Source organism: Vigna unguiculata, chromosome 6 (assembly GCF_037176805.1).
Source record: "Vigna unguiculata cultivar grain cowpea cultivar isolate G323 ecotype 2 chromosome 6, ASM3717680v1, whole genome shotgun sequence".
In the NCBI taxonomy this organism is placed as follows: domain Eukaryota; kingdom Viridiplantae; phylum Streptophyta; class Magnoliopsida; order Fabales; family Fabaceae; genus Vigna; species Vigna unguiculata.
The window spans coordinates 48888691-48997590 of record NC_140797.1 but is presented as its reverse complement, the minus strand read 5'-3'; the positions used below and the strand labels follow the sequence as shown (position 1 = coordinate 48997590).

The window sequence follows — 108900 nt, the reverse complement described above, 5'->3', positions numbered from 1 at the left end:
TATTTATTAAATATTATAATTATATTAAATTTATTTAATATTAAAATTTTAAATATATTTATTTTTTGTTTATAAAATTGTTTTCAAATTATACATTTGAATTTATAAAATTGTTATTTTTAGGTTAACTATAAAATTTGTATAGAAATTGTTGATATATAATGTTATACAAATATTTTGAATATAAATTTATCGATCTATATATTTATAATTTTAAAATAAAATTTAAAAAAAGTTTAATGTAAAATCTAAATTTAAATAAATTTAATATTGTTAAAAATATGTAATAGAAATATCACTTTTAATAAAAGCATCAACATAACATTTATATAAAAATTAAATTTGGTTTAAAATTAGAACACATGAAATTGAAATTTCTTTTAAAAATTTGGAACTGAAATCAAATCAAATTAACAAATATGAGAACCAAATTGAGATTCATACAATAATTTGACATGTCACCATATTAGATTGACACATGACACACTATAAACGTGACATGTGACATAAATATTTTAAAAAATTAAAAAATTTTAAATTTAAAAAAAAAACGAGGAGTTAACACGTGACACCTACTTAACGTGTTAGTTCCATACTAACGGAAATGACCTAATTATTACTCATTTACAAAAATATGGACCTAATTGAGACTAATAAAGTTATGAGGACCAAATTGAGATTTTGGTACAAAAATAAGAACTAAGAGAGTATTTTAACCTTAAGATTATTATGATTGAGATTTTGGTCTATCATATTACTTGTTAACAAACTCCTCTTATTTCCATAATCAATTACCTCAATGTAAAAAAATATGTTAAAAATCTCTCATCAATTAAGGATAACTAAAATATAATACAGTAAAAAAAAACTATAAACTTAGAATTGAAAAAAAAACAATAAATTTTATGTTAAACATAATGTTTAGTGTATCAATAACTATTACATAAAATTTAAGATGTTTCTGTTAAGAAATTGATAATGAATTATATAACAACTATATTGAGAAGAGCTCTAAAGATAGTTATATGAAATTCATAAATTTCAACCCTATAAGTTTAAATATTATTTTAATGTAATAATGTAGAAAGTTGTAAAAAATAAAACTTATGTATAGTTTATGTTTTTTTTTTTCAAGAAGTAGGCATTACGTTTAAGTTTGATGAGTGACGGGGATCAAGTAGAGGTCATTTTTTCTTCTGAGAGTAATTCCACCGGATTCGGTCATGTCAAGTTCTTCATTCTTCATGTTGTTGGGAAGCTTCCAATCAAAGTGGTAAAGTAATTGAGCAAGTGGCAACTCAATATTGGGGATGGCAAATGTAATGCCTGGACAAATCCTTCTTCCACCACCAAATGGGATAAATGCAAAGTCTGCACCTTTAAAATCAATGGAGTTATTAAGAAACCTTTCAGGTTTGAAACTCTCAGCATCAGTCCAATACTCATGATTTCTTCCAATTGCCCAAGCATTGATAATTACCCTAGTCTTAGAGGGTATCTCATATCCATTGATTTCACACTTGTCTCTACTTTCTCTGGGAATTAACAATGGCACAGGTGGGTGTAACCTCAATGTTTCTTTGATTATGGACTTTAAGTATTCCAATTGTTGTATTTTTGTCTCATCCACATATCCCTTCCTACCATACACTCTTCTCACCTCAGCTTGTGCTTTTTCCATCACCCTTGGGTTTCTAATCAATTCTGACATCCCCCATTCCACTACAGAAGATGAAGTCTCGCCTCCACCAACAAATATGTCCTGTAAAATATGGTTTAATATAATATTATAATCTATCTAAAAACAAATGTATTTTTGAAACGAATGCAATCCTACATTAATAAGAAAGTTGAGCGATACATAAAATAAAAGATCAATAAATTAATAAATTGTTTTAAAATTTTAGATTAAAAATGATGTACAAATGATTTTTTCCTTTGGGAATTCCATCAAGTTTTCATTTAAATCATAAACTATTTGACATCCTATCTAAAAAGTTAGAACTTTAATACACACCAACCTGGATTATTGCTTTAATGTTATCATCAATTAGGAGACTTTCGGAATCATTTTCCTGTTGATACTTGAGAAGAACATCAACTAGATCTTCCACTACTTCACACTTGCTTCTATTTCTGTGTTCCTCGATGATGTCTTGTAAAACCCTGTCAATCTCGTTGTGAATTTTCTCAAACTTCACATTCGCCATCATTTCAAGCACTTTACTAGAAGGATAGAGATCAGACAGTGAAAACCCTCCCATAAGCTTCAATTGTTCCTCGATCTTTGATATGAACACTTGTTGATATTTGCTCTTTTTTCCAAAAGCCGCTCGTGCCACTATTCCGTAAGTCATTGGGAAAATGCTCTGGGTGAGATTAATAGCACACCCTTCACTTGCAGCTACTTTCTTAACCAGTTCTGCCACCTCCTCTTCTCTTACGGACTGAAAAGATTGCACTCGCTTTGTCGTTAGTAGCTCCACTGTGCATATCTTTCGTACTTGTCTCCAATATTCTCCATATTGAGAGAAGGCTATGTTAATATTGTTGTAAGAAACTATTCTGGAAGATGCAAGGTTTGGCCTATAGGAAAAATTAACATCATGTGTTTTCATAACCTCTAGGACTATCTCTGGTGAAGTGACTACGATGTTGGATACCTCTCCTAGTTTCAGGTGCATCAACGGTCCATACTTATCTGCCAAAAGTTTTAAGGAGTGATGTGGCAATGAACCTACCAACTGATATAAGTTTCCAATGAAAGGTAGTGTCCTAGGTCCTGGAGGTAAATTGATAGAGGAGTTGTTTGAATCCCAACTTTGAACTAATTTGTATAAGACGAAGAGAACAAAGAGAATGGAAATAATGAAGTAAATAGAGAAAGGGTGGTGGTAGTAAACCTCCATGACCATATATGATAAATGATGGTAGATCTAGAAGGAAAAGTGAAAAAGAACTTGAATGAATGCATGAACCAGGGCATCTACCTCTTTATATATGTATATATGTAGATTAAGGACTTATGGGAAACTACTTCTCACTAAATTTGTCATCCACACATAAATTGTTGTTTGTCATCCCCAGAATGTGGACAACATTTGTTGCCTTTAGATTACAACTGCGAAAAGTGTGGCTCTTAAATATATACCGTAAAAATTATATGTATTACGATGTTCACATCAACTAATGAATAAATTAAGTTTTTGGTTTTTTTTTTTAAGTCTCACATTCATTAGAGATAAGACTAATCTACAATATATAAGTGGGAGTAATTCTCATCTTACAAGCCAATTTTGTAGAATTAAGTTAGATTTAAAGCTCACTTCTAATATTTTTTGGATAAACTTAAATTGACATTTTGTTGTTTTTCTCATTCCCATGGCACAGATGGATCCACTGGTCGTTTCCATATTTTTCTGTTTCTATGCGTACGTAGATAATTATTTTAGGTTTATCTAGACTTTTAGTTTATGTAATTTATTCGACTTTTAATTTTAGTTATTTTAGTATTCGCTCTTAATTTATTTACTTTTCATTGATTATAAATTTATGAGAACTTGTCATAACTGACGCATGCTGGTAAGGAAACGATCACGCCCCTACGAAATATATCATACCACGACCATGGATGTCGATTAAACAAAAAATATCATTTTATACACTCTTTGATATTTTCAATATAACGTTTTCTTTTAAATTTATATTTTTATCATTTCAGTGTAAATTTTAAATTAAAATAAAAAACACTTTTGACATCCTTTTAATTGTTTTTTGTCTTAATTTATGCGGGTAACGGGCTTATGGGGCCTGGATTCTCTGGATCTCCTTCACCAGAGAACTTGGGCCCAGTAAGAACGGGACCACACCGTTTTTTCTTTTGCAGTTGATTTCTCTGATCCACTTGTCTAATTATTCGTTGAAATTAGTCTAATTGTTAATTTGTCTTTTGAATGATGGCCGATTCAAGAATTCGTACTATTTTAGAATTTTGGATTAAAGGATCTTGGACTTGTATCCTTGCAGGCTTCACTTAGCTGGGTACTTGACACTAATAGATATTTTAATTTTAAAATAATAATAATAATAATAATAATAAAATCAATTAATAAACATATTTAAAAAACAAAATAGTGACATTTTGTCAATTATAACTATTCATAGAAAAAAATGTTCTTGCATTTATAATCTAGCCAGTTTCAGTACAAAAAGAGTTCCACAGAAGAAATCAAATTATTAACTAAATTTAAATACGTCTTTTATTTTTTACCTATATTCTATTTGAATGTGATGGTAAGTATCTGGAACTTGTTTAAAAGACTTAAATCTCTTATCACATTAAGTGAGACAATTTGGGATAACTTATAAAATGTTACGATTAATATTGTCTTATATTTAATAGGGAAAAAGTTACGAAAGTTAGAGTTAAACAAATTCATTTCATTCTCGTTTTATTCATCTTTCTTAATCAAGCCGGCACAATAGATTTTTCTACTAATTTTCAATTTGAAGAATAAAACTATAAAAACTTTGGAAACCACGAGAAAGGTTTATATGATAGTAAATAAGACGAATGAAATAGTATAAGATGTGGATGCAGATAATTAGAATTATGAATGGTCGCTGTTTATTTATTTGTTCTCTGTGCAAAAACTCATTGGCTCCATATAAATCCCTTCTCTTTTTCTTTTCCTTCTCATTTCTGAAGGTGCAGTTTCGTCGGTGAAGAACGAATGTCTTTGTAAAAGCTCACGAGAAAAATGGTAAATAAACTCATCTCGATGGGTGTTGTTTGAATTCGTCTCAGTTTTTATGGATAATCCTCACATCGACCGATTATGAATATGAAAAATTTCTGACTTTTTCAATTGGATATAGGGATGAGTACATGGATTACGTGTCTTCGCTATTATATCTGTCATCACCATATCTCTCCTCGATTAAATTATTAAAATATTCATAATTAATTAAATAACCATATATATATATATATATATATACTTTCTATTTTTTATTTCTTATAATTATTTGGTTTGTTATAAAAACCCATTCACATCTTCAATATATTTTTCATCTTAACATAACATTTATGTAATTATGTTAAAATGATGTATGTCAATTAAAAAAAAAATTATGTCTCACAATTGAATATTTCTATTTTTTTTAATATTTTTATTTAATGTATATTTTCCTTTCACATGTTTAATACTCTCAATTTAAGTTTTTAATAGCATAAACATTTCATTTATTAGGTAATATAAAAAAAAAAACTTTACTTGTTATTATTAATTTTTGTTTCATTTGAATAACTCTTTTATTTCGCTAAAATAATTTTTGTTATTTCTCAACCATTGAGTATATATGTTGATATTTGAAAAGTTTTCTTAGATCTCTAAGGTATTTTTCATTTTATCATACCTTTAATCATACATTTTTTTTTGCGATTTCTTTCAATAGTTTATCAAATTTTTTATAAGACACACATTTGTTAATTTTTTAATATTTTTTTTCGTTGTTTATTTTCATCATGTAGAATACTATTTCAGTATATTTTATCTAATTATTTTTTTATTTTTTAACTCATTATCAATCATACTATATTTTTTTATTATAATTGTATAAATATCTTTTATTTACTACAATATAAAAATTTAATGTAATTGTCATAAATATTTTTCTATCACCATCCAACATATATTGGAGTTCAAAAGATACAAGATCTATGTGAAAATTTTATTACTATGTTTATTATTTGTTCTTTGCGTTATTTTGATCAAGTGATGTATTATAATTTTTATTAGTGTATAAAAAAAGATTAATTAGAAATTACAAAATTGAAGTAAACAAATATTTAAAATATATTTTAATTTGAATATTTGTTTTCCTTTCATATTTTTTAAAAAAATATTTTTAAATTTTATCAACTAGGTTTCATTAATGTTTGAATTTGCAAATTTAATAAATGTTTTTGTTTTCATAAAATTTTATTTTGTATTTTAATCTAAAATGTAAACAATTACGATTTATTTCAAAGTATTTAATATTGAAGAAACAATCATCCTCATAATATTGAATATTTAATAATATTATGTTTCATTCACCGTAATTTTTTATTATTTTATAAAAAATAATAAAAATTAATATTGAAGTAGTAAGAAAACGATTACAGATATGGGTACGAGATTATATCCGTTACCAGTGGGAATGAGGACGGAACAAAAGTTTGATACCCGTTGAAATTAAATATGAAGATGATGATGAATTTTTGTTTACGAAAATATATATGGGATAACGAAATCCGTCCATACCCCCGCCCTGTTTCCATCCCTATGAGAGAGAATATAAAGAAAGAAAAAAAATTCACTTCTTTAATGTTTCAAATTAAAATGAAACTATTCACAAATTTAAATAATTTATATACACGGCATTATCATGCATGTATATACATATCTTTTAAATATTTATAATATTATATTAATAAGTAATATGAATCAAATATAATAAATTAAATTATAGGTCCATAATAGTTATTTTTCAAATCCAATTCATTCGGCAGATAAATGAAAAAACAAATATACACAGAAAAAGTAAACATGAATATTATCTATAACAATATTAGCGTTGCATATGTGTACATATTTTTTAAATATGTACGATATTAATAGGTGATAATAATATAATATTATTAAGTTAATATATAAAATAAAATTATATTTATTAAAAATAAAGTAAAATATATAAAAAAAGATGAGAGAGTCATTGTTGATAGATAGAGAAACAAAATTTATAAAAGTAACGGTCAATTTTTAAAAGTTTAATAAATAATTATATTTTAAAAGGTAAAATTGGTATTTTGAAATGTGTACACAAAAGAGAGGGAATCCTCTTTTAAATATGAGAGGACAAGTTGTATGCCTATATTAAGAATGGATGATTCCGTCTTTTGTGTCCACATTTCAAAATACCAATTTTACCCTTTAAAATATAATTATTTATTAAATTTTTGGAAATTGATCGTTATTTTTACAATTTTTTTTTCTATTTATCAACAATTATTCTCTCATGTTTTCTTATATATTTCAGTTTATTTTTAATAAATATAATTTTATTTTATGTATTAACTTAATAACATTATATTATCATCACTTATTAATATAATATCACACATATTTAAAAGATGTGTACACGTAGGCGCAACAACATCTGTGTGTACCCTATTAGATATAAAGAGGAATCCCTCTTTTGTGTACACATTTCAAAATATCAATTTCACCTTTTAAAATATAATTATTTATTAAATTTTTGAAAATTGACATTACTTTTACAATTTTTTTTATAAAATCGTCTATATATGTTTCTTCCTTTCTTCTCTATCTATCAACAGTTATTGTCTCGTATTTTCTTATATATTTTACTTTATTTTTAATAAATATAATTTTATAACTCAATAACATTACATTTTTATCATCTACTAATATAATATCACGCATATTTAAAAGGTGCGTACACAGCGCTTGTGTGTATACCAGTACAAAAGAATAAGTTTATTTAAAAAAATATTTTTTTATTATGAATAATTATTTAAAATTTAAAAATAATAATTAAGAGATAAAATTAAAGAAACTCTAAAGAGGTATATACAATTTAGATATAGTTACATAGCTATAGATACAATAATTTTTAATTATTAAAATACAAAATATTATAAGTAATATTGATTAAATAAATTTTTATTGTGAGTAATTATAAAAATTTGAAAAAGTAGTTACAAAAACCATAAAAATATAAATAACTTTTTTCATAATGAGTAGTTATTTGAATTTAAAAAAGTAATTTCTAAAATCATAAAATTGAAAATTATTTTTTGTATGGTTAATTATGCTTTGGATCTTTCATAGATTTGTGAACTTGCACTTAAGTCACTGTTGAATTTTGGTGGTAAGTCAATGGAATCCTATAAGTTAGATATTTCTGTTACTTACGGGAGTTGTCTTGCACCGTTACCTTGTTCGCTTAAATATTGTCACATAATATATCATTGTAAACTATTATAATTATGATAATCTCTCTGAAAGATTTGTTATTGTATTTACCTAAAATTATCCTTAAAGTTAATAAAAAAAATATAAAATATGAAATAAAAATATAATATAATATAATATTACAAAATAAAAAATTATAAATTATAAATTATAAATTATAAATTTATTAAAAAATGGAATATAAAATAAAAATACATAATTTTATGATTTAAAAATGTATAATTTAATAATGTTATAATGTTATAATTGTATAATTTAATGGTGTTGTAATTTAATAATTTTTAAATTTATAAATTAATGGTTTTATATTTAAGCCTTTTTTTATAAATAATTATTTAATTTTTAAAATAAATAATTAAGAAGATAAAATTAAAAAAACAAAAGAGGACGCCAAAAAGAGAGTATCTCTTCGTATTTATAGATTTTTTATAATGAATATTTATTTGAATTGAAAAAGTAATTACAATATTTATAGATTTTTTATAATGAATATTTATTTGAATTGAAAAAGTAATTACAAAAATGATAAAATTTAAAAATGGTTTCTTTACTATTATGAATAATTGTTTAAGTTTTAAAAGTAGTAATTAAAAAGGATAAAATTGAGAAAAAAAAGACATCAAATATGTATACATCTTTATATATAATTATATAATAATATAACTGAAAATAGTTTTTTTTTATTATAAATCCTTCTCTAAGTTTTAAAAGTAATAATTAAGAAAGTAAGATTATAAAAATAGAAGAGGACAACAACCAGGTGTATCCTCTTTATAGCTATAGATTTTGTGTAACGAATAACTATTTGTATTAACAAAATAATTACTAAAATGATAAAATTAAAAAATATTTTTTTATAAATAATTATTTAAGTTTCAAAAGTTGTAATTAAGAGCAAATATTGGTAAAACAAGATAAGACATTAAAGAGTTGTATCTTCTTTTATATATAATTATAAAATGATAAAACTAAAAGTGGTTTTTTTACTATGAATAATTATTTAAGTTTTTTAAGTAGTAATTAAGATGATAAAATTGAAAAAACAAAATAGGACACTAAAAAGGTGTATATTTGAATTTTTAAAAAATTACCAAAATGGTAAAATTGAAATTTTTTTATTATGAATAATTATTTAAGTTTTAAAAATAGTAATTAAAAGGGTAAGATTGAAAAAAATAAAAGAGGACACCAAAAGAAGTGTATCCTCTTTATATATAGTTATACAATGATAAAAGTGATTTATTTTTTTTATTATTATGAATAATTATTTAAATTTTAAAAGTAATAATTGTATTTGTGTGGTTAACAACGAGCGAGTGTCGATTGGATTTTTACCCAATATTTATAGTTGGATTGTCCACAGAATTTCACTCTAGAATCCATTTATGTATGCAACAACTAGCAACCGGTGGCCAAAGTTCCTCTCACAGTATTAGCAGTTGAACTCTCCTCAGGATTCTATATGGTATCCTCTTATGCACATTATGCACAATGCCGTATAGAAAACCAAACCCAACGATGTTATAACAAGTTAACCAATGTTATAATTAACATAAACAAATTAGTAATCAAGTTTAAAAAGTGACGAAACTTGATTAGATTAGTCCTAATCACAAGTTCATGTAAAAAAACTATAAATACAAATTAGAAGTATTTATTTTTTTCATGAATCGAATCATTGCTAACTTTATTAACAAATTGCTTAAGTGGATGTTTGATCCATACCCAAAACAAAAGTTATGTACCAGCAAGAGAAAAATGCGAGCAAAACATTTTAATATGGTTCTCATATATTTTAGCAAGAATAGAAAAAACTAAACAAATGAACAAATTACAATGCCTGGCAACAGGGTCGATCTTAAATCTGAATTAAACGTAAACAAATTGTTATGATCTTCCAATTTGAAAATTTTTCCTTGGACTTGGAATGCAGTCAATGCCTTTACTCCTTCTTTTCCCCTTTTAAAAATTATTGTTCCTACATCATTCTCGTTTGTTGAATCTATTAAAAACACATTAATCCAATTTTTCTTAAGCGCAGTCATAATTAATCCACCTTTCTTAATTTCAATTTGATTTTGATTTGAATAACTCCATGCAAACGTTGAATAATGGTTGGAATAGCAATGGTGGAGGAGGTGGATCTCATGGCCACACCATAACTTTTCAAGAATTGGTCGGCACTCATAGGGTCCACAAGCCCCATCGTAGCCACCATGCTGATGTGGCACAAGACCAAACACACCGTCCAAATCAACATCACACAAAATGGACGGCTCAGACTTATTCCTATGCTATTACGGTTCGGTATACCTCTTTTTCCTTTTTAAACAAGGAATGGTTCGGTATTGTTTTTTTCAATCAGTGGTTCCGTAGCCTCAGTTTGAATATCATATTAAAATTAATTCTTATACATTATTTAATTTTTCAAGTCTTTACATAAATTTTCATTTAGTTTCAATTTAAAAATTAGCCACATAAATTAACACACACATCCACCTTAATTTATCGATATGATTTTACCAAACAAAACAAAATAAAATGAAATAGATATATCTTATATCTTACAATTCAATAAAATAAAGCATAATAACTCGCTTCATAACAGTAAATGCATTTAAAAAACAACAATCACATTACTTTTTTTAACAAAAGTTTATATTACTAATAGTGTTAGGGAATTAGGCATGTACTCTTAGTGCGATAAACCGATAATTTAATATAATTAGACATATATCACTAAAAAGTTTCAATCTTTATTTTAAATGGTTGATTTGATGAATCATTAATTTTTTTAATTGATTTAATAATGTAAAATGATCTCGTTTTATTTTTAAGTAAATTCCAAATAATTCCCAGAACAATGATTCGGTTTCAAAAGAAAAAAAAAAGGCCGTGTTTTTTTGTTCGCTGTTTGATGTCCGAAAGAGTCCACTTTTCTTTCTCAACATTCCACAGTAGTCTCATATATTTTTCTTCGGGATAGGTTTATCCCAAACCAAACGCCCCGAAACGGCGTAGTCCATGTCCAATGTTAATTTACATTTGAGTTTCATTTCACCGTCATTTAGCTCTCTTCATTGAATATAAAGCTTCTTCTTTAACGCTTTCCCTCGAAACACTTCCCCTACTGTTGTAGCTGCTTCTGCCTTTGCTCCATCCCCGAACCACTTCCTCTGCAAAACGCGTTTCGCTCACGCAAGGTGTGTTTCGATTACCACTTCTCCGATTTGCGTTTTCATGTGATTCTTTGGGATGAAATTTTTGTGTTTCCGTGCTGCTTTTTGTTACTGGATCCGCGAACTTCTTTTTTGTTTTCTGGATCGTTCTTTTTTTTACTTCGTTTACTCTTGCTCATCTGGATCTACTTCGTTGCTGCATATTGTGTGTGTATGTTTCGTTTTTTTCTTAATTTTGTTGTTGAGATGTTTTCTGATACATCGGTTTTGATTTTCTGTTCGTTTTCATGCGATTATAGGCGATCAAATTCAAAGATAACATTCTTGCTTAACTTGTTAATTATATCTATGTGTTTCTTGTTTTTACTGTACGAGTCGAGTCTTGTGGAAATGTTTTCCTATGCATGCTTCCGATCTTTCGGGTCTGTTTATGCTATGAAATCATTTTGGGTATTTGTTGGTGTATTTTTGTATAATTGAGTGATACTGAAAAGATCTCTCTACTAGTTAAAACTTTTAATTGTTACATATTATTTCTCTTTGGCTTTGTTATTTCTTGCCCTAAACAAAGTTTTTCCCATTCTTGATACAGGTTTTAAAAGATGGCTGATGCCGAGGACATTCAACCTCTTGTTGTTGATAATGGAACGGGAATGGTCAAGGTTAGGATATGTTTTGTTTTGCCAATTGACGAGTGCTTCTTGTGTTAAGGACAGATTACATTTGTGCTTGCAGAGTATTCGTTGCTATAATATTAATATATTTTTTTCTGCAATGTTTGCAGGCTGGCTTTGCGGGTGATGATGCTCCTAGAGCTGTGTTCCCCAGTATTATTGGGCGACCGCGCCATACTGGTGTAATGGTTGGAATGGGTCAGAAGGATGCTTATGTGGGTGATGAAGCCCAATCAAAACGAGGTATACTCACCTTGAAGTATCCCATAGAGCATGGCATAGTCAGCAACTGGGATGATATGGAGAAGATTTGGCATCACACGTTTTACAATGAGCTTCGTGTTGCCCCTGAAGAACACCCTGTACTTCTTACCGAGGCACCACTCAATCCCAAGGCCAACAGAGAGAAGATGACCCAAATTATGTTTGAGACTTTCAATGTGCCTGCAATGTATGTGGCAATTCAGGCTGTCTTGTCTCTGTACGCCAGTGGACGTACTACAGGTTTGTTTCTGCAATTGGTCTTGGATTTACTATTTACTATGTTGTGATCATGTGACTTCAATTGGATTCATTCAACTAATCATGTGAGTAAATGCTGTAAGTTGGCTAAGTTCTGATTTTGTGAATACAAGGCAGTTTTAAAGGTTTTATGTGTCACATATAAGTTGGAAAGTTTGGGAAGCCGGTGTTCTTGAATTTATGTGTTTATACTTTAAGCTTAAGATCAATGGTATACAACGGTCAATATTCCAAATGTACAGAGTGGGATGTACATGCATTTCAACATTAATTACTTTTGATCAACATTATTTCTTTATTGGTTTGTGTTGTTTTGTTGGTATTAAACAGGTATTGTGCTTGATTCTGGTGATGGTGTAAGCCACACGGTGCCCATATATGAAGGATACGCTCTTCCTCATGCAATTCTTCGGTTGGATCTTGCTGGCCGGGACTTAACGGAGTACTTGGTGAAAATTCTTACTGAGAGAGGATACTCCTTCAGCACCTCTGCCGAAAAGGAAATTGTCCGTGATGTTAAGGAGAAATTGGCATATGTGGCCCTTGATTTTGAACAAGAAATGGAGACTACTAAGAGTAGTTCTGCAGTAGAGAAGAGCTATGAATTGCCTGATGGACAGGTCATTACAATCGGTTCTGAGAGATTCCGTTGCCCTGAAGTATTGTTCCAGCCTTCTCTAATTGGTATGGAAGCTACTGGAATTCATGAAACGACATACAACTCAATCATGAAATGTGATGTTGATATTAGGAAGGATCTGTATGGAAACATTGTTCTTAGTGGAGGGTCTACTATGTTTCCCGGAATTGCTGATCGTATGAGCAAGGAAATCAGTGCTCTAGCACCTAGCAGCATGAAAATCAAGGTGGTTGCACCTCCCGAGAGGAAGTACAGTGTCTGGATTGGTGGTTCTATCTTGGCATCACTAAGTACCTTCCAACAGGTTTGTACCCAGCAGACCCCTCCCCCTTTACGTCAAATTACCTATAAAATGGATTAGTTTATGGAAGTATTGGGTGTTTATTTTATTTTCTTATGTATGCAGATGTGGATCTCTAAGGGTGAATATGATGAATCTGGGCCAGCTATAGTTCACCGGAAGTGCTTCTAAGATGGGTCAAGTTGAGCTGGATGGTTATGAAGCTCTTAATGCTCCCAGTCCTGTGCCATATTTCCCTCAAGCTTGGTTGACTTGTTGGATATTTGATGCTTTGGGTTTTTAATAGGTATATCTAGTTAATGAACGGATTTGTAAGTTGAGTATGTTATATGTTTCCCCCGTTAGGTCGTTGGAAGCCAGACTTTTTATGCAGTTGGCGATGGCATTTGAACGTTGTAGGTTCTGCTTGGTTTGATTTTCCTTTTATTCTTTTTTTATGCTGTGGCAAAAAAATTAGGTGCCTCGAGATAGGAGGACGATAAGTTTAAGCATCCTTTTTACTAGAGGGGTTTTTGATTTAGTTTCTGTTGATATTAATTATATGCTTAATTGGTTATGTTTGAAGTACAATGAGAATGTTTTTATTGTTTGAGGTGATGAATCCCTTTATATACAGGAATTGGTTAGTGTGAACAAGAATCGAGGATTGTGTGTTTTTGTTCCATGCCGATAATATTCGAGAATAAAGTCCCGGACGAATAAAATATGAGCTCATAACATCCAGATATCATTCTAGATAACTTATTTGAATTTGTTTGCCATATGGGTTAACTAATCTCATTTAACTTATCGAGTGTTTTTTATCCTAACCTCACTTTAAACCTTTATTTATTTATCAATTAATATTTTAATATTTAAACTTATCTATCACAATCACCAAACCTTCTATTTAAAAGAAAATGTTCAATGAACTTTAAGAAAGCTTATAAATTATATTTTTGTGTGTAATAAAATAAAATAAAGAAGTAATCCTATATTCTTCTTTCTAGATATTGAATTCATTAGATTTAATTAAATATAATAGTATGTTTTTGGTAATACTTATTTTATGGATTAGAAATTGAATCATCAATGAGAAGAAAAATAAAATTAATCAAAATATTTTTAATTTGTTGATCTTTATTATTTGTTTTATGTATTGGAAAATGATCACACCGGTAATATGGATTAGGTAAAAAATAAACTATTTCAAATATCTTATTATTATTTTTCCTCTTAATGCAGTCAATTTTATCACTTAGAAAACGTAATAAAATACACATAAATTAAAGTAAATAAAATAAAAGCAAGCAACAATGGATCCTTTATTGTTTTTATCTTATTTCTTTTTTTTGAGGTATTTTAGAAATTAATTTACATATTGATTTGTGCTATGAAGTTTAAAAAGTATAAATAATACTTAAAGTAAAAATAAAGGGAAATTAGTATCTAAAAACTGAAAAAAATAACTTTTGATGAATTTTGTTTTTTGTTTATTAGGTAATTTTTTAGTATTTAAACTTATCTATCACATCCACTAAAACTCTTATTTAATAGAAAATATTTAATAGTTTAAGCAAGATAATGAAAAATATTTTTTAAAATGTATTACAAGAGAACGAATAAGTAATCTTTTATTCTTCCATTTGGATACTGAATCCATTAGATTTAATTATTGTGCTGTAAGTTTCACCTTATAATTCCATGATATAATGCTAAAATTAATTTCTAATAGTAATAATAGTTCGTTTTTTAATGTATACATATATTATTCATTTTTCGTATGCGAAAAAATTAGACAAGTAGACATGTACTATTATTTTTTTATCTTTATAAAACATATATATATATATATATATATATATATATATATGTTGAGAATATTACTTAATATCTTTTTTATTTAAATTAGTTTTTAGAAAATATTTCAGTTTTAGAGATATGTGTCAGTTTTAGAAATTTGTTATTATTTTAGATTAGGAGTGAGATATTCTAAATATTTTATACTTGATATTTGTTATATTTTGCTCTATATATAGAGTATATCAATAAAATACAAAAACATGTTCCTCCGTATAACATATCACATATATCTCTCATATATCTCATATCTCTCATATTTTCAAAAGCCCTAAAAATCCCAACAATATATTATATCTGTTTCGGGTGTAGGGATCAATAGCCTACTAAAGAACCTCTTCAAGCTTACTCCACTTCTTACTGCAGCGATAACTTCTTCTCCAAGAAAATCTACTCCTTTGCTCGATCGGCTGGGATGACGATCGGGGTACCTGTCTAAAGGGCTTCGATGCTTAAGTCAGTAATGAACCGATCGGTGTATCAATGTAACTGCTGTAATAAATGCGAATTAAAGATACCCACCAACCTACCTTTGGGCCCTATTTATAGTTTTCGGTGTGGGCCTGTGATTAGGGTTCCTTAATTACGGCCCAATGATCCTTTAATCAAGATTACTGACTCGCTTAACGTTAATTAACCCGACTGACTGGTTGTTTGACCGTGCGACCGATGGCCGCTTGACTGGATTAGTTATACCCTGTTTTTAACAAGTGAACGATTCGTGTATGGCTGATCGACTGATGAACGTATGTAAAGGACTATGCGAATCTAGAGATTGAGCGACCGATCGACCCGATGGTTGATCGACTGATTGTCCTTTATTAAGTTAAGGTGCTGTTCGTGTGGGGCCGATCAACCGATGTCACATTGGAGATCAGAATGTCACTCGTTTGTGCGTTACCGATTGACCGATAGGCCTGAATGTGGGTGGCTTGCGAAACCGATCAACCGATTGCTTCTGTGACTTATTTGTGTAACCGTTTGACCGATGGTCTTACGACTTGTTCAGCAGGCCGTTCGACCGATGGTCTTACGACTTGTTCAGCAGGCCGTTCGACCGATGGTCTCTTAACGTTGCTATATGTTGTTTGTAGAACCGATTGACCGATGGTCTTATGCAATTTGTTTACTAGGCCGTTAGACCGATGGTGTTTTATATACGAGTTTTTCCAACCTTGTCCGATGGGCCTGAGGATTGGCTTTGGCCGATTGACCGATGGACATACAGTACAATATCAAAGTAAGTTTAAAATATAGTATAAATATTAAAAAAATATCTTTCATCATTGCATATTTCAAAGTTAATTACATAAAATAAATGTATTTACAAGTTAAGGATTGATGCTTGATTACCGTTACCATACCATCATATTTGTAGTTGAAATCTTATACGGGCCTTTTCAGGGCTATTTCTTCATGCACCTTTTTAGAAATCAATTTTATAAAGGGTAAAATGGTTATTTTGAAAATTTGAGGAGGTGCAGAAAGTAAATGTCCCTTTTCCGAGTTAGATGAGTGTGGTTGGACTTGGGTCCCATCTAATTGGGTTTTGTTATGCAAATTTTCTGGTTTAGAATGTGTTTAGCAAAAATAATTCACTGAATGAAACTAATCTATTCAGTGAAATGGTCAGAATCTAGTTACCATGTTTATGAAATTAAAAGATATAAATAGGCATTTTGAAAAAAAAAAAATTAAGAAAAAAGAAATGGTGGAAAAAATGTAAAATAATTTTATTGAAATAATTGAGAAAATTTTGGAAAGATATTTTTTTTTCTCATTTTTCATAATCTTTTAGTTTGCTTCGTTATTTTCATGTATTATTGGTTTATTTTTAATTCAGATAAAATGAAAGCATCTAATTCTTGTGTATTAGTTTTAATTATATATATATATATATATATATATATATATATATATTGTTAATGATTTGATTTTTATATTTAATATTTTATATAATTGAAAAATCATAGTATAAATCTTGAATATGTAATTCATTTTAAGCGTTTATATACTTTTTTGTCTCAGATTAAATTTATTGGTAGTGTTAAAGTGAATTCTGTTCTTAAATAGTAGATTATTTGACACTCAAGGAGAGAATTAGAAGTTATTACTACTAAGAATCAATAATTAAATATATTAATTAATAAAATAATATTTGTAAATAAAAATTTACAAATAAGGGTGAACAAGGTATATTGCAAAATAAATGTTACCACATATTAAATGTTCTTGTTAACGAGAGTCCTTAATTAATAAACATTAAAATTTACAAACATTTATAATTAATTAAGTATAATATTAAATAAAATATGACCTAATCATAATTAATGCAGTTTTATTTTATGAAGAATGCTAAACAGTGTTCTAAGGACACGGGTTAAGAAATAATTCATGTGTATTTGGTATCTTTATCTTTACATTGAAAACTGAAATAGTTAAATACATTAACTAAAATAGTATTAATGCATATAATAGATTTTTTAAAAACAAAAATACCCTTTTAATTTTTAAACAACAATTTTCTGATACAAAATATGACTTTGAAATTTTTAAAATTTTACTCAAATTGATACTTTAATTGTTTAATATTTTTTTTTTATAATTTTAGATGTTTAACACTATTTTTTTTGCTAATTTTTCTATTAATTTAAACTTTCTTATGTTTAATTATATTTAATTTTTAACAATATTAAAATATAGTTATTTTATTATTTAATTATTTTTTAATTTTTATTGATGAACATTAAATAAAATATAAAACACACAGTACAATAATTATTAGCATTTTTGTCTTTTTAAATAAAATAAAATTGTATTAATGATGATTAGATTAAATTTAATTTAATATTATACTTACTTATGTATTTCTTGTAGGATTCAATGTATATTAATTATCTTAACCAGTACCCTAAGAGTACTGGTTAACAAGATTAACAATAATACCCGTAAATATTGTACTGTTGTTGTAATATTTTATTTAATGTTTAAAAGTTAAAAATTAATTAAATAACTAAATTTTAATGTTATTAAAAATTAAAATATAATTAAGAATAAAAAAAATTTAAATTAACAAAAGAAATAAAAAAAAATATTAAACATCTAAAAAATTTACAAAAATAAAATTTTAAGTATGTATTTGAAATTTAATTGAGTTTCTAAAATATTTACTTTTACTGTTTATAAATTTTAAAGGATATTTTTTCTTTATAAAATAAATTATAAGCATTTATGTTATTTTAATTAATATAATTAATTATTTTAGTTTTCAACGTAAAAGTGAAAAAATTAACGTATATTAATTGTTCTTTAACTAATGACACTGGTTAGCATTCTCTTTTATTAAATTAATATTAATATTATAAATTATACAAATACATCTCATGAAAATAATAAATTTGACAACTATCTTAATTAATTTAATTATTATTTTTTACTATTTTATTGCATAAAATGTAATGTTAGATTTAATTAAAATACAGATAATAAATATTTATAATTTAATGTAATTAAATATAATATAAGAAAAAATATTTAAAAATCAATAAACAACATGAACTTAATTTTAAATATATATTAAAATACGAATGTATAATTTAAATCGGTCCATGCATAGCACATATTCTAAATAAAGTAATTTACCATAATCTACTAGGTATTCAACCACAGCAATTGCAAATTATTTAATTTTGAAAAGTGATTTTTGTAGATGTTAATTGTGTGTTTGATGATCCAAAGAGAAAAATAGTCCACTTTTTTTTTTCTTACATTTTCTACAGGACAATAGTGGGGCATACTTTTATTCGGGACAGGTTTATCCCGAAACCAAACGCACCTGAAACGGCATTGTCTGAAGTCGAAAGTTCATTTCATTTAAGTTTCATTTCGCAGTCATTTAGCTATCTTCATTGAATATAAAGGTTCTTCTCTCTCTGACGTTCTTTCGCGAAACTCTGCCCCTTGCTGCTGTTGCTACTGCTTTTGCTGGTGCCACCACCGAACCATTTAGCCGGGAAGCCACACTTCGTTCGGGAAAGGTGTGTTCTGATCACAATTTACGCGATTTGTGCATTCAAGTCATTTTTTGGATTTTTTTTTTCTTTCGAATTTACACGCTCTTTTCGTTACTGGATCGGCAAACTTCTGTTGTGTTTCCTGGATCAAAAATTTTTACGGTTTCGTTTTCTGTTGCTGATCTGGATCTATTTCCCTGCTGCATCTTCTTGTGTGTGTAGGTTTCAGTTTTTGCTTAATTTTGCTGATATATGCTTTCTGATGCATCGGTTTGTTTATATGCGATAAATGGGTGATCAAATTGGAAGATGCAATTGCTGCTTAGCTTGTTATTATATATCAGTGTCCTGTTTTTATTGTACGCGTCTAGTGGAGTTCAGGGTGTCAGTGACAAACTTGGGTTCAAAAATCAAAATTTGGAGGGTCGAAATAATTAAAATTATAGTACAGGAATTCAATATATTTTGATAACGTTATCACTTAGAATTGATTGTGAGCATTTAATGACATTGTTTAATTTTTTTTTAATTATATGTTTTTATTTTAATAATGAGGCTATTAAGGTTTTCTTATATTATGATTTTGTTCCCTTGTGTAATATTCAATAAAAAAAGTTGGAAAAGTTATCCTTATTTTTTTTTTTGTGAAACATTGTAAGAAACATCCTGTCTTTATTAAAAAAGTGTATGAGAATACACCAAAAAAATATTTTTCAAAGAATTTAAGGAAATAACATTTTTTTCTAAAATTAAAGAAAAACTTGTACTTTAAAAATGTGTACAAAAAGCTCACTAAAGGAATCCTCTAATTTGAGTCATATCATATTGCATCACTTTTCTTACATAAGGGATTAAAATTAGAATCAGCCGGTCCCATTTTATGTTTCTTATTTGTCCCTGTAATAATTTCTTGTCATGTCGTCAAAACTGTTAATTTCATTTAATGTTCGTGTGCTATATTTATTGACTTAACAATAATACAAATACAAAATATTATTGAAGGAAAAGGGAAGAAAAAACATAATGGAGAGGTAGTTTTAATCCCTCTTACACCATACTGAATATATAAAAGTTGTGAAAAAAATGGGTTGAAAATAAAAAATAGAGTTTTACATTAGAAAAAGACAATTAAGTAAGTAAACGGGTAATGTTTAGAAAGTGTCACTGAATTAATCATAAGAATAAATACGTAATGGAAAATGGGAAAAAAGGTTTTTCAAAATGGAAAATGCGTGTAAGAGTGTGATCTTGTTCAGAACCACTGTTATCCGATGTTCACCTATTTGTCCTTGCGGCCCAGTAAGAGTTTGTTGCCTTCTCTGGTAAATATGTAATGATATAGTCCCTACCATTTAACTCCTGACGGGAAGAGGAATAAGAAATTCGGACCTATGTCCTGTTTGCAAAGCTAGCAGTCAGAACATTATTCATACCTTTAGGGAATGTCCTCCTACGAAGGCACTATTGATGAGATTATTGAATCGCAGGGATAGTCTGTCTTTTTCTTGCCTTCCTACTCACAAGTGACTTGTTTCAGATCTCCTTCCGAACAACCCTGTTCAGAAAAAATTTACTGTCCATTTTGGTGGAACTATAGATTTTATTTGGAGAAATGTTCTAATGCAAAGTGGGAAATCAATTCAGTTATTTTTGTTAAAAGTCCAGAAGTTTTTAAGACATTGAACATTGAACTTATGCATATTGTTCAAAAATAAATGTCTTTCTGCTAATGATCCTCATTCCTTGTTTTTAAATTTGCCTAACCGGGCTTGGTTAAGATAATTGTGATGGTGCATTTTTCATCTGTTGGTCAGAGAGCTTCTTGAGGAATTGTATTAAAAACCATCTCGGGATTACCTGGCTGGTTCCTCTGTCGCTATCGGGATCCTTCCAGTACCCATGCTGAACTTTGGGTATTTACCTTGGAATAGAGATTGTGGTTTCAAGTTGCTGCATTTGGAACCTTCTCACCATAGGGTGCTCTTCCCTTCATCCGATACTCCCTTTAGTTCAATCCATCCTGAAATTAGCATCTCTGTGGATTTTCTTCCTGGAAACATGTATACATAGAATGCTACAGTGCAGCTGATGCCTTGTTAAACCTGCCCTGTCCATGCATATGGAAACTAGAGTTAAAAAGATGTAAATTAATAAAATAAATCGAAAATAACTAAATATTATCTTCTTTTTTTCAATGATTAAAACCTTATAAGTTAGTTATTATTTTTATATCTTTCAATGATTTACATTTACTAATACTCAAGGAATAAATAATTTAAAGAATATTTGAAGTTCTTAAAAAACCTTATTAGTAATAAATGAAACTATACATAATGGCACCCGTCACCTATAACTAAGATCGCTGCTGGCCATGCTTGCTTCTGATCGTTCGTGTCTGTTGATGATTTTCTCTGCATTTGCTTGAAAATGATGGGATTTACATGTTTCTTTTCTGGTTTGAACAAAAAATGAAACCATTGTGACTAGTGATTGATGTATTTTTACACAATTGATCGACAACGAAAAGACCTCTCTAGTAGTTCAAACTTTTATTTGTTGCATATTCTTTTGTTTGGTTTTATTATTTCCCCCCATAAACCACATCTTTCCCGATCTCTGCTACAGGTTTTAAAAGATGGCTGATGGGGAGGACATTCAACCTCTTGTTGTTGATAATGGAACTGGAATGGTCAAGGTCAGACTATGTTTTGTATTGCCTATTAATAAGTGCTTCTTCTGCTATTTTAAAGATGGCTTGCTTAGTTTTTCTTGCTATAATACTAATTAGGTTTTCTCCAATGTTTTGCAGGCTGGTTTTGCAGGTGATGATGCTCCCAGAGCTGTGTTCCCCAGTATTATTGGTCGACCGCGCCACACTGGTGTAATGGTTGGGATGGGTCAGAAGGATGCCTACGTGGGTGATGAAGCCCAATCAAAAAGGGGTATACTCACCTTGAAGTATCCTATAGAGCATGGCATAGTCAGCAACTGGGATGATATGGAGAAGATTTGGCATCACACATTTTACAATGAGCTTCGTGTTGCCCCTGAAGAACATCCCGTACTTCTTACTGAGGCACCACTCAATCCCAAGGCCAACCGAGAGAAGATGACCCAAATTATGTTTGAGACTTTTAATGTGCCTGCCATGTATGTGGCAATTCAGGCTGTCTTGTCTCTGTATGCCAGTGGACGTACTACAGGTTTGTTTCTGTGATTTATCTTTTATTTACTATTTACTATTCACTGTACCGTTATCATGAGACTTCAATTGGATGCAATCAACTTATCATAATTGCTGTAAGTCGGTAAGTTCTGATTTGAGAATAGGATACACTATCCAAAGTTATATGTGACACAAAAGTTGGAAACTTGGGAAATCCGCTTGATGTTCTTCGTGAATTGATTTTGTTCTTAGTTTTAGCCTAGTTAAATTATATACAGCAGCACTATTCTACATGTACAGGGGAGGGATATTCATGCATTTCTATATTAGTTACTTGTGACCAGCATTATTTCCTTATCCGATTGTGTTGCTATGATTGTTTTAATCAGGTATTGTGCTTGATTCTGGTGATGGTGTGAGTCACACGGTGCCTATATATGAAGGTTATGCTCTTCCTCACGCAATTCTTCGGTTGGATCTTGCTGGTCGTGATTTAACGGAGTACTTGGTGAAAATTCTTACTGAGAGAGGATACTCCTTCAGCACCTCTGCTGAAAAGGAAATTGTCCGTGATGTGAAGGAGAAATTGGCATATGTGGCCCTTGATTTTGAACAAGAAATGGAGACTACCAAGAGTAGTTCTGCTGTGGAGAAGAGCTATGAATTGCCTGATGGACAGGTAATTACAATAGGCTCTGAGAGATTCCGTTGCCCAGAAGTACTATTCCAACCTTCTTTAATTGGTATGGAAGCAACGGGAATTCATGAAACGACGTACAACTCCATCATGAAATGTGATGTGGATATTAGGAAGGATCTGTATGGAAACATTGTTCTTAGTGGAGGGTCTACTATGTTTCCCGGAATTGCTGATCGTATGAGCAAGGAAATCAGTGCTCTAGCACCAAGTAGCATGAAAATCAAGGTGGTTGCACCTCCCGAGAGGAAGTACAGTGTCTGGATTGGTGGTTCTATCTTGGCATCACTAAGTACCTTCCAACAGGTTTATACCCAGCAGACCCCTCCCCCTTTACGTCAAATTATCTATAAAATTGATTAGTTTATGGAAGTTTTGGGTTTTTATATTATTCTCTTATGTATGCAGATGTGGATCTCTAAGGGTGAATACGATGAATCTGGGCCAGCTATAGTTCACCGGAAGTGCTTCTAAGATGGGTCAAGTTGAGCTGGATGGTCATGAAGCTCTTAATGCTCCCAGTCCTGTGCCATATTTCCATCAAGCTTGGTTTGACTTATTGGATACTTGATGCTTTGGGTTTTTAATAGGTATATCTAGTTAATGAATGGATTTGTAAGTTGAGTCTGTTATATGTTTCCCCGTTAGGTCGTTGGAAGCCAGATTTTTTATGCAGTTGGTGATGGCATTTGAACGTTGTAGGTTCTGCTTGGTTTGGTTTTCCTTTTATTCTTTTTTTATGCTGTGGCGAAAAAATTAGGTGCCTCGAGATAGGGGGACGATAAGTTTAAGCATCCTTTTTACTGGAGGGATTTTTGATTTAGTTTCTGTTGATATTAATTATATGCTTAATTGGTTATGTTTGCAGTACAATGAGAATGTTTTTTATTGTTTGATGTGATGAATCCCTTGTATACATACACCATTTGGTTAGCGTGAACAAGAATCTAGGATTGTGTGTTTTTGTTCCATGATAATGATATTCAAAGAATAAATTTCTGGACGAATAAATAATGAGCTCATAGTATCCCGACTAATCATTCTAGATAACTTTTTTGAATTTATTTGCCGTATGGGTTTTTTATCCCGACTAATCACATTTAACTTATCGAGTTTTTTTATCCTAACCTCACTTTAAACCTTTATTTATTTATCAATTAATATTTTAATATTTAAACTTATCTATCACAATTACCAAACCTTCTATTTAAAAGAAAATATATAATTAACTTTAAGAAAGCTTATAAATAATATTCTTTTATGTATTATAAAAGAAAATAAAGAAGTAATCTTATATTCTTCTTTCTAAATATTGCCTTTATTAGATTTAATTATTGGATTGTAAGTTTCACCTCATAATTGTATACTATTATATTAAAATTAATTTGTAATAATAATAACAATAAATTTTTTTACGAAGAAAAGTTATGCATGTATTCATGTGTTATTCATCATATGGAGAAAAGTTATGTGTATGTTTATCTATGATGTAATTCAAATATATGTTTATTAAACCAAGTTTAAGTGTAAATATTAAAACCATGTCTTTCATCATTGCATATTTAAAAGTTAGTTGTATAAAATAATTTCTCTTAGTTCATATTTGAATATGTATATTACATAACTATTCCACATGGTACAACTAATTCCACCGCCACTACATATTAACAATTATACAATTAAAATAATTCAATAACAGAACCCAAATGATATGAAGATGTTAATATTTTTAAATAAAAGCATTGCAATTGCATATATAAGAAGCTTAAATGCCAGAAATAGATTAAAAAATATTGACATTTGAGCTCCGTTCACAATTCCAGGAACCTTGAAGAAAGCGAAGAAGTTTGGTGTTCACTAAACTGCACTAGTAATCTTGTGAAAAGACCACTATTTCTGATCACATAAAAAAAAATCTTATAAATAAATAACAATAATGTACCTATTTAAGAAATAATCATAGTTTCAATATCTTTTACAACTATTTATAACTTGAATATGCAAAATTAAAATTCATTGTGAACTTATATAGGTTCTGGTCCTTAAAGAAATCTCATCTTATTACTATTAATACATCAATTAACAAGTGGATAAGTGAAGTCAGTGATATTTAAATAGTACTAATAATTTGTTATTTTTTTAGCAACATAATAATTTTATGCTTCTAACTGTCCTCTCGCAAATTTCCATTCCCAAATCTGTTTTTTCTCCGACATCACTCTTCCCTCGTGATTCTCGCATCTCTTCCGCATGGCAAGAGGCGTATCGCAATCTCAATCATCAACGTCCGCTGCCACCACGCGACCGGGCGTGATGGCTCCCCGTGGCTCCGCTGCCGCCACCGCCGGGATGCGCCGTCGCCGTCTCGGAGCCGGTAGCAGCTCCGCTTCCGTCGGAAGCGGTTCCGGCACAGGAGGAAGCAACATGCTGCGGTTCTACACCGACGACGCTCCCGGCCTCAAGATCTCGCCGACGGTGGTGCTCGTGATGAGCCTCTGCTTCATCGGTTTCGTCACCGCTCTGCACGTGTTCGGCAAGCTCTACCGCTATCGATCCGGCGCCGGCGTATGATTCCACTACCAGGTCACAGATCTGACGATGACCGCTTCTTGATCTGGATCACGAAATCCGGTTCTCGTCTCGGTATTCGAAACCTTCGCTTTTTAACTTACGCACTATTTTTTTAATTAATTTTGTAAATCTTCTTATGGCTTGATTAGGCTTCCTGTTTCTCTAGCTGTGAAAATCAGTCTCTTCATTCATTTATTACTTTTTTATTTCATTCCATTATTACACTTTTTTGCTTAAATTTCCAAAAAGACAAAAAAAAACGTTTGCGATTTTAGCCATTTCTGTTATCACTGTAGCTTGACTTGCGTAGAAAATTTCTGTTAATTATTGCTTTACCAGCGACACCTTTATTATAGAATACTTTTAGTGAGAATAGGAGAATGATACAATTGAACTGTGGTTTTACGTTGCAAATACCATATTTGAACTAAGGATTTATATGTTGCTTTGGAAAGGTTGTCTCAACTCAATAATTACAAGAACCTGAATGTATCACCGTGGTGACGCATTTGAATGTACCAAAGTAGTTAAGTTAGATAAATTAGCAGCAAGTATTGCCTTTGTCTGTATATAAGGAAAAGGTATAAGTCTGTGTATATTTGAACCATGTAAATTATCAGTTTCCAGGTTCTTCTTAAGATGTATATTTCTAATACTTGATGTTGACCTTTGAAGAAAGGGATTGATGACTATCTCATTGGATGGACCACCTGGCTGTAAAGGTAAAAAAATTTATAAACTCTTCCGTTAATGTTTGGATAAACTGTTCATAAACATCGAAGAGAATTTTTTTTTTCACTAACTAAAATTAAGTGAAGTTAAAAAAAGTTTATGATTTTTTTTTTACAATTTGGCTTAGGGAAAAACTGATTTCCCTTTTTTTTGTGTTTACAGAAAATATAGTTTAAGTATATCTTAGACTGATTTTGTTTAGTTAAATTAACTAGATTTCTATACAAATTATCCTCATTAGATTTTTCTTTCCAGAGTGAGTGTAAGTGTAACCGTCCAAAGAAGGTATTGTTAGGTCACTTGGTTGAGAATTCATTCTGCCGAACCTATCTTCAGTCATTGAAGAGAGATTCGATAGTATAAAGTGCAAGTCTCCCATCAAGGATAGAGGCTGAATCTGATATTCTTTTTTTTTATCATGAAGGATAGGCTCATGTCATACTCTCGTGTTTGTGTCTGTTGGTTCTTTTGATTTTTCTCATTTATTCTTAGATGATTAGCCTCTTTCGTCGAAGTAATATCTCCTAGTCATCCATGTGTGGCAGCAAAAGTATTCAAAATGATCGAGTGGGACTATAAATTTAACATCATATCAAATTTATTTATTTATAAATTTATAATCTTTTATAAAAATTTGGTTAACAGCAAAGAGTTTTATAAATAATGTGTTAAAAGTGTGTTATTATTTGTTTATATTGTAGGTGAATTGCATTTATGTTAAAAAGTGGGTTTGGACGAATTAGCTCACATAAGAATCATAGATTAGTTTTATTCGTCCGTCTTTATAATGTGGTATTGGATCAGCTGGCATAAATAAAATCTTAAAAACAAAAACTATATATAAATGTTATAATAATAATAAATTTGTTTTAATATTTCATATTTTGTTGTAATATATAATTTGCATTTCAATAATAACATTTGGAGGAACTTCCATTTTTTTCTGTGGGAACATTTTTGTGGGAATCTTGGATAAAAAAAGCATTATAAAAAACATGATTTTCTCGTAATTTAATTTACAAAACAATATATATATATATATATATATATAGTATACCTTTTTTAGTAATTCAAAAATATAGATGGGATTGGCAACATAATTGGGATCAATTATCTTGCTTCTCCATTGTTAGACGAGTTTACCTGAGAATTTAATTGAAATGAACAGGTATGTTAAGATATTTTACATCATTAACAAATCAGGAATTATCAAATTGAAAACAATTACTTTAGTGTTATATCTTTAACTGAATGAATTAGCAGTCTATATAGCGTATCAAAATTGAACCAATTAAACGCGTTTGCCACAATGGTCAGTGAACGCAGGGAAAGAAAGCTGACAAGAAAAAACAGAGTATTAATTGTTGCAAAATTAATTATCACCTTTCCAAAACAAAACATACATCCTAATTGATTGTAGCAAGGACGTAAAAAGCCTATACAAGTAAATTACATAATCAACCCTCAATCTCAAAATCGATGGTTGAAACAGTTAAAAGACCTACTTCTGACTTCTGACCCCAAAATTTTGAAAAATAATTAAAAAAAGACACTTCCCTATTATTTCCCTATAAGCCTGTGGAAGGCGAATGAATTTGAACCCAGGCAAATTCATGTGTGTAAGGCAAACTTGCATTGCAAGAGGCTTCACATGCATACACCACAATTGAAGCCCAATCCAGAGAGTCCACTTCATTGTCAACGCCGAAGTAATAAAGCAACTGTGGCAAAATCTGACACCACCAACATTAAAAACTCAGTATCCAAAGAAAATGTACAAAACATTTGGTTGAGCAAGCAAAAAACAAAAGTTTTAGATGCAGAACAACATTCATCTTCAACCACTGATATCTAAAATAAGTACCTGAAATTCACAACACATAGGTCCACTGCAGTAACTGCATCTAGGGATATCAGCATTTGATGGCCGACCACTTGAAAGAGGCCATATAGGCTTAGCATTAGTATTCCTATAATACCTGATTTACCAAAACTGTAATTAGACCCAATATATTGATAAATCCAATGTCATCAATCCGGCTATCATGCAAATTCATCATTTTGAACACACTAGTACACAATATGATTATAGGCAAATGCAGTTTTATAAGGGGCTGGGAGAAATTTGGATTCATAATTTAAATTCTAAACTGTCTCCATACTTATAATTTAATAAATAACTTAGCATTGTTAAGCTAACAGTTAACACTCCAGCTACTTTTGTTAAATGTAACTATGACATGTTCCAAATGAATGGATCGTCTAAAATGTTAGGTTAATCAGAGACAAGTAGCAATATGAATATATTTCCACTATTTCCCTGCTTATTTTAGTTTTTTATCCCAAAAGGCAAGATATTATATTTGTCAAACATTTTCACCTATCCCGTTTAGTAACTAATCTGCCTCCAAGGGCACACAAGCAAATTCACCATAGTTAAGCATTCTAATTTGGCAAATCTTTATCACCTTAGCACTTGTTCAGGGGCCTTGTCGATGCATTCCTGGAAGGAGGCCCAACTATTTTTGTCAGCGTCACCCTGTTCATATACAATACAATTAGCGAATAATATACATAAACTAGAAACAATCTTATTAAAATGATAAAATTGATACCTGAAAGCTATCAAAAATTGAATTCATTGTGTCATCAGTCCTGTTCCTTGAGATCAAGGAATTAGACACGGTATTTTCCTCAGACATGTCTCTACTATATTCACTTTCATCTTCAATGCTGATCTCAAATTCAGGCCAAAGATTCTTGCTTCCACCTGAATGATAGTGAAGAATGATCTCAGGTGTAAACTAACAAGAACCTAAGTAGATGTCATAAAATTTAATACAGTGATGCATATGTTTTATTTCGGAATGGTGATTTTAGGTTTCATAAGAGATACAATTTTAAATATCTTATCAAAGTGGTTTTATGTATGAGCAATATCGTAATTAGTCTCAGCATTTTTACATTTCACCTAAAAGTGACTAATAATTTCGTTATCAAAGAGAAGCAAACAAACATTGCAACAAAAGTACACAACTTTAAACCACTTGACCTCTATGTGACCCGAGCAAGGTGGTTTCACTTTTGTTGGATCCAGAAACAGGGGAAGAAATTTGTATCTGAGGACAAGCAATTTTATGCCCTGTACGCCAACTCATAGCCTGTGAGATGGAAGAGAGAAAACAAGTATCATGGGAACCAAATTTGTGGAAGAAAACATACAGATACACTAAATTAATTCCATTACCTGGTGTTTCTCAGAGCAATACCGTGCCTGTTAGCAACTACTACAAAGCTTGTCTCCTTTCCAAGTGCCACACCAATCACAAAGAACAGCTGAAAAGTAAGCACACATTGCATCAAAATTGCAGTAGATTCAGGACAATTTGTTTCATAGAATGCACTCACATGTAGTCCAAAACCTAAGTCACCAAAAGTGTTAATCCACTTTAATGGGAAAGCACGACATACATCACTTACATATTACAATGCAATTATGCAAGTAACCTGTTCAGGTTAAACAATTATGTTAGAATGAAATCAGAAAAAAAAAATCCCTGATAAAAGTGTGGTCCCACTGTGTACAGTCACAGATCGTAGTCATGAAGTCCTTTTCACTTCATGCAGGACTCCTCAACACTAGTACTCAATACTCAGTGCTCAAAATGAGGTAATCATGAATATAAATATTCAAAAATAAACATACACAAACCCAAGCTAGAAGGTAAATAGGCATCTAATCAACAGAAACAACAATCTCTCTTCACCATACAAAAGCAGAGGATCTCTAAACAACTACAAACATGAATGGGATTATTATCAACAAATGAAGTAAAACTATTATAATGGTGACTACCTACCTCCACAGCCAGCAGGTTTGTGACTCTCGTTATACTGAGGGCATTCTTCAGAATAAAATGGATTAACACGTCTTAATTGACAACGGAAGACCTTCACACTTTAATTAAAAAATAACATAATCAGATATAAACAACCAAAGTAACTAAAACAATGTAAAAGGTTGTTTAAGAGAAAATGATCCCTGACCTTCTAGATGGCTTCTCTGGATGGTGTTTCCATTGCTCGTGTTGATCCCTGAGGAGGCATTTCATAGAGGGACACATAAAAACATACAACATTCGGTGAAATGCAGTTTCCTGCTCAGTTGGTGCGTAAACCTAGAAATTTTCAAGGGTATAGCACAAACCTAGAAATTTTCAGTTGGTGCATACAATATGTCACAATCCACAGGTAGAGCACAAACCATACATATGTCAGACAATCATGAGGCATTAACTTCATACCTGAAGTAAAAATTGTAAAGGGTCACCACAAATGTCACACCCGAATGATCCCCCAGATGGTATATTCATAGGATCAAGCCAAGCCTGTTATTCACATCACAACAGATCATACACCTGTCCGAAACTGAAACTTTCTTTGTACATCCAAGAAGTAAGATATAAGTAAATTGTAAATGAATTCAATGAAAAGGTAAAGTACAGGGACTCCTCCAGCTTTGCTTGGGAAATATTGACGTTGAAGAGACCATTTATTCTTTGGCTTGTCAACAAAGCCAAGTGTGATGGGTTCATGTTCTTCTTCTTCTTCATCGTCATCAACATCATCATATTCCTCTTGATCTTCTACATCATCATTCTGCATAACCTTGAGCTTGTCAACCAGATCTTCAATGGCATCAGTATCCATGTGTTTAGGAATGAAACAGAAATGGCTAGTCTGCGAGATAGTGAAGACTGAGTGTGTAAGTAGCACATAAGATTTTATCATTACACCAGAAATATATAGCTGTAAACCTGATTGAAGACTGGAATATCTGATCAAGCAATCTAAATTTGAATCATGCAGCCGAACTTAGATACCAAACAAATAGCAGAAAAAAATTATTCAAAAAATTGTTCACATAAAGCCTACAAAGTCCAGACCAGTGTTATTAAAATTCAGCTATGGCGGCACCATGGCGGATTTGCAGCCTGTCGCCACAAGAAGGCAGTACGAAGCTGGTTTCTTATGGTGGCCGCTTTTTGCATAACAGGTGGCAAATGCTGAACGGTTAAGGCGGAACAGCAACGTGGAAAAGGAGATATGCAGTAGCGTGGAGAAGAGACAAAGGCAGCAATGTGGAGAAGAAGTAGATCAAACCTATTTAGGAGGAGCAGCTTTAGGAAGATAATCTAGTTGATTTTGGGTAAAAGACCCACCTAATGTTGTTTTAAAAATTGGACCAAGCCCAATAAATTTATTTTAACCTAATACCCAATAACCTAACCCACCTCTCTCTTCTTCTTCTTTAATCTCAGACCTTGCGGCTTACCACCTTTGGTCGTCACTCACCGCCATCCGCCGCCATATGAATAAATTGAAAGAGTAGTATTCTAAATTCTTAGTAGCTACCTTACCTTAGAATTTCTTCCTAAAAATTGAGCTCCTACATCTTAAGAGTAGCTACCTTACCTTAGAATTTCTTCCTAAAAATTGAGCTCCTACATCTTAAGAGCACCGCTACTCACAATGTTATCCCAAATAGCGATTCCTACGATTCAAGCCTGTAAGTGGCTGTGGACGGTTAGCAATGGCTAAAGGTTGTAAGCAGCAAGGTCTGAGACTAAAGAAGAAGGGAGAAGTGGGTTGGATTATTGAGTATTAGGTTAAAATAAATTTATTAGACCTAACCCAATTTTTAAAACAACATCAATTGGACCTTTTACCCAAATCAATTAGGGTTATCTTCCTAAAACTGCCCCTCCTAAACAGGTTTACCCTACTTCTCACGTTGTCTGTCTCTTTTCTACACTACTGCACATCTGTTCTAGCTCACCTCTCTTTTCTACACTACTGCACATCTGTTCTACCTCACCGCTGTTGCGCCTTAAGCAGTCGCCATGGACCGCCATGAGAAACCCGCTTCGCCACTACCTTCCTGTGGCGGCAGGCTGCAAAACCAGCACCGGTTTCTGCCATGGCACCACCATAACCGAGTTTTAATTAGACTGGTTATTATGCCTATTTTTGCTGTCAAATAGTGAAATGTTGGGTCTGCACTTATCAGTTTTTGTTTTCCATGTTATTTCTAATTTATAGTTTACTTTTTATCTTTCATTTACTAATTAGAATGTATCTAGGTAGTTGCTTAGCATCTCCTTTTAATGATTTGGTAGTCTTAGTCCATCTTTAGCCATTCAAGTTCATTTTTTTTAGGTTTTCACTAGGCAGATTTTAAGTCTCTTGTTATTTTTTATTTGTGACCTGTTTCCCATCTTTCTTTTGTCAATTAGAACAAGTAGTTATATAGGAGTTTTATAGAGTAGTTTAAACCAGTTTTAAGATTTTATAGTTTTTAGCCTATTCTAGTATTAGTGTTATTAAACCACCACTTTAAACTCGATCAAGACTCCCAAGCCGGATCAAAACCAGCCTTCGTCTGCAAACTACAACAAAGTGTCAGAAGAAAACTCATCAAAACCTCAAATCCCACAAACACTGGAAACAAAATAACCGCATTTCTACCTCCACCATTTTCCTTCGAGAAACTTAACGAAACTGAAAACCGTAACCTTTTTTAGCCCAGCATTTTCAACAGAGACCCAGTACAATTAAAAAATAGCATGATTTGAAGAAACCCTCCACAAACTATCAGAATGAAATAACAAAATAAAACTAAGAGATTTATAAGGGGGTTCTATAAGGTTCACGACCCGTCTGAGGCTCGATCGAGCTGTACAAAACAACAAACGCTATGAATGCAAGGGGAAAGGCAAGACCCAACCCCAACACGAACAAAATACCCCAATACAAGAGAGAAAACACTTAGAATTTGGGAGAGAACATACCCAGAATACAGAGATCTGTAGGTGAAGTATTAGCACTAGTTCCTGATATGAAATCTACAGAAAAATCAGAAAGAGATCACTTTTACACTGCAGAAGATACAAGGAAGCAGAAAGTCACGACCTTTAGGTCATAATGGTAACAACAACCTCTTCTCTTCTTACACCTCCCTCCCCTCTGCTCTCTCTCTTTCTCTCTCTCTTAAGATTGATGCAGCAAAAGGTTTAAAATATGACACTTTTTTTCTTTCTAAAACATAAAATAAAAGTCATTATTTATTTTCTTTTCTTTTTTTTTTTCATTTTTCCATAAATAATTTCAATTCTTCCTGACTTGTTTAATATTTTGCTGATAAAGACCAATTAGCAATATATGAAATATATGGATTTAAAGATATTAAATAAATTTCATTTTTCCTCTTCTCTTGTTTTTTTTACTCATAGTTGAGAAAAAAATATTTTACATAATATTAAACTAATCTTCATCGATAGATGGCCCGTCCTCTTTAAAAAAATTGTTTTTTCTTTCTACCAAGCACAACATATTTAAAACTTTCCGATATCCCTGCGAAAATGAACATGAATTGACACTCCTAATTTTATTTTCCTCTTGCCACGAGAGGATGGGATTTTACACATAAAAGAAATTACCTTCGGGGCAGTATGCTTCTTAATAATTTCATTTGACTTGAACATCACATCTGACATATAAATTGTGATTCAAAATATGATTCAAAATCAACAAAGAAAAATTTTAATGAATAAAAAGTCTTCTAGCCAAACTTTCATATAATTGGTGGAAGTAGAATTTTCCACAAAACACATATTAGTCATATCTCAGAGAACTCATTGGTGAGAAGTTATTGCACCCTTTTATCTTCATAGTCCTTTTTTATTATTGGGATTGAATCACAAATTCTACAACATACTATTCTCCTTTCAAACAACAATTAAGTTCATTAAAGAACAAATAAGTCTGCACGCAGCCAGTGTAGTTACAAATTACAACCTCCAAAGCAATTTTCACTACAGAAACAGGTTAAAATAAATTTTCATCTGAGCAATGAAAACAGTACACAATACAAATCAAAACGCCGTAAGATTCAGAATACTCAATCGACATTATAAAGTACATATACCCACCCAAATGAACAAATGAACACAACACATCAAATAACACGGTCAATTTCAAGGCAAACACGATTAGGGCAAAAAAGATGGGAAATGGGGAAAATTTTCACACGAATCACGATTTAACGAACCTGTTATTGCTCACCGCCGCTGCCGTAGGTTTCGACTCCGACGCCACCTTGATGATCTGAGCTCAAACGCGTCTTTCACAAGCCCGTGACGCAACCACTGAGTTGAGGCTTCGTTCGTGATTGGTAGATGAGATAGAGATGAGTGCTGAGAGTTGAGGCTTCATTCGTGGTTGGAAGAAGGACAATGACAGAAACTGAGAGAGATGAGTTGAGGATTAGGGTTTCTAGGCTGGAATATACATATTGAGTCTTTGCTGAGATTAAAACGGTCGTTTTGCTGTCACTTAATAAAATCTTTTGCTTTTAACTGTCCATTTAAACCATATAGACTCCAAATCCCGATCTATTATTAGTCGCTAGTTTTTACTTATTTATATTTAAAGTTTTATTTTTTATTATATTTTTGTATGTTAATATATATTTTAATTATGTGAACTTTAATTGATTAATTCATGCTTTTAACTATTACTTTTACATATTAAATTGATTTATTATAATTAATAGTTAAAATTTATTTTATAAATATTAACAATTTAAGTTATTATACTTTTGTATCCTTTCAATAATATATACTTTTTAATTTTATTATAAAAATAGTCATCTTAATCTTATTTATAAAATGAAACACATAATTTTTATTGTATTTATTTTGATACTTAAAATCGTGTTTAAATGTAATAAACTCTAATTATTTTTAATAATTTATATTTAAAGTTGTTTTGAGATTGAGTTATCTCTCTATTAGATTTAAGTTGATTAGAGATTAACTCAACCAAAGAGTAAGAAAAGTTAAGCATATCCAAATAGTAAAACTTACTCTAACTACATCTATATACTTGTATCAACAATTTCACTACTAATTATTATACCTGTTTGTGTTATACCTTGATGAATTTTCTTATAAATCTCCCTTCTAAAGCATTATGGATCTCAGTTCAGTAATATCTTGTACCTGGTAAATAAGAAAATTAGGTAAGTCTAACAATGAAAAATACAAAAATAGAAAATTAACTACTAAAATGATATGCAACTAATATTGTCTTCATTTATGAAGTAAAAAAATTACATATACATTGAACCTATCATAGTTTAGGTAAAGGAAGAAAAGATTGTAAGGAATATTATGTATAATCATACGTGTTAATTTGTGCGTCTTAGTGCGTGGTTTATAGAAAATTAAACATGTGCATCTTAGTGTGTGGTTTATATCAAATTAAATCTATGTGCCTCAGTGCGAGATTTATATCAGATTAAATCTATGCACCTCGGTGCTTAGTGTGTATTTCATAATGGATTAATTTCGTTTATCTTAGTGCGTGATTTATAGCAGATTAAATCCATGCGTCTTAGTGCATAATTTATAGTAAATTAAATTCATTCGTCTTAGGGTATGATTTAAAGAATCGCTATAAATTACTTTACTTTTTTACTGGTATTTTAATACACATCTTAATTACTTAAAATAATATTCCAATACTAATACAATTATTATCATTTGAATAATGTATAGGTTAAAAATATGAAATCTATATGTACCCATATTTAATGTTGTTCTTAAAATTAAAAATTTCAAATTTTCATAAAATTTTACAATATAAATCAGAATATGATTCTCTATGACACATCCAAATCTAATATTTTTTAATAAAGGAATTTTAGGAATTGAAAAAGATAGAAAATAAAATTAAGACGTAACTGTCATGGCAAACAAATTAAATCCTCTGCGAGTTAAGCAAAAACTTTTTCATGATTGACAAGTCAGAGGAATAATTTATATCTTATACAGGATAATGATATATAATTTTTTTTAATGCAAAAACTCTAATGTTCTGTCCTTTCTCCACGAGGTGTTGATGGATTTTTTACAAGGATTTAATAGAGAAGAAGTAATTTGAAGATTTACATTTTTAACTAAAATTTTGATATATTAGATTTATGAGCTATTATTTTTATATAATATTTAAATTTGTCACTTGTATACAAATGTGAGACTTAAATTTTAACTTTTGATTAGTACTACTGCATACGTGAACAGTTGCACTTTTGTATACAAACTAACTGCAATATAGACTGCACATGGTTAATCATCACCCAAATAAAAAAATGGTAGGATGGTGAATGAAGACAGGGCTCGATGGCGGGTGCAAGCATCTTCAACTCTTTCAAAATCACTTGAATCATTCAATAAACCCTTTTCTTTTATTATCACTTTTCTTTTTAAAACAAAGGTTAAAATACTCCCTTAGTCCATGTTTTTGTTGAAAAATCTCAAATAGGTCCTAAGATTTTTTTTAGTCTCAATTAGGTCCATATTTTTGAAAATGTGTAACAATTAGGTCCATTCCGTTAGTATAGAGTTAACGGTGTTAAAGATGTGCCACGTGTCAGCTCCACATTTTTTTAAATTTTTTTTAATTTCTTTTAAAAAAATTTAATTTTTTTTTAAATTTTTTTTTGAATTTTTTGAATTTTTTTTTTGAAAATTATTCATGCCACGTGTCACGACAATATTGTGCCACGTGTCAAGTCAGTAAGGTGACACGTGTCAAATCATTATCTGAATCTCAATTTGGTCCATATATTTGTTATTTTTATTACATTTCAGTCCATTTTTAATTTTTTTTTAAATATATTTATTTTAACTTTTTACAAAATTGTTTTAAAATTTTATATTTAAATTTATAAAATTATTAATTTTAAACCAATTCTAACATTTGTATATAAATTATTTAAAACAATTTTGTAATAAGTTAAAATAAATATTTTAAAATTTTAAAACAAAATATAAAATAAACTTAATATTATTAAAATGTTTAATAAAAATATCATTATAAAATTTATATAAAAGTTAAATTTGATCTTAATTTGGAAATGATGAAATTGAAAATTAAAAAAAAAATGAACTGAAATGTAATAAAAATAACAAATATATGGACCAAATTGAGATTCAGACAATGATTTGACACGTGTCACCTTACTGACTTGACACGTGGCACAATATTGACGTGACACGTGGCATGAATAATTTTCAAAAAAAAATTCAAAAAATTCAAAAAAAAATTTTAAAAAAATTAGAATTTTTAAAAAAAAATTAAAAAAAATGTGGAGCTGACACGTGGCACATCTTTAACACCTTTAACTCTATACTAACGGAATGAACCTAATTGTTACATATTTTCAAAAATATGGACCTAATTGAGACTAAAAAAAATCTTAGGATCTATTTGAGATTTTTCAACAAAAACATGGACGAAGAGAGTATTTTAACCTAAAACAAACGACTAAATAAATAAAAAAAATAAAAAAAAGCTAAAATGAAATAAAAGTACAATAAAATATATTAAACTCAAAGAACGTAGAATAAAACAGAACAAAATGAAAATAAAACCAAATAAAGAAAAAGAAAAAAAGTAAAATAAAATAAAATAAGACAAAAATTCAAAATAAAATAAAATAAAAAGTTAAAAATGGATATAAAAATAATATAAGATAATAACAATAGTAATAAAATAAAATAACATAAAAAATCATAAAATAAAAGTAAAACGAATTTAAAATAAAAACAAAACAAATAAGATGAAAATAAAGTAAAATAGAAATATATATTTATGCTCGATTAAATATTATGTTTTGTATTTTTTTTTACTTTCTTCCTAAATATTATCTAGGTCTAAAATTTATTATTATTATTTTTTTTATCCAGACGAAACGAAATTGGGTGTCGAGAATGCTAAGAAAAGTATCTTAGATATTTCTCGTGAATTAAATCTTTCTCAAATCTATTTTGGTTTGTTATGTTATTTTTAATATTACAAACATTAGAATGATATCTTGTTATAGCTTTTAGTCTCTAAAAAAAATAATAATAAATGAGTTATAGGAACTAAATATTTTCGTTTGTTCTTGTATAATAGTTGTATAATAGTGTCGAAAGAAATTGTGTTTATTTCTTTTTATATATGTCTTTTTAAAATTTCAAAATAGCACAACTTTTTAGTTATATCTTTATTTTTATCCTTATTATGTATCAAAAGTAACTTCGAGGTTAAATTTTGCATACCAATACATCATAATGACACTCATAAACATACAACATATAAATAAAATATAGTAAATCATACAAAATAAATACACTTAGTCGACTATCTTTTATTACTCCCTAAATAAGCAATATATGTCGACTCCTTCTCAATAAATTTGAAATCATTTCATTACCTTCATATATCACGATAAATCAACAAAAACTACTCTTGGATAAAAGGAATATCCAAGATCGTATGTTCATAAAACACACAAAAGATGTTGATTCAAAAATGATGATTGCTTTGAAGAGTATAAATAAATTTCATCCTTTTCAAGAACTATAAACCTATACTTTTCTATAAATTAATCAAACCAACCCCATATATTGTAATATAAATCTACGAAGAGATCATGTCAAAACCATTCATATTAAAAAAAAAATTATTTATTCAGTACTAATAAACAAAGAAAGACTAACATTTAGTACTAATAAATTATAAAATATTTTAAATTTTATTATAATTTATTTAAAAAATGTTTCCGTCATTTATTTAATTTAAAATTATATCTCTCAATCTAAATGAAATAGTTGTTACGCTTAGGAAAAGTGACATGAACAAAGGACAACCCTCCATAGTGGTGATTCAAGATGACCTTGAATTGAATAATCAATACCCAGAAATGCAAGCAATATACTAACTCTTTTGGGTTCACAAATGTAGTTAGTAAGAATTTGGTATTTTATATGTAGTTGTTTATCGTTATTTGAGTTTGATGGCATAAACTGATAATTTACTTATTATTTTTTAGTTTATACCTTACGATGAACTAGATTAGTTAAGAGTTAAATTTTTCTTTAAATACTGTTAAATAACTACTATATTTGTTTAAGAAAACTGATGTATTTTAAACAAAAAAATTATTAGAGCTACAACATATATATATATATATATATATATATATATATATATATATATATATATATATATACTATTGTATTATTTTGACCTTATAGTATCTTAGATATGAATGCAATCTAGATAAAATCAAACTTTAATTATATTCAACAACCACTCTGTTAACCAAATTATTGAGTTTAAGTTTATTAATATATAATTTTATAAAAAAATATTGAATTAATTCTCATTTTGAAACTTAGTAACCGAGTTATTGTGTAGAAATAAAATTTGGATTTTATCCTGCATTTATGAGATTTAATATCTTTAGCAATAATTGTGTATACATGAATAGGTAACTTAGACGCAATTGCAAGAGGAGAAGGCAATAGTGCGCACTGTCTAAACACATAACTAAGAGGAGGCATGAGATAAGTGAGAAAACCAAACTTTCCAATTTTAGTTTGGTTTGTGCAACATGCTAATGTCTTTTAGTGACACTTATGAGTAAGCTTCCATCAACATTCTCTGCACCCTTTTTCATTTTTCACCGATTAATGGAATTATCAGACCCACTACCCACACCCTTTTCTGCACTTTTTGTCTCCATTTTTCTCCTATATTGTGTCTTAATTAATTCATGTTAATCAAATTTGGCCTTAATATTCAAATTGATATTTGCTTCTTATATATATTCCAATTTTTTTATAGTTAGTAAAAGAATTTTAAGTGTATATATACCATATACTCACTACAACAAAAATCACTTTAGACATAAAATTATGATATAAATTATAAAAACTGTGGTCTAAAGATTAGACTACAATTTTTTAGGTGTGGTATATGTGAGTGTAGTTATAAATAATAGACAACGATTTTTAGTATGACAATATTTTTAAAACCGTTGCTTAAAATTCTCACAATAGACAATAATTTGACATGTTGATTTTATACCTTACCTATGTTTTTAGACCACATTTTACTAGTTTTGCCTATATAGTTTAAAGCAACAATTATATAATTATGGACTTTCATGATATTTATACATCATTTATAAAAATATTGTTTATTATATGTTTAAGCTACATTTATTTAGTCGTTATGGTCTAAACTATAAATTATTGTAGTGACTCTTAGTAGTATGATACTAATTTTTGTTTTACGTTTTATATTTGTATTTTTATTATAATTCAACATTAATTATATACAATATATCATTGACAATTTAGAGATCGATAACAGAACAAAAATCATTCTTCTCTTATTTATTTTTTCCTTATTGTCATTATTATTTTACATTGGTATTGAATTGTTAATATAGTATCATAGTCAAAAAATATTATGTTCTTCTTATTTTGGGATAGTTGAAGCATTACTGTTTCAAAAATGGTAGTATTTTATGGAAATGGGTTCTCTTTTGACTATGTTATAAAGATAAATTAAGTGCTTCTCTTATATGCATGAGTCTTTTCCTTCTATACCAAATAGGAAAAAAATAATAATTATACCAACATTTCATTTGAGGAAAATATTACACATAATGATGTCTTAAGAGATTCAAAGAATAGATATACTACTTTTATTACTTTAATGAAAATACAAAAGGGTCATTCACATTATTAAAATCCTGTAATTAACATAGCTTCTATTAAATTAAGTTTGTGCGAGATTCCATGATATTAAGAAGTAATTACAAACTTAACTATATCATTTTATAAATTAAGTACAAATTAATTTTATTGATAAAAAATATTTTTTAAATATTTATAATAATTTAATTTTTATTAATTTCTTGTAATATTTTTTGTAAACAAAATTATTATTTTTTTATTAATTTCAATTATTTAATTTTATATATTGCATATTTTCCAGTTAATTTTATGCGATTTCTAAAAGTATTTTTCATCTAATTTTATTTGAGATTTTATTAAAATTTTCAAACTCGAACGATTTATAACTTTTTATTGAGTCTTATAATTTAAAACTATTTTTTTTAATTGAATGACATGGTATTGTTTTACTTCATTATATTCTTTTCTTGTTTCACATCGTAAAAGGTATGAGATTTTGTTATTAATATAAAAAATTTATTACAATAATATTATTTTACATTAAAAATATTATTTTAATATTGTTTTATATTAATAATAAAACTTTATATTTTTTTAATGTTTAACAAGACAAAATAATTACCATATAATTTAATCGGTGAAAAAAATTATATAACATAAATTCAATTAAAAGTATAAATTTTTAAATGCAAGATATATAAATATAAAAAAGTTAATAGACATTGAAAGCACCTAAATTTATTAATATCTCAAAACTTGATTAAGCCAAAAATATATGACACTAATTTAATAAATATTATAAAAATTAAAAGAAAATAAATATAAAAGTTATAAACTAATTTAAAAATAAAATTAATTGAAGTGATAACAAAAGTTACAAGCTATTAAAGTTTGTTTACAAAGTACTCTAAATTCAAACTAGTTTTTTTTTTTTTTTTTTTTTTTTCTGTAAGCATAAAAATTAGTTAAAGTTTCTTGTCAAATATAAACCAAAAACACACTCAAAAACAATATTAAGCTTCCACCAAATTAAAAGGAATACTTCTATACTTATAAAATTATATGAAATTATTTAAATAATTTAGAAAAGAGATAAAAGAGTTTAATCATTCAATAATTTTTTAAATTATTATCACTATTCTCAGTAAGTCCATATATTTCATTCAATTTAACTGTTTTGAAAATGAGTTGCATACCTCTTTTCAGGTAAGACAATGAAATAAAACGTTTAATTTTCATAAAATTTTAGAAAGTTCTATTTTATTTTTTATTTTAAAAATAAACTTAAAAGAGTTTTTATATCTAAATAAACTTTTGAATTTAATTACAAACCTAATTAGTCTTATTACAATATCAGGAATTTTTTAATGTTTTTTTATTTCTTATTTTGAACGGACATCATGTCTTTAAAAAAAAATGCACCACATGATTTTTCAACAAAGTCATGGAAGTTAGTGCTTGATATTTGTTTTATTTAATCATTTTGTACCCTTAGAGGTAGAAATCAAATCGAACACATTTTATAAGAAAAGAAAAAGTTGATCTAAAATTTTTAAAGAATGAAGACCCTAGACTTTTTTATATTAAAAAGTAGGAGAAATTTAATTATAACCTGATTAATAAATATAATTGCAGTTTATGCAATGCATGAATCCATCAAACGTCTTCTTCCTTTAAGGTGAATAAAAATAGAAAAATAAAAAGAAAATATGAAAAACAAGAAAAAAAATATAGTCGATTGATTAAATTTTTTTATGCATAAAAGTGTGCTAAAATATATATAGTTAATTACATTTTTTAATTATAAAATAAAAAGTAATAAAATATTTATAATATGATTAATTATATATATGTTTATTAAATAATTACTGATACCTTATATAACTGATTATATTAAATTATAATTTTCATGTAAGTAATCCTTTATTCATATTTATATTTTAATCAAAAAATAAAAAAAATTACTTTTACTTATTTCAATTTTTAATAGAAATGAAGTTATTCTATTTTTATTTTCATTCTTTCAAACTACTAAACCAATGTAGGTTTTGATTATAAACATTTAAAAGATAAATATTGTTAAAAAGGTAATGTAAGAAAAGGTAAAAGAAAGAAAATGCATTATAATGTTGTTACAAAGAAAAAAAGTGTAAGTTACTCCATAAGTTTAAAGTAGAAGAAGACAAGTTCTTCACCGATGGTAATGGGAGGAGGTTGAATGAAGAATCTGGAAAATTGACCTAGGAGAAGACTTTTGGCACGTGTCAGGCGAAGCAAAAAGTGTGTGGTATTTTGACACTAACAACTGGGAAACAAACAAAAACAGCCTCTTTCAACCATGGAATCTGCATCCCAATAAAACCCTCCCTACCTCACAACACAATTTTCCAACAACAAAACTCGATATTAACTTCTCAACTCTTCTCTATTACACTCTCTACTACTGTTTTTCAAGTGCTTAACAACCCACTTATCCACTCAGATTCATTTCTATTGGTGGCGGTGGTTGGTAGCGTACAAAACAGAACCATGAAAAATGTGTGCAATGTGGTGCAGGCCATGAAACCTACCCTGCTGATGCTGGTGGTGCAAATAGCATTTGCCGGTGTTAATATCTTCTACAAGCTTGCCGTGAATGATGGCATGAGCTTGAGGGTCATTGTTGCCTACCGTTTTCTATTTGCCACCACTTTCATTGCTCCACTTGCTCTCATTCTTGAAAGGTACCATTCGTGGTTCAATCTGATATACCTTTTTTATAATTTGTTACACTCACTTGTCTTTATACAATTTATTATTATTATTATGATGTTCTTTTGAAGAGCTTGATTTTCATTTCTGGGTGAAAAACCTGGAGCAATATATGAAAACGAAAGTTAATGAAGAGAAAGAGAAAAGAAGGTGACATTGTTTTGGTGGTTGATGATTGGCAGGAAGAAGAGGACAAAGATGAATCGGACCATACTGTTTCAGTCATTCCTTTGCGGCTTATTTGGGTATACGTTGTCGTTTAACTGTTCACATGCGATTTTCTTGTTCCTTAGCTATCTCTTCTCTAGACAACTTTGATTTTGAACCAAATACATGTCATGTCATGTAAGATGATGATGAGTTTTGTAGACTGTGTTTTTGCACCATGAATTTGTATAAGTAGGTAGCAATATTTACGCGTTATTCTTCTGCATCATCGAACTGTTTTTTTCAGCTGTCTCCCCTCCTCCGGCAAGTTTTCAGGAACTTTCCATGAATAATGTCTTTATTCTATTTATTATAAATTATAAATATACTACTCTTTCTTTAACTGCAATAATTTATTACTAATAAATACCGATTCAGTTATTAAAATTATTTTTCTTTTATCTCTGTTTGGCAATACTTTTTTTTCTTTTCAAAATTATGTTTCAAACACTCCTTCTTACTTTCATATATCTGATTCTAATAAATGACATTTGGAAAGGTTTAATTTAGATGATTTTAATTAAATAGTCTTTCTTAATTGGAAAGAGCATGATGTGAGAAAAAGAGAAAAAAAATATTAGAGATGATAAATATCTTTTATGTGATATTAAATTGAGTATATTACATTTTAATATACACTTTTATTCATAGTAGTCCTTTTAAATTACTCAAGGTTTATAATTTATTAGATAATTTAAAAATCGTTAAATATTTTTTTCACTTTTTCTCTTCATTAATTGTTTTTAATATTCACACAAATTCACTTCTAATATTGTTTTGATTATATTTTTTTATGTCCTTTAGTTCAGAGGGTAAAAAAAAATACAAATTTTAATTTTATTAGATTAAGTAATTTTTAAAATACATATATAATATGTTTATTTATTTTTAATATTTTTATTTATAATTTATATTTTAATTTGAAAATATCTGACTTAGTCAATTTCAAATATTCAATCAACTAAATCTAAATGTGTCTTTCTTATATTGAATCTTCAATAATATTATTAAGTTTTTTTTGTTATATTTACTTTTTCTTATAATAAACTGTTACTCAATTTGTTAGATCAAGAATACATATATAATATGTTTATTTACTTATAATATTTTAATTTGTTGTTTTATTTTTTTATATAATATTTCACTCACTTAATTTTAAGTATTCAATCAATTAAATCTTTAAATTGTGTGTCTTTCTTATATTAAATGTTTAATAATATTGCGTTTTTTCTTATAAATTTTATATTTATTCATCTAATCTTATCAATATCCCTGAAAAGTAAATGTAAAAAATTGAAAAAAAAAATGAAAAAAAAAGAAAAATTATAAACTCATATAGAAAATATACAAGCTAATTAAAACAAGTTATCTATAATTTAATCTGTTGAAGTTATAAACTAATTATTCAAGATCTTATTAATACAGGCAAATAAATTTATGTTCCTCTTAAATTAAGTTAAAAAAACCAATTTTTTGCTAAAGACGGGTTTTCTTGTTTTATTATAAAATAAGTGGTAATATAAAAACAAAAGGTGAAATTTAGTGATTGAATAACTTTTGTTATTTGTTATTTTTTTTTTTTAAACGAACTGGTCTTGATTTAACATGCAGGGGATCTTTAGCTCAGAATTTCTACTTGCAAGCTCTGTCGTTAACATCTGCAACATTTGCATCTGCAATGGCTAATCTTGTACCAGCCATAACCTTCATCATGGCCGTTTGCTTTGGGTAAACTTAGTATATTCCTCATTTTTTTTTCTTCTCAAATTCTCCTGAATTCACTTTTAAATTAATTTAACTTAATTGTTTAATTATTTTCAGTTTGGAAAGATTGAATTTGAAAACAACACCAGGGAAGGCCAAAATAATGGGTACATTAATTGGAATTAGTGGGGCAATGGTGCTTACATTTGTTAAAGGTAAAGATATTAAGATAGGAACCTTTCACTTCAATCTTTTGCATCAGAAGGGTGCGCACCCGCAGGTGCATGCCACCGCTGGTGCCAACATCGTCATGGGTGCTTTGTGCGCACTGGCTAGTGGAGTCAGTTATGCGTCCTGGCTCATCATTCAGGTAAATAAATTTTTTTCGTTGTTTAATTCAGATTTTCTTTCGTGTTTTTCTCATAAACTTTTAGCTTCTAACTTTCTCATGTTGTTCAAATCTTAATTTTTGTTTTGAAATTTAATTTTGACCAGGCGAAGATGAGTAAAAAATACCCTAATCCGTACTCTAGCACTGCGTTGATGTCACTGTGGGGAGCATTAGTGTCCATCGTGTTTGCACTTTGCCTTGAGAGGGACTGGAGTCAGTGGAGGTTGGGTTGGAATATTAGGCTTTGGACCGCAGCATATGCGGTATTAATCTTTGCATAATTTCGTAAGTTTTTTTATTGTCTAAAATGTCAATATAGGTTCTATCTTTCTATGATTAAATACAAAATGTTGTTGTCTGAATGGTGTTGTAGGGTATTGTGGTTTCTGGGATTATGGTGGTTGTGATTTCATGGTGCATCAAAATGAGAGGCCCATTATTTGTCTCTGTTTTTAACCCTCTGATGCTAGTGATAGTGGCCTTGGCTGGTTCTACCATGTTGAAGGAGAAGCTACACCTTGGATGGTATGTAGTGTTTTTAGAATTACAATTATTCAGGTTAATAATCCAATCATAAGGGTTTAGCATTTGAATATGCAATGATGTTGACTGTTTCAGAAATGAATTTGTTTCAGCATTATTGGAGCAGTGCTGATTGTGGGTGGCTTATACATGGTTTTATGGGGTAAAAGTAAAGAGATGAAGAAAAGTGATGAATTGGTGGCAGCACATAGCCCCCATGAGGAGGAGTCTGTTAGGGTGGAAGTAGTAGTGAGGGGTGAAGTAGAAGATGAAAGCAAGCAAAAGAAAAGACATGAGAATGATGAAAAGCTAGAGCAGAATTCACATGTAGCAAGTGAGAGTAACCAAGGAAGAGATGAGGAAAAATCTAATACTCTTCTATGTACTTAATATGCTTATGCTTTAGATTGTACTTAGGAATAGATACGGATGATTCATCCATGGAAAGTATATTATCCTTTTCTAACCCAAACCAACTTGCTAATGTCATTTTTAGTAGTTCTGAAACATTGAAAACACTTTTAAGCAAGTTAACATGAGTTTTAACACCAAAACATAGTGGCTACTGGGGGGTTCAAAGAAAAATGGGCTAGCCAGCCCATTATGGAAAGGAGTGTAGAACTAAATAAGGTGGTGTAATTAGTAAAAAAGGTGTTGGGCTAGCTAACTCATTGAAAAACGCGTGTTAAAATAAAATCAGTTGGTGTAGGAAGTGAAAAGGTGGCTTCTCCCTGCACCCCCAAACCTTATCTTGTACCCCCAATAATTACCCTTATGATCCTAATCAAAAGTATGAAATGGATTCCGAAATCCGTTTTATAAATTTTCATGTTTTTTTATGAAACGGATTTCGGAATCCGTTTCAGAAAAGTATGAAACGGAATTCAAAATCCGTTTCTAGAAAAAAAATTAAAATTTGTGAAACGGATTTCGGAATCCGTTTCAGAAAAGTATGAAACGGATTCCGAAATCCATTTCTAGAAAAAAAATTTAAAATTTGTGAAATGGATTTCGGAATCCGTTTTAGAAATGTATGAAACGGATTCCGAAATCCGTTTAAAAAAAATTAAAATTTGTGAAATGGATTTCGGAATCCGTTTTAGAAAAGTATGAAACGGATTTCAAATTCCGTTTCAGAAAAGTATGAAACAGATTTTGAAATCCGTTTCACAAAAAAAAATTTAAAATTTGTGAAACGGATATCGGAATCCGTTTTAGAAAAGTATGAAACGGATTCCGAAATCCATTTCTAGAAAAAAAAATTAAAATTAAAAATGTGGTTGTCGTTGATGTCGCTGTGGGAGGGGTCGAAGGTAGTGTCGAACTCGACGGCAAATGAGGTTGAGCTGGGGGAGGGTTGGGGGAGGCCCATGGAGAGGGCGGGGAAGTGGGTGGAGGAGGCCATGAGGAAGGCGAGGCCTTCGCCGGAGGGGCAGGAGGGAGAGGAGAGGATGGAGAAGGAGAAGCGGGAGGAGAAGGAGGCAGTAGAGTTGGTTTTGGGGTCAAGAAAATAGAGAGTCAAAAGGGTAATTATTGGGGGTACAGGAGAAGGTTTGGGGGTGCAGGGAGAAGCCCCCAAGTGAAAAAGATGTGTTGGGGTCCATTTGGAGATGGTGTGTGAACGAAGATTGAGGGGGTGTAAGAATTAAAAAATGAAAACCAAATAGACTCATTAGCTAGAAAGGCTATGCTAAAGGGTGTAAATTGAAAACGGGGTGTAAATAGTATAACTAATTATTGGGTTAAGTAGGTTTTTAGTTCTTGAACTTTGGTCCAAAATTGGAATTTGTCCCTAATCGAAACTTTGATAAATTTTGGTCCCTAAACTTTAAAAATGAATGAATATAGTCCTTTTAACCCAATTTTGTTAATTCTTTTTTAAGTTTCGAACACATCTATCAGTAAATATTGGAGTTATTTACACCGTTTGACACATTCTCTACTCAATATTTACTGAGAAATTCGTTCGAAACGTAAAAAAAGTTAACAAAATTGGATTAAAAGGACTATATACATTCATTTTTAAAGTTTAGGGACCAAAATTTATCAAAATTTTAATCAGATACGAATTCCAATTTTGAGTCAAAGTTCAAGGATTAAAAACATATTTAACCCTTAATTATTTATTTATTTTATTTATGTAAATAAAATTATTTTTGTACCTTTTATTGAAGTTAATAAAACACATATTATTTTATCCTTTTTCTAATAATTTTGTTATTTGAATAAAATTGAGTGCTGAAAAAAAAATGCTGAAATTATAGTAGTCCTTGAAATCACAAACAAATTTAATTCGCTTTTGAATCATGCACCAAAGCAAAATGATTTAATCCACTATAAATCACAAACTAAGGTGCACAAATCTAATCCATTGTGAACTAAACACAAAAATATATGAATTTAAAAATTTATCTGTGTTATAGAATAGTTTCTTTGAAATGTCAGTAAAACAGTGATTTATAATGGTTCTTAAATCACACACTTAAGCCCAACGAATTTAATTCGTTATAAATCATACATTAAAGTGAAATGATTTAATTCATTATAAACCATATATTTAAAGTGAAATGATTTAATTCATTATAAACCACACACTTAAACGTATACATTTAATCCACTATAAATCACTGTTTTAGGGACATTTCAAGAAAACCATCCCATAACACATAATTACATATTCATGTTTAAGAGAAAAAGTCCCTCTCTTACTCTTAAATAGCTCAAGACGAAGCAGGTATAAGGAAGCAATTAAATGACGTTGATACTATCATAACTATGCAATAAGCTAAAAGAAATAAGAAGCAATGCTTAACAGGTGACATTTTTTAAAACTTTGTTTCTATACTTCCAAATAGTATTAATGTTAATATGGTAATTACAACAGTAACTACCATCCTATAATTATATTTAAATACAAAAAGCATTGGTATAAATGGTATTATACCACAAAGAAAAAATATCCTACAAATAATACTCCAATTATTTTTAATAATTTATATTTAAGGTTGTCTTGAGATTGAGTTATCTCCTTATTAGATTTAAGTTGATAAGAGATTAACTCAACCATAAAAGTAAAAAAAGTTACGCATATCCAATTAGTAAACCCTACTCTAACTACATTTATATATAATACTTGTATTAACAACTTCACTACTAATTATTATACCTATATGTGTTATACTTTGGATGAATTTTCTTATAAATCTCTCTTCTAAAACATTATGGATCTCAGTGATATCTTATACATGGTGAATAAGAAAATTAGGTAAGTCTAACAATGAAGAGTTTACTTTATTGCAGGATCTTTAAAGGAAGAATTCAACAACAATAAAATATTAGTTAAATCACATAAAAAAATCAGTATCTCTTCAAATTAATAAATTTGATTTTTTTTATACAATTTTTTCGTTTAAAATCAACTTACATTAATATTTAGATTCCTAATTTTATTATTTTAAGTGATAAAAAAGTACTATAGGAAAAAAAGCAATTGGTGAGTTTTATTGTTTCAAAATATATATATATATATATATATATATTGTATTTTATAGTTTTATTTTTTGAGAAAAATAAATAAGTGATAGCAAGTTTTGTTGTTTTTAAAATTATAAAAAACTGTAAGCTACTTTTACATGTAATCGCACGTCATAGATCATTTATAATATAACTATTGTTATTTTTATATTTTATTAAAAGATATAAAAGTAATACCTATTTTTCATTATTATTTTATAAAATGAATATATTTTCTGAAAAAAAAAAGAAAAGTATTAAAAATATTTTTTATATTTTTCATTAGTATTTTACCATTTATTTTAAACTTAACTTTTTTTCTTTTTTTTTAACTATGCCTTTAAACAAAAAATAAGACTTTGACATAAGATAAATAAGGCCTAAGGGTGAAAAACAAGAAAATAATTTATCATGAAAAAAACAACAGACAATTCTCATGCTTAATCACTCCTCTTTGGTGAGTTAATAGTTTATCATACCCTTGCTAATTTAACACTTTTCTAGTTTTAGTACATTTTGTTCTTTCCATCAAATACTTCTTCCTCTTGTACCTCTTCAAGCTTTATTTGGATGGGAGAATGAATTTGAAGAAGTGGATATGATAGAAAAAATGAATGAATGTGATATTAGTTGGATTAACATAAAGATGATAAAAAATTAATTGATTTGTTTATAAAAATTAATATATGCATATCAAATCCTATTTGATGTGATGTTTAATAAAATGTATTTATTTTTGAAGATTTCATCTCTTGAGTTCGATAAAAGGTGATACACGCATCACTCATGCAAAGGTAGTCTTATATTTTAGAAAGATGGAATGTAAAAGAGACTTTATTATATATCTAAACTTTTTTTTTTTGAAGTTTTATGCTTAAGACCATATATTATGGCATTATGGTTTATGAAGCATCTCTACCATTATTGTATGTGGAAAGAGCAACTTTATGCTGAGCTGTATATGCCTATATAGGATTTGCAGAAATAAAACTTTGAATAGACAACACTAGGCTTCTCATAGATGACAATGACCTTCATTTACACGCCTTAAAAAAATATAATAACGCTGCTTAGATGCATTACCAAAATAAAATATACTAAAATAATAGCAAGTATTGAACCTTAGCTTTGACTTATTACGCGGATTGCTGAAAAAAAAAACTTTAATGCACCTAATTTTCCCAAATAAATGAAGTAAGTTGTAATAATTGGTAATCAGAGGTTGAAGTGCGTGCAGCTGAATCATGCATTTTTTGATAAAAGAAGATAAATGAAAAGGATGCAGAGAATTGACTTTGGTAACAGAAGAAAAAGAAAAGTGATAATCACAAGAGTCATGAACTGGTTGAAACGTGGCCAACTTATTGACAAGTTGCCGTCTACAATATGAATTTCTATGTCTATTTATTTCAACCTCATCAACACCTTTTCTTCTTCACATTAGCATCATTATAAAATAACCATTTATGTATTTGTGTAGAGAACAAATATCCATTATATTATATATATATACACACACATATGTTAGTGTGCTAGCTTATATATAGTATCATAGTCCTATTTCATATACACAGTTGCACTTGCAGTGATGATGATGGTGCTCTTTGTTTTGTCTCTCTTATTCTTCTCATTCTTAATGGTTTGTTCTGATGGTCAGCTTCAAGTGGGTTTCTACTCCAACACTTGTCCTCAGGTAGATTCCATTGTCCGCGACGTTGTTAGAGAAGCTGCTCTCTCTGATACCAACATGGCTGCTGTTTTGCTCAGACTTCATTTTCATGACTGTTTTGTTGAGGTAATATAGTTATATTATTGATAATAATAACAACATAGTTTTTGTTTGTATGTATATATATATAACATGCTGCAATTTCTTCTGGTTTTAACTATTGAAATGGATGGGATAATTTCAGGGATGTGATGGTTCAATTCTGATCGACAATGGTCCAGAATCAGAGAGAAACGCATTTGGACATCAGGGGGTTAGAGGGTTTGATGTGATAGAAAAAGCCAAGGCACAATTAGAAGGTTCTTGTCCTGGTGTGGTTTCTTGTGCAGACATAGTGGCATTGGCAGCTAGAGAAGCTATTGTCTTGGTACTTACTAACTTCATTATTATGAGTTATAATTCATGCTTTTTCTCTTGTTGATTCAAGAGTTTGTTGTTGTATATGTTTATATCAGATCATGTTTGATATGAATGTAGGCGAATGGACCAACATATGAAGTTCCAACGGGTCGGAGAGATGGGTTGGTTTCAAATGTTTCTCTTGCAGATGACATGCCAGATGTTAGTGATTCGATTGAGCTACTCAAGACCAAGTTTCTGAATAAGGGTCTCACTGTCAAAGACCTTGTTCTTCTCAGTGGTATTTTCTCTCTCACACACTATGCTATCTTTATGATCCTGAATAGGTGAGATCATGGTTGTTGAAGAGGAAAAGTGATATGAACCTTGGCAAGAAAAAGCAAACTAAAAGACGTGCAATGGCCGAATTACCAAACCTATATATGAAACTATTTTAGCAGATGTTACTGTCCGCTTTAGTATACAAAGAAAGCAAGTGAAGAAATTCTGAACCAATTTGGGAAATTGATGTCGAAGTCCTAGGAATTATCAGAAGACAACTTTTAATTATACCATAAATTATAACAGTAATTATACCAACAAGGAACGAAGAAAGAGAAATTGTGATGAAAAAGATAAAGAAAAAATAGTATAACTTATTGCAGGAATTGTTTTGGAACACGGTATCTTTTGTTCAAATATATGATATGAGATCATCATTTTTTTAACTAATCTCTTCCTTTTTTGACAAATTTTCACCATTCAAGAAACCTTGACATAACAGCTACCACTTTAATTTATTAATAAACTTAGTACCTATATGATTCTGAATAGTTAGTTGCATATAGTCCATTTATATCTGTTTAGCATAATTTCTGCTAAAAGATGTATCACGTTTTGTATTTGATAGATGATATATAAATGTTACATGTGAGACTTGTTTGTTTAATTCATGTCTTATCAGGAGGAAGAGATATTTAAGTTTACATAGCTGTAAGAATAGGGGTTCATTTGAATGGTATTATTATCATTCTGTGTGCCAGCTTTCATTTCCCTTTTCTTTTATACTTAGCTTTGGTTTCATTGGTTTGGTTTCACCTAATTCATTGACCGCTTAAAGTTTCGTATGAAACCCAATGCAAAATGGTGGCAGATGAGACAGTTCTTATCTTACAAATGGTGCACATGCAGAGTTACAGTTGCAATCCACATTAATTGGTATTAATATTGATAGAGATATGTATGCTTGTTTGTCCCTTTCTCTTACATATTTATTTTTTGTATTCTGATTACTTGAGAACCTATAAATACTGAATTTATGATAAATTAACTAGGTTCTGTTATATGACAGTGACAAATATGGTGTGGTTAAAGATTGTAAAAGTTAGTGTTTTGTTTTTGGTGTAACATTGTGATTTTTGAAAATAATCAGGTGCACATACAATTGGAACCACAGCATGCTTCTTTATGACTAGAAGACTGTACAACTTTTTTCCAAGTGGTGAGGGATCAGACCCATCGATTAGTCCAAATTTTCTTCCACAGTTGCAGGCAACGTGCCCTCAGAATGGGGATGTTAATGTTCGGCTAGCCATTGACGAAGGTAGTGAACAGAGTTTTGACGTACACATTCTGAAGAACATAAGGGAAGGTTTTGCTGTGTTAGAATCTGATGCCAGACTTAATGATGACATAGCCACAAAGAATGTTCTTGACTCTTACTTTTCTCCATTTGGTCAAACGTTTGAGCCTTCTTTTGAAGCTGACTTTGTTGATTCATTCGTGAGGATGGGTCAAATCGATGTCAAGACAGGTTTCCTTGGAGAAATCAGGACAGTGTGTTCACAATTCAACTGAAGTAAATAAGCAACCAATAATGAATTTATTTATGGCTTCTGGTTTTGTTATTTTTTTTAGGTGGAAATCTTCCTCTGCTTTATATTGTGATTTTATATGTTATTATAATAAGTGTTTTCAAGTTTTCAATGGGCACTTCATTTGTGTAAAGGATCACACCCATGGGAAAATTTGTGTAAATGTTGACTGGGATTTAAGTTGTTTTTTAGTTGCTGTGGGTTAATAATAATGGAGTTCGTCGATTCTACATTTGCTTCATGGTAATTTGTTTAAATGCCGTCTGTATATCCGAGTATAATCAATATTTCGATATCTGTCTTAATCTGATATCTGTCTTAATCTATTGTTTTTATGACACTGTACGAATTTCATTCGCTATGAATCATGCATTAAAGCAAAATTATTCACCGAGGCATACATACATTTAAAACATCACGTGTGTTATGAAATAGTTTTCTTAAAATGTCACTAAAATAAAGTAATTTATAGTTATCCTTGAAATCAAATGGTGAACAAATATAATTCGTTATAAATTATACACTAAAGCAAAATAATTTAATTTACTGTAAAATACGCATTAAGACACACAAATTTATTTCATTATAAATCATTGTTTTATTGGCATTTCAAAGAAAACTATTTCATAATATAAATTTACATATTTATGTTTAAGACAACAATTCCTCTTGTTGCTCTTAAATAGAAAAATAGAAGAGGTCTAAAGGGACAATTAAATGATATTGATGCTATCATAGCAATTTAATAAATTAAAAGAAGTAAAAAACAATGCTTAACACTTAGACAGTTTTTAAAACTTTGTTTATATACTTCCAAATAGTGTCAATGTAAAGCTGGTAATTACAACAATAACTACCGTTCTATAATTATATTTATACACAAAAAATATTGGTATAAATGGTATTGTACTACAAAGGAAAAAAATCCAATAACTAATACTACAGTTATTTTTAATAAGATATATTTAAGGTTCTCTTGAAATTAAGTTATCTCTCTATTAGATTTAAGTTGATAAGAGATTAACTCAACCATATAAGTAAGACAAGTTAGACATATTCAATTAGTAAAACTTACTCTAGCTACATCTACAATACTTGTATCAACAACTTCACTACTAATTACTATACCTATTTTTGTTATAACTTCAATGAGTTTTCTTACAAATCTCCCTTCTAAGTCATTATGATCTCAATAATATCTTACACTTGGTGAATAAGAAAATTAGGTAAGTCTAACAATAAAGAATATAAAAATTAGGAATTAACTACTAAAAAGATATGCAACTTTGATTGTATAATTTTATTCATTTATAAAGTAAAAAAATTACATATACATTGAACCTATCATAGTTTAGGTATAAGGAAGGAAAGATTATAAAGAATATTATGTATAATCATATATGTGTTAATTTGTTCGTCTTAGTGCGTGATTTATAACAGATTAAATATGTGTACAATGTGATTTATGACAGATTAAACTTGTGCGTCTTAGTGGATGGTTTATAATGGATTAAATATGTATCCTTCTGTGGGTGATTTATGTTGGGTAAAATTAAATGTGGATAGTTGGAAAAATGCTTTAAGATTAGAAGTTCATTATAATATTTTTATAGTATTAGGTAGATCTATTTATTGTGGTTTGATAGTAGTTATATTTAATATAGTTGAAAAGTTATATCTAAAGACATATAAAAGGCCCATGTACAAAACAGAACAAGTCATAATATATAAAGTGTTTATCCTTATAACGTATTAAATCTGGGCACATCAGTACTTATTTTTAAGTGGATTAATTTCGTTTATTTCAGAATGTAATTTATAACGACTGAAATTTGTGGTGAATCTTAGTGCGTGACTTATAAAAAATTCAATTCCTTCGCATTAGTACATCATTTCAAGGACTACTATAAATTACGGTTTTACTCGCATTTCAATGCACATAATAATTACTAGAAATAACTACTAGAAATTTCAAATTTTCATACAATTTTACAATATAAATCAAACCCTGATCCTCTGTGACACACATCCAAATCTTTAATATTTTTTTAATAAAGGAATTCTAGGAATTGAAACAGATAGAAAATAAAATTAAAACGCAACAGTCATGGCAAACAAATTAGATCTTAGGGAAGTTAAGAAAAAACTTTTTCATAGTTAACAAGTCAGAGGAATAATTTGTATCTTATACAGGATAATGATATATAATTTTTTTTAATGCAAAAACTCTCATGTTTTGTTCTTTCTCCATGAGGTGTTGATGGATTTGTTTATGAAGATTTAATAGGGAAGAAGTAATTTGAATTTGATTTACATTTTTAAGTTAAAATCTTGATATATTAGATTTATGGGTATTTTCTTTTTCTTATATAGTGTTTATGAGACTTAGATTTCAACTTTGATTATTTCGGATCTTGAGACATATATATAGAGAGAGTAAAGATATAAAATAAATAAGAAAGATAAATAATAATTATCTTCAGCAAACGTGTTCCACTTGTTATTTTTATAGTCTGCAGTGTTGGTGGTGTTACCCTTTACTACATTGTGACAGTTTTACAAAACCCAAATTGACTGAGGATTGTGACCACCGTTCAGCCTTTTTGAGGCATGAATTAACATTTGAGTGCTCTAAAAAAAGCCATATTTGTTCGTTTACGTAATGTTTTCGTCATATTCACCAAGCCGCCAAAGGTTGTTAGCTATGAATAAAATTGTCATTCTCATTCGTGATTACAAAACTTACATGAAGTGAAAATTAATTAAAAGATAGGAAAATTTAGCCTGGACTCTCATTAGAAAACTTTTGTCGTTAAAGTGGGCGTTGAAAAGGTCAAAGGGTGAAGTTAGCGTACCAAATATGGAAAAGCCCAGTTGTAATGAGTAGAGTGAAACTGGTTTCAAATGGGTATTAACGCATACAATAATATCATTGCATTTCTTTTGTTTTCCACGTTTTTATGCTAAAAAAACGGGGAATGCTTACCCAATTTGAGCTTAGGGGTTGTAACCAAACAGAGTAACAAAGAAAGAGAAGAGGAATTCGAGAACAGATAGAAAAATCTATCTACCTTTTCCTTTCTTATCTTCTTTTTTTCGTTTTCCTGTAACAAAATCTGGCATGAAGGTTCCAACAAAGACAACATTTTATACATGCCAGAGATATCCGTAAACATTTGTGATTAAGACAAAAAAAAAAAAAAAAAAAAAAACTTCCCAAATCTCAATAACTTCCTTCTTGTTCTCTCCAAGCAGGTTGAAAATAAATTTGCAGGGTTTGAACATATTTAAGGGGGTAATATTGAAGTTTGGGTCTGAAAAGGTGAGGAAATTAGAATATCTAGGAGGTAATAAAGCAAAGCATGCCACAAAGTTCAAAACTGAGAAGAGCCCTTGGGGCAGTGAAGGATCAAACAAGCATAGGCCTAGCGAAGGTGGGAAGCAGCGCTTCACTTGCAGACCTTGATGTGGCGATTGTGAAGGCAACGAGGCACGATGAATACCCTGCAGAAGAGAAGTACATAAGGGAGATTCTGAGCCTCACATGTTACTCTCGAGCATTCATCACTGCATGTGTTAACACCCTTGCAAGGCGTCTCAACAAGACTAAGAGCTGGACTGTGGCTTTGAAAACGATCATTTTGATCGAAAGGCTGCTATTAGATGGTGATCCTGCGTATGAACAAGAAATTTTCTTCTCCACTCGACGCGGGACTCGTCTTCTCAACTTGTCTGATTTTCGTGACAACTCCAAATCCGGTTCATGGGACTTCTCTGCGTTTGTGCGCACGTGTGCGTTGTTTCTAGATGAAAGGCTTGAGTACAAGATGCAGAGCCGGCGGGGGAGACGTGGCATGTATAGTGTTGATGAAGATGAGGAGAGAGAAACAGAAACAGAAACAGAAGAAGCAGAAATAGAAAAAGAAAGAGAAATGGCTGTAAGATCCACACCAGTAAATGACATGAAGTTAGAGCAAATCTTTTCCAAAATGCAGCATTTGCACTTGCTGCTTGAGCGCTTTTTAGCTTGTCGCCCCACAGGTTTGTAATTGGGATTATTGGATGAAAAAAATTTCCTTCCAAAGTGCGTCATTTATTATCTTTCATCATCATATTGAACGTGTTTATTTAATCTATCATGAAGGATCAGAAATGTCTTCCAGTTAGTGTTTACACATTAGACATGCATAAAACAATGTTATTGGTTATTTGAATGCAACAGGGGCGGCAAGGAACCATCGAATTGTGACAGTGGCTCTGTACCCGCTCGTGAAGGAGAGTTTTCTGATATATTATGATACAACAGAAATACTGAGTATCTTGATTGATCGGTTCCCTGACATGGAGGTACGCGAGTGTGTGAAGGTGTATGACATATTTTGCCGCGTCGGGAAGCAATTTGAGGAGCTAGACCTCTTCTACGGATGGTCTAAGACCGTTGGAATTGCACGCTCTTCGGAGTACCCTGAGATTGAAAGGATCACGTTAAAGAAGTTAGAGGTCATGGAAGAGTTTATCAAGGACAAGTCCGCATTAGCACAATGCAACAGACCTGAACTACTAGAAAATACGAATGAAAAAGAAGAGGAGGAACCGGAACCGGAACCAGAGCCAGAACCGGAAGAGGATCCTAATGCGACGAAGGCACTACCAGCACCTGAGGAAATCAAGGTGGAAACGGTTGAAGAAGTGATGGAGGAGCCAAAGGAAGAAAAAGTGGTGCAGACAGAGGGTGATTTGTTGAATTTAGGAGATGACACGATGACTAGTGAATCACAAGGGGATAAACTGACCTTGGCCTTGTTTGATGGAGAAGCAGCAGCAGCAGCGGCACCAGGTTCCACACAAGCGCTTCTTCCATGGCATGCATTTGATGAAGAGGCAGATTGGGAAACAGCACTTGTTCAATCAACATCGAACTTGTCGAACCAAAAGCCAACATATAGTGGTGGCTTTGATGCATTGTTGTTGGATGGCATGTATAAACACGCAGAGATGAATAGAGCCATGCAGGGAGTAGGGTATGGGATGAGTGGAAGTTCTAGTAGTGTGGCACTTGGTTCAGCTGGAAGGCCTGCAATGCTAGCATTGCCAGCACCCCCAACAACAGGACCTGGAGATTCCAATTCCTATTCAGATCCATTTGCAGCTTCTTTGGCTGTGGCACCTCCCTCTTACGTTCAAATGTCAGATATGGAGAAGAAGCAGAGGCTATTGATTGAAGAACAGATGATGTGGCAGCAATATGCAAAGGATGGCGTGCAAGGACAAACAGCATTCGCAAAACTGCACTCTAACAATACTAATCATTTTTACAATGGAGGCTATCAGCAAAATTACACCAACTTTTAACAGAAGACAGGTTTTTCCTTCGTTGGGACCTGTCCCTACCCTTTCACTCTTTCCCCCTATTCTGAATGGCAGAAAATTTTACTCATCACATTAGAAACACATGTTTTCATTATTTTATTAGAATACGAATGCAAAAAGACATTAAAGATTACCGATGCTAACTAAGATCGCTTACAAAATCTAATGGTGTTAAATGTTTTCTTTCGTTGCCCACTTCAGAAAGCTAGTAAAATACTGTTACGAACTTTTTCCTGAATAAACCCACCCAATCGATTTGACACGAACCGAATTTCATCCAGATGAGTTAAATTTTAAAATACTAAATGATACTAAAACCTATCCGTGTATCCAATTAATAATGACATTAATTATTCAATAACTCAATTTTTACTATATACAGTAATGTTTAAACAGTACAACATTTCAATTCAAAAACAATTGGCAATGTCTTCTGGTTACTTCAGTTCAGGTTCTATTCTCACTGATAATCAAAATTCAATTGATTTTATCATTGAAAGTTTGCTCTCGATTTAATTACATAAATCCCATCAAATTCGTAACAAAATATTTTGCCATTACTCCTTATAAAGAAAAAAAAAAGGGTACAAAATTAAACTAAAATTAGTTTTAATTTTTAAGGATTCATTACAAACATCGTCCAATTTTAAAAGCAAAGTTCAAATAATCAGTCATCAAATTACTCAACGTTTCTTGTTTACTTGGTTATCTCATTTCATATTTCTATTAGTTGTTCTTACTCCCATCATCTTAAAGTAGAGAGAACACAAGTATGTAGTCATTTTACCTTTTCATTTTAATCTTCAGCGACATCTAAATGTAGAGACACATTGTCAGAAACCAAAGGAGAAAAATAAAATGACAACTACAATAAAGGACGGATTCATCGACAAGATCGCTTTAATGTATGATTTTGTCACCCGTTCTCCTCTAAACCCAAGTCATACAGATCCAATACAGTACATGCTACTTGTACCAGTTATTTATACAAGCTAACATAATTTCCTAGCACACAATTTAAGATCATATCATAAATACATTGAATTAACATTTTATGTTTGCTCTTAGTTTAGCACCTCTACCCCAAAAGACAGACTAAAAAATGTAACTACAGACAAATATTCTACACTCAAAGGAATTTTACGTAAAGAACCTAGAAATAATTATTCGCAAACTTATTTAAGACAAGTGCAGACAACTTAACTAAGTATCAAACTCCAGAACAAATTTATTGCACCAAATGGCAAAGCCACGAGAATTGTTGAAGGCAATGCCAACTCACTAAAATTCAAGGCTGAAACTTAGTCAGAGGACTCACTAGAACTCACAAAATCATGGCTCCTCTAAATCAATGGCTACTTATACAGTTAGACACGATCTAAAAGTGTAAGAGGAAGGGGATGTAACTACAGCTTCACAACTATATAACCATTCCTTAGCTTAGTTAACAGTATACGTATGGACACTTTGAGGACTGCACTTCACATATATGATCCCAAAACACTATATCTATCCGAGGCACCCCCGAATAACTAGGTAACCCAGAAGCTAAAGAATAGAGACAAGGCATACGGACGAATAGATGAAGGCTACCATAAGAGATAATCAAGAGAAGGCAAACAAATACTCACTAATATCAGTGATAGTTTTCATTTCTCGATCACATAATAAGGTATTGCGAAATAATAAATATAACTAGCAAATAAATCCACAGAGAAACAAAACATTCCAACATTGCAGAAACACAAAAGCTGCAAATCCTAATTCTCAACCTAGAAAAGAGATGTTCCCTTGCCCTTCTTGTCACCACCAATCTCAAAGTGCTTGCACCTCTGCACAACATAAACAAAAACAACAATCAGCCACATACATCCCAAGCCAAAAATACACCAACCCAAATAAAACGTAAAGTTGTTCACACCGACCTTAATTGGGTGTTGGGAGACATGTTTGCAACCCTGACATTGCAACCTCAAGACAATCTTCTTGGTGGTCTTAGCCTATTAAATGAAAAAAAAAAATCATCTATCAGCAAACAAAAATAAAGGTTTTCAATTCTATGGGACTAATAAATAGGACGCAGATAAATGAAAAGAACAAAAGGAGTAACCTTCTTGTGGAAAACAGGCTTAGTCTGTCCACCATAACCGGATTGTTTGCGATCATAACGGCGCTTTCCCTGAGCAGCAATGCTATCCTTACCCTTCTTGTATTGGGTAACCTTGTGCAGAGTGTGCTTCCTGCACTCCTTACTCTTGCAGTAAGTCTTCTTCGTTTTTGGAACGTTCACCTGTTCACGGCGAAAAACGTTATACCAAAAACGACCTAACGTCCAATTCAATTCAATAGAGGCATATTCCTCAATTTCAAATCCAATTCACTAAGCTAGGGCTTTGGAAAAATTTAATTGATTTCGAAAGATAAAAAAAATATCTAAGGCCGATGAGTTGGTGATAGCAGAGTTATCTAGTGACGGTGAATAACAACTGAAGTGCAAAGATGGAGGAGAAGGTTACCATAGTGACGGCGCGTGCGATCGGAATCTGAAGAAGTAGGGTTCTGATGTGCGCCGCGAAAATAAGGCCACCAGTGATAATGCCCTGCGTTTTAATGGCTTTAGGAACTAGGGTTAGACGGACTGGACCAGGCTTTATTTTTTTGGAAAAATATTACAAAGGCCCAATTTGAACTAACGCTCACCCGCCCCTTATCCACTCCTTTTAGAATATACATCCTTTTCTTATTTTCTGTTACTTTTTAAAAATTGAAATCCTAAAAATAATATTATTAACAAATAATATATATATATATATATATATATATATATATTAATTTTTGTATAGTTTCCGTGGCTGTAAAGTGAAGACAATGTGCTCAATAGAGGATAAAATAGAACAAAAACAATAATAATAATAATTGATAGCATATTAAGTAGTAGGAAAAAAATTGGCATTTGCTTTGAAGTTTGAAACATATCCTTAATCAATTTTTCACGTCTAAAATTAATATAATAAATAAGTGAATGAAGGTCTTTTTCCAATTTGAAAACATGGATATATTTTAAATTTTTCATGTCAACTGGTTGCAAAAGACGCTAAAACTAATCACTTTAGCTTTGACATGATCCGTGTTAGTTTGATGTAAATAGCATAAAAGAGCATTCAAAACACTCAATATATTGTTTGAAGTTGATGTGAATTCACCAACAGTAAACTCTAAACCAAATCCATTGTTTATTTATCAACTAAAATTAAATTGAGTAACACATTATGATCCGATTGTGTCACAACGTTACTTTGTTTTGACATTGCAAAAAGTTTTTACCATTGTTCAACATCCTTCATGCTCTGTGTCAAACATAATCAAAGCCATCCACTTTTGTTTGATAACAGATGTTTTGGTTGATCAATGTCAAGGCAAGTAGATGTCTGGTCGTTTAGCTGCTTTTGTATTAAACAATCTTACTATCACTTGAATTTTAAGTGCTTTTCTATTAAACATCACTGGCTTTGATTAAAAAGACATGTGATCTCCGTAAAAAAAAAAAGGCTGTTAAAAGTTTTTTTTTCATGTTTGTGCTATTTTTCTGTGCTTCGCCATTTAAGTCTTCTTAAGGAATTTATTTAGAAAATTAATAGCAAAAGTCATTAAAGAAGTTTTAAATAACTTACCTTGATATCTACTCATAAGGTTGTAAAAGATTTACTTTACAAATTGGGAGAAGAACTCTCATGATTAGAATATGTTGTTATTATTAAAACAAATCAGCATTCTATTTCAACATTTCCAAATCAATCCAATGTCAAGACAATTTTCTCGTGGAGACGCCCAATCTCATCCCTACAGAAACCAAGGTCTCCAGTGCTCTGGTGCTATTAGCCAGAAGATCTTCATCAATTGCAATTGAATCCTGCAAAGAAAAACAAAAATGTCACTGCGTGCATATATTCCAATCCAATCTTCAGCTAAAAGCTCTGTAACGATGAAGTTTCAAAAATGGTAATAAATATATTAATTCTTTAACATCAATTGTATATTTGCATTGCATCAACTATAACCAAAGAAATGGTGGACTTTAGTAACGTAGTTTTCTTAAATAACATTTGTCCAAAGTTCATTCATATAAATCACATTTAAAAAATTCACAAATTCGATCAGAAGTAATTATTACGCGTTAACTGGCTCTACACTCAATATATTTTACCAACAAGTCATTGGTAGAGTAGTTAATGGATTTTCCCTTAAATAAATTATCGAATTCAAGTCTTTTGAATTTGTGAAGGGAAAATACCATAAAAAGAAAAAATCCATTAAAACTACAAATTTTCACTAATACCATCCATAGCAAGTGAGAACGCATCAATCTCCATCATCATTTGTACAATCCTATCAAAACTTGAATTTAAAAAAATCAATTATGGCATCCTCCTTCAATCTGAATATTACACTAATTTTGGCCTGTATATATAATAGAAATGCCAAGGAGCATGCATGCTAAACTTAGTAATATAGTTATAGTTTCAAGTGAAACATTTAAATTTAATTGGATAAAGGATTTTCTAGCCCTTGTCTGATAGTCTGATAGTTTTTCTTCAAACAAGAATGACATGATAAAGACGAATCATTTGTATGATATACTAAACATATAAATCAGGTCAGCAATGTCAGGAATAATAAACACCATGTCCAACGAAATAAATTTCAAACATTCTCACAATAAAAATACCAACCTTTTCAAAAACGCAAATGACAGTGCTCCCACCGAATGAGAAATATCCAAACTGTAAATTAAGCACACAAATGCCACTTATAAACAAAGACAACATATAAGAAACGAACAACGGTAACAATTGTAACTTGACAAACCTCATCTCCCTTCTTGACAGAGTCACCCTTTTTCTTTGTAAAATTAATGCTACCAACCATTGTCGCTCCTATTGCAACAAATGCCACCTGAATCCAAATTATAAGATGGTGGTCAATACAGGTTTGAGATTATAAAATGGTAGAGACAACAAACTATAGGTAACTCGGGAAAAAAGTATAAGGAACAAATTCAGAAGGATACAGTCAAACAAAAAATTCAGACACAACCAACCTTTCCAAATTCAACTGTTGAAATTATTGAAACAACTCTCTTGTTGTCCGTGAAAACATTACAGTACTTGCTATTTACAGCAATGGGATTGACCTGAAGAGTACGACACTATCAGGAAAAATAAAGTATGAATTGACAAAAAAAAAGAGTATATATATGTGTGTATATTGAGAGAGAGTTTAGTGGTTATTTATACACTTACAGTGTTAAAGAAATCTATATTATCAAGTTGTCAACCCATAAAAAACCACCAGTATGAATTGTAAGGAGATTATAGTAAAAATAAAAAACTGACATGATAATTTGTGATTGGAAGAGAATGTAAAATTACTTTACACTATCTGTGCGTATAACCTATTTTCTCTATATATCTATCTATCTGTGTGTGTGTTTCCTCAAGTTATTATTACACATACAGTATACAAGCATCCGGGGATATCTACAAATTGCTCAACAGTTCCTGATACTGGAAAGTGGAAACGGTGATAATCCTGTAATAAATACATATTAGAATTAAAATTTGAAATCAAATTATATAAAAATTTAAAATAACTTGGAAAGAAAGCAACAAATACCTGTGGTGCCAAACGGAAAATCACCATTGTTCCATCAACAAAAGCGCTGGAACACATATCTTTCCCCAAAAGACCTTGAACTGAAAACTTTCGACCCTAAAAAGAAACAAATAGTGACAAAAACATTTCTTTTGGCATAAATAAATAAAGTGAAAATATTAAAGGACAAGAAAATGAGGGATATCCTAACATTTTAGGGAATATAATTTTCTTTGCCTCTAGCTGGCAACAATTTCATCAATGGGCTTAGCTTAATATTATATTATAACTTCTTGGAAATAAAAAGTGATGAAACGGAAAAATATCATAAAGAAAAAGCAGTGAACATAGTGATGATAAGTTAACTTCCAGTTACCACAAACACTACGGAAATTTCATCGTTAAAATTGTTTAAGCATCTAAATTGTTTTGTATGTTACCTATCAAGCTTGATTTCATGCAAAACAGTGCATGCCAAAAACAAACCTGAGATTGTAATCTCATATTTGCAAAACCATTTCCTCCCTGCCCCCCATCTCTGTCCTAAAGTAAGGTGAGTCAAACAGGCCCTAGTTCAATAAATAAAATCACAATAATATCATCTTATTTAATTCCAAGCTGAAAATAAGAAATACTTTCCAGCTTCTAACTGATTTTGAAATTTGATTGTAATATATTTAAAACAAACTGCATCATCGAGATCAGAAGTCTTCCATATTCAAGAGTTGTAAGAAAGAGGTGAAGTACCTTGATCCAGAATCTTTTACTATCATCAACTGATTTAAATGCCGAAAGACGGCAATCAGCAGCACATACAGCAATGTCATCACGTTCAGCAGAAACTATTGGTCTAGAATCAGGCTTTAACTCTCTAATGAAAAATTCATTGAATGTCTGCACAGACCATAATTTAAGATCTGTAATAATATTATGTGACAAAATAATCACTACTGTTTAAAATCCCACACACTTTTCAGCACACGCATTGCTCCGAATTTCCGTTCATCCTTACTCCAATTTTTTGTACAAACAAATTTGTATATTGCTAGCTCAATGGAAAACAAATTCTTTCAATTCCCCCTTAAATAAACTTATGTTAAGATCAATAGAGAAGATCTATTCAACTAGAAGGCAGTTGAGATTCTACAACAATCTAACTGAAACGGTCAGGGTGGAGGCAAGATTGACATAAATTGTTGGTTTCAAGACTGGCTGGGAAAAGTAAAATTCAACGAGTTGATATACTTAAATCGGGAATAGAAGCTGTTAACAACAGAAATGTTTGGGGGTTCACAGGAATGGGGGTCATCGGATTATTTTAAAAAATAGACAAGAGAGCGATGCTACAAAGCATGGCAATAGCTTTAAGGAAACATGGGACAAGGTTATGTTTGTTGAAAAAAATTAGCAGAATATAATGTTTAACTTCATTAAAATTAAGATATAAGACTGTATGCATATGATGAAATGAAACAACGTTAGTTTCAGCATAATTGAACTGAACAGCAAAGCGTACTAAAACAACTAACAGGGTCAGAAAGTGTTGTCCGAAGCAATTATGCATCAATAACATATCAACTAAAACTCATTACAAAGTTTGGCCTACCTTAAAGTGTTCCAGTGGATACTTGACCTCAGCCAAATTGATTTGATCCTACAGACAACACAACAGTTACATTTATTATAAGAAGAAAGTAACAATAGAAATACAAGTGCAGCGCACGAAGAACTAAAGCACAAAACAGAAAAAAGAAAGGCACCCTAATCGGTTTGTAGAATAATTATTTTGTCTCCTGACTGAAAATAAACTAAAGAATAATGAACAAAATCAGCAAAAAGTAGTTCAAAAATACTTGAACAAAAAGAACACTCATACAACAAAATTTTCGAATTTAACCCTAAATACACACTAACTTTTGCATCATACATGATTTTCGAAAGAAACCATAATGTTGAATTACAGGGCACCGTAATAAATGAAACCCTGGTCAAAACTTAGTCAAGAGGCACTGCACAACTACAAACTTTCGTATGTCAAAATCAAAGTATGCGATTCACAAAGAACTAAGAGAAGCATTGTTACACCTTAAAAGATTCGATAAATCTTGGAATATCTGCAGACGATTCAGGTGAATCCATTCGTGCTCCCTGCTTTTCAGAAATGCTTTGCAAGAGCTCCTTCACCCCTGCATACGATAGATTCACTAATGTAAACACAAAAAGTAACTCTATGAAAAAGAAAAAAAAATCATTCAAATCCATTTTGAATCTATAAATTGGCCACAATAAGCAGGTTTCAAGTGATCCGAATGCCATAAAGATTCATTATGACAAATACTTTTCCAAAGAACTTCCCATCATTTATAATTTTTAGAATAAGTTGTCTTAAATAAAATTTATTGAAAAGTTACTAGTTTCTAGATATAACTTTTTCTATCCTCTTCTCTTCACTCTAGTACATTGTTTCTGATACCTTGAAAGTTAATTATAAATATAAGATCTTAAGAGAGAGAAAATCAACCTCTCAAATTCATTATCTATTCTTATGTATTTTTCTCAAATATAATTTACTTACAATAAACTAAATCATCTTAAAGAATGGCAGCTAGATCTAATATCTGTACAGCAATTTTTAACAAGCAATATTCTATAGCATTAACCCTACGAACAACAACACCTCAGCAACTGCCACATGGCCCACAATAGGGAGTGGTGATGACTAGCTAATGGTGAAGCTATATATAAACGAAGCCAAGCACTTCTTTCAATCATTAATAGTAATAAAAAAAATTATACCTATATCCATTAGGCCAAGGCCTATTTTAGACTGATAAATGGCTCTCATTGACAAAACAATCTTTTTGTCAATTATTTCTTCAACAAGCCTTTGAGACTTCCGATCATATACCTGATGTCAAAGAAGTTAATACTAAATAACAAGTTGAGAGGGTCAAGAGGCACACATCTAGGTTTAAAATTACCATAATTGACCCATAGAAATAGAATTTAATGAAATTTCCTAATTTCTATGTTGGAAATTCCCTCACAGAATCATAATCCCAATTGCATTCATATCCATGGAATTCCATAGTAACTAAGTTGATTCATTCCGGTCAACTAGCACCCTAGAATTTGTCAATTCCTAACTTCCATACTGAGAAATCACCCTCCTCATTTTTGCTACTGCTGCACATACTGTCAACATCCCAACCATTACCCACACTTCTCATCCCCTACGCACCATATTCACACAACCAGTGCTGTAGAATTAGGAAATTGGAATTGAATTTAGAATTCTAATTCAACGTCTAATTATTTGTATAACTCAAAAAAAATGAACAATCTATAATTCCAAAAAGAAAATGGAATAAAAATAAAAATTCTAAACCATTTTTCCAATTCCATAGTCCAAAGATATCCTAAGGATATATCTATTTCACTGCCTTGATGGAGATGTATGGAGATCTTAAGCCAACACAATTCAAATTGTCCATAATTTAAAAAGTGTTATGCATGACAAACATTGATATATGGTAACAGCTGAAAAGGGTGCTAGGATGATATGTGTTAGTAAGCATGGAAGCCTTTCTTCTAATTCTGTTGGATGTGATTGGGCAAACCCAGTCATTATCAATGCAAAGAAGAAATTTCAAATAGGTATGAACCTCCTGAAATGACTCGAAACATACACTTATGTCTAATATATCATATAAATGTACTTCAATTGTTAAATAAAAAGAAAAAGGAAGTTGGTGGAAAATATCGTGGACCAGGATATGGGATGCACTTGATCCAGATCGAATTCCAACATCATAGGATGAGAAATGGGCCCATTCGCTCAGTTTGAAGAACCACCTATATAAACAGAAAGAAAAAAACAAGTAATTTTTGTTGTTGTCATATGATGCAAATCATAAATACATAACCCTAGTAAATAAAACTGAGGTATAATCCATTAGGTCAATAAAGACTATGCTCTCTCTCATACCCTGTCTGTCATTAATGCCTAAATTAGCAGAAATTTGAAGAAATTTACCCATAAGAAGCCTGCTTATCAGTCAAGAATCCTCCAGTCATCACCTGGTTACCAGTCCCTTCATCAAAACAAAGAGTCAAGTGGATCATGCTGTTCAACCGGTCAGAAATCTGAAGAATCTCACCACACACAGGACAGCAATTCAATAATGGTTCCCTGCAATACCAGAAGCTATATAAGCAAAATAAAAATAAAATAAACTAAAAACTTCAAAGTAATTCAAATAAATTAAAATTGTAAATCATCAAATCATAAAAAATGATATAGAGAGGCCAGTTAAATTACTAAGTACCGTCGAACTTCTAGCAAAAGAAGACAACAGTCATACAAAATTAAAACTTTTATCACTTCTAACTTAGATAGGACATTACTGTTCTTGCTGAAAAGTAAGAAGTGAAGCCAACTCTTCCATGCTCACAACACCATCTCCATTCTTGTCTGCTGCTTTGAAGAGCTCTTCTTTCTGGTGAAAAATAATGTATTGATGATAGAGTAAAACTTGTACACATAAAACTAGTTATCATATTATAACTCCGTTTCAATATTCGCATGGTATAGATTCATTATTTTAACCACAAGTTCCACACAAGCTTGCAGGGAAGATTTGGACTTCAATATAACCAAATTCCAGGTTCTAACTACTAACAATCAAGATGTCACTGGTTGATATAAAGTATAGAACTTGAAAATAGAAGGACGGCAAATCAGACTCAAATGTGAAAACCAGGTACACAAGCAAATTAAAGATAGTTTGGAAAGATAATAATTCATAAATATAAGGTAATGTGAGCACATTAAGTGCAAAATAACCACTCGGGTATGAACCTTGCTGTTTGCAACTTGATTGCCAAAAGCATCAATTAGATCAGAAAATTCAGAAAGTGAAAGCATCCCATCTTCATTGTAGTCCTGCATCAAACATCACTTCTCAGGTTGATATTAAATGTTAGACGGTGCAACATGAGAACAGTATATTCAAATTACAAAGACGATAAAAAATTACATGTTGTGCTTTCCATGATTCGTAGATTCCAAATACTCTAGTATATATTCAATCAGTTATAGCAATATGTACAACATCTTACGAATGTGTGTTAATATTGAAACAAGGACTCGTAGGCACAGCCATAATGTGGCTTAATATCACGATATCAGTACCCTCATGTAAAGGAATGAAATTATACATCATCACTTTTTGCGTTACCTTCGTATGTCTTTTTATTTAAGCCACACATTAGGCACATGTTATCAAAAACAGAGGGAGATCAAACTTACCACTATAGATAGAATGCGTTTAACAAAGCCTTTCTCCGTTTCAATTGGATCCTGTTAGTATGCGCTTATTATAGTTAGAAACTCCTACGATACACAAATAATATTAGAATTTATATCATAAGCCATATACCTCTACAGAGCATGAAATGGAAATGTTGCCAACCACTTTTCCAGGCACTGACGGATCTAAAAGGTTGAATACCTCAGCCTCAGGATCAGAATCCTGCATGATCATATCATTCACAACAAAAGTGTGTAAAATGATTAGTGCTGAAACAACAAAGAATAAACCAATAAACCAATATATTAACAATTCTAAACTCTCTAATTTGTCTGTTTCCTCACCTTGGTCAGAAATTCAAGTAGATCAACCTCACAGTATCCAACAAGAGTATTGCTGGAAAGTTTGTTCGTCTACATGTGAAAAAATATTAAACTTATATCCAGTATTTAAGGTAAACATTTGCAAACAAAATAGGCAACAGGAGATGCAGAATGAAAACATTTCAAAAAATTTACTCTGTACGGTATATTTTAAAAAATAGGGGACACCGACAAAAAAAAAATGCTTTTGAAATGCAGGAGAAATATGGCGCAAGATTCATTTTAATCTGACAAAAGTGACATCATCCCCCAAAAGATGTTTTAGAGTAGTTCATATGGAAGGAAAAGACTAAAAGGTCATAATTCTTTTAACATACCTCGAAGACGGAAATTCTTGCAACATGAGCCCCATTCTGTTCCAAAAGAAGTTTCTTTTCCTGTAGAAGAAAAAATCAGTCATACAGAAGAAACATAGTTTGAAACACCTTTTCAGCAAAATACTTAATTTGAAACAGTAACAGTTTAGAGTACTCACTGAGTTCCAAACGGGTTTGTCTGTGCTGCACCAACGATAATAAAACGAAATCAATACACAAACCACAAACTATTAACAAAAAGAATAGACGTCGCAGAATTGACAAATAGTGGTTGTGAGATGAAGAGCTTAACCTGTCAGAGGTGCTCGTACGAAAAGTCTGTTCTCCGAGAGAAACGCACGCAATCCATTTATCTTTGAACTCCATCTCCGCCTGCAACACAGAATAACAAGAAGAAGAAGCAGCTGCGTTAATTAAGTAAATAGTAAATGGAAGATTAAAAAAAAAAAATAGCAATGTGCGTACGCTAAGGAGAGCGAGGAGAGCGATTCCGGCGAAGTTATCGGCAGTTAATGGCTTGTTAGCGGAAGAGCCGTTGCCGCTTTGACGGCGGTGGAGGTGACGACGCAAACGCTCTTTGAAGCGAGCACGGCGCGATCCCTTCGGTTCTGACAATTTGGAGTGTTCATGACCCATGCCTCTCTCTCTCCCTCTCTCTGCTAGCAAATGTTTCAATCCAACGAAGAATTGGATGACGAAAACGTTGATTAGGTCTCTTACTGATTCTCTTACCGTGCTGAATGAGGTTGAGCTGAGTAACAAGTTGGTCAGTAATGGTGACCATTCATGGATGCACACATGTTCAACAACCACCTCGATACACGGTTGAATCATGAATGTTGCTAGTGCGCTCCACGTCAGCACAGCCACTTCATCCAACCCTTTTAGATATTTTAATATTTCTATTCATACACCGTATTTTTTGCTTTTATATGTTTTGAAATTTATTTAAATATGCTACTGATTTCTACGATCTTATTTTTTTACCATTTTAATTTTTACAATATAAATTTTATTATTTATTTCTTGTGATGGTAATTTCATTGGCAAGGAATGAGGTGAGAGACAAAATATTGTATTATTAAAACATGTCATACATAGTATTTAAGACAGTTTTATGACTTTCATCACTTAAAACAAATTGAATAAAACCAAATCAGGATAAATTTATTATATTAAATAATTAAATAAATATATTATAAGAATTATTTACGTATACAATATAGAAATATTATTATAAATTCATACTTGTTAGTTTAAAGGATATCTTATAAATATTATATCACTTTTGTATACCGATACTTAAAAAAGTTAAATATATTTTTGGTTCTTAATGTTCAGTAAAAATTGAAATTAGTCATTCTCTGAAACATTGACTTAATTTAGTCATTTTAACAAAATTTTAGTCATTGACTTAATTTAGTCATTCTCTGAAAATTTTGATTTAGTCATTTAAACAAAATTTTGTTAAGTTTATTTGACATTTAAAACATGTTTCAAGACAATTTCTTAGCTAGCATTGAAGCGAAAATGTGTCAAGCGGAGTAAACAACTCAAATGCTCTCATGAAACACGTTTAAACGTTAAATAAATTTAAAAAGATTGGTTAAAATGACTCAATCCAAACATTTCTAAAGTTTGAGGACTAAATTAGACCAAAATTTTAAAAGGAACTAATTTCAATTTTCACTGAAAGTTAATGAACCAATAAGATATTTAACCCTACTTCAAAACATAAACAATTAGTACGTTTTTAATTGACATTATATTAACTGAAACAACAAAAAGAGAGTTAAGAACCAAAATGAAAAAAAAAATGGATATATTGAAAAATCCTAATAACATATTTAGTATTTTAATATATTTATATAATTAAAGAAATATAAACCACACTCTTGAGCTTCTTCTTAAAAAACTTTTTTTTTCTTTATTTCTCAACCATAAGAACATGACATCATGAGCCTTTGTTCATTCAGTTGTATACAGTTTCTTTCTATGAGCAAGTGGGTAATATTAATACATATATTCTATTTGAATAATTCAATTTATCAAGGTTAACACTTTTTAATTATTTGAAGTCTGACCTTTAGCAAGTCTTTTAAAAAATAAATTAATCTTACTATGGTTTCAATATGAATATTAAAATTTTAAGTGTATGTTTAGATTTAAGTTAAAGAAGTAAGTTTTCTTGAATGTCAATGGAAATTAAAAGTATGTATGTTTTAGATTTGAATCTATTAGTCGTTTTAAATTCTAACATTCAATGAAACAGAAATGCTTTTATACTGAATAAATAGATTTAATTTTCAATACTTTTTAACTTACCTTTCAGATTTGAAATATGAAAACAAACACAACCTAAGTTACCATTCTTGAACAACGATGATTTTATAATTCTTTTTCATCTCTTTAATTTTGGAGTTTAACTGAAAAAACGAAAATAATGAGAGTAAACAAAAATAGAAATAAAAAAATAAACACAAATTTTAATAAAAATATTGATTGTAAAACTTTTAAAAAATGAATGAAAATAAAATTATAAATATTTTCTTTAAAAAACAAATAAATGGTTAATGAAAATGCCACTTTATTCTTACAAAATTACCGTTTCACTTTTAATCCATTTTTACTTAGATTCACACTTCATGTATGGCGTGAAAAGAATATAATAAATTAAGTAGTAGATAACAATTATAATGCATCATGCTATAATTTTATCCTAATTTATAACTATATATATATATATATATATATATATATATATATATATCATTGTGTCATTTTTTTAAATTTTTATTTTACCCTTTCTAGTGTAATAAATTATTTAGTATTTTTACAATAATTTAACATGATCTTACAATTTCGTCTGCTTCTATAATCTATAACAATATATAAAGAGGATTCATCCTTTGGTGTCCACATTTTAAAATACCAATTTTACAAAATCGTCTATCTCTCTCTGTTTCTTCTCATCTTTATTTATTAACGATTATTTTCTCATCTTTTCTGATATATTTTACTTTATTTTTAATAAATATAATTTTATTTTATATATTAACTTAATAACATTGCAATATCATCATCTACTAATATAATATCACACAAATTTTAAAAATATGTACACACAGACGATAAGCCTGTGTTTATGCTAGTAATACATAGAGAGGATATCCTCTTTTGTGTTTATTGTTTTTAATTTCTATTTTACCCCTTCTAATATAGTAAGTTATTTACTATTTTTACAATAATTAATCATGTAACCGTTATTTTACAATTTTTTTTCTTTGCAACAACATCATTTCATAATTGTTGATTTTTGAAAGAGGAAGACTTCTGTTCCTGAAGTTGCCCTGCATTGCTTATTATCTTTGTTTTGAAAAATTATAAGTTGCAAATATAATAAGCAAAAGTTATAAGTTGTAGGTCATAAGTAAATCACAATATTTAATGTCATTTTTTAATTATTTAAAATTCAACAACTTATGGACCATGTCTTCTTCAGACAATTAAGAAGACTCCTTCATGGATAAATAATAAATTTTATTTATTACTTATACATAAATTCAATTGCTACATAATATTTATGTTATTTACATATATATTAACAAAAATATTTACTTTTTATAAAATGCAGGAAAGCTGAAACACATCCTAAATATCAATCTTTATTTAATTAAAGAAGAGTTTAAAGATGTAAATCTATGGTACTTTAATTTACTACTGTTTTTTTTTACATCATATATGTAGTAAAGATATATTTCACTTTGTTAACGAATATAAATTTATTGTATACGTGGACTTTAAATTTTAGACACCCACTAAAATAGTTTGTATATTTATAGACAATTACCATTGTCTCAGTCACATATAACACATTAATCTCAAATCTTGATCAAATGTATTAGACATTTTGATGCACAATTTTACGAATTTATTATTTATTGCTTTCTTTTCTAATTAATCTACATATACTTATATAAATTGCCTTTGATTATTCTCAAATATTATAGATATAGATAAATAGTATAGATAATGATAATTATGCATCATACCATAAATATATCATAACATGTTATAAATTATAATATAATCTATATATATAATAATAAAGGGAAATCTTCTTTTTGTGTCCATATTTTATAATATCCGTTTTACCCTTAGTTATTTTAAAAATTAATTATTTTATAAATAATTTACTTTTAATCATTTTTCTACAAATATCTTTTGAAATCTCTTTTGTCTTAAATCATTAAATTTTCTTTTTACATATCTTATTTTTTATTAATTTTATATTTAACAACTATTTAAAAAATTATATATTTGTTATTGATCTTAAATTTCTTGAAAATTAAAAAATGCGAATACACATACGCGACAACGCCTATGTATTTGCTAGTATATTAGAAGACGGTTATTTCACTTTCCATGAACATGAAAATATTTTCTTTTATTGTAGATATTAATTTAATTATAAAAAATTACTGAATTTAAATAATAATTATTTAAAATAATAAAATATTAAAATAGTTATTTTAATTTAAAAATAAATAAATTTAAATTAACGAATATTTTGAAAAGTAAAAATAAAATGTAGTTATTTTAGTTTAAAATAACATTTATTTAAAAAAAAATAAAAAAGAAAATTGTGTACGATAAATCTGTTTATATATAGATATAAAACAATGTCACTTAATTTAAGTCATAATTTATTTATTTTTATTATTTAACGATCTTAGATCCTTAATTATATATATTATTTTCGTGATCGCTTATCTCGTTTGATCGATCTATGTTTATCTTTATTTTTATATTTAATTTCAATTTTCTTGAAAATTATGAATAGTTGAAAATAATCTCATATATATCAAAATATATCATTTACGAAAATTAATATATAGTGAATACTTTAAAGATATATCTTATGTAGTTCTATCGAAGATGTAAAATATGATTCGGATTTGAGAAGAATTATTTCTTTTATTTTTATTTTAAAATGGATAACAATTATAAAGACATGAATTATTGCTTACAATATATGAATTAAAATTATAATCTGTATCAAAATAGAGAAGAGAAAAGATATTTTTTTAATTTATAATAAAAAAAATATCAATTTTTATTAGATTTGAAGTAAATTAATAAATGATTATTTTATAAAATTAATTTTACATTTATTTTATTATTAAAATAAACATCTCCGTCGTAACTTAAATTCATATAAATTATTAACACCATTATTTTTTTTTATCATTAATAACTATAATTTTTAGAACATATAATTCATATGGTTAACGATTATTTTGTTGAACTAAAATCTAGAATAAATTTTTTTATAACTAAAATGAATAATAAATAATTGTTAATATATAAATCACAATATATTATATTTAAAATATATGATAAAATTATACTTTTAAAATATAAATCAGAATTATAGATTCAAGATAAATAATTTTTATCATAATAAAAATTACATTTAACTCTCTCATCACTTTTTCTTTAAATTAAATTTAAATTTAAAATATAAAATAATGATAAATTGAAAGATATGTCTTATTAAGATAATTAAATATGTGAAATTGATAACAATATTGCTCTATTAAACAACTCTCAAAATAGTTCCTACAAGTCCAGTTTGATACAAATATTCTATTTTATATTTTGTAGATTTCCTATAGATATTTTAATAGATAGAGATAAATAATCATAAAAAAATTTGGAGTGGTAAAAATATAGATAATAAAAAATTTCATTTATTGTAAACCATTAAGAAAATTATATAATTACCTTATCATTTATCATTTTTAAATTGAACGCTATCAAATCGCAATACTTTATACCAATGTTACATAACTTTAACAAGATATTCAAAAATAGGAAAGAATATTACCTTATGATATATACTATATCTTTGAAGAAGATGTATTTACATTACATAAAAGCACTGAGTAAATATAGGCATAACAAGATAAAGAAATTAATAAAAAGATAAAGAAATCTTAAAGATAAGCACAGGAATAAAAGATTCAGAACTTAATGTGATCTTTTGAGCTTATATAAATGAACCCAAAGTCAGAATATAATTAAAGTGAGTGAGTGAGTTTCGTAATTAGTATCCTCAGTTATTTCTCAGCATTCGTATTCTCATATCATGATTCGTATTCTGGGGTTGGTGGTGCCTCTATCGTTGGCATCATATGTGTCGTACCATGTTTCAGTGTCCATGTTGTGTGATGCAACTGCATCTCGAACACACGTGGTGCTGAGTTGCACAGCGGGATTCCTCATTTGGTGTTACATATTATTATCGTTCTGTCGCCGATGCAAAGAAATGTTTGTATCAGATTCAGATGATGATGATGATGACGAAGAATTTGTAGACATTGAGACTCAAGAAATACGTAGAATAAGGGAGCTTTGGGAAATCCTAGAAGCAGCTTGTTTTATCAACAAAGCCATGACAGCATTGCCTCCTGCTGAATGCTTCTGTGAGGACCAAACCAAGGAATCTCGGTCTGATAATTGTTGTATTTGCTTGGAAGAGTTTAAGAATGGAGACTTCATTCAACCGTTTGGAGTGTGTCGTCATGAATTTCATTCCTCCTGCGTTCAGTCTTGGGTGCTCGCTGGAAACATTACATGTCCACTTTGTCGTCAGAAGTTGCCAATTAATGTTTAGAAAGACCATCAGAGTCTTATGTTTGTGTTGTTTTTATAATTCTTCAAAATGTGGAATCACAGAAACACTTGTAATGTATACATAGGATATAGGACTGGTTTGTGCCAGATTTTTACAATAAAAATCATGTGAAATCTAATAGCATGGATTCGCATTTTTTTTTTTCATTTTGGTTTTATATAGGAGAATGAATTTTTTTGTGTAATGAATCAGTGCTAATGAATAAAGAGTTTGAAGTTTAAATTTTCATATCTTCGAGTAATTAAAATGGCGGAAACGATTGCGAAAATTACAAAATAAATATGATTACTTTGAAGCCATGGAGATATATAGGGTTCTGGAAGTTGTTTTGACGAGGTGAGAAATTATTGGAGGAGTTGGTATGATTAAAGAGGAGAAAATGGGATACATAAGATGTGAATCAATTTAAGAAATTCATGCAATTTAACTATGTATATTATAAATTTAATATTTTTTAACTCAACAATATAAAAAAGATAAAAAATTAAAATAATTTTTAAATCATAATATATAAGATACGTTTTACATTTTTAAGTTTTCTATGCCATATATTTTTAAAATCTCATATATATATATATATATATATAAAATCTCATTTAATTATATTTTATTTTCCCTTTCAACTTAAAAATATTTATTATTTATTATTATGTAATATTTTTTTCGAAATAAAAAAATGTTTTCAATGAAAAAAATAATTTATATTTACATAACCTCATTTCTTATTTAAAATCTATATCTTAAATTATTCAGTACAAAATTTATGTGAATTCAAGTTCTATGATTTCGAGTATAACAAAGATGACTTGAAAATTTTGAATCTACAATGTAATTAATATATATTATTTCATGGGAAATTAATGTCTAAGGAAAAGTAGGTAAAAATTAATATAATATATTCTAGGACACCCTTAAGGAAAAGTAAGTAACTGAAGTCTTACAAATTTGATTTGTAGGTGATTTTCATTTATATAGAATGTTCATTATAATGACTTACTCCGATAAAAATACTAGGGTCATTGTATTGAAATTAAGTGTATTTGATTACATGAACTTGAGAAGTATCACATAATAAAGAACACTTTTAAATTTATTGTCATAAAATTTTAGATTAAATATTTTTTTTTTTAAATTCATCAATGATATATTTTTTATTAGTGTAGGAAATAAAATATTTACCTTTCTTTTATAAAATGTACATACAATTTTTTGTTCTAATAAATGTCACACTGATCCATAATTATACGATGTATTAAATTAAATGAATAAATAAAATAAAATGTGTACAGTGTCCCGAATTTAGCTGAGAAAAAGTGAATAAAAGTTATTTATTTATTTTTACGGTAAAAAAGCAATTGGTTTTTATGAGTTGTGTGGTCATTCTTACGTCATCCAACAGTGTTCATATTGGCCTACTGCGCTTAAAAAGGGAATGATAGATTGACCTTTTGCCCCCTCAAAGCAATTTTTAACGAACCAAATATACTGTGGTGTATGCCACGACAAACTAATATTTTAACGTTAGTCAAACGCACTACGGACGGATATATTCACATAAAATATAGATTAAATATATTTTTATCTTTTAATTTTTAATAAAAATTAAAATTAGTTTTTTTTTTAAAATTTGACCAAGTTTAGTCCTTTAACTTTACAAGTGTTTATATTTATTCTTTTTAATCAATTTTTATTAAGTTTATTTGACGTCTTAAACATGTTTTAAGACTGTTTATGTCAGGTTTTACAGAGGAGGGTTTCACCGGGAAGAACACTCTCAACCCAAAACCTCCGGGGAGAACAACACCAATGAGACCTGAGCCTAACCACATAAGACACTGACACCACTCTCAACCAAAAACCTTAAGGCAATGGGTTTATGGGCCTTGATCCTTATATGGTTCTCTACTTTCTCAATTCTGGTCAATGTAGGACTTAGACTCACACTTGGATTCCTAACATGTTTATTGACTAACATTGAAGCATGAATGTGTCAAACACTATAAAAAACTCAAATGCTACTATGAAACACATCTAAAACGTCAAATCAATATAACAAAATTTAGTTAAAATGACTAAATCCAAATATTTATAAGATTGGAGGACTATATTGGATCAAAGTTTTGAATAGGGACTAATTTCAATTTTCACTGAAAGTTAAGAAACTAAAAACATATTTAATCCTAAATTCTACAATAGATAAGAAATGAATATGAAATATCTATGAGTGCAAATATTTTTTATATTTGTATATTAAAAAGGTGGATATACGTATTTTTCAGATATCCATGCTATATTATAATTTAAATTGAAAAATATTAATTTTGAATGAGTTATTTTTTATTTTATTTTTTATATTGTTATTCAACACTATTTAAATCAAATTTTTATTTTATTTAAAATTTATGAATGTTATATATTATATTTATTTAGATTTATGATTAAAATATGTTGTTAAATACTTTATTTTTTTGTAAATATTTATAGATATTAAAAAAAATATGTGAGTAACCATATAACGAATACTTTACACAAATATAAAGACGGGTACATATTGAATATTTATTTAGTGAATAAAATACGGAATACTATCCGCACTCTACTCATCCGTTGACATTCCTAGCTTTGGATACAAAGAACAAGACAGTTTTTGCACTTGTTTTCCTCCATGCTGAGTTATTTCGTCTGCCACAGCAAAAAAACTGACAGCATTTTTCAATTTTTATTGCCTTTTCCCCCTTTGGAATCATTTTGTTAGGGGTTGACTTATTTTGAACCTTTATTTGTTGACTTTTGGTGGTTGCATGGATCCAGTGGTGTAATTAACTTCATTCGAAAGCTACATAGGTGTTGGCCTTACAATCATTCTCACCAGTTGCTCTCTCATGGCAATGTTTTAAAAAAAAATCATCATCATTATCATACCAAGAAAACAAGCAAGCTAAAATGTCAAGATTGTGATACTCAGGTTGTGTCTTTCTATCTACACAAGTTTTGTTGCAATCAACCAAAGCTTTATGCACAAGTTGAAAATCAGGCCCATTGGGAAGGTTTCATGACTTGAGCAATCATTATAACGTCCATTTTTGATTTGGCATTTTCAACTTTCCACGTTTAGTTCTGTACTCCTTCTAATTATGTGTTTTCAGTAATGGTTTTTGGGTTTTCAATTTTATCAAGTACCCTAAACCACACATACACTTGCGTTTCTCTCTCCTAAAGTCTCAAGCACGGGTGAGATCATTGCAATCTCATTAAGCAATCAAATAGTTGTAAGGGTGGCTCAGACTTGTTTAGTGATTTGTGTGATAGACAACTACTCGTGGAAACCACAAAAAGGTCAAACCGCAGCATGCTCATGTTTTTTTTTTTTTTTTTGTCTAATTATACAAAAAAAATGTTGAAAGAATCTCGTTTGAAGTACATGGACCAAACACTTATTTCCAACACTCATATTACCTTTAAGTTCTTTAGTATGATGTTCTCCTCACCTAACTTGTTCAATTCTTTCTTCTATTCGATATCTTTTTCTCCTTCTGCTCGGCTGATCGGGCGATTGGGGTACCTGTGTAAACGGCTCTGATACTTAAGTTAGTTTGAGTTCAATCGGGATATAGCAATAAATGCGATAATAAATGCAAGTTAAAGGTCCTTATACCAACTTACTTTGGACCTCTATTTATCGTTTTTGGTATGAGTCGGTGATTAGGGTTTCTTAATCATGGCTCAATTGCTTTTTAGACTTGATTATTGACTTGTATTACTTTTAATTCACTTTTCACTTATTGATCCAGTTTTGGTGTGGCCGTCCGATCGGAGGACCGTGCGTCTTGTCGGATGTCTTCATAAATGAGGATATCTCCACAGCGGTGGAGACAAAGTTCAAATAAAAATGAACGCGGGACTGTTTGGTTGCGAGCTCTCTTAAATCACTCGAGAAAGATTGCTATATCAACGTCCCAAGGAAAGATCCGCCTATAGCGGACAGCCTGCGGCCGCTTGTCCTTGGTCCGCCTGACCAATGGTCCGACAGTAGACCATACATTACAAATCTGATTAAGATCAAAATTTTCTTTTAATTTAAGTTTTGAAGCAGGTTCAATTACTCCAGAATCTTTCTTTCTTTGTTTATTATGTTTGTCCCAAAACTTGATTTTATATCAGTTCAATCTTGCAATACAAAACAAAGATTTGGTTCAATTCTGTGGCCCAAAAATTTCACTAATGGTGTCATATCATGGGAATGGTAATATTAGAATGAATGCATTAACAGATAATAGAATGGATGCTGGTGATAAAGATAAGCACCCCCATTTCTTTGGACTCATTCGTTTTTTTATCCATTCTTTACCTAATCTACACTCTAAGCTTTGCCATTAAATTACAATGCCTACCCTCGTAATTATCTCATCTCTTGTAGTGGATAAAGAACCTCATAAGAAAAGAATATACTGTTCTATTTGTCACTCATGTATTTGTTTTATGTAAATTTTCATAAAGTTTGAATGAAAAGTTTATGTTAATATATATGAATATGTAATAGAATAGTGGTGGTGGTGGGGGCATGAAAGAGTGGTAGTAGTGGTAGTGCTTGCATCACACATGACTTGATGCTACCCTAAGCAGGCACCCATATAATGCAAGAAAAGTAAAACAACAACGACAACACAAAAGGGAAACCCTTCTTTAGCATTGTGAATCAAGACAACTAGCCACCAAATACCATCAAACAAACCTCCCAAAAGCAACACAACTTCGTAGTTTATTGCTCAATGCTCAGTTCCAAACTTCCCTTACAGTGCTCTTTGGGCTCCACGTTCCTCTTCCTCTTCTCACGTTTCATCAATCTTTTTATTCTTCTTCTCTCAACCATCCTTCCCTCTCACTCACACAAATTAATCGCCATTTCATATATTTTTTCTCCATAAATATTATTCTTTTGTATACTTCATTATCATCTTTGCTTTTCATTCTTATCATCATTCCGGGTTTGCAGGGTTAGTGAAGCATTTTAATGGATACTGTGGTGAAAATTGTGCACGTGTCCTTACGCAGAAGAAAGGGCAAAAAATAGTGAAAGGGGCTATATAGGTAGCTCCGTGAGTGAGTGAGTGAGTGGGATCTTTAAAAGCATAACGTCATAGTACATAGAAATATTGTTTGGGCATGAGATGAATATTTTACATAGTGCCCCACTTGAAGAGCTGCTATGAAAATCTGGCTAGAGCCACTTCAGTGATTACAATGCCACCTACACTACACCTGCCAAATAACATCAACCATTACAAGCAACCATTATTTTAATTAATTATCCACTTGCGCCTAATTTCATCTAATTTGGTAAGCTTATTTCATCAAGATCATCATCCAATGACAAGAATACTTCATCCAAACATGAGAGCTCTGTTCCATTGTCCTCCTCTCCATTACGCTCATAAACACGACATATCACCCATTTCTTGTAATCCTGAATTAATCAAAAATCACCAATCAAATCAAACTGTTGCACCACATATATGCAAGACTGTCATATGTGAAAACTCATCATCATTACTTAGAGAAAGTAACATTTTTTTTTTAACTTCAACTATGGTGTAATCAGGTTTGTTTATTTTGGTATGTTTGTGTCTATTTATGCGTACGCATATTAGTGTATATGAATGTGTACTAACTGCTTTTGGTTGAGGTTTTCTTTTGGATGATCTGGTAGAGGAAGCAGAATCTGATAGACGATACTCCTGCATTATCCAATTGGTTTTGATACCAGCAGCGGCTTCTCCTACATGAAAAACAAAATATTTCTTCATGCCAACTCTCTTGTTGTTTGAGCTTGAAACCACTGGTTCTTCCATTCCCGTTGGTTTCCAATACCCATTGCCAGTGACTCTATTTTGTGTCCTTCTGCTGTAGTAGTACCATTGGTTTCCCTCAGCCAAAGCTCTACCTGAACACTTCAATAATTATATGCATACTACAACATATTCATACCTAATTAACCAAAGTTCAACATCCTAGCTAACTATATAGATATATGCATAGTTTGTCATCTACTTTGAATCACAGGAAATTATTATTCCATGTATAAGATAACATGTTCCAATCCAACTCCAACCTGATATTTGCATAACAAAGAACCAAATTCGATTAACTCTTACATGCAACATGAGTCCAGACTGTACAATATTTCTGTGTGAAATATGGCATGGAAAGAAAGAGGTGTATTGAGAGTTTGGAAGCGTAACAGTACCATGAAGTTGCCATGGATCATATTGATAGAGCTCAAGATCAGGGATGACATCCGGGTGGCAAGGCAAAAGTGAGGCTTTTCGGTGAAGGAAATGGACAACAAGCTCTTCATCTGTGGGATAGAATCGAAAGCCTGGTGGAAGGTTGACACTGGTATCTGCCATTGAAGCTATAGGAGAGGCAGGGGAAGATGAAGGTAGCTATATAGGAACTAATGAATGGATAGATTATATATATAGCAGGGTGTGACGTGAAATTGAAGATGGCGTTTATCACGTACAAAACAGATACATTTCATCAAATATTTGATAATTCTTTTTGGCACGGTACCACTCATAGTCCAAGCAAGCAATGCACCAGATAAGGGAACCTCATGGTGATGATCACACTTCATGCTGACATCATCCACCTGCGGTAGTACGTGTCGCATACATTAAGATGGGTTTGGTCTTAGGGCAATTGAGCTGGGGTGACCCACCTCTTGGAGTGTATCTTTATATGCTTCATAATTATCAGCAATTATTAATGTTTTGTGATTAAAATATGGGAGAGCCTTTTTGTTTCAGTCTCAACCCATATGCTTCTTCCTAGCTATGCAATGAATGAATCAGCAAGAGTAGCACAGTGGGAACTGCACCTACATCCCACGTCAACCAAAGCAATCAATTATTTCTTTGGAATGTGGACTTTAACTAACACAGAAGATTATAACTAAAACTATTTTACTCACTCACTTTTGGTGGAGCCATGGAAACTCCAACACAACATTATTTATATATGATTAACCAATTATTAAGGAAAGAAAGAAAAGTACGTGATGGAACTTCACTAACCATGAACCACCTTGCTTATAACTCATTCTAACGTTAATTAACTATATTTTTTCAGTTTATTGATGTCTTTTCTGATTTAGAAGTTTGGTAATAATTAATATTTATTTATTACCTTAAAGTAGACATCATTATTACCTTAAATCTTATAGATATTTACTATTTACAGTAGAAGTTTGCACGGTGTCTTTCGTGTAAGTCGTTCTATGTTAACTGCTCAATTGTGCTTCATAAAATAGGGACGTGAAAGGGTACCTAAGTACCTTTCTTCTTGCACTGGCAACAGAACTTGACCAAACTATGGTTATCAACAACCAAAACAATTAGTTCTGCATTCAAATTCTTTTACCGTTTCTGGCTTCATATTCTCTTACCATATCATGATAACATTAATCTGATTCAGAAGGTTTTGGCATCAGATTAAAACAATGCTTGTAGCAAACAAAAAAGATCGTAGTGTGTTGGGAATAACATATTACACATGTGTGGAAGTGGAAGCACTACCGTACCGTACTGTATCTTTCTGGTAGCTATGCCCCATTTCTGGGCTCTAGTGGACCAAGAGTTGAGGAACATCTTTCCATTCAAAAGGTGAATTCCATCCACACAAGGCCCAGTGAGAAACATTCCTAAAACTATGAGCCAGTTTTTTCTTCATACTCATAACCTTGGTACTCTCACACTATAGCCATCTTATTGGTTCTCAGTGCTTGCTCCACAAACAAATTGTTCACACCCACCCTTAATAAGGACAGAGGAAAGAAACACTCGTGAAACAACCATGAAGTTGCATTATGTCACAATATGTTCTCCATAACTTAATCTTATCTCATACGAAGTTTATTTAATTTTTTCTAAGATTTTTTTTGAGAAAGTCTGTACAAACTATAGTTTCTTAAACAATGCATTTGTCTTAGTACCACAAAATTTCATTACAAATAATAACATTACTATTTCAATACTTCATTCATTTTTTTTTATTTTTTATTTTTTATTTTTTTTTTTAATTTTTTTAACAAAGTCTTCACGGCAAATGTCTATCATGAATTTATTTAGAAATATTTCATTCATTTTCTACTTTTCATGCGATTAAAATATTACAATTTTTTTTAAGAAATTGATTGATTGATACTTTAGGTTTTAAAAATAAAATAATCTTAATTTATATATTTACTGTCATTTTAATCTTATTACAATTTTTTTTAAGAAATTGATTGATTGATACTTTAGGTTTTAAAAATAAAATAATCTTAATTTATATATTTACTGTCATTTTAATCTTAAATATTTTTTCTTTTAATTTAGACGATAGAATTATTCATTTCTACCTACAAAAATGTATTTTATTCTCTTATACTTATACCTCCAAAGTCATCAACTTCACATCTAGCCTGAAAACATCCATATACAACAATTTTAGTATTTGAAGGAGAATTAACAAAAAATTTTCCCACCCTCTTTTTCAAATTTCAAAAAATCAAATTTATTTCTCCAAATTATTAAAAAATGGTATCAAACACACAATTTTTCCCTTCCTTCCTTTTTTCTTTCTTTTTTTTCTGACCATTAAGTCATCTTATCACTTATTTTCTCAACAAAAAATGATGATCTTTCATTAAAATGTTTTGAAAGACCTACCATATTTTCCTTAAGAGTCCATTTTATAATCTGATATACTTTTCAATGGACTCATTTCTGCATATGAAAACTTAAAGTCAGACTTCAATGCATCATCAGAACCTTGAGCACCATGAGAAGATGAGAGCCAGCAGAATCCTCTTCATTGTCGAGGCTTCCACATCCAAACGTTAAATCACAACTTCTGAAATTTAAATAAAAAAAAATCATATTTAGATTTTAAAAGATGATTGCAATGAATTGATTAGCATTTCAAAACATAGGATAAGATAAGGAAATTTATCCCAAATAGGAGATTGCTTACAATATAATTGAATATATAATCTGAAATATCACATAATTATTATAGAGACATACACAATGGATCATGAATATCAAAACAAATATTGAAATGATAAAATGAATTTGTTTATGCACGTGAGACTGTGTGCATGTTGGTGCATGTGTGTGGAGTTTAGTTTCTCTTTTGTCTAACACATATCGAAACTCTACTGGAATAATAAAATAGTCTCTTTCCACCTTTTATTATTTAACAAGATATATGAAGAGACAGTGTTTTAGTTTAACATTTATTACCTTTCAGAAATAGACTAAAATAAAAGAAATCTTAAAGAAACTAATCTAACAAGTTTTAAATCAATAAAATAGAATAAAAAATCAACACAACTCAAATTAACTAGCTATTAGCTAAAATGCAAAACATATATATGATTATTTTTTATTTACCACGTACATGATATTACTTACATAAAAAATGCATTACAAATGAGATTTGTGAAAAAACTCATCGAAGGTATAACACAACTAGCTATAGTAATAACTAATGAAGTTGTTAATAGAAATATTACATATGTAATTAGAGTAAATTTTACTAATTGGTTATGTTTAACTAGTCTTACTCGTGTGATTGAGTTAATATTTCATCAACTTAAATTTAGTAGAGAGATAACTAAATCTCAAGAGAACCCTATAAATTATTAAGAATAGTTGAAGTATCACTTGTAAGATTTTTGTTGGATGGTATAATACCATTTATGCCAACCACTTTTTTAATTCATTTTAGTTATGGGATGATAGTTATCGTTGTAATTATCAATTTGTCAGACATCGATACCATTCGAAAATATAGAAACATACATAATTGATTGTGTATATCAAGAAAATTATTGAAATCATAAAATGAATTTGTGTGTGCATACATGAATAGCTGAGTGTGCGTGCATAGATAATGGTACAATATTTCTTTAATACAACCTAACACAATTAATAACATTTAAGGCATAATTGATTATAATCCTAAATATCACATAATTATTGTAGAGACATACATAATTGATTATGTATATCAAGAAAAATATTAAAATAATAAAATGAAAATGTTTAAGACATAATTGATTATATAATTTCAAATATCACATAATCATTATAGAGATATACATAATGGATTATGTATATCAAGAAAAATATTAAAATATTAAAATAATAAAATGAATGTGTGTGAGTACATGCGTGAGTAAATGTGTATGCGTACATGTTCGTGCGTGGAGTTCAATTTCTCTGCTGTTTAAAATGTATCAAGTCTCTATTAGGATAATAAAATGATCTATTTCTACTTTTCTTTATTTAATAAAATGTATGAAGCTACAATGCTTTAGTTTAGGACTTACTACCTTCAAGAATCGACTAAAATAAAAGAAATACTAAAGAAACTAATTCAACAAGTTTTAAATCATAAAACTAGAATAAAACAAATTCAAAACAACTCAAGCTAACAACTAATTCTAAAATTTATTATGCAAACCTATAATTCTAAACTATTCTAATTAGCTGCTAAATGCAGAACACATATATGATTATTTTTATATTTTTTATTTACCAGGCTAATTTTCTTATAGAACACATATATGATTATTTTTATATTTTTTATTTACCAGGCTAATTTTCTTATTTACCAGGAATGAGAGATCGCTGACATGGAAAGTGCATTACTAGGGAGATTTGTGAGAAAAATCATAGAAAGTATAACACAAATAGCTATAATAATAACTAGTTAAGTAGTTAATAAAAGTATTAGTAGTTATAATAAGTTTTACTAATTGGTCATGCCTAATTAATCTTACTACTATGATTGAATTAATTCCTTATCAACTTAAATATAATAGAGAAATAACTCAATCTCAAGAGAACCTTAAATAAAATTATTAAAAATAATTGCAATATCATATGTAAGATTTTTTTATACCAACCACTTTTTTAGTTGATTTTATTTATAGGATGGTAGTTATTGTAATTACCAGTTTGGCATTGATACCATTTGGAGGTATCGGAACAAAGCTTAAAAAGCTATCATGTTTTAAGGATTGGTTCTCTTATTTCTCTTAGCTTGTTGGATAGTTATAATGGTATCAGCCGTCATTTAACTGGTTTCTTAGAAATTCGTTAGGGGACTTGTCTTAAATATGTGTAATTTTAAACTATGATATTAATACAAATTATTAATACTGATTCTGTTCCATTCTAAATCCAAACCATTTCATATCTCACTCTTAAAAATAAGTTTGGTCTGATGGTGCTGAGAAGCAAAACCATAACCCGAACTACATAAGTTTTGAACAACTTGAACATCATCAACCAAACCCTGATTCATCACTTAACCCTAATTCATAAAAGAATAATAATATTATAACTCCTATGTTTTATTTTTTAATATGATTTAATATAAATTATTAATTATTATATTTTTTTTTCTTAAAAAAAATCAATATTTCACACTAAATCGAATAAAAAAAAGTAAAGTACGAGATTCTTATTATAATTTTTGATCATAAAAACGTTATAAAAGTATCATGAGTTTAGAATAAAGTCAAGAGATTGATTTGAGTGACGGGGTAGGTAATCAATTCTCTGCAAATCAAAGTATTACTGAGATAATATTTGACTGAATGATTTAAAATAGTTTTGACTAAAGAATGCAAGGCCAAAAGCCAAATAACTTTACAAATGACACAGTTGAGCTATTTACGTTTGTATGAAAGAGTATCTAAGTTTGAAAACATTTACACAGAGGTTATTTAGATTACACAAAGGAAACAGAAGGCTTGAAAAAATGAACAGAAAAATTGTGAATAATTTAATTTATACAATAAAATTCAAATACTGACTATTAATTAACGTAAATAATTACTAAAGTGCTTTTATATTACAAGTTAAATATTTAAATATATTTTACTTCTTTTAACTTGAAGCGTGTGTTTTAAGATAAGTTGAGTAATTGCTTAAAAAATAACTTTCAGTTATTTAATATTTAGAGAAGCAATTAATTTTATAAGATAAGATTATATAAAAAAATGTTTTAAAATTGTAAATTAAATTAAAAATAAATAAATTTTTATCATAAGATAAGAGCAATTAAAAATAAAAATTCTAATAAAAAACAAATTAAAATTATTAGTTTTAAAAAATACCTAAAATTATGTTTTTTAATAAATTATTAAATTAAATGTCCAATTACTTTTGGATCTAATTAAGGTGTGGGGCGTCATGCTACCAAAATAACATTAGATAAATAAATATAAAATTTAGAAAATAATAGTATAATCGATAAATTTTAAAATTTGTAAAATTGGAAAATAAAAGCTTTAACGTGTAGAATTAAAATTAGACGAAAAATACATAAAATTATTGTCACAAATAACAATTTTATAAAATCAAAATGTTCATCTAATAATCTTTAACAAAAAAAAATATTCTCATCTCAAGCTAAAAGTATTTCATCTCTTCCGCCATTTCCAAAACATATATACAATTTAGTTTTTTGTTTTGTTTTCTGGATTATATAACAAAAAAAATACAACCTTAGTATTATCTATAACAATATATAAAGGGGATTCCCCTTTTTGTGTCCACTTTTTAAAATACCGATTTTACCCTTTAAATATAACAATTTTTTAAATTTTTTAAAATTGACCGTTACTTTTACAAAAATTTTATAAAATCAGATGTCTTTGCTTCTTCTTTATTTATTAATGGTTATTCTTTTATCTGTTCTGATATATTTCACTTTATTTTTAATAAATATAATTCTAATATATATATATATATTAACTTAATAACATTATCATATTATCACCTACTAATATAATATCACGTATATTTAAAAAATATATACACACAGGCGCTATCGCGCCTGTGTTACGCTAGTAAGCATAATTAATATGCTTTAATAGTTAAGTGAGACTTAATTATAAAAAAATATTATTTTAAGCATTTCAAAATAAAAGACGAAGTCCATTAAAAAGGATTATGACAAAATCAATCAACACAATATTACATTTTAGGTGCATTATACATGGTTAAAAATCAATGAGTTGATAAAATCATGATTAATTTTACATAGTCTTTACAATTATAAAAGGAAAAAGTTGTTCGATACTATTTGACGCATTTGACAAGTATAAAAATAAAATACTTTTAATAAAAATTAACTTTTATATTTAAAAAAAATAAAAATTATGAGAGATAGTATTATACGGAAATAAAAAAAAATGATTTCAAAATACGCCCATTACAAAATAAGCATGTGTCTGGGTTTCGAAAAACAAGTTTAGCATTAGCTTATGTTGAATGTTTTGGAAGTTTTCGTCTCTCTGGTTGTTGAATAAAGTATTGAATTATTGTGAGGTTGATTGTTTTGGAAGTTTTCGTCTCTCTGGTCGAGGAGGTTATGTTGAATGGCTTGAATCTCACTCATGCTCAAATCTCTGCATCTTCATTCTTCCCACTATTAACTTCACTTTCACTCTGCATCTTTAATATATCATTTTTATCTTGGAAGAGGTTATCGGTTAAAAATAATTAATTCAATTTATTTTATAATCATAAATTTTGATACAAATTGTTATAAATAGGCTTTAAATCTAATTTAAAGTCACTTGACTCTGATATCATCTTAAAAGTGAGTTTTAAATTTAATTTAACCCCACAAAACTGACTTGTAAGGTAAGGATTGCACTCAATTATATATTGTGAATTGGTCTTATCGACGTGGGACTTCTAACACAAACAATTATTTTATTTTATTAAATTTTGAAAACAATATTAGTTATCACTTATTGTAAATTTTAACGTGTTTGAGTAAATTTATTTTAAAAAATAAAAGATTTTTTTTCAATTTTCTCATAAGCAACGGATAATGATGTAACATTTCTGCAATACAAGCTAACACAAATTTCTGTGTATAAGAATTAATTAAAAATTCACTTTTAAATGATAATATTTTTGAAACACAACCAGATTCGTGAGGGTGGAATGAGTTTATATTTAAAAATTACTTTAATAGAGGAATCATCTGTCTCGGAAGCCAGTTTCATGTTTCAGTGCACATATTCCAAACTTGATTTCAGGAAGCCATTAGCGAAAGGAAATAAAATAATTTAATAGCTGCGAGGCGAGGTGCTCGTGGAGGGTTATAAATTAACACATGTCACCATAATAAGCACATGTCGGATACACAATAGCATGAATTATGAGCGAGTTTGGATGAATTAAATGAAATATTTTTTTTTCAAAGTTACTTAAATTTTTAGTTGTCTCATATTGGTTCTTATTTTTTTAAAAATAATTTAATTTGATCTTCACCGTTAGTTTGACCAGACGGTGTTAAAATCAACATCATATGTCAATTTTATGTTTTTTTTTTTATTTTTTACACCTGTCACTTCATAGTTTTGCCACGTGTCAAAATTGTTAATTTTTGACACATGATACAAATGTGAAGTTACACGTGTAAAAAATTAAAAAATTCAAAAAAATATTAAAAATATTAAAAAATTTCAAAAAAACCAGAAATTAATAGTGGCATTGACTTTAACATGGTTTGATCAAATTTAAATGTGAAAACCAAATTAAGTCATTTTTAAGAAAATAAGGATCAAATTGAGACAAAAAAAAAATTGAGAACCAATCTGAAATTTTATGACAAATAGAAGGATAAATAAGTAATTTAACCTATTTTTTATAAAGTAAATGGCTTAAATACCTTTTTGGTCCTCATTTTCGTAGTGTTTGTTGTAAATGATCTCATTTTGACAAAATGTTTAAAATGGTCCTCATTTTTACCGAATGTTTAAATTGGTCCTCATTTTCGCAATTCATGTCTTGTTTGGTGCTTCCTCTGCAATTCAATGATGAAATGACAAGTATTAAGTGCTTCCTCTGCAAATCCGAGCTCAAGAAAGACGAAGATGAAAAAATTTCCCTAATTGCAAAATTTCTCCTAAATTAAAAAATTAACGTTAATTAGCCATATGTGCATTACAAGTAACACAGTCTAATACAAACTGTGCCACCTGTACAATGCTCCGTTGATGATTTAAATGGCGTTACAGAAAAGGACAAAATAACGCACGAATTGCGAAAATGAGGACCATTTTAAACATTCGGTAAAAATGAGGACCATTTTAAACATTATGTTAAGATGAGGACCATCCGCAACAAACACTACGAAAATGAGGACAAAAAATGTATTTAAGCCAAAGTAAAATGGACTTATTTATAAATTTTAGAAATTATTTTTTTCATTCACACACTTTGTCGCCATGCACATTTATTGGTGTATTTATACACTATTGTGTTGGTATGATTAACACCCACCAAAACTGGAAGCCAAGCCAAAACAAGCACAAACACAAACACTCACATGGATTCTCTCCCTGTAGTTTCCTCTAACGGCAATGTGCAGAAGCCTCTGCACATTGCAATGCTCCCATGGCTGGCAGCAGGCCACGTAAATCCTTATTCGGAGCTCGCAAAGATTTTCGCTGAAAAGGGTCACTCTGTCACCTTCATAAGCACTCCCAAAAACATCGATCGCATGCCCAAAATCCCCCAACCCTTACAACCCTTCATTAAATTGGTGAGTTTACCCTTACCACACACAGAACATCTCCCAGAAGGTGCAGAGAGTACCATGGACATTCCCAAATCAAAGATCTGTCACCTCAAGTTAGCTTATGATGGTCTCCAAGATGCTGTGTTCGAGTTGCTCAAAACCTCAAAACCCGATTGGGTTTTCTACGATTTTGCAACCGAGTGGTTACCCGCGATAGCCAAGAGCCTCGGCATTCCCTGTGCACATTACAACTTAACCGCAGCGTGGAACAAAGTGTTCTATGATCCACCCAAGGAAGTACTCAACTCAAAGAATTTCTCGATTCACGACATGTGTAACCCTACGTGGCTTCCTTTCGAAACAACCCTTCATCTCAGGCCTTACGAAATAATAAGAGCAATGAGCTCTCGCAAAGATACCGACACGGGTCGCACTGCTTCTTTCGATCTCGGAAAGGTGTATTCCAGCTGTGACATGTTTCTTCTGAGGACATGCAGAGAAGTGGAAGGAGAATGGTTGGATTATCTCGCTCGCAGGTACAACATGCCCGTGATTCCGGTGGGTTTGGTTCCACCGTCCATACAGATAAAAGATGTCGGAGAGGAAGACAAAAGCCCCGACTGGGTCAAAATCAAGGAGTGGTTGGACTCGAGAGAGTCCTCATCGGTGGTGTATATTGCTTTCGGGAGCGAGTTGGAGCTGAGTCAGGAAGACCTGACTGAGTTAGCTCATGGCATTGAGATTTCAAAGTTGCCCTTCTTTTGGGCTTTGAAGAAGGTGAAAGGGGGTTCAGTTGAGTTGCCAGAGGGGTTTGAGGAGAGAACAAAGGATCGTGGGTTTGTTTGGAAGAGTTGGGCACCCCAGAGTAAGATCTTAGGGCATGCAGCTATTGGGGGGTGCATCACCCACTGCGGCACCAACTCTCTGGTTGAAATGCTTAATTTTGGGCATGTTCTTGTGACTATTCCGTATTTGCTAGACCAAGCGCTGTTTTCAAGGGTGGTGGAAGAAAAGAAAGTGGGAATTGAGGTGGCAAGGAGCGAGAAAGATGGGTCCTTTACGAGGGAGTGTGTGGCTAAGACATTGAGGTTGGCAATGGTGGATGAAGAAGGGAGTAGTTACAGAAACAACGCCCAACAAATGGGAAAGCTTTTCAGTTCCACACATCTTCACAATCACTACATCGATGATTGCATTCTTGCTCTTCACAACTACAAAGCTCCTTCCAACACTTAATCCACCCACTTTACTTCGCTTTATGTCTACTCTGCTTAACTTTTCACATTCAGTATTTCAATTCTGTGCGTGCTTTTTTTTTGTCCCACTTGATTCACTTTAGTGAAATGACAAGGTTGTCTTTTACAACTGATGCATGTTAATAAAATCCTTTTGTTCATTGTGAGAATCATGCAAGACAGCCTAAGATTTTAGTTATTGATAAAACTACATCATGACTGATGTTGATTTTTCAACGATAATAGTATTGTTCATTTTTTGACGCTCTTACATTGTTTTTTCTTTCTTCTTCAGTTTCAATGTTTATTTACCTGTCATATGATATATACAAGCAAAATGCTAATCAATGTTACGGTTAAGGAATAATAAAGGTGTTTTGATATTATCATTTTTAGATTGAAAGTTGAAATAATTAAATACAGTAATTAAAATAATATAAATGCACATAATCAATTTTATAAAGACAAAAATGTCCTTTTAATGTGTAGACAATAACTTATTATTACAAAACAAAATTTTAAAATTTTTAAGGTCTCTACTAAAAAGAAAAAAAAAATCAATTAAGTCTTAAATTAACACTTTAATTATTCTTTTTTAGTAACATTTTTAGATGTTTAACACTATTTTTTTTGTTGGTTTTTTTGTTAATTTATACTTTCTTATATATATTTTTTTTTAAGTTTTAGATGTTTAACACTATTTTTTTGTTGGTTTTATGTTAATTTAAATTTTCTTATATCTAATTTTTAACAACATTAAAATATAATTATTTTATTATTTAATTAGTTTTTAAATTTTATTTGTGAACATTAAATAAAATATTAAATACACATGTACAATATTTATGAATATTTTTATTTTTAAAAAAAAATAAAGTTGCATTAATAATTATCAAATCAAATTTATATTTATCTATATACTTTTATAAAATTCAATGTATATTAATTATCTTTTAACATTCACGATTCATGTATATAAAACAAAACATATAACGATTTAAAGTTACAAATAATAAATAAAAATTGAAGTTGCATTCAAAACTTTGGGAGACGTGGCAGCATATATTTGTGGCACTGCATGCATGCGAGTCGACAGGTGTGAATGTGCACCGATAGATATTCGTACATCGTTTACCCCTTTTCTATATACCTTTTTTTTCTCTAACTTTCTGTAAATAATTGATTTATTTTCCCCCACTTTCCCAGGGCACGAGTATTTTAATTAGCGAACCCTCCGTAGATTCTACGATTTTGAAGTTTTAAAATGGTTAGTTAGATGCGAGATGGAAGCTACCAAAAGCGTTTTATTTACAGTAAAATAAACAAACAAACATATCTTCGGAAGTCTTAAAAAGAAAAATTAAATAATCAAATTGCATCCGTGATACAAGGTTAACGGAAAAATATATATTTCTTTTATTATTTTGTGTGCATTTCAAGTTACTGCGTCTAATTTAATATGTAACATATTATTATTTAGATACACACTAGATTTGATCGATTATTTTGAAAATAGTTTTGGTTCCAGATCCATCCCGTGTAATATCTGAGTTTTGTTAAGAATGAAGGACGGGAATACGGATGTCACCGGAACGGGTAAGTAGCAGTAGTTCTTCACTACCCTACTTGCTGAATAAACATTTGTCTTGTACTTATATTCATATTCGTCGAATATCTATTATGCAGGTATCTATCTATTTTTCTCATATCCATGGGTATTTACAGGTATTCATGTATATTTACAAAAACTATTTAAAATACAAATATTTAATCATATATTCAAATAAAATCAAATACATTACTGTCATAAATTTTAAATAAAGTTCAAATAAATTCAAGTTCATACAAGTTCAAATAATTATAAAAATAAATGAAAATTCTTTAATTAGTACTTTGATCAACAAGTTCACCTTCTCCGATTGATTCCTGAAAAATAAACCCAATAAACAAATCATAAACTTCAATTGTCACGTGCAAAGTATTCTTATATTGATTCCATCATTTCACAACAAGCATACCATAATATGCCCAATTTCAAAGAAAGAAAAGATAACAATGTCAAGGAGTGTACATGGAAGAAGACAACGTACAAATACTTGAAGCTGTAAGAATGAAGACAGACAAGATGTGCAGCTTAGAAAAAATTAGGTAAGAATGTTTTTTACTAATATATATATATATATAACAATATATAAAGAGGATTCCCTCCTTTGTGTCCACATTTCAAAATATCAATTTTACCCTTTAAAATATAATTATTAATTAAATTTTTGAAAATTGACCGTTACTTTTACAAATTTTTTTATAAAATCGTCTATCTCTACTTTTCTCTTTTTCTCTATTTATCAACAGTTCTTTTTGTAAATTAAAGTTTAATGAGGGTATCCACGGGTACGGATACTATGATACCCGTACTCGCTCCGTTAACATGCGGATATCAAAAGTACTTCTACCTACGGGTAGTGGGTATCCATTTTTAATATCTGTTTATTATCCATTGTGAGATTTATCCACACATACATGTGAGTACCGATTTTTTTTGACATCCCTGTTCGAGAGTTAAGTTTCTCTTTTGAGTTTTTTATATTATTATTTATTGGGTATTAAAAATATACTATTTTAATATTTTAAAGATAATTTTAAAATTAAATGACTGTATTTAAGACACCGTGAAGGAACAAGAGAAAAAAAGTTAGTAAAATACTCAAACTCGAAGGAAGTCCAGTTTACGATGAGGAATAAAAGGATAAATTAATTTCACAATGAACCCTAGTCAGTTGACATTCTTTAAATTTTCTACCCTCATTCTACATTCATTTTACTATTTTTATATTCAATAATTTAATTTATATTTAATCTAAATAACTCAATATATAATATAATATTATCATTCACAATCTTTATATGGATATAGAAACTGAACAGGAGTGTCAAAGGATTTTTTTCCTTTCTATAGACCTATATGACTGCAAGTTTTAATCAAATACATCTAAGTTTTTCACGCACCATAACTATTATGTGTTTTTCAAATCAAAATCAGATTATATATATATATATATATATATATATATATATATATAATATTTATGATATGATGGATTATATTTAAAATGATTTGTATTATTTTTTATAATTTAAAATAATAATTTTATAATAATTATTTGATTGATATTTTATTCATATACTATAATATTATACATTAAATATAGAAGCATTAATCCTCTTTTAATATAAATATAAATAAAATAAAATAATTTAAAAATAGTTATTTCAAAAAATATTTTATATTAAAACATTACTTATTTCTTATTAAGATTTGATAACAATTTTTATTTTAATTAATTAAAATTTGTTTTAACTTTAATTTATATTTTATTTTACATCAAAATATTCTAAAAAAGTATTTTTTTAGAAATAAATTAAAATTTTTATTTTATTTTTAAGTCGATCAAATCAATTATTATTTTTAATTCTTTTTTTTTTACTTTCAATAAACTTATTTTTCACTCTTTTCATTTTTCTTTCTTTCTTTTTTCTATTCCTCTTGAATATGAAGAAACCATTCGTTAATTAGCTTTTTCTTGAATATGGCTGTCAATTCTGCATCAATTGGCCTTCATACATTCTCTGGTTTACGAAGGAAGCAAAACAAGCAATTGTATGTTTCGAAAAACTTTTCCAGAGAAAAGTAATAAAGGAAAATGCTTTTTTTATAAATTAATTGACTTAAATTTTATATATATATATATATATATATATATATATATATATTTATTTATTTATTTATTTAAATGATATAAAATAGAGACAACGAATTACTCTTTCAAAAATAATTGTTCTTTCTTACACGGACTTCTCTTGTTTTGCATAAATATATATTATACATATACAGATTTTTTTTTATTTTAATCTTTACTTGGTAAAACAAAATTAAACACTTAGATTTATCAGCTATTACCGGTACAAATGTGTTACTCGAATTATGCTACACCAACCAAAAGACTTTTATTTTATTTTAATTGATTAACCCTCCAATAAAAATGAATAGGTTATATAAATCTAGGAGTAGAGGGTAGTTATAGGTTAGCTAGTTAATTAATGGCAGAACACACGGTGCGAATTTCACTATCAGGACCAGTCTTCAACTCTATATTGCCCATCTTCACCATAGAGTTCGCAAAGTCCATTTTGAAATGTAAGGCTGAGTCGGAGTAGTCTTCCACAAACGTCTTTGTGGAAGGATCACCCCAAAGCAATTGATCAGACTCCAAAATTCCACGTCCATTCTTCACATTTTTAAAGAAAGATCTATCAAATTCGAATTCACTTCCTGTATCCAGTGCAACACGGTTTTGAGCACCTGTATTTTGGGGACACTTTGCTCGTAGTGTGGAAACAAATGAGGGGTCGATCGAAGGGTCAGCTCCACCGTTTCCACTGAAGTTGTACAGTCTTTGCCTGAAGAATAGGCAAGCTGTTGTACCAATTGTGTGTCCACCTACGTACCAAGTTGTTTTTTATCACGTTAGAAATGAACTATAAATCTAATTCAATTCTACAAAATAGTTAGAAGTACCAGAAAGGACAACGAGGTCTTGGGTATTGAGACCCTTTGCTGCAAACTTCTGCTTCAGAACAGGAACAGATTCAAAAGGTGAAGGCAAGTTATTCGCTTCTGAAGCCTGTGATATGCGTCCATCTCTGCGTCCAGTAGGCACTTTCCAACTCGGTCCATCACTCTGCCATGCAAAATATACTTACTCATCACATGCACAAGGACAAAAACAATTAATGTAAAAAGGTGAACATGATGAGGTTTTTAGTTAATTACAAGGTCGACAGAATCACGAGCTGCAAGAGCAAGAATGTCAGCACAGGAGACAACGCCGGGGCATAGAGCCTCGAGCTGTGTCTTAGCATCATTAATAACCTCAAACCCTTTTAAACTAAGGTTTGGCAATGCTGTTCTCTCGGTTTGAGGACCCTCGATGAGAACGGAAGCATCACAACCTTGCACGAAGCAATCATGGAAGTGCAACCGAAGCAACCCTGCTGCCAAACTAGGATCAGACTTAAGATGGTTTCGAACAGTCGACTTAACAATGGACTCGGCGCGGGGACACGTGCGGGAATAGAATCCCTCACGTGTCCCTTGCCCATGCACTCCTACTGTGTTCGCAATACTCAGACCAAGAAAAACAAAGATTACAGACTGCAAACTACGTCCCTCCATTTTTGTGTAATGATTCATTTAACTCGGTGAGTGTGTGGAATATAGTGTCATGAGGAGGAGCTATTTATAACACGGAAAAAGTTACTATTACGTCTTTTTTGTATTTTGGATATGTTAGAAGTCGAATATGTATAAATGGGTTCCTTATATTTTTTTATGAAAATGGGTCAAGTTGTTAGAGAGGAGGACGACATTAGAGGTGAAGTCGTCGTCCTGGTTTCTTTATTTATTTTTTCTTCAAAATTGATGTCGTACTATACTATAACATTTTTGTTTTTAAAAAAAATGAAGTCGTCTTATGCATAACGACTTCACCTTTCCAATTTTATTTTTTTTTTGTTTTTTTGTTTTTTTTCTTTATAATATATGAATTTTGGTTATTTTTTTAATTTAAATTTATTGGAAAAATAAATAATAAAAAAATTAATAGAATAAAAATTAACTTTAAATTAATATATTTTAAAAAACAAATAACTTATAAATTTAAAAAACATTGATAACTTATAAATTAAAAAAAAATAACGAAAACTGAAAATTAAAAAAAAAATAATAATCAAAACTGAAAAACAAAAAAAATAATCAAAACAGTTAAATTAAAAAAAAAGGAAAAAAAGTAATCTGAAATATTAAAAAAAATAATAAAAAGTGAAAAACTAAAAAAAAAACTGAAAAGTAAAAAAAAATGAAAAGTGAAGTCGTCATGCTACAGTACGACTTCACTTTTCAATTTAATAGAAGTCGTTATAAAAAATAACGATTTCATCCTGAATGAAAGTCGTCCTCTACAATAATGATTTGACCAATTTTACAAAAAAAAATTCAAAAGACCCTCAAATACAAAAAAGCCTACTATTACACCATCATTCTCAAATCGAAACTAATTTTTTGAGTAGTAAATTTTTTGACAACTTTCTCTTACAACCTTAGGTGACATCTTTTAAATGATTCTCCATCTCTTTCCATTTTCTCATTTTCAATATTCAAAAATCGCTTAGTAGATGATACATCATGTTTTAAGAAGAAATTGTCAAAATTTAATAGTCAAAATATCATTCTCCTTTTCAAATAACTATCATTTGACACCAACTTTTTTTAATAAAATATTATTATTTGAATAAAATATTAATTTATATGAGTGCGAAATGGTAATATTGATATCAAACTATAAAATATGTAAAATATCTTCTTCTTCTTTTTTTAACGGAAGACAAGTGAATACATCGTTAATTTAATAATCCGACCATTATAACCTATTAATCTAACGTTTTCATTCGATTAATGATCAAATTGTAAGAATCTTTTTATTTCTTTTGATGGGAAACTAATAAATCTATCGCAAGGACGTCATAACTTTATTAGAATTTATTGATAAAAAAATTGACTCGTAAACTTAAATTAAATTGACATTTGTATTTAGGCACAAAGTTAGACTTTGGGTTTCCCGTATAAAGACTCGTTGGTATATTAGTTTACGTATAGATCAATTCATTTTAATTTATAGAAAAAAATTATTTTAGTTTTTTCATATTTTTCTTATGAAAAAAATACTACTCCAAGTCTGTCCTTAATTAATGTATTAAGAAAGAAAAATATAGGTTAACAAATATTTTTTTTTTACAAATTTTGACAAACTACTGATTGAATCAGGTTATAAAATATTACTTTATTATTTTATTTTAATTAAAAAATAAAAATTAATCTATTTTAATTCTGTTTATGGAAGCTTTGTCAAATTTGCCAAAAATAAAATTTGTCAAAAAATAATTTTCCATTAAGAAATATGTGAAACTCCAAAGTCAGCTTATTAATTTATTGGAAGTCATTAAGATCCTCTCCAATTTATTCTTTTATTTTAATGTTTGAAAATATTAATTTATAAATAAGAGCGCATCTTATTTTATTACTTTTTCAAAAAAAAACTTTAATACATTTCAATCTATTAAAAACTATTTAATTGTGAAATTAAGAAGGACAAGTAGGCGCACTTGTTTTCCAGGTTTAGCCATTTGAATTAACTCATTGGCAGCTGTTAATTACCTTCATTTTTTACTTTGTATTAAATTTAATTTAGTAAATATCTCAGTGTGTATATTCGTTTTTTCTTTACTTTTTTCTTTATATTTTTATTGATCTGTGTTGTTTATGAGAGACTAAAGTTTCAACTATCCTTATCGTGTGAATGAAGATGAAGATAAAATTTTACTTTTCCATTGCTTGTAGTATTATAGTATATGTGTCCATAATTATTGTAAATATTGATTGTTATTGATATTTAGTATTTATATCGACGACAATATCCTAAAAAATAATAAAATATAGTTTTTTATGGGTACGAACATCGTATACCATCTAGCAAATCTAAAAGATATATTACCAGCTTCAATTTACAAAAATATTTTTCAAGCATACTTAAACAAAGAAAAAGAGGGAAACTTGTATGTGAAATTTTTTATAAATTGATTATATTTTGCCCAATAATTTACTTTTTAACCCATAATCGATTATTAAGAGCTGCTAATTATGCTTTGGCCCGTGTCTTTTTTTATGTTTTACTTTTAGTAATAATTAAAAACGCTACTAACTAATAAATATGAATAATAAATAAAATTATGTACTTCAATTTCAAACTCAAAATCTCATAAGAAATATTTCACTTATTTTTTTATTTATATTTCAACTAAATCACTTTTGTCTTCTTTCTATTTTCACTTTTACTTTCTTTTTTTTATGTGTTTTCCCTCCGTTTTTTTTTTTCTCTTCCTGCCTAACCTTTGATAAATCCAAAATGTTATTATTGATTAATTAGCTATTTGATACGGCATCGTAGTATCCAAGAGGGAAGACAACAGGGACCTGTGATTTTTTCACTCTCTGAACCAACATTTTACCTAATTACTTTACTTTTTTTCTTTTTTCAATTGCCAAGTTGAATGAAATATAGTTTTAGAAGAAAAAAAAAAGTTACGTATGAAAATTAATGAAAGAGTACAGAGAAACATTTTTCATGAATAAAATTATATATTTAACCCTAAAATAAAACATAAAAAATTAAATAAATAAAAGAAATTTAGTCAACAGTAAATACCAACGACAAATAAACATGTTTTTTATATATTGTTCAAACTCGTCCCGTTTTGATGGAAGATCTCATTATATACATGTATAAACATAGATAATACATATTTTTTTTAAGGTTTAATTAATCGTAAGGTACCCAGTTTGGTACTAGAGTGTTAAATTGGTATCCGCTTTTAAAAAAGTGTCAATTGCATCCCAACTTTTGAAAATTGTTTCAATTAGGTCCCTTTCAGACAGAGTTGACTAATGCCGTTAGTCAATGTGCCACGTGTCAATCTGTGGTTTTTTTGATTTTTATTTTTAAAAAATTTAATTTTTATTTTTATTTTTTAATTTTTTTTTAATTTTTTAAAAAAATAAAAATAAAAATGCCACGTGTCAAGTCCCTGTGTGTGACACGTGGCATTGTCAGTGCCACGTGGCATTGTAATGCCACGTGTCAGTGTCACTATCAGATGTCATTGTGATGATTTCGATTTAGTCTCCATTTATGTTTTTTCGTTTCAATTTAGTACTTACTTATGTGTATTTGATTCAATTTTAACCTAATAATTTTTAATAATTAAAATATTTTTTAATAAAATTAAAAGTAATTAAGTATAAAAGTTTAAAAAAAATTAAGTATTTGATATTTATATTAAAATTTAGTGGTAAAAGTCATTTTAGTACTTATAAATAGCATAACATTGATACAAATAATAAATTTGGTCTAAAATTGAGAGAAACATTATAAATATTAGTACTTAATTTTGTAAAAATATTTATACTTAATTATTTTTAATCTTGTAAAAAATGGATTACAAAAATATTTTAATTATTAAAAAAAAAAATTGGGACAAAATTGAATCAGATACACATACTTAGGTACTAAATTGAAACAAAAAGACATATGTGGGGACCAAATCGAAATCAACACAATGACATCTAATAGTGACACTGACACGTGGCATTACAATACCACGTGGAACTGACAATGCCACGTGTCACACACAGGGACTTGACACATGGCATTTTTATTTATTTATTTTTTAAAAATTTAAAAAAAATTAAAATTAAAAAAAAAATAATTTTTTTTTAAAAAAATCAAAAAAACCACAGATTGACACGTGGCACATTGATTAACGGCGTTAGTCAACTCTGTATGAAAGGGACCTAATTGAAGCAATTTTCAAAAGTTGGGATGCAATTGACATTTTTTTAAAAACGGGTACCAATTTGACACTCTAGTATCAAACTGGGTACCTTACGATTAATTAAACCTTTTTTTAATTAGATATGAAGACAAAAATAAATATATATCTTTCTGGTCTGTCTCCATCTACTCATCTCTGCCTAATTCTTGTTTTTATTTAAATAATTAAATACTCATAAATTATTAAGTTATAATATATATATATATATATATATATATATATATATATAATTCTTTTGTCTTTAATTTTATAATTTTTTTTTTTCTTGCCACACACTTTTTCTTTCATTTTTCTAATAATTTGACATCATATCACCAAGATACTTTTTCTATAATCAAAACTTTTATATGTGTATATTCAAATTATATATTATCAATTACACTATATCAAATAGTTTTTATGTCATATATTTGAGTATTATTCATTTTTAATATTTTTATTTATAATTTTTTTTTCACATGAGAATATTTGACTTTTATATATATATATATATATATATATATATATATATAATATTTATCTTTTTTTATTTTCTTTTGATCCTTAATTTTATTTTATTTAAAGAACTTTTATTAAAATAATTTTCATTATTTCTTAACGTTTTGGCCAGTCGAAAATTTTTCTTTGATCTTTAAGATATTTTTTATCTTATTGTATCCTTAATTATATATTTATTTTGCTTTAGTCGATTTCATTAATTGTGTATCAAATTATTTCTAAGACACATATTTGATATTTTTACTTATTTTCATTTTTTGTATTTGTTCTTTATTTTTATTTGATGTTTTTTAATATTTTCTAACTCATTTACTAAGTGTAATTTTATTATCACAATTATATTGATATGGATATCAGATAATTAAACTGATCTCAGTTTCGCCATTATAAAAAATGATAATTTACATTTATTTTTAATTTATCATTAGTGAAGATTTGCTATTTTTAATTCTGGAAGCCATAATATTTTCTGTAAAGATAATATTTTGATTAACGTATTATTTTCGTAATTTATGATTCCTTGTCTGCACATAAATATCTTGTTTATTGACTTTTTTTTTTCCTGGATGAACTTCAAATTAATTACCTTTTCTTCAAAGTTATTCATAGTCAGATTTCTCTATTCGAGATAATAACTTCTTATTGTCAATGCTAGCCTCACAAATGTGTATTTTAAATTTTACTATTCTATTGCTTTACTCACAACTTTTTATCTGTATATTAGAGTTCTTCTTTGTGCCTTTCATTTATCTTTTTAATATTATCAACAAATAATCTCCATACAGTTTTTTTAGAAATAATATGTCTGTTATCAAATAAAGTAAAATATGTTATCATATATGTATATAATAATATCACTCACATCACATATTAATTACATTGTTACATGATCACCAAGACAATATCTTCCAAGGAGCAATGAAAGGTATGAACTGAAATATTATCTCTCATATCCTCAATACACAATGTAAGATAGTATATTAAGTATGCTATATTATAGATCAATATTTATCTTAGGATATAGAGTTATGTACCTGCTTAAAAATATTGATATATACATCTTTCTTAGCTTCACATCACCAAATATTTTAATTTATATATGATAAAATAATTATTGAAATCAAAATATTTATTTTACCATAACATGCTTAATATCTTTTTAAAAATTCCATATATCCACACACACCTACAAGAGTCATATATATAACAATATAACAACAGTTACATCTAATTTGAGTTATATTAAGTTATTTTCTTATTTTAAAATATTCCAAAAACATATATTAAGTTATAGGTGCGTGAAAAATTATGATATAGATTAGTGTACTTGATTAAACATGCAGTCGCATAGGTATACAGTGAAATTAATTTATCTTTTTACTCCATCTTAAACAGACTCATTCTTAGTTCCTTCCTTCATCCGTAGTTTATGCATAACTCGCATATTAATTACACGGGAAAAAACTAAAATTATTCTTAATTAAAATACAATAAACAAGCATATTTAGTGTGAATCTATTATTAGGAATTCAAGTGTGAGTCTAAGTCCTACGTTAATTAGAAATGAGAAAGTAGAACACTATATAAGAATAAAGATCCATACACCCATCGTCAGGTTTTGGGTTTTGGGTTGAGAAGGAGGTGTCAATGTCTCATATAGTTAAACTTAAATCTCATTGGTGTTGTATCTCTTCAGTAAAATTCCTTCCTTGTAAACCTAACATTTATACGTTACATATTAAATTATCCGTTGTAACATGAAATGCACACAAAATAATACAAGAAAATATATATTTTTCCATTATTATATTATTGGTATATATAATATTGATTCTTCAACTATGTTTTTACACTTTCGAAGACTTGTTTGTTTGTTTTACTTTACATATAAAAGACTTGTTGGTATCTTTCATTTCAAATATAATTAACCAATTTAAAACTTCAAAATCTTAAAATCTGCTGATTAGGGATGGCAACGGGGCGGGGCGGGGACGGGTTTCACTATCCCATACTCATTCCCGTAAAAAAAATTCATCCTCATCCACATACCCAAACCCAACGGGTATCAAACTTTTGTCCTATCCCCATCCCCACCGGGTAACGAGTGTAATCTCGTACCCATACCCATACCCATTTTCTTACTACTTTAATATTAATTTTAATTATTTTTATAAAAAATTACGGTAAAGGAAACATAATATTATTAAATATTCAATATTAGGAGTATGGTTGTTTCTTCGATATCAAATGCTTTGAAATAAATTATAATTGTTTACATTTTAGATTATAATACCAAATAAAATTTGATGAGAACCAAAACATTTATTAAATTTGCAAACATTAATGAAACCTAGTTGATAAATTTTAAAAATATTTTTTTAAAAATATAAAAGGAAAAAAATATTTAAATTAAAATATATTTTAAATGTTTGTTTACTTCAATTTTTTAAATTATAATGAATCTATCTTTTATACACTAATAAAAGTTATAATACATCACTTGATCAACTTGACGCAAAGAACAAATAATAAACATAATAAAACAAATTTTAACATAGATTTGTATCTTTTGAACCACAATATATGTTGGATGGTGGTAAAAAAATATTCATGGCAATTACATTAAATTTTTATATTGTAGTAAATAAAAATTATTTATACAACTATAGTGAAAAAATTAAAGTATGCTTGTAATGAGTAAGAAAATAAAAATAATTAGATAAAATTTATTGAAATAGTATTCTACATGATGAAATAAACAAAAATAAAAATATTAAAAAATTAACAAATATGTGTCTTATAAACAATTTGGAGACTATTGGAAGGAATTGCACAAAGAAAAACAAATGTATAATTAAGGGTATGATAAGATGAAAAATATCTTAGAGATTTAAGAAAACTTTTCAAATATCAACATATATACTCAATGGTCGAGAAATAACAAAAATTGTTTTAGTAAAATAAAAGAGTTCTTCAAATGAAACAAAAATTAATAATAATAAGTAAATAATTTTTTTTTATATTACTTAGTAAATGAAATGTTTATCCTATTAAACACTTAAATTGAGAGTATTAAACATTCTCATGTGAAAGGAAAATATACAATAAATAAAAATATTAAAAAATAATAGAAATATTCAAATGTTAGACATAAATTTTTTTTAATTGATATATACCATTTTAACATAATTACATAAAGGTTATGATAAGATAAAAAATATATTGGAGATGCGAATGAAATTCATGACAAACTAAATATTTAGAAGAAATAAAAAATAGAAAGAATATATATATATATATATATATATATATAGGGTTACTTAATTAATTGTGAATATTTTAATAACTTAAAGGAGGATGAAGATATGGCGGGGACGAGTATTATAGCGGGGATATATTCATCCCCATCCCCATACCCATACCCAATCGAAAAAATCGGGGATTCCCCATATCCATACCCATACCCAGTCAATACGGGAATTCTCCGTCAAAATGAAGACGAGTTTATTTGCCATCTCGACTGCTGAGGGTGGTCCAGGATCTCCGCTAATTAGTTTAATTCATGCCCTAGGAGCCTCTGCATGGAAATAAGGTATTATTTTGAAAAGGTTGAAAAAGAGTGAAAATAAATTATTATTCACAAAAAGTTGGAAAAAATTACACACGAAATTAAGCATGTTAGTTGTTTTGACTTGGATTGATTTTTGTATGGTCGTTAAGAGTATAATAGATAAGGACTAAATATATTTTTCGTTTAACTTGTATACTTTTTTTTCATATATTCTATAAAATTGATGTAAAATATATTTTTTGATAAATATTATGTTAAATTTATATCATAATCTAATCTAACGTTAAATTTTTGTTTGTCACACGATAAATATTTTAAATAGGAAAATTATTTTTTGACTACTAAATTTTGACAACTTTCTTTTACAATCTTATGTGTCATCTTCTAAGTGATTTTCCATTTTTTATTTTTCTCATTCTCAATATTTAAAAATCATTTAAAAAATATATATCAAGTTATAAGAGAAAATTATTAAAATTTAGTAGTAAAAATCCTTTTAAATATTATTTAACTATGGGAATGTGCTTTGGATAGCGTAGTATGAAACTTACCAATTCATTCATACGGGACTGCATAAATGAAATTAAACACAGCCTATCATTTTCATGTCTACTTGTACTTTCTGCCCCTCCACAATTTATACGCGCACCTCCAAATTTTCAAAATCATATTTTACTTACTGTAAAAGTAACTTTTTGAATTATATATTTTGAAAACTTTTCAAAGCTTTAGGAGTAAAATTTGGAAAACAA

General features: G+C 29.4%; 11 protein-coding genes and 2 pseudogenes across 15 annotated transcripts; 7 read left to right on the top strand and 6 right to left on the bottom strand.

Annotated features, from left to right (window-relative positions):
* Positions 1 to 882: 882 nt before the first annotated feature.
* Positions 883 to 2975, bottom strand: LOC114187686 (cytochrome P450 71D10-like). Its single transcript, XM_028075996.2, has 2 exons — positions 2022 to 2975; positions 883 to 1762 (listed from the first exon to the last, which is right to left on the bottom strand). The coding sequence occupies exons 1-2, from the start codon at positions 2913 to 2915 to the stop codon at positions 1151 to 1153; spliced, it is 1506 nt and encodes a 501-aa protein (XP_027931797.1). The 5' UTR covers positions 2916 to 2975; the 3' UTR covers positions 883 to 1150.
* A 7998-nt stretch (positions 2976 to 10973) lies between these two features.
* LOC114186733 (actin-101-like) lies at positions 10974 to 13950 on the top strand. Its single transcript, XM_028074721.2, has 5 exons — positions 10974 to 11245; positions 11814 to 11883; positions 12006 to 12399; positions 12748 to 13361; positions 13464 to 13950. Exons 2-5 carry the CDS (start codon positions 11824 to 11826, stop codon positions 13527 to 13529), a joined length of 1134 nt encoding a protein of 377 aa, XP_027930522.1. The 5' UTR covers positions 10974 to 11245; positions 11814 to 11823; the 3' UTR covers positions 13530 to 13950.
* Positions 13951 to 19016: 5066 nt separating this feature from the next.
* Positions 19017 to 23969, top strand: LOC114186734 (actin-11-like). The gene is made up of 5 exons (XM_028074722.2): positions 19017 to 19234; positions 21836 to 21905; positions 22020 to 22413; positions 22766 to 23379; positions 23482 to 23969. The coding sequence occupies exons 2-5, from the start codon at positions 21846 to 21848 to the stop codon at positions 23545 to 23547; spliced, it is 1134 nt and encodes a 377-aa protein (XP_027930523.1). The 5' UTR covers positions 19017 to 19234; positions 21836 to 21845; the 3' UTR covers positions 23548 to 23969.
* A 1143-nt stretch (positions 23970 to 25112) lies between these two features.
* LOC114187189 (uncharacterized) lies at positions 25113 to 26418 on the top strand. 2 transcript variants are annotated; one of them, XM_028075354.2, is made up of 2 exons: positions 25113 to 25716; positions 26320 to 26418. In XM_028075354.2, the coding sequence occupies exon 1, from the start codon at positions 25324 to 25326 to the stop codon at positions 25642 to 25644; it is 321 nt and encodes a 106-aa protein (XP_027931155.1). In that variant the 5' UTR covers positions 25113 to 25323; the 3' UTR covers positions 25645 to 25716; positions 26320 to 26418. The 2 variants fall into 2 exon arrangements, with proteins under 2 accessions (XP_027931155.1, XP_027931157.1); XM_028075356.2 differs by having other exon boundaries at positions 26265 to 26418.
* A 1295-nt stretch (positions 26419 to 27713) lies between these two features.
* Positions 27714 to 34746, bottom strand: LOC114188148 (uncharacterized; annotated as a pseudogene). The gene is made up of 13 exons (XR_014995819.1): positions 34487 to 34746; positions 33876 to 33925; positions 33228 to 33281; positions 30880 to 31116; positions 30681 to 30764; positions 30424 to 30554; positions 30237 to 30334; positions 29624 to 29712; positions 29429 to 29537; positions 28992 to 29146; positions 28845 to 28915; positions 28241 to 28355; positions 27714 to 28109 (listed from the first exon to the last, which is right to left on the bottom strand). The product of XR_014995819.1 is annotated as an uncharacterized LOC114188148 (transcript).
* Positions 34747 to 43357: 8611 nt separating this feature from the next.
* On the top strand, positions 43358 to 47023 carry LOC114189078 (WAT1-related protein At1g68170-like). Its single transcript, XM_028077786.2, has 7 exons — positions 43358 to 43699; positions 43910 to 43972; positions 45546 to 45662; positions 45756 to 46008; positions 46134 to 46292; positions 46403 to 46554; positions 46665 to 47023. Exons 1-7 carry the CDS (start codon positions 43506 to 43508, stop codon positions 46939 to 46941), a joined length of 1215 nt encoding a protein of 404 aa, XP_027933587.1. The 5' UTR covers positions 43358 to 43505; the 3' UTR covers positions 46942 to 47023.
* A 4508-nt stretch (positions 47024 to 51531) lies between these two features.
* LOC114186633 (peroxidase superfamily protein) lies at positions 51532 to 54236 on the top strand. Its single transcript, XM_028074596.2, has 4 exons — positions 51532 to 51859; positions 51978 to 52160; positions 52271 to 52433; positions 53565 to 54236. The coding sequence occupies exons 1-4, from the start codon at positions 51653 to 51655 to the stop codon at positions 53987 to 53989; spliced, it is 978 nt and encodes a 325-aa protein (XP_027930397.1). The 5' UTR covers positions 51532 to 51652; the 3' UTR covers positions 53990 to 54236.
* Positions 54237 to 57064: 2828 nt separating this feature from the next.
* LOC114186771 (putative clathrin assembly protein At1g03050) lies at positions 57065 to 59552 on the top strand. Its single transcript, XM_028074781.2, has 2 exons — positions 57065 to 58047; positions 58229 to 59552. Exons 1-2 carry the CDS (start codon positions 57369 to 57371, stop codon positions 59356 to 59358), a joined length of 1809 nt encoding a protein of 602 aa, XP_027930582.1. The 5' UTR covers positions 57065 to 57368; the 3' UTR covers positions 59359 to 59552.
* Positions 59553 to 61000: 1448 nt separating this feature from the next.
* LOC114186772 (large ribosomal subunit protein eL42) lies at positions 61001 to 62065 on the bottom strand. The gene is made up of 4 exons (XM_028074782.2): positions 61893 to 62065; positions 61487 to 61666; positions 61302 to 61376; positions 61001 to 61208 (listed from the first exon to the last, which is right to left on the bottom strand). Exons 1-4 carry the CDS (start codon positions 61893 to 61895, stop codon positions 61149 to 61151), a joined length of 318 nt encoding a protein of 105 aa, XP_027930583.1. The 5' UTR covers positions 61896 to 62065; the 3' UTR covers positions 61001 to 61148.
* A 958-nt stretch (positions 62066 to 63023) lies between these two features.
* Positions 63024 to 71852, bottom strand: LOC114187844 (phosphatidylserine decarboxylase proenzyme 2-like). 3 transcript variants are annotated; one of them, XM_028076224.2, is made up of 22 exons: positions 71506 to 71852; positions 71333 to 71412; positions 71199 to 71223; positions 71041 to 71100; positions 70685 to 70753; positions 70470 to 70562; positions 70340 to 70390; positions 69890 to 69973; positions 69436 to 69527; positions 69065 to 69220; positions 68799 to 68883; positions 67825 to 67936; positions 67114 to 67214; positions 66635 to 66682; positions 65776 to 65922; positions 65515 to 65571; positions 65050 to 65145; positions 64891 to 64965; positions 64475 to 64567; positions 64243 to 64329; positions 64107 to 64157; positions 63024 to 63286 (listed from the first exon to the last, which is right to left on the bottom strand). In XM_028076224.2, exons 1-22 carry the CDS (start codon positions 71674 to 71676, stop codon positions 63179 to 63181), a joined length of 1941 nt encoding a protein of 646 aa, XP_027932025.1. In that variant the 5' UTR covers positions 71677 to 71852; the 3' UTR covers positions 63024 to 63178. The 3 variants fall into 3 exon arrangements, with proteins under 3 accessions (XP_027932025.1, XP_027932026.1, XP_085530870.1); XM_028076225.2 differs by lacking the exon at positions 65515 to 65571 and having other exon boundaries at positions 71506 to 71849; XM_085674744.1 differs by lacking the exon at positions 71506 to 71852 and having other exon boundaries at positions 71199 to 71218; positions 71333 to 71405.
* A 10990-nt stretch (positions 71853 to 82842) lies between these two features.
* LOC114187367 (NAC domain-containing protein 104-like) lies at positions 82843 to 84273 on the bottom strand. The gene is made up of 3 exons (XM_028075609.2): positions 83985 to 84273; positions 83410 to 83681; positions 82843 to 83204 (listed from the first exon to the last, which is right to left on the bottom strand). Exons 1-3 carry the CDS (start codon positions 84145 to 84147, stop codon positions 83070 to 83072), a joined length of 570 nt encoding a protein of 189 aa, XP_027931410.1. The 5' UTR covers positions 84148 to 84273; the 3' UTR covers positions 82843 to 83069.
* Positions 84274 to 93049: 8776 nt separating this feature from the next.
* On the top strand, positions 93050 to 94748 carry LOC114187286 (soyasaponin III rhamnosyltransferase pseudogene; annotated as a pseudogene).
* Positions 94749 to 98416: 3668 nt separating this feature from the next.
* On the bottom strand, positions 98417 to 99825 carry LOC114189224 (cationic peroxidase 2-like). Its single transcript, XM_028077939.2, has 3 exons — positions 99407 to 99825; positions 99152 to 99314; positions 98417 to 99073 (listed from the first exon to the last, which is right to left on the bottom strand). The coding sequence occupies exons 1-3, from the start codon at positions 99806 to 99808 to the stop codon at positions 98667 to 98669; spliced, it is 972 nt and encodes a 323-aa protein (XP_027933740.1). The 5' UTR covers positions 99809 to 99825; the 3' UTR covers positions 98417 to 98666.
* Positions 99826 to 108900: the final 9075 nt, after the last annotated feature.

Coding starts and splice junctions, on each gene's coding strand:
- LOC114187686 (XM_028075996.2), bottom strand. CDS start 2,915: ATGGTCATGGAGGTTTACTACCACCACCCTTTCTCTATTTACTTCATT. Junction 1,763..2,021: donor ACATTAAAGCAATAATCCAG/GTTGGTGTGTAT, acceptor CATATTTTACAG/GACATATTTGTTGGTGGAGG.
- LOC114186733 (XM_028074721.2), top strand. CDS start 11,824: ATGGCTGATGCCGAGGACATTCAACCTCTTGTTGTTGATAATGGAACG. Junction 12,400..12,747: donor CGCCAGTGGACGTACTACAG/GTTTGTTTCTGC, acceptor GGTATTAAACAG/GTATTGTGCTTGATTCTGGT. Junction 13,362..13,463: donor CACTAAGTACCTTCCAACAG/GTTTGTACCCAG, acceptor TTATGTATGCAG/ATGTGGATCTCTAAGGGTGA.
- LOC114186734 (XM_028074722.2), top strand. CDS start 21,846: ATGGCTGATGGGGAGGACATTCAACCTCTTGTTGTTGATAATGGAACT. Junction 21,906..22,019: donor ATGGAACTGGAATGGTCAAG/GTCAGACTATGT, acceptor AATGTTTTGCAG/GCTGGTTTTGCAGGTGATGA. Junction 23,380..23,481: donor CACTAAGTACCTTCCAACAG/GTTTATACCCAG, acceptor TTATGTATGCAG/ATGTGGATCTCTAAGGGTGA.
- LOC114187189 (XM_028075354.2), top strand. CDS start 25,324: ATGGCAAGAGGCGTATCGCAATCTCAATCATCAACGTCCGCTGCCACC.
- LOC114189078 (XM_028077786.2), top strand. CDS start 43,506: ATGAAAAATGTGTGCAATGTGGTGCAGGCCATGAAACCTACCCTGCTG. Junction 45,663..45,755: donor ATCATGGCCGTTTGCTTTGG/GTAAACTTAGTA, acceptor AATTATTTTCAG/TTTGGAAAGATTGAATTTGA. Junction 46,293..46,402: donor TTTGGACCGCAGCATATGCG/GTATTAATCTTT, acceptor ATGGTGTTGTAG/GGTATTGTGGTTTCTGGGAT.
- LOC114186633 (XM_028074596.2), top strand. CDS start 51,653: ATGATGATGGTGCTCTTTGTTTTGTCTCTCTTATTCTTCTCATTCTTA. Junction 52,161..52,270: donor CTAGAGAAGCTATTGTCTTG/GTACTTACTAAC, acceptor ATATGAATGTAG/GCGAATGGACCAACATATGA. Junction 52,434..53,564: donor AGACCTTGTTCTTCTCAGTG/GTATTTTCTCTC, acceptor GAAAATAATCAG/GTGCACATACAATTGGAACC.
- LOC114186771 (XM_028074781.2), top strand. CDS start 57,369: ATGCCACAAAGTTCAAAACTGAGAAGAGCCCTTGGGGCAGTGAAGGAT. Junction 58,048..58,228: donor TTTAGCTTGTCGCCCCACAG/GTTTGTAATTGG, acceptor TGAATGCAACAG/GGGCGGCAAGGAACCATCGA.
- LOC114186772 (XM_028074782.2), bottom strand. Junction 61,377..61,486: donor AGCCTGTTTTCCACAAGAAG/GTTACTCCTTTT, acceptor TTCATTTAATAG/GCTAAGACCACCAAGAAGAT. Junction 61,209..61,301: donor TCTCCCAACACCCAATTAAG/GTCGGTGTGAAC, acceptor TATGTTGTGCAG/AGGTGCAAGCACTTTGAGAT.
- LOC114187844 (XM_028076224.2), bottom strand. CDS start 71,676: ATGGGTCATGAACACTCCAAATTGTCAGAACCGAAGGGATCGCGCCGT. Junction 68,884..69,064: donor GATAAGCAGGCTTCTTATGG/GTAAATTTCTTC, acceptor CTGTTTATATAG/GTGGTTCTTCAAACTGAGCG. Junction 67,937..68,798: donor CAAGTGCATCCCATATCCTG/GTCCACGATATT, acceptor CTTTGACATCAG/GTATATGATCGGAAGTCTCA.
- LOC114187367 (XM_028075609.2), bottom strand. CDS start 84,147: ATGGCAGATACCAGTGTCAACCTTCCACCAGGCTTTCGATTCTATCCC. Junction 83,682..83,984: donor TGATCCATGGCAACTTCATG/GTACTGTTACGC, acceptor TGAAGTGTTCAG/GTAGAGCTTTGGCTGAGGGA. Junction 83,205..83,409: donor GAAAACCTCAACCAAAAGCA/GTTAGTACACAT, acceptor TGATTAATTCAG/GATTACAAGAAATGGGTGAT.
- LOC114189224 (XM_028077939.2), bottom strand. CDS start 99,808: ATGGAGGGACGTAGTTTGCAGTCTGTAATCTTTGTTTTTCTTGGTCTG. Junction 99,315..99,406: donor CTCGTGATTCTGTCGACCTT/GTAATTAACTAA, acceptor TTTGCATGGCAG/AGTGATGGACCGAGTTGGAA. Junction 99,074..99,151: donor AGACCTCGTTGTCCTTTCTG/GTACTTCTAACT, acceptor CTTGGTACGTAG/GTGGACACACAATTGGTACA.